At 43.6% G+C, this 144,179-nt stretch overlaps 1 protein-coding gene across 1 annotated transcript; it reads right to left on the bottom strand.

Annotated features, from left to right (window-relative positions):
• Positions 1-81,105: 81,105 nt before the first annotated feature.
• On the bottom strand, positions 81,106-136,851 carry WIF1 (Wnt inhibitory factor 1). Its single transcript, XM_074984050.1, has 10 exons — positions 136,643-136,851; positions 136,103-136,242; positions 114,568-114,676; positions 101,746-101,886; positions 91,995-92,090; positions 91,124-91,219; positions 90,126-90,221; positions 86,077-86,172; positions 85,400-85,495; positions 81,106-81,683 (listed from the first exon to the last, which is right to left on the bottom strand). The coding sequence occupies exons 1-10, from the start codon at positions 136,782-136,784 to the stop codon at positions 81,562-81,564; spliced, it is 1,134 nt and encodes a 377-aa protein (XP_074840151.1). The 5' UTR covers positions 136,785-136,851; the 3' UTR covers positions 81,106-81,561.
• Between the last annotated feature and the right edge of the window lie 7,328 nt (positions 136,852-144,179).

Genomic DNA, 144,179 nt, shown 5'->3' with positions numbered 1-144,179 from the left:
GCTTTCTGTGCATCACCAAAAATTATACAAATCTGGAACCCATGAGCTGGTCAGAATGTTTGTGACCAAATGAAATTTTAATGACATAGACTGTTTCAGGAAAGACAAAATATTGTGCAGAAACATTTTGGTTTCAGCTATGGTTTATGAAAAAAGCCTATTTGTTTGGGTGATGGGGGTGGGAGAGAGATAGGCAGGGAAACTTTAAAAAGGTTTTGTTTTACTTTCTATGTGGAATAAAAGCAATTTTCAAAACCATGAATTACCACAGCGTGGATTTGCCTGTCCTCAGGACACCGCTGTTCAGCCTAGAACTTCAAAAGGATTCTCTGGGGACGGGCAAATTTATCCCTACAAAGTAAGATTTTGTATCTCACGAGAGACTCGGTGGCCAAAATCTAAAAGTAAATTAGCAGCAGGGAAAATGTAGATTTAAAAGAGTGGAAAATGGCAAAACCCCTTGTCACGAGCCTCAGTGTATGTTAAGCAGTACCCTGTGTTAAAAAAGACTTAGTTAGAAGCACTACAGGTTAAACCTCCCTAAGCTGGCACCCTCAGGACCTGACTGTGAGAGAATTTGTGAGACCACAGGAGGTCAATGTTGTCTAGTAGCGTTACTAACACTTCCATTGCTTACTGGGCTGTTAGAAGACATTTAGGCTACATCTACACTAGCCAAAAACTTCGAAATGGCCATTTTGAAGTTTACTAATGAAGCACTGAAACACACATTCAGCGGCCCATTAGCATGCGGGCGGCCGCGGCACTTCGAAATTGGCACGGCTCGCCGCCACGCAGCTAGTCCAGACGGGGCTCCTTTTCGAAAGGACCCTGCCTACTTCGAAATCCCCTTATGTATTTCAGCGCTTCATTAGTAAACTTCGAAATGGCCATTTGCATGGGCATTTGGAAGTTTTTGGCTAGTGTAGACACGGCTTTAGAGTAAATTAGAGCTAAATAACAGCACAGAACACTGACAGCCAGGACTGGTGTCTGGAAACAAATGTTATGGGAACACAGGAAACTTGGCCACATCCATGAGAAGTGGTTGTCCTGCTAACTAAAATCAAGCCTGATTATGGATGTCGCCAGACACGAGAGTTCCAGATTAGAGATGTTCAACCTCCAGCTAGCAGGCTTCTCAGCAGGAAGTATGATAGAACTGTTATGGGCAAGCTACATGGTAGGCTGCTGGGCTTCTTTCCAGTCCAAAGTACTTCCAGGGATCTTTTTTTAGTCCCTCTTGTAGTTGTGGAAAATGTTACATTATTTTTCGAAAATTCTGCAATCTGCTGAAAGAAAAGCTTCACTGAGAAAATTCAGTGCTGGCCTGCGGGTGGTCTGCTTGTCTGTGCAACTGTCTGAGCCCACTAGTGGGATTTTACAGGCCCTAAATGTAATTTGTTACAAAGTAAGGCTCTGTGTGCTGTGTTGCACTGAGTGATGCTCTAAGGGGCAGTTCAATAAAATATAAATGATCAAAGTTAAGCAGGGCTGTTTCAAAATCTACTTGTTTCTGCAGGTTCCCATGATGCATCAGCATCCCTTTCAACAATCTACACTGACATGGAAACTTTTGCAAACATGTTCTACTTCGTGCTTATCAAACCTGGCAAAAGCCAGAATCTCTTACTCCTTGCTGTGATGCGTGATAAAATAAAATATAATGTTCAGCTGACTCTGTCACACACACCAAGATGAGCAGTGACTGGTCACCTGCTCCACCCCACACAAGCATAACTGAAAACTTGTATTATTTTAACAGCTGTAACTGTATTTCCCTGCCGTGTGTGCTACTGCCCTCTGTGAAGTCTGAGGACAAGAATGCACACTCTTTCATGTTACATGATTGAAACATTATGAGAAAGCTTAGCATGAAGGTAATTAATCTCCATATTCATAGGCATATATTCGATACACTTTAGTTATCAATCCTTTATTTTCCCTCTCTATATCTATAGCTATAGATAATTTGCACAGAAAATAATATTACTAAGTCTTTTTGGTTTTTCTCGATGAGTTTTTCATACAGCTTTTACTCTTGCCCTCAAAATCACACCCACCAGGGCAATGACCCCTGATACAAAGGTTTTGGATATTGTTTATGAAGAGTTAATGGCTATTTTAAAAATTGTCAATTAATTACATATAACTATGACATGTCATGATCAACACAGGAACACATTCCATTGGTGTGTTTGTAACTGTTTATAACTAGGGTCCTCCCAATTCCAGGTGCTGAAGGTTTTAAAAAGAGTAAATTTCATAATGTCAGCCATTTACAAGTGAAATTTCACAGTGTTGTAATTGTAGGCCTCTTGACCCAAAAAAACCCCAGAGTTGTGCGTGGAGCGGGTACAAGGTTTTTGAAGGGGAGTTTGTTGTACTGCTACTCTTGCTTCTGCACTACTGCAGGCAGTGGTACGGTCTTCAGAGCCGGGCAGCTGAAGAGCAGCAGCTGCCGGCCGAGAACCCAGCTCTGAAGGCAGTGCCACCACCAGCAGCAATGATGATGTAAGGATGGCATGGTATGGTATTGCCATCCTTCCATCTGCACTGCTGGGCACAGAGTGGGCCCTCAGTCAGCTGTTACCACTTTCTGGCTGCCCAGGTCTGAAGGCCGTAGTGCAGACATAAGTGTGGTATGGTACGGCAGCATGCCACTTCTGTAGTCGTAATGGCATGGTGCTGTCTTCAGAGCTGGGTACTTGAAGAACAACTGCAGCTCTCTGATCACCCTGATCTGATGGCAGTGCGTAAATAAGAATGGCGCTACTGGAACCAGTGTTCCCTGTAAGCTGAGTGCTCAGGTGGCTGGACAGGTGAGATTCAGGTGCTGCCCAGCTGATTAATGAACTGCTCACAGCACCCACAGGGGGCAGCCTGTGTGTCTATTGGTGGTGCACAGCCTCACATGCCTTGGTGCACACAACAAAACGTATCCCACCAATGGGTGGGAAAAAAGTGGAGGAAACACTGATTGCAACCCTTTAAAGTAACCTTGCAACAGCGGTCTCCCCACAATTCCCTCTTGGGTCAGGCCCATTTGAGAAAGACTAGGCTGCACTGCGAACCCTGTACAGTGCAGGGTAAAAGCACATAAAGAATTGTATGTCGTGGGTGGGGTGGGTGGAGGAGACCAGAGTCACAGTCTGTGACTCATTTTTCATGGCAGTGAATTTGGTAAGGCTCTGTCTACAACATGTACTACTCATGTGTGGAACATGCCTATAACAGCTGCTCATCATTAATTAACCATTTACAAGTTGAATGTTAGTATAGAGCATTATCCAGGAGGCAACTGGATGTATTCTTGTGAACCAGACCTGAATTCCCATTTGCACATGCAGTTTAGATGGTTTCTTTGCCCATCCAAAAGTGTCCACAGTTTATTTGGTTTAGTTGTTTTTCAGTCTCTTATGTCCTGTTTCTTGTGTTTAGCCAGCTGTCTCAGTGACACCAACTTCTCAGTCAGGCATTTGATCAATTCATCCGTTACAGTGCTACTTATTCCATACCAAACTCAAAGCAGATCCAGGAAAAGTTGGAGCTGGAGATCATTCATAATTCAGGGCAGCAAGGAAATAACCTGCCTCCCCATGGCGAATGAGGCAGAGGCTACATCTACATTATGAGATAAATTCAAATTTATTAATATCAATTTTGTAATGCCAGATTTTATAAATTTGAACTTGACTCTCCTCACCTCCCCACATGCTCTTCACAAAGTCAACTCGTTGCTTCCACACTGAATCGGCAAACATTGACTGTTGCAGTAGTGCATTGTGGGAACTTATCCCGTAGTTCCCTCATCTCCATAGCATTCTGGGTACGTTAGCTGGTATTTGACATCATTTTCACACATTACATTGCCCTCATTCCCCTCCCGTGGTAAGCAAATGTCCATTTTTTCAGTTGGAAAGAAGAAAAAGTAGGGCATCAACAAAGATGGCAAAGTTAATGGAAATCTCTTTCTTCCGTAGCTAAATTATAATTTATAAAAATCAGCAAGTGTGTCCCCTCTCAACTGGCCTTCCACTGACTGTCCCCCCGATCCCTGAAAATAACACAGGGACAATGAAAAGCAAGAAGAAACAGTTGCTAGCAAAGTGTTGGAAAATAGCGAGTTGCTGAGAGGAGGGTTTTCAGTTCATTATACAGCTTCTGTGCACAGTCTGTATTCTCAACTGGCCCTCCACCCACTCTTCCCTGCATGAAGGGGAGCAAAGTTAGAAGAAAGAAGATAGAACAGGCTAGGAAAAATGATTTTTGTCTTCCCTCTTTACTGCACAGAAATTGCCAAGACAGGGGTTGGCAGCAATGCCCTGAAAATCTTAGTCACCGTGGGAGACTTCCCCCAGTGGCAGCTACCATCCCATGTCCTTGTTGGGGTGGAGGGTGTGGGGGGGGGGCGGTTCAGTGGGAGGGGTTTCAGTGGGGGACCAGCTGAAGTAGTCCCCCTGTGTGGCAAAAAGGCCCCAAAAATCTTAGCTGCCGGGTGAGACTCCCCCTTCCCAGGGCAGCTGCAAGCTCCCAGAATTCTTTTCCACCCTTGGAGCCCTAACCATGTGCAAGCCAGGACATGGGGCTGCCTGGCCCCATGGTCAGCACTGAACAGCAGGCACATCCTTTTCTTGGGTCGGGGACTAGCCACATGGTGTGGCTGAGCGTGGGGAAAGACCCCAACTGTGTGGCGCCTGTGGGGGAAGAAAGGGGGGTTCATGCACAAATGTAAACTGCCGAAAGGAAGTTTTTTGGCCTCTTATGTGAGCATGACCCCCACAACAGTCTTGCTGCCACATGGTGCAGCGGGGCAGCCCCTGACACCAGGCAGCGCTTGAAAAAAATACCAAGTGTAGAGAGACAACCAGCTACTCCACACTGGGGCTGTTTGCACTGGGTAGATGATCTCCCAGCTCTGACAGCACAGAAAGAAAGCCGTTCCTCGGGGTCTGAGACAAACACGGTCCCACAGCCACAGGCTTCCTAGTCCTGATTTGAAATTCACCATCTTCCTGTTACCTCATTCCTGTGCAGCTGGAGAGCAGCAGCCAGGGCAGAGCACTGAGAGGAGCATTGTGGGTTACTTACAGGACACATCGGGAGGCTAATAAATTCAATTCTGAGACATGGTGCTTCCACACTGGCCTTTATTCAAACTTTTAAATTTGAACTTGATGCTGCACCCGACAGGTAACCATGATATTACGATATCGCTATTAGTGCTCCCTAAATTGAGCTAATGGTATTTACAGTGCAGATGACCACCTGGTAATATCGAGCTAACTGCCTTAAATTCAAATTTAATCTCATAGTATAGACGTAGCTGAAGTGTCAATGTACACACTAATGAAGTGCCAAAATACACACTAATAAAGCTCCACTGTTGCAAATTTTAGGAGTTTTGTGCAGCTGGTGCCTCCAGCTTCCATGCAGCAGCCAGTGCCCCTGTATTTCTCTGTGAAAATTCAATGGAGCAATGTGGAGAGTTCTGTATTTCCACATTCTGGCATATTTTAAAAATTATTTTGGCAGGCTATTATTGAAGACAATTGAATGAATTTGTAATCGGTTAATGTTGCTATAGGATTCAAGAGCAATATAAGCAAATAGACTTTTCACGGAAGTATCTGTAATCCTCAGGGCCTGATTAAAAAGCCCTGAAATCTGTGGTGATTAAAATTGCATGATTCCATGGGTACTTTTAAGATAATGGAAATTGCCACCATGTGTATTTAGAAGGGAGGGGAAAGCCCTTCTTTCATCTTCTCATTTTCTAGCACTTTGGAAGAACTGATTGTCAGTTTGCACCTGTTCCTCATCTTGATTCTTAACCAGCTTTTAAACTCCCCATAGTATTACCAGAGAACAAGTAATTCCTTGCTGCCACTGAGCTCCACTTACACAGTACACATGCCTACAGTTTCAAATCTGTGCCATACACATATGAAGATAGTTTTGGATGAAATATAAATTATGCCCAGGCAGAGACGGACCACACACGGGATCACAGAACGTCTTGTACACACCGAAGTTACATGAAAAACAAAAATTACACAATGCAAGGGTGGAGGCACAGCGGGATTTCTTGTCTTACAATGTCTTTGTTTTGTAGCTTTAAGTCACATGTAACACTTCTTTAATCCTCCTTATATCCTTCCTGCAGCACAGAGACACTTAGGCCATGTCTACACATAGAAGATCGACCCACTCAGAGTCAATCTTCCAGGGTTTGATTTTGTGTGCTTGTTAGGGATGCGAGAAATTGATCTATCAGGAGTCGGCAGTTGAACCCTGTATTCCTTGCTATCATAAGGAATAAGGGAGGTTGATGGGAAAAACTATACCATTGACCTTCCTCAGTGAGGACAGCTTGGTAAGTCGATTGCAGATAAGTCAATTCTAGCTGCACAATTGCCTCAGCTAGAATTGCTTATCTGCAATCAACTTATCTGCCTAATGTAAACCAAGACTTAGTGGCCAAGCAGAGAAAGTTAACTACCATCCTACTAGGGAGCCTAGGAAAAGTGTCAAAGTGGTAGGACTCCTCCGCCTCATCCACTCTTTTCAAAGAGAGTTCAGAAAAAATGGACTTCATTTGGTTTTGATGTTTGGTCACAGGTTATAATGGAATGCAAAGGTACAGGAAAAAGGAAAGTAGAGAAAAGCTTACTCCAAACAAAGCAAACTCAATCTTTTCCTTAGTCCAAAATAGCCCAAAGGAGCAGGTTATTCAGCTGCTTAACCAGTTGACGAGAAAAAAAAAAAAAACAAATTAGTTCATCTCTAGCCTTGGAACAGAGAATGAAGCCACTAACTTTTCTCAGGAACTAGGGCTCATAAGTACTACAATAATATGTAAGGAATGTGCCAGCAGGAGCTCAATACTGCTAAAGGATTTGGGGAATGTGTACTTTAGAGCTCATTTGCATGAAAAGGCAAAGGTGTGCATATGTAATGCCTTGTAAACAAAGCCTGTTGGGTAGCAGGTGAAGCAATGAGGTTTGGTCTATTGTAAACAACATGTTGTAGTAAAGTCACACTTTATGCTATCCTCCAATGTAAGAATTGTGCAGTGTCACCAATGCTTGAAGTTGTTGTGGGGGGTACAGGGCAGTCATCATTGCTGTGTATGATATAGATTACACAGGGCTTCCCCATATCTGAGCTTTATGAGGTTGAATGTGCGGGGAGGGTGGGGGGTAGGCTAGTGGTTGAACCAGCTGGGTAGGAGCCTTCTGACTATACAGCTGTAAAGCTAGCTTGATTAGTTCTTCTCCACTGTTCAAAGGTAGATCTAAAGCTGGGATCTATACAGTAGGTTCTCAGTGTTTGCCAGGGTTTGGTGTCGCAAGCCCTGGCAAATGTTGGATTTCACAAACAGGGGGAAGCTGCTGGTACTTCCTGCCTAGAGCTGGTGCTCTCCACCTGGGGAAGGGGCAGCTGTTGGCGCTCCTGCCTGAAGCCCCAGGGAAGGGGCAGCTGCCAGTGCTCCCCAGCCTGGAGCCTCGGGAAGTGGCAGCCACTGGCGCTCCCTGCCCCAGGGCCCTGGGCTCGCAGATAATTGAATTCGTGAACCTGGGGACTTTACTGTAGTTGTTTTGTAAGAACCCACCTTGGTGGATGCTGAGATGCTGTTGCTCGGCCTAGAGCTGAAGCCACTGAGAGCTGGAATCACTGGGTTTTGCCTACAACAAAACCCATAATTCAGTGGACAAGTGACTGGTGGAGCACAGTGGACAGGAGTCACCAGTGGGCAGCCAGCAGGGTGGCTGGCAGGAGCGTCCAGCACGTGGCTGGTGGGGCAGCTGGTGGGAGGAAGTAGGACAGTGGACCAGCACAAAGGTGGCCTTGCCTCAGGCTCAGTAAGGGAATGCATCATGATGTGTCAGAGCTTGCACATCTTGCACAGCTTGGACAGAGTTGGAAGTGAGGCATATGAAGGTGGGGAATGGAGAAAGTTTGAGTGTGTGAGTGGGACCCTTACAGTATTGGACTAGTGAGCCTGAGAGGAAAAGGGTACTGCTCAATCCATCTGAGCTGGGACAGTTACTTGAGGATTGGCTATGAACTTGGGGTGTGATATTTTCCCAAGCTTATGACATGTGACTTCTCTGCCTCTTTCATTAAAAGTTTCTTTCTACACTCAGTCTCTGCTTATGAGTGGGGAAGCATTGCGTCACTGAGGTGCCCAGGGGTGTGTGAATTTCCCAGGCTATTGGGTAGGGGCTCAAGCCAGTTCTGTGTGAGATGGATGAAAAGGAACCCCTAGATGTTGAACCTGGCCCTGGCTGCCACCGACCGCTTCCGGCAGAAGGGTTAGAAATACAAATAAATAAAAACGGCTATTGCCTTGTTAATCATCCTCGCCTGAAGCACTTGACCATGAGCTTTCTTTAAGTCACGTGGCACTAAAACTGGTGGAAGATGGTCAGAAAATAAGGCACATTTAGCTCAAAACAGGAGGAAAAACACAGAGTCAAGGTGACCTTTGTTTTAAAACAGTTAATACTATGGAATATGGCATTGACCGTCCAAACTCTTGCACTAATACTGCTGGATGTTGTAGCATGTTTTAGGCCATTCAGCATAATATTTTTGTAATTTCTTATCTAACAAATTAAAACCGAATTAATTTCTCCAGGCTAGGACCTTTGCAGCTATGTAAGGAGGATGCCAATGGCAAGAAATATTACTCACAGATAACACAAGTAAGGAAGCAGATGTGTGGTGCGGAGGAGAGGACGGAGCTCTTGAAGGACCAGTGATGCTGTTGGTCTTGGCATGTGTAAAAGAGAAAGCTCATATTCTTCCCTCTTTTTCCCTGAGTGGTGGTGAAAGCATTTCCATGACTTCAACACAAAGCAGTTGGTTTCCTTTCTTGTAGGTTCACAGGCTTCTGGTATTCAATAAATTATTTTTGACTTGAATCCAAGTATTTGTGCAGTTCACTGCAAATTCTTGATGTGATTTAACGTTTCACCAAGACGCCAAAGGCAAATTCATCATCCCAGTGATCCGGCTTCATTAACAGGCAGCCAGTGATTGTATGTAAACAAGAGAGAAGAAAGAATCTTGCAAGACATGGATGAAGTATGGGTATCAGAGCTGGGGGAAATTCAGATGGGTAGAGGATGCTTGGAGAACTGGTATGAAAGGAATATTTAGCATAAACATCAGGCAAACAACATCAAAAAGTTTCTAAAGTCTTCCTCCCACCCATCCCCACTCTTTTTGCCTGCTTTGTCCAATAGCTTTATCCTGTGATTGTCTCCACTGGCCCTGACTGAGTCTACATCTAGGCTGCATTTCTATCTCAAAATAATGTATCGCAATTGGTACAACACAAAGTGCATACATTCTTTCAAGATACTTTATTTTGAACTTGGTGCTGTCCAAACCGCATTGAAAGTCAAAATAAGGGCCTATTTTGAAGGTTCTGTTACCCCTCTCACAATGAGGGGTCAGAGAACCAGAATACTGTGCTCAAAATAACACCACGGAGTTGCTATTTCTGAATGGCAGTCTAGAACAGCCTAAAGCAGCACTGCTGTGATCGATGCAGCAGAGTCAATTTAGTGGGACTGGCGAAGACACATTAAGTTGATAGAAGAGTACTCACCCATTGACTTCAGTACTCCACCTTCTTGAGAAGCAGAAGTAGGCAGTAAACACCACATTAGGTTGAAGTAAGTGAAGTCACTCAGGGAGCTTTGAAGAAAGCTTTTATTTGAATAAAACCTTCTGGGTGTCAAATTCACTGCATCAGCAGAATCTAGGTGCTTTTTCTTTAGTCTTCTTTCCAGCTTTTTCTGTGAATGCGAAGGAACCTGGATTTATATTACCGGTTGAACCTCTCTAATCCAGAACTCTCTCCTCTGGCAACAGCCGTAATCTGGCATGATTTTAGTTAGTTGGATGACCATTTAACATGGGTATGGCCAAGTTTCCCATAGTCCCATAAAGTTTGTTTCAGCCACCAGTCCTGGTTCTCAGTGTTCTGTGCTCTTATTTAGCTGTAATTTACCCCTCAGGGTCTTCTAAGAGCCCAGTAAGCAGTGGAGGTGTTGGTAATGCTGCTAAACAATATTGACCTCCTGTGGTCCAGCAAATTCTCTCACCTGGCACTGGTCAGATCCCGAGGACGTCAGATTAGAAAGGTTCAGTCTGTAGTATTTATTATGTCACAGCAATATCCTGGTCACAAGGCAAGTGAATGAGGCCTTGGTCCTAGAAAGAACTTAGCTATTGGCTGCTTTTTTTCTGCAGTTAGAGTGAAATCCGCAAAGCTCTCTTCTGCACCACATCACCTCTGACAGGACTGCATGTGGGATGCAGGTGGAGGGGCCAGAGAGTGGGTCTGGCCTCTGTCACACAGAATGGCCCAGGACATGGCTTTTTGAAGCATACACCACTAGGGGCATTCCCTATCACTTTCTCGTTATGTGATATGCTTGAATACCAGGCCTCTCAGGAAAGAATATCAGCGTATTAACCAGTGAGCAAAGTAATAATCACATGTTTTCTATTAGATTAATCTTTCAGGACACCAAACGCTCCTTCTGCAACACATCAAAAGGGGTCCTGTTTCATGTGGGGGTGAACCTGATATGGAACAGTAGATCTAACAGTAGAGGTTTTTCAACAACCTGGAAATGAATTCCTGATGTGTGCCACATTGTTTAAGTGCCTCTGGTGCACACTGGAGTGACAAAAAGTTGACAGGTGCAGCAATTTTCTAATCTCTTAGAACTTCCTGTGGGAATGAGGATTTGTGAAATTAAACCCAATATTGGGAGGGGGTGGGAAGAAAGGGTTAGGATCTATCTCTATGTATTTAGGGTTGGAAATCTTTTTAACCTCATATTGGACTGGTTGATATTTTCAATCCTTGTCCAAGTAAGAAGAAATGCAATCATACTTATGCAATATCATTATATCAGGGTGTTGTATACTGCATGACACAATGGCACCAGAGACTGTGGCAGAAGTCCCTAATTTATTCAGTGTCCCTGAAACAGCCCTGATTTTGCAGCATCCAGATGCCTGAGACATTTTGCTTTCTGTCTTCTTGCCCTGCCAGGAACTTTCCTCTCATCCCCACCCCCCGCAAAGCTGCCACTAACTCTCCTGTGTCCAACACAAGGGGCTGTGCACGTTCTCTGCACTGTTCCAAACTAGGTAGGAGCCAATGTAATCATATTCTTCATTTACAAACTTAACATTTGTCAGGGTCCCTTCTACCCAATGATTCAATGGGACCACATTCTGTGGCACATGCCTTTGCTTTATTCGATTACCCCAGTAGCAGGGTGGTAAGAAGGCAGAGCTGGAGTGCATCTTGCAGCCAGAGATTGAGGGGAGCTCAGAGGCATAGCCTGGGCAGCTTGTCTGCCTGGGAAGCTATACAATAGCTGAGGCCCAAAGAGCCAGGGAAATAAGCTGTTGAGCTTGGTTACAAGCTCCTCCCTTGCTCGCTGCTCATGGAAGGCATCAGAGGAGGTTGAAGCCCTGAAGCTGGGATGTTTGGAGACCACAGTGCTAGGGAGGAGAAATTAATTGAAAATATGTACTGAATTGCCAAATTTCACATCAGTGACTATTTCAGCTATTGCCAGAAGGGGTGTTTGACTATTCTGGGGTGAGGGCAATGGGAATGGGGAATTCACAGTAAAAACATGAAAATCGGAGGTGTCATGGAAAATCCCAAAGGTGAGTCTACACTTGCATTCCTCTTTCAAAAGAGGTATGCAAATGAGGTAAATCGAAAATGCAAATGAGGTACAAATTTGTACCTAATTTGCATGTTCAATTCACCTCCTTTACATACCTATTTCCAAAGAGGAATGCAAGTGTAGAGACATCCCAAATGCCAAAGTGCCCAGGCTATAGAGGTGCATAGCTTATTTCTAGTGGGGTTTGAAATAGGCTATTTTGAACAGCCTAAATAGCACCAAATGTTGAAATACTGTGCTATTTCGAGGCATCCCTTACTCCCCCTACAATGAGCAGTACAGGGCTGCTGAAATAGCACACCCATTATTCCAAGAACTATTTTGAAATGGTGTGTGTGTGTGTGTGTGTGTGTGTGTGTGTGTGTGTGTGTGTGTGTGTGAGAGAGAGAGAGAGACACACACACACACACACACACACACACACACACACACACACACACACACAGGGTAGCTATTTTGGAATCCCTCCTGAATCCCTCCAGAATAGCTCTGCCATATAGATGTAGCCCAACAGATCTCATTAATACGGGTGGGGTATTTCTCAGAGATGGTGTTTTAGGGTCCCTAAAGACTGAGAAAGCTGTTGCTGGATTATTACACTTGGGTCACGTTTTCAAAGTGACCTCCATCCCTAGAAGGGCTAGAAATACTTCTTTAGTATTAGGGTTCCAGGCCCTAGCCCATGGCCCTGTGAGAGGCCAAAATGCATGCTGTTGAGTCAGCAGCGGAGGAAGGCAGGGGGAGTCCAACCAAAACACAGACTCAGAGTTCCAGTTCATGAACAGGGACACTTGCTAATTCCCCTGACCTGCTTGCTGTAGCCTGGGCATCTGTGCTGTCTCTAGGTTCCCTGGTACGCACTCTCTCCAGTGACTCCAGACTCTGCAGGGCCCTTGTGGAGACCCTGGAGTCTGCACGGATTGCGACATCGCTGGCTCCCAGGGCCTGGGGCTTCAGCTGAAGCCCGTAATGTCCATCCATTCTCTTCAGGCATCAGCCCCAGCTCCCTTTTGTCTCAGGGGTCAGCAACCAAAATAGCAAGAAGAGCCATTTCTTTCTAATTCGGTTAAAAACTCAGTAATTCAAGAGCCACAGTGCACACAAATGTAAGACGGTCCTTAATAAATAACGTCAAACCATACTTTGTGTAACGCCTCTTTTAAGACCAGTGCACACACAATGATTTGTAATGTGATTCATGTTTACTGCAGGATGTTCACAGACTTTTTACATATTCTATTGCCTCACACTTTACATTTGTGTTTTGACCACTGTCTTCCTAACTTTCATTCCCAAACCTTCTCTCTCTCGGAAGGACCCTAGGGCCAGTTATCCAACGTTTCAAGATCACATATCGTTTGCTATTTAGACATCAGTTGTTCATTTTTCACATTTAGCCCTTTATCATTTGTCAAAAATAACCAGGAGCATTTTTTTTTTTTAACTTTGCCATTATAGCATTGGGAGCTGCAAAGAAGGCCTTAAAGAGCCTCATGCAGGTTACAGACCCCTGCCATATCTGGACTGCCAACACCTGCCTTTTTGTGTGTGGCAGATCTCTTCCCTGACGGTGGCTACTTGCTTTGCTCGGTCTTACTGGCCTACTGTCAGGGTGAATCTATGGACTTTAGCCACCAGGCGTTGTTGACTTGGTGAATCTATTGATTCCGGCCATTGGGCTGCACTGCCTTCCTAATGGGGTGAATACATTGATGTTGACTATTACCCTCATTGCCCTGCTAACCTGGGCCATGCTAACCATAGCCATGACTCTGGCTGAGGTGGCATAGAGGTAGGTTATGTATGCCCCTCACATCCTAAGGGAAGCAGGGTACACTTGCCTGGCACTGAACGCTATCCCCCAAACGCTGTCACACCTCCTAACCTCTAAATTGTTCTTTCCTATATCTGACACAGCTTTTTACCAGTCTACGGTAATTGGGTTTACTTCTTTCTAACATCTATTTATTGAAGTTTTGCAACTACTGATGCTAAAATTATCATATTTGCATGTTTGTTTAATTGAAGGGATAGCATATCATTTAATAAAGGCAGTGCTAGTTTTCTGAGACTTTTGTATTCAGTCATGGTTTCTGGCATTTCTTTCAGTCTTCCACTATTTCATAATATCTGGGCATATCACAGTCCTATATCACATGCCAAGAAACTCATTTCTCCTGTGCAAAGCTTCAACATAGTTCTGTTGGCATAATCCTTGTCCTTTGTAATGTAAGTGCTGCTCAGAGTATTCTGCTCAGCATCTTAAAAATGGAATAGATTCAAATTTCCCTCTTATAGGTTTATATATCATTTCCATTGAGACCATTTCTCATGTCCATATTTCTTTTCTGTAGTATGTTTCTAGTTTTTATTTTAACTGCCGTTAAACTTAAGAAGAACTTTGCTGACAATAAAACTATAAGAAAAAGATATTTGAGCACCTAAGTGCAAAATTCTCACTCTTGTGTTTTATGGCCTACTCCATCTCTGATATTTTACTCTATCAAATGTGCATATTTCCTACTGATGACAAAGTGAGTTACATGTGTGTTAGGAAAGCAGAGTACTGGAGCCACCCTATGAATCCAAAAAGAAAATGTTGCTCTTTGTTTTTACTGTCTTTAAAATGGTATCTAGGATTACCTGGCTGTGAAAAATGAATTCCTTCTAATTAAATACTAATGTCCAGTATTGTCATGAGAATTTTATTCTGTACAGTCTATATGTTATTGAAACAGAAGAAATATGATTGTGTTGTGCAGGTTAGCAATAGTTTTGTCACATGTGACTCTCGTTATTACCAAATACAACATGTTCCAGAGTACTTGGCGTACATCCAACTTCCGCTGAAATCAGCTGGAATTGTGCATGTGCTAGGAATGCAGGATCAGGTCCATTAAAAAGTTCTCTTATTTGCAAAAGCGCAGTATATATTTCCCCATATTCTTCCACCCATATGCTTCTCTGGGTATAGTTTACATTAAGCATGGTGAGAAGATCATATTTTCTGTGTAGTCATCCTGTTGTTGGGATCATGCTTATCACCTTCTGAGATTATTACGTCTGGGTTATATCGAAAAATCATAGAGAAGATATTTGCCCGACGAAAGGCTTATTTGTCTTTTTAGTCTAGGGTTGGTAATTTTAATCCTTTGCTTTTTTACAGAGGAATAAAAAAACTTCCTTATTTTTCTGCATGGCTTTTCCTCTAACCCTTAAGAATTCTAAAAATGCTTTATATAATCATGTGGGAATTTACAAATGCAGCATCAGAAGGGGTCTCACTAGCAGACAGAGAGCAACTTCATGCCACGTACCCTTCCTTGCGTTCTGAACGTCCAATTATCTTAGTACTTTAAATTGTGTAGAAGGTTTGGAATAACTCTGGACCATTTATCCACTAAACTTAATTTTAAAACAAAGTAATTGTGTCTGCCTACTTCCATATTCAAAACTTTAACTAATGGATGAAGGACACCATTTTACTGTAGCAGGGGGCGTTTTGCTGCAGCAGGGTACGTTTCAGTATAAGAAAGAGAGCTAGTAATGCTTCTGATCTGATTTGAATTATACTGGGACTTGAGATCCTATTAAAGTCTGACACAAACGTGGGAGAGGTTTAATGAGTTGCATGGATGATTGTTATTTGAACCTTAGTGATGAAACCTTGCAACATAAAAACCTGCTTTTGCCATAGAAATAAAATTAGCTGCATTTCAGACCAAACATTTAGGAGCAAGAACCTTTTATTGAAACAGGAATTTTTTGTTCATGATTATAGACATGGCATTTTTTTAGCTCTTTGGATTGGTACATGCAGGGCATGGGGGAGAAAAACTGTATTCTAGATGTCACGTGATAGCCCGCCAGTCTCCAGGGTTCCCAAATGGCTGAAACTGTCCTAGGAGATTAGGCAGGACAACCGCAATGCCACTTGTGGTTGGACTCTAACTTGAGTATTGTGCTCAGCGGATTGCTGAAAGTGCATTTTCTAAACACCACACACAGTTATTGCTGAAAATACGTTTCGGTTCTCACCCAGAGAATCACAGCCTCTGTGTGGGTGGGAAACAGCCCGGGGCAGTGAGTTTCCCTCGGTAAAAATTCTGAACACTAAGTCACTCACATTTGAATCACAGGTTTTGGGGTTGGCTTGGTTACTTTGTGGGAAGTGATTCTGAACCCAGGGTCCGCCAGGCGCATCCATTTTTTTTCTGGGAGGAAATTAGGCAGAAGTGGAATAGAGCCAGCTCCATGGTACCCACCGATTTCCCCTGCCCTGCAGGAATCCCTGAGACCCAGTTCCCCTGGTTTAGATTATTATTAGAGCCTAACATCGGAGGGGACCATCAGATCATCTGCTCTCACCTCCTGTATAAAACAGACCCACAGACCCTCACCTTTAACCATATTGCCCCTCTACTGAGCCCAATACAGTACAGCAAACTCCGTTTTATCTGGTATTCATTCAGCTGGAACCCTCATGTAACCAGCACCAACATGATGCCCCTGTTCAGCACCCAAACTGCCTCCCTGCCACCTGCTGGAGGGGCTACCAGCACTGGGGCTGCTGGGGTTCCCCTAGCCTGGGCTGGTCTCCTGGGTGGGAGCTTCTGGCAGTGTTCTGTGCTCCTGATGGCTCCCAGCCCTGGGGTTCTCCTGGCTCCAGAGTCCTCCGGGCCCTGGGGCTGCCAGGATTCCCCTGGCCAGCTCCCAGCACCAGTGCCAGAGCTGTCAGCAGAGCTCTGCGCCCTGGCCGGCTCACAGCCGCAGGTCTGATGGTGGAGCTCTGGTGGCTGGGGCTGCCAGCAGGGTTCTGTACTCCAGCCTGCTCCCAGCCACATGGCGGGCAGGGTCCCCCACCTCTCCACTGGGCACCCCACAGCTGCTCCCCATTTACTGGAATATTTTAACATCTGGCAACCTCACCGTCGCGGAGCTGCCGGATATGCAGTAGTTTGTTGTAACTAGTGGTCGGCCAAAGCAAAGCTGTCAGAAAGACACCTTGTTTTGCTCTGAAGACATCAAGTGATAGAAGGCCCATTGCTTCCCTTAGTAGTTTGTTCCGATAGCTAATCACCCTCCCTGTTAAAAATGTGTGCCTTATTTCCCATTTGAATTTGCTGGGCTTCAGCCTCCAGCCACTGGGTCCTGTCCTCCCTTTCCTTGCTAGATGAAAGAACCCTTTGGTGCCTGGTATTGTCTCCCTGTGGAGGTGCTCATTCACTGTACTCAAAGGCACCTCTCTGTCTTCTTTCTGATAAGCTAAACAGACGGAGTTTTTGAAGTCTCCCACAGAAAAGCCTTTTTTCTCCAGCCCCCCTTTGATTTTTGCTGCTCTTTTCTTCACCTTCTCCAAGTTTCAGCACCCTTTTAAAAGCATGAACACCACAACAGTGCAAAATATTGGAACATCTGTCTCACCAATGTCATGCCATAGTCAAATCATGGCTTTACCCTCTACTCATTCCTCTCCTGGTCATTCATGTAGGGATTGCATTTGCCATATTTTCATGCCATCACAGCAGTATCAAAGGACTGCACTGGAATGAAGAATCAGATCCAAAGTCCTTGACCCAAGTGGCATCTGATCTAAAAATATAAAGATGAAAATATGAAAGCTGGGGGAAAGGGACCTGCCACACGAAACTTGGTTATGCCCTCTTCTTCAGATTTGTACTAGAAATAGAGTCTGTCCCATGAAAGCTCATCACCTGGTATATTATTTTCTACGTCTTTAAAGTGCTACATGACTTCTTTTTTATTTTAAGATGCAGACTGACATGGTAATAGTAACTAACTCTCTGTTACTATTCTCTTTGCTGTATATGCGAAAGCACTGACAAAGAATTAATTGTATTTAAACTGTGTAATGTGCAAATTGAGCATATGTCTAGAGGGTTAGTGGGGGAATCATCTACTCTATACTCTTGTTCTTGTATTTTTCCTAGCTTTGCACACCTGAGATGTCCTACCACAAATACAGGGATTTTGTAGTTACTCATCTATATGAAACCTCCGCACAATGCTCTGTTGACCTCAGCAGGCTTTGCACAGCCTCAGGACTCTGTCTGCACACAGACGATTGAAGGATCAGGGGATTTATTTTTTACGTTAGTGGTTCCTCTGCTGCCCCAAAAATTCTCCACTTTCTTTTTAACTCTAGATTTTATTATTTCTTGATTTTTATGGTAATGTTTGTATACTAAACAACTTGTGATAGTAGGAAATGGAGAATCTGCTAGACAATCTATTTGGTGCAGATCTGTGTTTCTAATTAGTTTTATCTCCTAAGTTCTCATTAGTTTTAATCTAATTTTTTTATCCATTAATTAAGAGGGAATGCCTTATGCAGGCCAATTTCTGATCTGCAGGATGAATTCCACTGGTTAATACAGAATTTCTGTTAAAATTTAACAATAATGTTATAAGGCAGATGCAATGAGACATCCTGTGGCACTTGATAGACTAACAGATTTTATGGAGCATAAGCTTTCGTGGACAGAAACCCACTTCATCAGATGCATGTCATAAGGGAGATGAGATTTTAAGGTTGCAAGACTTATAAGTACATTTCTCATTTTAAAAGATGTAAGCATATGTTTGCACAGTCTACTGGAAAGTCTGTCTAGATTTGCAGATGTACTTTAAAGGGTTTTTAGGGACTTGTGGGGCTGACACAGGCTTTCAGATTTTGCATCACTGAACTTGCTACTTCCTATGCAAAGATGGCTGATCTCACATAGGCTCTATTAGGGCTCTATTAACCATAGAAGCATGCGTTGAAGTCTGCTTTCGAGAAATGAACGTTTGCAGAGCTGTTAAAATGAAATAAAGGGATTTTTTTCCTTTTTAATGTTTTCACTAGTGCCAAAGTTAGGTTGCCATTCTAGGCACACCATCACGGGAAATATTTTCTAGTATCATGAGAAAACACAAGTTATTAATTTTATTTATTTTTATTTCAGCATATTGCCATAAAGAGAACTCCTATCTCCCTATCATGTAATTAAAAATGCTATAAAAGTTAGACAGACAGGAAGAAGAAAACAGTGGCCTTTCCTAGTTAATATTGAAAAAAATGCTCATACTCCCCTATCTCAAAAGTCTGCAAAATATCAATCTCCTTAATATTTTTTCATAGATTATTCCTCGACTGTTCATGGCTTCCATATATATATATATATATATTTGTTTCCAGGGGAGTATATCTCAGAAATGTTGGTAAATATCAACTGAACATAAGGATAAAACTAAAACAGTTGTCTGAACACATTAAGTATGTTTCTTATGCAAAAGGTCCTGTGGTTGTTGGCCTTTTCAGGTCCTTTCCTCTCAGCCTTGTTTTAATATCATTCACCAGTGAAGAAACCAGTGCTATTGGAGAACAGAATCTTATCAGGATGCCAATGTTGCTGTGAATATGCTGAACTCCTCAGATCCTCTACTTGCAGTTTTGACTTCTGCTGCTCAGAGTGTGTGTGTGTGTGTCTGTGTGTGTGTGTTCTTTACGTTTCCAATCATGGAGCTCAGAGTGTGTGTGTGTGTGTGTGTGTGTGTGTGTGTGTGTGTTCTTTACGTTTCCAATCATGGAGCTGCAAACATGATACCAAGACCTCAAATGGCAAACTAGTCAGCAGCCCCTTTACTTATTGTTTAACTGTGTCACTCTTTTTTAAATCAAAGGAAAAAACAAAGGAAAAGCCAAACTAATCATCAACAATTTCAGATTCTCTTACATTTGTTCTGCTTTGGTTAAGTAAGATGTACGCCAAGTTAAAGTGCATTAAAAAACAAGAGGAAATTAGAGAGTAATTTATTCGAGTTCCCTAGACAAAAGCTGCAACTTTTAGTGTTTGTATCTGCACTTCCTTGAAATCTTAGTATCTGACCTAGCCACTTAGAACAATGAATCTTCTCTTAAAGAAAGTGCCAAGTGTTCATCTGAAGTTCTTCCAACTTGAAAAGAAAGGGAAACAAATGCCACTTAAAATTCCAGTGTGTCTTCTATTTGTGATTGGCAGATCTGAGGAATTCCAGAAGATATAATGCGTCTTTTTGAACGTACCTTTTGATCTCATTTATATTTCCTTGTTGTTTCACCTGTTGAATGTTTGTGGGTGGAAGAGAAAGTAAGTGGGCTTATCAACTTTGCCATGGAGCACAAGTGGGCTACAGAAAATTTATGTTCAGGAGAAAAGTCAGATGACATAACTGGAATAGTTAAGATTTATGTACAAGTTAAGCACCGTGGAATTTTATTCTGTGATTTATTATGCAAAGACCTCAGTACACTTAGCAACAGACAGAACAAACAAACAAGCTGAGGCTCAGAGCCCAGGGGATTTTTGTTGCTGTGAAGATGTGCCCACAGCATCTATATGACTAAGTCACAGAGGAAGTCTGTGGTAGAACCGAACCTAAATCTCACCAGTCCCAATGGTGAGGGCTGAATGAGGATTACACAGAGGAGCCAGCTGTGAAGGACATTAGCTATAGTCAAACATCCATGTGTTGCAGAGCAGCTGGAGGAAAAAAGGGCGAATACGCAGGCTTAACATGAGGTCCATGTGGTGAAGAGATAGTGACTTTGGGCGAAGGATTTTTGTAGCACAAGGAGGGAGAGAGGCACAGATGGTTTGCTGAAATTGGAGGGACAGAAACCAAAGATGAGAGTGAAGAAAACTGTTTCTTGGCAACAGGGACTGACTCACCACATATTACAATAGTTGTAATTTCACAATCACATGGTTTTCCCTACCACAGGTCCCAGTGAATTATATCCATAGGGCCTATCCCTCATTCTCTGTAGAAGCTGGAAGATGTGTAGTGGGGAGAATACCAGTCGATAAAAAATAGAATTGTGGTTAAGGGAATGACAGCCAGGAAAACTGAATTCCGTCTTGCCCATGCCCCAAACTTCCTGTGTGGTGTTAAAGTTACTGAGACCCAGGTTTTCACAAATGGCTACTAATTGCATGTTCCTCAAATTCTTTCCTCCTAGCCTGACATTGACTTTTCAGATTTCCTGAATTCCCCCGATCTTGAGCCAAGCTTGGGCCAGCACTGTCTATGCCATGATGTCTAACCGGTTCTGAAGCAGTAGCCACTAAAGTGGCTCCTCTGTAGGGAACTAGCCACATTATTCTGAAAAGGTATTTATTGTTCAAGCCAGCTAGCCACACTCAACTGGCCAAAGAGACCCCTGTGGCTAACATGTTGGACAACACTCTGCAGCAGGGGTCAGCAACCTTTCCAAGGTGGAGTGCTGAAATTTGACATTTTGACCTCTACGTATGGTCTAAGTCCGGGCTATACTTTTAAAGTCACTAACAGTCCTACTTACAACAGCTTCATTAATAAATAAATAAGATGCAGCACTTTACCATTTAGGTGGTGGTTGGTACCGTTAGCTGGTCTTTTGTTAATCCGCAGGCGGCACAGCTTGGAGCAAGCTCCCAGCTGCATGGGGGAGGAGGGGAAGGCTGAGCTTCCGACTTGCGCGCAGATGAAAATTGGCTTGCGTGCCACTCTTGGCACTCGTACTGGTGGTTGCTGACTCCTGCTCTACAGAAGGACATTGAGAAGCCTGAAGTCTGCTCTAATTTACACCTTTAAGCTGGGTCTGCATGAACTCTCCCCTGACGTTTAGCGATGAGCTGGGGAAGAAGACTTCAGGAACTGACATTGCTTACACACACACACCCTCTTGGCCTAGATGTGCAGCTAATTAAGACTCAGTTGAGAGTCTCTTGCCGCAGATCAATAGAGCTGAAATTGCCGATCACCCAGTCTAAGCATGAAAGAATCTGCCCAGCATGCTCTAGCAGTGAGGCTCTGCCACTAACAGATGAAATCACCTAGAGCTGTGCTAGGTGTTGGGACTTCAAGACATCTCGGGGCACGGAGAGTAGGAAGTGGCTGGCAGAAGAGGTGGGAAGACATTTTCAGAAGGTTTGTTACCCACATCTGGAAACTGTTAACAAGGCTACAGTGAAAAAGGGGGACAAAAATTCCCCCGGAAAGCATGCCATCAACATTTGCCTGAGACTTCAGAAACAGTCTACTGGATAACATTTGAAACGTCTTGCTGTACCATATACTGTCTACTAAGGAAACTTGCGAACAGATATTGAAAAGTGCTGGGCACCCACATCTGCTATAGAGTTCAGTTGGAACTGCAGGTACTCAGCACCTCAGAATGGCATTGTCTGGATGTTTATAGAGAATTATTAGTATCAAGAATACTTGTCTTGCTGGAGATAAGCCACATTTTACCTTTCAGAAGAGCGTTGCCTGAAAAATCTTGCTGAACTGGGGCTGAATATCCCCTAGGGAGTTGAAATTAGCAGGAATATCCAGGGGAAAAGACAAATATTTTTAGAACTGCCTGTGTTTTCCTCATGTTTCCCCAAATTGGTTACTCTTCGGATGTGGTGAGGGGCTAATATGGAAGCTATTAATACAAGTGAAACATTATATATGGGGGGAATGTTTTGAAAACAAATTCAGATTTTTGCTTTGTTAGGAACAAATGGAAATCAAATCCTGATGAAAGGCTCTGCCTATGTATAAACTAAATACTGCTCGGAGAACCAAGGGGTTTATTTATTTATTTAGCACTGGGAAGCTAGTAGAAATACTCTAAAATTATTGTTGTATAGTTTTGTTCTTTATGGGCATGATGAATGGACTAGCCCATCCCTTTGTTATTTTGTCCACCACTTAAGCCTGTTTTAATTAATTAATTAAGCGCACCAGTTTTAAGTAATTAATTTCAGGTTCCACATCTTCTGGTTTTTTACCAAGTATGATTTTAACATAGTCCTTGAGGTATATCAGCGCAACCTTTTTTGTTTGAACTAATTTGGGATGTCTGCCTGGTTCTCTTACACCAGTTTCTAATATTAATTACTGAAAACAACTTGCCCTACTTTCTATCAACATTTGTTAGTACAGGTTATGATAACATCTGATGAACTTTCATAAACTTTTTGCAGTTCCACTTACAATTAGGGTAAATTTGTACCCAGTTATTATAACACCACCCTCTCTAGCATCCTACCCGATATGTCTGCATCCTATCTCCTCACCCAATCTGCCCATGATTTGCTACCTCTGCCTAGACTGTCTTCTCTCCCCCATATCCTAGTTCCCCTGACCACAACCTGAACCCCACCCATTTATCTCTTGTGCTTTGGTCTTCTCCTGCGTCCTTGCCCCCCTTATCACCCATTGCTCAGTCTCCAGTTCTCCTGTCTTGTCTCCCTCAATGTTTCACCCAAATACTGCACAGTGCCTCTATCCTAGCCTCATGTCAGGGAAACCACCTTAGTGCAGCTCTCCCTGTTTTAGCCAGGTTTGGCAGCACAGTCGTATGGACAAGACTTTTTCTGGTGCTCTTATTTCAAAAATTTTCTCCTACCTTGGGAGTCTTCTCATACCAGGCTCCCTTCCCCAAGGCCATCAGGTCTAGGGGCTCTGTGAAGGAAGGAGGGCCTGGCATCCCAGAGCTTAAAGAAAGCTTCTAGGCCCAGCTAGTCCCTCCCTGCTTTTACCTGCAACCAGTGCCAGGCTTGGAGGGAGGAGAAAAGGAAGGAGCCTGGCTCACATTGGGCTGACTAGCAAGGAGGCAGAAACCTGGTTCAGCAGTCTCAAGACACAAACCACAGCCTGTCTGCTCAGAAGGTACCAGAGCAAATAAGCCCCCATCCCACCCCTCTGGGAAAAGAGAGAGAACCTACTGAGAGCCCCTCTCCCAGCTAAGGACCACATCCCAAATTTAAGGACTGGCTAGGGAGTGATTCAGCATTCCCGGGCCAGAAGCATGAGGCCAGCACCTCCTGGTTTCTGCCTGTCTATGATCTAGCCATTAGGCTAGCCAGCCGCAGACTCTTCTCCCTGCTGGGACCTTCACCCACCTGACTGTTGGCCCTCCCAAAGTTTTGCAGGCCTGGTGCCTGTGTTAAGGAACAGTTATTGCATGTTGTGTGCACTGTGTCATAGGCTAGTGGGTGTCATACTGGTGTTCTGCCGAGGGTGGCAGAATGTTTTGAGAAACCTGTGTACCCCGGGCCTAGGAATCCCTCTGCGAGTGGCAGGGAAGCTGAGGAAAATCCATGGAAGCTCAGGGCGGTGCTAGTGCACAGGGGTGTGCTGTGTGGAGGGAAGAAGAAGTTCCGTTGTCCCCACCACGGAGCCCTGCTGAAGTTTGTCACTCTTCCACTCTACCCACCTGGACCAGCCCATCTTGCAGTGCCCAGACTGTGCCCTGCTCCAGAGAAGGCCAGAAGTCAGCAGCATCAACTGTGTGGCCCTCTCTCTCTGCTGTATGTAAACAGAACTTTACTGCTGCAGAATGGGGTGTAGGCGAGAAGAAGCAGCTTCTCCAGTCTGAGCCCTCACTGAGAAGCACCCTGCATCCTCATTAATCCCTCCTCTCGCTGCCTTGTCTTCCCTTAGCATGCACTACCACAAATATTGCAAATATGCTAGGCTCAGGTGCTGAAACCACTAAGGTTCAAACTGAGCTCCCGCGATTCCTGACTGGGCTTCTCAAGGATGTGCAGTCAAATATCAGGGCTGCTGGGGCCCGGTGCTTGGGGCACCAAGTCTAGTTTTTTTGTTCTGGAAAATAAAAGCATGCAAATTACCAGAGCAGGCAGATGCACTTTGTCAGATTTAGGTGTGGGGGGGCTACCTGTGTGTGTGGATAACGGGGGGAGGGCAAAGTGAGGACAGCCGCTTCAGTGTGTTTCTGAGTGAGGTCATACAAGCCAAGCATCAAATCAGGAGGAAGAACCTGACCCCTCTACCCCTCCCCCTTGTGCATGTCACCTCTGTCAAGGAGCTACTGAGGTACTTCAAAACTCTATTTTTTTTGGCAGCTAACTTAGCAATTAGCTCTCAGGAGCACTGTATCAAATTCCTGTATAAAATAAAGAAAATTAAATAAGTATTAGTCCCACTCAGCGCAAATACTGACATGTTCTGACATCTTGTGACCAGTCACTTAAGAAACAGGGGTAGCCTTAAAATTTGAATGTACATTCTTACTTTGTTACTAAGTCTGCAGAGAGGGAGAGAGACACTGTCAAGATTCTTGGGCTCTATCTCAGCTTTTGGACAGGAGTGGGGTCTTGGCAGGTTACAGCAGGGGGAAGATACACCTGGGTCCCCATGTGGGAACATCAGAATGGCCGTACAGGGTCAGACCCATGGTCCATGTAGCCCAGGGTCCTGTCTTCTGACCACGACTTTTGCCAGGTGCTTTAGAAGGAATGATCAGAAGAGGCAATCATGAAGTCATCCGTCACTTGTTGCCCATCCCAGCTGGCAAACAGAGGCTAGGGACACCATCTCTGCTCACCCTGGCAAGTAGCCATTGATGGACCTATCTGCCATGAATTTATTTTATTTGTAATGGAACCCTGTTATAATTTGGGCCTTTCCACCATCCCCTGGCAGTGAGTTCCACAGGTTTACCGCAAAGACATTATTTCTTGTGTTTGTTTTAAATCTGCTACTTATAAATTCCATTGGCTGACCTTCTTGTATTATGTGAGTGAAGAAGTAAATAACATTTCCTTATTCAGTTTTTCCACAACATGCATGATTTTATAGACCTCTGTCATATCGCCTCAAATTTGAGTAATTTCTTTTTCAAGCTGAAAAGTTCCAGTCTTTTTAATCTCTCCTCATTCAAGCTGGGAGGAGTTGCAACTGCTTTGGAGGACAGGGTCATAATTCAAAATGAGCTGGACAAATTGGAGAAATGGTCTGAGGCAAACAGGATGAAGTTTTGTAAAGACAAATGCAAAGTGCTCCACTTAGGAAGGAACAATCAGTTTCACACATACAGAATTGGAAGCAACTGTCTAGGAAGGAGTATGGCAGAAACGGATCTAGGGGTTATAGTGGACCACAAGCTAAGTATGAGTCAACAGTGTGATGATGTTGCAAACACAAAAAAGCAAACATGATTCTGGGATGCATTAACAGGTGTGTTGTGAGCAAGACACAATAAGTCATTCTTCTGTTTTACTCTGCACTGGTTAGGCCTCAGTTGGAGTATTGTGTCCAGTTCTGGGCACTCCATTGCAAGAAAGCTGTGAAGACATTGGAGAGGGTCCAGAAAAGAGCAACAAGAATGATAAAAGGTCTAGAGAATATGACCTATGAAGGAAGGCTGAAAGAATTGGGCTTGTTTAGTTTGGAAAACAGGAGATTGAGGAGGAACGTGATAGCGGTTTTCAGGTGTCTAAAAGGGTGTCATAAGGAGGAGAGAGAAAACTTGTTTTTCTTGGCCTCTGAGGATAGAACAAGAGGCAATGGACTTAAACTGCCGCAAGGGAGGTTTAGGTTGGACATTAGGAAAAAGTTACTAACTGTCAGGGTGGTCAAACACTGGAATGAATTGCCGAGGGAGGTTGTGGAATCTCCATCTCTGGAGATATTTAAGAACAGGTTAGATAAATGTCTATCAGAGATGGTCTAGACAGTACTTTGTCCTGCCATGAAGGCAGGGGGCTGGACTCGATGGACTGTCAAGGTCCCTTCCAGTTCTAGTATTCTATGATTCTATGATTTGAAAGCTGTTGCTTACCCCCATCGTTTCTGTTGCCCTTCTCTGGACCTTTTCCAGATCATTATATCTTTTATTTTTTTAGATGAGGTGAGCATGTTGGCATACAGTATTCAAGTTGGTGGCACGCTGTTAGTTTATATGGAGGCAATATGATATTTTTTGTATTATTATCTATTCCTTTTCTAATGAGTCTCAATAATCTATTAGCCTTTTAGATTGCCACTGAATGTTGAGCAGAGGTTTTCAGGGAAATTTCCACAATGATTCCAAGACCTCTTTTTTTGAGTGGTAACAGCTAATATAGATTCCATCATTTTGTATGTATAGTTGTAATTATATTTTTCCATGCACATTACTTTGCATTTATCATCCCTGAATTCCATCTACCTTTGTGTTACCCAGTCATCCAGTTTTGTGAAATCCCTTTGTAACACTTTGCAGTCACTTTTGACTTAATTTGTGTGATTTTGTATCCTCTGCAGATTTTGCTGCCTCCCTGTTTACTCCTTTATCCCTCTAATTTATGAGTAAATTGAACAGAATTGGACCCAAGACAGACCCCTGGAGCACGCGATTGTTTTACTTTCTCCATCCTTACCATGTATTCCTACCTTGTGTTCCTGATCTTTAAGTGGAATGCCTGGCAATTACGTGAATGACAAGCCTCTTGTTATCTTCGGCCTTGTCTACACAAGGGAATAAAATAAAATGTAAGGGTCTTAGGTCGAGTTAATAAACCAATAGCCTTCACCACAGCGCTCAAAAGGTCGATTTTAAGGGGCTCTTAAGGTTGACTTGTGTACACCCAATTTCACCAGGAGTGACACCGAAAATCAATGTTTTAATGTTGCCATGTAAGTGCAGATGGCATCATTATAAACATTGGTTTTATTAGCCTCTGAAACTATCCCCCCAATGCCACTTGAGGTGACTTTTCTGGTCATTGCTTTACATACACTGTTCTCCTGATGGGCAGGAAGTTAAGTGACAGGAAACAGTGGTCATCAGCACTGGAATTTTGAATTGATACCCTTTCTTTTGTGGCCCACATGGTGAGCAGGCCACCTGGTAGGCATGAGTTTGCAGGGTCGCAAAAGGGCCCCAGCATGGTGGCATCAGGAGATTCAGGATCTCGTTTCCGTGGGGAGGTAATCTGTGCTGAGTAAACTGTGAACCAGCAAAAGCAATGCACACATTCATGAGAAGATTTCTCAGGGCACGCTGGAGAAAAGTTACACTAGAGATGCCCAGCAATGCTGGGTGAAAATCCGCCCCCCCACCCCACTGCCTTGTGGCTGGCGGGCTATCCGGATCCTGCTTCCAAACGGAGGAATGCCCTTCCCAAGCCACCACATGGCTGGCAGCCTAGCCCCCTTCCCCCCCACCACGTGACTATCTCCTGTCCCACACACCAAGCAGCTGCCGAGTTGTGTGGACCAGGCTTGTGGACAGCACCATGTCCTGTCCTGTGTGGGGTTTCAGTGCTTGAGAGGGCTTACCCTGTGGTTCCCTCCCAGGGCTAGTGAGAAATACTGCAGTTACCATGCTAAGCCAAAAAGAGGAGATCCCCTACAGCATTTAGCAATGTACATTTCATGGGGCTGCCCTCCCAAGCTGCCCTGCTAGCTCCCCATCACCCCACCATGCGGCTGCTGGGCTGTGCGGACTGTGCTTGCAGACTGCAGCATGCTCTGTCCTGCAGGGGGTCTCAGTGCTTGAGGGGGCTCTTTTCCTGTGCAGGATTTAGCAGGGGAGGCTGAGAAACTTGTTTTGTGCACAGCACATTTTACAGGGCTGTCCCCCCGGCCTTACCCCTGCCCCTACCCAGGGCACCATGTGGCTATTACATTTTTAAGCGGTTCCTGCTGGAACTGCATTTCAGGGCATCTGCCTCTGCCCTCTGCCCTGTTCTGCACTGGATATCTTCTAAAGAGCATGGGCTTCTGTCCCTTTTATACAAGGAACCCCAACAGGTTCTTTGGTTAAAGACTGTTTCCTATGCTCTCCCTGAAGGGCTACACTTCCTCCCACAAGCGTGTGGCTCTGGGCACAATTTCCTATGCAGGAATGGAGCCTGTGGGCTCTTTCTCTTCCTTCCCTCTCCCACACAGGCAGTTCCAGGGTTTGTCTTACCAGAAGAGGCAAAGGAATCCCTGCTATATGCAGGCTAAATAATTTGTGAGTGGGGCCAACAGATGACAGGCTCAAGGGTTCATCTTTCTCAACTTTTGTATCTCCTAATACTTCCTTAACTTTTCCTTCCCTTTAGTCTGGGATTCATAATGAGTGTTGGTTCTTGAGCCATTACTGCTTCTGATGGAGTAATGGCACCATTTAGCACTCTAACCACTAGACCCACTGCCCTCTCAGATCCCATACTGAGTCTTGAAGTAATTACAGTGCTTGAGCCATTGCTACTTCTGACAGTCTCCTCACCTCATGTTGGAGACATCAATGTAATGGCACCATCCATCACTCTAACCTCTAGACACACCTCTGCCCTCTGGGATTCCATACTGAGTCTTTCCTTCTCTTCTGTTTAGTCTTGGATTCATAATCTTAGTGCCTGAACCACTACTTCTAATGGGGTTAATGGCACCTTCCAGCACTCTACCCCCTAGACACCAATGACCTCTACCATTCCACACCTCTGCCCTCTGGGAGTCCATACTGAGTCTTGAAGTAATTATGGTGCTTCAGCCACTACCACTAGACACCAATGACCTCCCAGCACTGGTGAGAGAACCCAGGAGTCCTGGCTACCAGCCCTCCCACCGTCTAGCCTACTAGACCCCACTTCCAGAGTGGGAAGAGAACACATCATTGTATCTTCTTTCTTTGTGAAGATAGTGTTCCATGTGGTCACTACAGATGATCCCATTGGGGTCTACACCAGCAGCAAGTGGTGCTTGGGTATTATGGGCTTCACCAAGGGAAGAGACTCTTGGTCCAGAAGTAGTCTTCTTAATTTATGTGAAGTAATGACAGTACGTGAGCCACTCCTATGCTCTGGGCAGATTGGCACATCAATAGCCAGCTCCGATGGTGCCAGTTGTCAAAGAGTCCTGATGCAGGGGCAGGCTTTGGAAAAACGGCCATTTGTTTTAAATGGCGGGGGTGGGGGGGAGCGAGAGCAATGCACTCTGGGATGATGGCATCACACTCCCACAACCACTTGCAATGACTTTTTTCCCACAAGACACTGGCACAGAAACCCGAAAGGCAACAGGGCTGCAGGAACCGTGAGATAGGTGCCCACAATGCACTGCTGCAACAGTCAAACTTAGGCAATGTAGTGGGGACACACTGCGTCGACTTTGTGAGCAGGTGGGGGACGCTCAACATCGACGTCATAAAATCTAGTGGTACAAAGTCAACTTTAATAAATTCGACTCTGTTCCCAAGTGTAGACATAGCCTTGATCATCCTGTCCCCCCTGTTTATAAACAGACCACCCCTGCTCAGCAGGCAAAGCCGGGAGCAGCACAAGCTCTGTTGCAGTTGAGAGCTGTCTCCTGTGCTGGGGCACCTGCTTTAAGCTGATATCAGGTATGAAATTCAGGTGTTCGACTTCAGGTGCGGGGCTACGACCTCTACAGCTCCCCTCCCACCCATGGCACCCCAGGGACACTTAACTGTGTGCCTCTTTGGGGCCCTGCTGCCTCCCACATGTCGCGCACAGACCTGCACCTGGCTGCAGGGTTGCCAGCTTCCCAGGATTGTCCAGGAATAAAAGATTAGCCTTTAAATAAAGCTCATGGCGTGTGATGAAACCTACAGGAATGGCTCCCGATAAACGTGGGTAACCCTACGTGGATGTGGTGGCTGGCAGTTACCGCCTGGTCCGCGTGTGGCTCTGCCTACCATTCCTGGGGCTTTGCTCTGCATCTGGCTTCTCTGGGGCTCACGATTAGCTCTGGCTGTTCCCCCAAACTGCCTCAGCTCTTCCCGACTCAGAGTCCCGCTTCCAAGCTAACCAGCCAGGGGAAGGGGAAATGCCGTGGAGGGGGCAGGGCTGGTGGGAAATGTACTGCCCAGTTATTTCCTGCCTGAGGTTCTTTCTGGCCTTGTCAGAAGGAGGTGGGTGTGCACTGGGGAGGGTTTGAATGAGCCTGGCAGTCTCCTGCTGAGCAGGTTCAGGGCAGTATGTTTCCTGATCTCTTCTCCCAGGGTATTTCTCCACCTAAACAAGCACTTGCTCTGTGCTCCCTCTGAGGGATAAGCCAGAGCAGACTTCACTTCCACCTTAGTCTGACTTAGTGCTGAGGTCGCACTCCTTCTGACTCACAGAGGCCATAGTCTGAGGGATCTGCTCGCAGGCATCCCTGTGGCTGAGGAATACACGGGTTGCTCCTCCACGGCTCTTTAACAAGTCACTGGAATCACTGCTACGTAACCTGAGGCACATCCTCTTTCCAGGGGGCCTGAATATGTGGGTTTGGAAATGGTCCCAGCCATTGCTGGGTCAGAGAACTGACAGACTGGCGTTGGAAACACAGGGCAGGTTTCCTCCCTGGCAGCACAGTGTGAGCACTGCTCCACCAACACAGCCTGAATGCGGATAAGGAGTATTTCCGATGATGGGTTTGCCAAAAATTCTGCTTTTTTTAAAGCCCTGCTTATTATGCCACAATTGCACAACTTGTCCCAAACCAAAGAACTTAGAAGTCGTCAGCCCATCTGCACCCAAAATAAAACCCTTTTGCTTGGCTTTTGATCCGGGTACAAGGGCAGTGGGATTTATCACAGGACTATGAACTGCATGTTGGGCCATGGCTTTAGGTGAGAGAACTTTAGGACATATGGCTATTTATTTGTCCAGTTATAAATACCTTTCACCAGTGCTGTTTTTGCAGGGGGAAAACAAAAAAGAGGTGCCGGTACTCAGCTGTCTTCCCCCCGCCAACTTCCACCCCCAGCCAATCCCATGGCTGGGGCTGCTGAGTTGCCAGTACTCAGTCCTGGCAAATACCAGCACAAAAAAAGCACTGCCTTTCACCCATCACAACGCTCCTGCCAGAACCTTTTCTGGCATATTTATGAGGCACAGTGGCAAAAGGGGGAAGTGGGGCACACCAACTTTTTTTAAATTATCATTTAATCCAAAGTGGCTCATCAGGTATGAAAGTGAATTTTCATCTTGACAGGCATGGGCCTGGAACAAGCGAAGGTCTGTTGAATATCATTTTTCCACAATAGACGGTAGTCCAAAAGTTACATGGAATTTGGTATGGTTTAAATAACAGGCTTTTGAAATGTGAACATGGAAATTAAGTTTTATTTATCTTTGCTGTGGGTGGTCGCTGCGTTCTGAGGTACATTGTTAGAAGTAAAACAGTCTGAAATTTGCTGTCCAGCCGCCATAAAATACAGACACGGGGAGTTTATGTAACCTTCTGCCAGGTGGTGTCAGCGGTAACAAGGCCTGCGTTTAATACCTTTTTACAGTTTGAGAAAAGGAACCACACAGCAGTCCAGGAAACTGAAACACCACCCCACGCACCTCTAAGGGGCAGTGATCCTCCACTGGCAAGCACTGAGTCTCTATAGCATAAAAGAAAATGTTTATTGAAAGGGAGAGGGAATTCAGCATTAATTTGTGAAAACACTGCAACAGTGATTCAAAACTATACAAACTGTAAGTTAACTCCTGCCTCACAGTGTCTTGGGCAGAGACCTAGATCTCAGTTTCCCACTTTGCAGTGTGAAAATCCTATGCATATAGACACTTTGAAGACACCACTCCTCTGTCTTTGTGCTGCAGGCAGATCATCTAAAGTCAGCAAAGTTCAGGCGTGTGTTCACATGGGTTCAGCTCTCACCCGGCAAAGGCATTGAAAAATGCTCCTAACACCTTTGCTACCACTTCTGCTTCTAGCTGTGATGCTGGATTGCAAGGGCACACCCCTTTTCTCCATGCTTAATGATCTGAGCATGTAATAATTCTACTAGAAAGCAGAGAAGCTCCCCCCTACAGCCTCTACATTGCCTTTTACTGCACTAATGTCCCCATGTAGTAGCTAAGGCTCAGTCCTTTAGATATGCTCATCAGTGATTTCTAGTCAGGATTCTAATCAGTAGACTCAAGGACATAACCATGAGTATACAACCCTCTGCTTAGCAAGTGAGGTGCAAATTAGGGTGACTTCCTTTAATTAGGGCATGCTAAGTACAGTTCTTCTGCTCTAAAAGGGTAATAACATTTCCTTGCCTGTGCATTCAAGAATAAAGTGAGTTTTAACTAACTCAAACCAGCAGCCCAGATTGGTCACTTTGACAAAGCAGGTTTGTCTGTGGCTCACTTACGCAAAGTAGGTGTGTCTATGCAAGTGAGGTCTGTTCCCGAAGTCTTTTCCCCTGTTCCTCAAAAGATGGCAAGGGAGAGCTCATCCAGACCTTTGCTTTCAGGGGTTCTTCCATTACTCAGCTTTAGAATAAACTTGTTTTAAAAAGGAAAGGAAAAATATATGGCTAAGAATAAACAGATGCCCGCTATTATATTTCAGGATGTTGTGCCATCAAGTTTCAATTTAAGTTCTTTTAGATATAAACTAAGTTGGGACCAAAGTTTTCCAGAGTACTATGAAGTCTTCATCTTGGTTTTTACAAGGAAGCACCCATATGGAATATTTTGCTGTTTTTAAAGCATAAAAAGGGTCTTGTTCATCAGAGGTAGGGCAACCATCTGTCCCATTTTGGCTGGGACAGTCCCATATTTCAGGTCCCAGGGAGGCATCCCAATTTATTTTAATAAAGGTGCTAATTGTCCCATATCTACGCCTCCTGCTGAGCTGCCCTTCCCCCAGGTCAGGACAGCCACAGCTGCTGGCTGGAGAGCACATGGAAAGCACGCCTTGCTCCAGTGCCCTGTGGCAACAGGCAGCTGCACTTGCTTTGCTTTGCAAGTGGAGCTGGGGAGCAACACCCCTGCTCCCGCGCCCCCAAGGGTGTCCCGTATTTGGCTTAGGGAAATAGGGTCACTCCAATCAGAGCCTGCTCTGGTTCTCCTGTTACAGTCAATCAGTATGCCTGTAGCTTTGTGCCACCCTTATCTGCCACCAAAAAACCTTTCTTCAGCTTTGCGTGGTGACAAATATGAGAGAGGTGGCCGAGTTAGTCTGTATCTTCAAAAACAACAAGAAGTCCTGGGGAACCTTATAGACTAACAGATATTTTGGAGCATAAACTTTCGATGCATCTGACGAAGTGGGTCTTTGCCCACGAAATCTTATGCTCCAAAATATTTGTGAGTCAGTAAGATGCCACAGGACTTCTTGTTGTTTCTTCAGCTTGATCACACTGATCTCACTACACACACTCTCAGGAGTAGCTAACACCTATGATACCTCTTTTAGTTTTTCAACATATTTTTTCTCTCTCTGGAATGAGCAGACATTGGGGATTGGCTTCCATGCCCAGGAAAACCCTCTCTAGCTCTTGAAAATCCGAGAGTGCTCACTCCCATCAACCCTCCCCCACCTCCCAAAATCAATCATGAACCGTCTTTACACATAAGCCAATCAAGTGGGTGAATGTTAAAGTTTTCAGAGCTGCTGGGCATATTACTCCCCACAAAAAGAACTGCTTCTGGATCTGTGATAGACTGAGAGGAAGTGTCAGAGAAAGACCGTTTACCCAGTCATGTCCTGAATACAGAAAAAAATATGATTACATTTGATTGCAATAAAAAAACTCATTGCAAAAGAAAAGAAAAAGAAACAAAGAAAAGAAAATGATTTTTAAAATACAGGGACTGACTTGATTCTGGAACAGATTTGCCTAAGTTCAGTGGGGTATGCATTTACCTAATTTGAAATAGAATTTAGACTATTAATAAAGTTTGAATACCCTCTAGTTAGCTCCTAATTCTCGTGTATTCTGAATCTTCACAATGTCACTCTATTGCACTTGCAGGCTTGTAGTCCCTAATCCTGATCCTGCAAAAATATAAGCATGAGATTAAACTGGGACACGTTTCATTAACTTCAAACTGAAGTCTGCAAGATCCACATATTTCCTCCTATCGAAACAAACACACTCTATCTCACAAACCAACAAGTCAGGGAACGGCTGCGATTTATTACATTTTTCACTGAAGAGTGAGGTTGGTTTCAGGATAGGTCATTTAAGCAGCACAGAAGCCAGGTACACGAATCACTTGCTGACAACATTAACATTTGTCTAATTGTGTAGGGTGGCCAGCTTTCTAACTCACAAAACTGAACACCTCTCCCCAGAGCCTGAGGCTCCATCTGCGTCTCCCTCCTTCTGTTGCTCGCTCTCCCCCCCATCCTCACCCCCTTTATCTGGGCTGAGGTGCAGGAAGGAGTGAAGGCTCTTGAGGGCTGGGAGTGTGGACTCTATGTGGTGCCAGAAAGGAGCAGTTCAGGGGGCGGGAGCAGGTACTGAAGTGGAGCAGGGGATTGAGGTGTGGGGGATATGAGGGCTCCAGCTGGGGATGAGGAGTCTGGACTACAGGAGGGGGCTCAGGTCTGCAGCAGTGGGTTGGGATGTAGGAGAAGGTAAGAGGTCCCAGTCGTACTTACTATGGCTCCCAGGTGCCTTTGAGGTGAGGGACACTCCATGTGCTGCCCATTGGCCATCGTTCCCAGCATGCCCTAAAAAATTAGGAAGAATGATGCTTTCGAAAGGGGAGCTTTCTTTCGAAGGAGCCCCATCTACACAGCTGTTTTGGCTTTCAAAAACAGCACTTTGGGGACTTTGAGTGGTTGCAATTATGCAAATGAGGCACTGAATATGCGAATGAGTGCCTCATTTGCATTGTTGATCAGCTGAATTTGCATGCCCCTTTCGAAAGGAGGGGTAATATAGATGTGGCCATTGTGTATATGCTGATGAGCACTTTTTGCTGGCTGGCTGGCTGATATGAGCAAGCTGTAAAGTGATGACTCAGAGTGAGACCAAAGGAAAAATGTACAAAACAGAGACTGGGCAAAAATCGGCAAATGCCATCATGGAAAGTATAGTTGGATTCCAGGAAGAATTTTCTCCTTTCTTTTATCTGTGCAACAGAACTTGACTGACTTTAGCTCCTGAGGCTTTTAACAGCTTCATTATGCCAGAAGAGCCTGCCATCTTGGAATATGGTCTTGTGTGGTCTGTTATCCAGAAACATACCCCTGAATGAAGTCCCATCAAATCTATTTTAGTTCTGCTCAATTATGACTCCTTAAATCAATCACGTCTGGATTGGTTAGGCTTTATGGAAGACAATTGTTAGTGAGCAGCTGGCAGTGCCTGTGTCAGACTGGTATTTACCATTGCATGAAAGATTTGGCTTTGATCATGGTCTTTTACTGAGAGAAAGAAAGAAAAAACATACCACACTCTGGGCTTTCTCCTTCTAATGGCAAACTCCAAGCAATCTGCTTTCCTAAGCTTCAGCTATGCTATAGCCATATGACATCTAATGATCCAACTTGCAGTTGTAAATAGGAAATAAAAATAACTTCCTCTCTCTTCTAGGGAAAAGTTGGCAAGACAGGGATTTATGGAAAAGGGGAGCTAAATACTTTCCCTTCCCCATCCATATGTTGCTCACATGTATACGTGCACCATGAAAGAAACACTTCCCATTACAGTGAGGAAGCTAAAGTAATGTGTTCGAAGTCACCATGAACTTCTATAAGGGGAGAACTGAAGCTCAGAGTCCTACCTTTCCCTTTCGGACACCATATCCTTGGGATTGCTAAACAAAAGGATTGCAAGAATCTCCATTCCCCAGAGGCTCCAAATCACTTAAAATAAGGAAAAAAATTACATTTTCTGAGCTGTCTGCTGCTCATTGATTGACCTTAGCGTCTAGCCTAACTGCATTACAACCTCAGGAACATTCTGTCCTGATCCACAAAAAAGTACAGGTTGCCACATTCTTATCATTGCCCTAGGCCAGGAGTCGTCAACCAAAATAGCAAGAAGAGCCATTTTTTTGAATTTGGTGAAAACTCAATAATTTAAGAGCTGCAATGCACGTGGACACAAGAGGGTCCTTAATAACATCAAACCATACTTTTTGTAACCCCTGTTTGAAGAACAGCACACACAGACAGTGATTTGTAATACGATCCATGTTTGCTGCAGGACACTCACAAACTTTTTACTTATTGTATTTCCTCACACCTTATGTGTGTGTTTGTACCACTGTCGTCTTGACTTTCACTCCTGAACCCACTTTAATTATGCCAGTTTTACTTCACGATTAATTTCAGTTTTGTCTCTTAAAATGAGTGTTGCCCTTCACAGCAGGAATGCTGCAAACTTCCTTTTCAAAATCAAGACTTTATTAGCAACACAATCAAAACACAGCTACAGTATGATATCCCACAATGCACTGCACATATTAAAGGGGGAGTTATCCAACATTTTGAGACCACATAGAGTTTGCTATTTAGATATGGTTGTTCATTGTTGGGTTTTAGCTGTTCAGTGTTTATCAAAAATAATCAGAAGGCCTTTTTTTTTTTTTACTTTGCAATTAGAGCGTCAGGAGCCACAAAGAAGTCCTTTAAGAGGCACAGACCCCTGCCCTAGGCGCTAGACATGTGCATGTTAAGAAATAGTCTGTGCCCCAAATAATTTATAATCTAAAGCCCTGGTCCTGAAGGCACAAACTCCTCACAAGTGTGAAGTTACATGTCTGTGGGTTTTTGCAGTGTCAGAGCCTAAATAGGTAAGTCAGAGAATGTGAGAAAAGAAGTAGTGTTACCTCATTTTATGGACGGAGAGCTACAGATTAAGCACCTTGCCCAGAGACCACAAGAAAGCTGTGGCAGAGCCAGGAATTGCACTGAGCCTTCTTAAGCCCAGCGCCTTAACCACAAAGTCCGGTCTTCCTCTCCAGAAGGGATTGTGGCAGCATTTAATTTCCTGAAGAACTTAATTCTTAATAGCACACTTTCTCTTTTATAGATCCTTCTCAATTCTCTGAGCAGATTAAAACATTCTGTTAGGCCAGCCTCTGGCAGGATTTTTGTGGTTCCTACTTTTCATGTTCATTTAAAATTGATGTTGTGGAGTAAAGCCTTCTTGGAGATTTTCTTGTTGGGCCGTAAGGAAACTCGCTCATTTTAATGTCTTAACTCATGATGATTTTTCCTTTGTTTTAAGGAACAATAAATCAGGAGTTTGTACCACTTTGCTATCAGGCATTTGAGCATACTAATGTGTTGGGGAGTTGGGGTTTCCCATTGATAAGGGAAGAGTCTAAATTCTATCCTGCAATCTTAATTTTGCGAACTGTAAGTAGCCTCACTGAAGCTAATCCGACTACTTACAGTGTGTAAACTTAAGCATATACATAAGTCTTATCTAGATTGGGACCTAAAGCTATAAAGGAGGCTGTAAACAGCATGGTTTTAAAAAATGTACAGTAGACCCCTGACTTATGTATAGGTTGCTCTCCTGTGTAACCATGCCTAAGTCATATTTCGTGTAAGTTGGGATCTCATGGGGCAAAGGCCCTGCCACCTTCAGGTCCCCTGGTCCTGGCTGAGCCTGATTCCCTGCTCCCATGAGTGGCGGGGAGCCCAGAGCCAGGCACAACAGTGCTGGTCAGTTTCTCCGCTCCCACAAGTGGGGGGGAGCCGGGAGCCAGGAAGCCCCCTGGTTCCTAGCTCCCTGCCACTCACGATTTCAACTTCCGCTTTTGCAAGAAACACGTAAGTCAAAATAGTGTAAGTCAGGGGACTACTGTACAACTTTTCTGTTCTTGCAAAACATACACAAAGCCATAAAAGGAAACCTTTGAGTTTACAAACAAAAGAATATGTGTTTCAGTATTCAGGCACACATTATGGTACATGCTGCACGCAGACACAAGTTATTGTGTGGATGGGGTCTCTTTCTGCAGTTTGATTTTATTGATCCAGCTCAAAAAAAGAAAAAAAGGTAAGTGTCAGCCGAAATAACTTCCCCCAGGCTCAGAAAGTTGTTTGTGTCCCAACTTGTCAAATGTGTTGGAACAAATTGGGCCCATGTGCCAACATAAGCAATAAGTAATTGTCTTCGAATTTTTATGCAGAATTCTAATAGATGAGTTGAGTGTGATTCAGCAGACACTCAAAACAATTATAGGCCACGTCTGGGCTATAGCTGCTAGTGTAGACACTTCTTACCCTGATGGAAGGGGCTTTTTCTTTTTATGGAGTTAATCCACCTCTTGAGAGGTAGTAGCTGGAAGAATTGTTCCATTAGCCTCGCCATGTCTACGCAGGGGTTAGGGTGACCTAACTACAGTTCCTGGGGCATCCAGTTTTTCATAGTCCTGAGCAATGTAGCTAGGCTGATCTAACTTTTAAGTGGAGATCAGGTCTCAGACTGCTCCTCTGGAGCCCACTGACACCACACTTTGCTTTTAAATCCTGTTCTTCCTGTAATTCACCATTTGTATCTCATTTTCATTGTTACTCTTGATATTCAACTTTTATGTGCCCAAAAACATTTCAGTGATTTTTTTTTTACACTGGTGTATGCTAAGATTGAATCTTCAGTCACTACCTACAGTTATTTGGGTGCTGTGCTTTGGGTCAGCATATTTCACTGTTGAAGTCAAATTATGGAAATGAAGCCAGAATAGAAAAGTTAAGAGATTAATCTAAAAACAAAGGTGGCTGTTTGGCAGCACCAGGCTGTTATAGGATAAATCTAACTGTCTCATGGGGTGCTTTGCACTTCCTCTTGTATGGTCAAGAGAAATGTCGTGAGACATGTTCATGCCATTTAGTAGACCGTTTGATCTCCCTCCTCCTGAGTAAAGGGATCAGTCAGGATTATTTTCTTTCACTGCATTATTAACTGCTGGCTTTCCTGTCTCCTCTGTGCTCTGGCGTATCTTGGGAAAGTATTTGTGATTTCTTTAAAAAACGGTCTGCCTTGTTTGATCGCTGTGAACAAGGTGGTAGTTTGCTCTGGCCAATGACCATCTTGCCAAATTCTAACTTTGCTTTTTTAGGTGGAGAAAAGATTTGCTGTCTCTGTTTATGTTTGATTTGTCTAGACTTTTCCACTAGATTGGGGAAGTTATTATTTAGGCTCAGTGCCTCCTACCTGTTAATCAAATATGTTGTACAGTAGTTCTGCTATAGGCAGAGGCGGATTCAGAGTTAGTGGGGCCCTGTGTGCAGCTTCATTTTTGCACCCGCCCTTGGGGTCCAGCCAAGAAAAAGAACATTTTCTCTTATCTTCGCCTCCATTTTTCATTCCTTTTTTTCTTCATCCTCCTCCTATATTATAAGTGATGGAGAGTAAATGAAAATAAAGTGAGGTACCTTGATTGGGGCAGGAGGCACAGGGTTTGGAAAGGAGTTTGGGTGCTAGGTATGAACTCTGGGCTGGAGTAGAGGTATGGAAGGGGATGAGGGTTGCAGGTTCTTGGAGGGAGTCTGAGTGCTAGGTACGGGCTCTGGGCTGGGCTATAAGGTTGGGATGCCGGGAGGTGAGGGGTGCAGGTTCTTGGAGGGAGTTTAGGTGCTAGGTACGGGCTCTGGGCTGGGGTAGGGCATTGGAGTACAGGAGGACACATGGGGGTTGAGCTCTGGGAGGAAGTTCGGGTACACAGTCTGGCACCAATCCCACAGTTCCCATTAGCAGAAGTTCCTGGCCAATGGCAGCTGTGGAGTGGGCATTCACGGCAGAGGCAACACGTGGAGATACTCATCCCCGGGGGCTGCAGAGATATGTCAGCTACTTCCAGGAGTGGCCTGGTGCTGAGGGATGGCAGCAGAGCTGGCAGGGAGCTGCCTTGGCCCTGTACACTGCTGCTGATCCACCTCTGTGTGTCCTTTGGGCAGTGGAGGACAGCAGGTCTCCATGTGCTTCCCAGGGTGGGAGCAGTGCACCTGAAGACTCCTCCTCCTCTCCAGGAGCTCATAAAGAAGTGCCGGCAGCTGGTTGCTTCCAGGGGCAGTGTTGGGCCACCAGCCTGCCAGCCTGAGCCCTGCTCTGCTGCTGCATTTTGGGGGCCCCTCTGTTACTGGGGGGCCCTGTGCCACCACACGGCGCATTTAGTAGTAAATCATGTCCTGGTTCCAGGTGATTTTGAAGATTGCCCTGCAGTTCTGTTACCAACTCATGCTTAGATCTTCTCTCATCTCTTTTTTAGCAACTTCTTTCAGCTTGGGCATGTGGTTAGATGTCTCATGCGATCCGCCTGCTTTAGTTACACTCAGGAGTTGTTTGTTTTTAAGCAGACAGCCAGGTCTGCTGTTGGCCTGTGTGTTTCACAGCATGATTAGGTGGGTTTCATGTGCCTGATCTGTTGAAATAGTGACAGTTTAAAGCTTCCTGAAAAACTGGTTAAATAGTCCCAGGTGAAAGCTGCTGGTGACCCTGCCTGCCCCAGGCTAATGAGTCATTTCTAAGCATATATGGAAATAAAGGCTGTTTGCTTCCTATGCATACCTTGGTCCATCCCTTTTTTCATTCCTTTGTCCATCTCCCTGTAGCTTTCTTTCCCTGCTTTATGCTGTTTCATTCTCTCTCTCTCTGTCCTTCTTTCTCTTCCCAAATCACTCATCTCTCTTCCCACTGTTTTCATTTGTCCCTTTTATAACCTAATCAGCCATCTCTCCTGTCCTTTCTTTCTTTCTTTCTACTCATCATCTACCTTAAAAATCTTTCTTCTTCTCTTCTCCCACGTCTATTCCCTTTTTCCTGCCTTGCTGAAGGGAAGCGTGTGATGAACCCAGCAGCAAATCCCCAAATGCCAGGTAGCCCTTTCAGGGTGGCAACATCAGCTAAAGATGTGGCTGGAGTAATCATTGCAATGGGCCATATATTCCTAGCTGGAATCGTTTGCAAGTAAATCTCAGTAATTTATAACCTGGCACTGAAATAAGCACTTTGTTTAGTCTAGAGCACTAAGCAAACTGGGCCCTACAGCCTCTACTTTCAAGCAGCAGTTGAGCCTACTTGTATAACTGCTGTTTGCATGCCAGAGGGATTGCGTAGAGGTGCTGTGTAGATCAAAGTTGCATTCATCGGGATTGGCAGTATTAGCTTTAAGTAGCAATGTAATTTTAGAAGACAATATCTCATTTGTGTGGTGGAGTGAAACTATAGCAGCACCACAGTCAAAGCTATGAAGCTGCATTATATTTCTCCCCTCAGTAGCAGCAGCTTCCCTCAGTGTTCATTTCCCTCACAAAAGAAAAAGTTTGTAGTTCTAAGTGAATACAACATACTGAATTATTTAGGTTAAGGTTGTGATTCACACCAGGAAAAGAGAAACCATTCAAAGGCTAATGCTCTGTGTTGTTTACTATGGAGGAGACAGAAGAGGCAACAGTGGCCAACTGTTTGAGTGAAAGGTGGAATATTCACTTTTATTTTGAATGTTCTTGCTGTTCTCTGACTCATTTGCTTCCAAACACAAACAAGCTCGAGTTCCCCCTCGACAGAAGTACCCTGACCCAACCTGCCTGTCTAATGAATCTGACTTCCAGCCTTCATCTTCAGACAAATTGAATGTGCCATCTACAGCAGTTGTCTCACATTCCTGTTCAACCATTCCAGGCTGGATCCCCTATTACCTGGCTTCCTCCCGCTCCATTTATTGCAGCTGTTTTCACTGAGGTTTCCAGCAACTTTTTCTGAGCATCCTACTGAAGTCAGTGAGAGCTGTAGCTGCTCAAAACTTTTGAAACTCAGGCCCTAGATGTCCAAGGCTTGCCTACATCACACAGAAATCCTGGCTTTGGACATATCTGTGAGCCATGGAATTAGATGACATGAGTTTGACAATAACCCTGCCATGAAGCCTCTAAGGGTTCCATGCCAGTCCTAAGTTTGGATAAAGGAGGAGGGTTGGTTGGATGAGTGTCAATGTGCTGATCATGAAACAATACGAATGAAATCTGATGCCAGTATGACTAGCAGATAAAAGATGCTGGCTCGGATGTCACCCGAATAAACAAGGTCTGTGGCACCAATCGAGCGATCAGGGTTGGGTTGATAAGTTGGCAACCGAAAGAAAATTCCAACTAACGCATATACTGTCAACTGGAGTGTGGAACGACTAGAAAATTAAAGCTGCTTCAAAAGGAGATGGAGAGATACCGATGTGATATACTTGGACTGGTGGAGATGCATTGGATGGCCTTGGAAGAGATGTGCAGTTGTGAAATCATATGGTCAGGGAATGAAACAAAGCATGGGTCAGACTCTTTCTTAGCAAAAGAGATAGAAGAGCATTCTTAAGATACAAATCGGCGAGTGCAAGAATGATGGTAGGAAGATTTGAAGCAAAACCGTTCGACAATTTGGTTGTTCACGTGTATGCACCCATGTCAGACAGGATGGAGGAAGAGATCTAGTTATTCTATAAAGACTTCACAAAGATGCTGGAGGAGATACCAAAGAGAGATATGTTGATCATTGGAGGATATGGGAATGACAAGGCTGGAACAGATAATGAAGGTTGGGAGAGAATCACGGGAAGGCTTGGATACGGTGAAAGAAATGAACGAGGAGAGGAACTACTAGAGTTTGCTGCAGAGCACAAGATGATGATCTGAAACACAAGTTTCCAACAAAAGGACTGTAGGAAGTGGACATGGTGATTGAATGACAGGAAGTCCAAGAACATGATAGATAATGATCTTGATAAAAAGAAGATGGGTAACATCAGTACAGCAGTGTCAAACTTTCCAAGGAGCTGATATAGATTTGGATCACAGTCTAGTGATCGCAAACATCAAGATGAAACTCAAGAGAAAGTATAAGACACAGTTTAAGAAGAGAGTAGCTGTGGCAAAGCTAGGCAAGGAAGAAATAAAGAATGCATATAGAGCAGTACTCAAAGAAAAGACTAGGATTGCGAGCAGAGAAAAAGACCTAGATAAGAGAGTCGACAAGATAGCCACAGCGATAGAAGAGACAATTGAGCAGACGGTTCGGAAGAAGAGAAGATCAATAAGAAGTGGATTATGCAGGAGTCACTGAAGTTGGTCCAAGAGAAGAGAGCACTGAAGATCAGAAGGGATGTTTCCAAGAGGGCAGAACAGCAATACAGAGTGAGATGCAATGAGGTAAGGAAAGCGGCCAGAAAGGATGAGGCAAAATGGATAGAAGAGCAGTGTGAAGACATAGAGAAGTATTATGGCGAGTGTAAGACCAGAGGTGTGTATAAGATGCTCAGGAGTATTCATAGGAAGTGGCAGCTCAAGCAGATGGCAATCAAAGACAAAAACGATGAAGTGCTCATGGACAAGAAGAAGGATGTGCAGCAATGGACGGGATATTGCATCAATCTGTACAAAGCACAGTTTGGCCCGAGTGTCTCAGAGGGACTGATCAAAAAATTGAAAGAGATATCTCTGCTGATCATTGAGAGCGAGACTGATATTTCGAAGGAGGAAATAGAAAGAACAATGAAATGACTAAAGAACAACAAGAGCCCTGGAAATGATAAGACCACAGGAGAGATGATCAAATATGGTGGAGAAAGTATGATTCAGGAAATACACCGACTATGTAGTATAGCATGGAAAGAAAGAAAGGAACCTAAGGAATGGACAAGATCCATACTAGTGACAATACACAAGAAAGGCAGTGCAAGAACTACAGAACGATTGCCCTAACAAGTCATGTAGGCAATATGCTGAGGATGATACTGATGGACAGACTGAGATCACATATAGAAGAACATCTAGCAGATGAACAAGCAAAATTCAGGAAAGAAATAAGTAACATACAGCAGATATTGGCACTGAGACCTGATAGAGGAGAAAGCTCAATGAAAGAACAAGAATATCTACAATTGCTTCATCCATTTTCAGAAGGCATTTGATAGGAAAGATGAGAAGGTGATTTGGGCAGTGCTGGAGTCGTATGCAGCGGATAGCAGACTGATATGGCTATTGAAGGATAGAGGTGACAATGTAGAGGTGGCAGTGAGAATACAAAGAGTTGGGAAGTTGGTTTAGCACAAGTAGAAGTACGGAACAAGGAGATCTGATATTGCCAAGTATCTTCATCATGCACCTAGAGAGAGCAATGAATGAGATCAAGGAAGAGTTAGAAGGGATATCTGTGCATGGTATAAGAATCAACAATTTGAGGTTGGCGGATGATATAGTTATCATTGAAGAGGTTGAGGAGAAGCTACCAAGAATGGTGCAGGTGCTAAATGAAGATGGGAAGTGATAAGGACTGATTAGGAACATTGATAATACAAACCAATGGTATTTGGAGATAAGGAAAGAAAGGAAGGAAGATCAGTGTACAGAATGTACAGAAGTTCATGTATCTGAGAAGCAATATAACATATGATCTAGGCAGTAGGAAGGATATAGCGACTAGAATAGCGAAAGCAAGGGCGATTTTGAAGGCAATGGGTAAGAGCTGGAAAAGCAAAGTGATTAGCTTAGGAATGAAGGGAAGGGTCTTGAAAACATGTGTATTCATCAGCATGTTGTATGGATGAGAGACATGGGTGACAATGAAAGATTCAAAGAGAAGGATATTGGCATTTGAGAGGAATTGCTATACAAAGATCCTGAGAATAGGATGGATGCAGAAGGTCACGAGCCAGGAATTACATAGGAAGATACAGCGGAAAGACAACCTACTGCAGAAGGTTATACAACAGAAGTTACAGCTGTTGGGCATGTCCACAGAATGAACGACGAACGAAAAATCAAGACCCTGGTATTCAGCATAATGGAGAGTTCAAATAGTAGAGGCAGACCCCACAGAGAATGGATAGATGATATAGTAGATTGGCGTGGAGCTAGTCTACAGAAACTAAGCCATTCCGCACAGGACAGGAAAAGATGGAAGGAAATAGAGAGGGAGGCATCGGACACCAATGGGCACTGAGCCCACGGTTATGGACGATAATGAGTCTGACAATGATCACTGTAAAACTTGACAGATCATGTTCAGCGTTGTGGTGGCTGGTTGTGTTTTAATGCTAACACTGAGCACCACAAAAAGGACAGTACCCGGAATAAGAAAGGAGATGATGAGGTGAACCAGTGCTATACATGAACACATCTTCCGATTGTGTCTATCAAAGAGAGTGAGTCAGCTTAAATGCAAAGCATTTTTAGACACGCACACTGAGAAAGTTTGAATGATTTCAGTTGGAGAGACAGTAATTATGTATCCCAAGGTCTGAGTCAACCCATGTTGTCATAAAAGAGACAAAATTGCGCTTTATAGTAATAAGCCCACAAGTCAAATGTTTACAGTGCAGATATATATTTTATACACTAAAATAGCAGGCACCACAAACCACATTTTGACATTTTGCATATCACAAGATCACCACTGCAGCTTTTTCCTTTTATATGAGTTTGTCGTCTTAAAGAGGCAGGTTCTCTTTATTTAAAAGGGACAAAGGAGTGCAGGACAAATGCATGGAGAAAAAGAGGCACAGCCTTGCAGGGTGGCAGCCTGCAAAAGAAATCACTTGGCAGCAATAACCTTGTGCTGGAGTAGGGTCTAGAATTTTCTTGACCTTCTCTAGTGTAGCTGTAAAGGAGCTGCACAACAGTCATTCTTCAAATGGAGTGGAGAAAAATGTGCAGCCTCATGCCTGGTTTCACTAGAGGTTTATTTTTAAACAGATTTAGTTGAATCGGCCTAAAACTTTGGCTGGATGCGCTTATATTTGGTTTAAGCTTTATATAGCTGTACATTTAACTTGCATTCAGATAGGGTGACCCCATTGCCCTGTGGCAAATATGGGACATGGGTGTCCAGGATAGGGGCGGGGCTGATGTCCCATATCATGGCTTCTTGGTGATGAGGGCTGCTGCCACACGGGGAGCCTCTGGGGATGGAGGCTTTGCAGCCTCCTGCTGAGGGGGAGCAGAGAAAGGGAATGCTGAAACCTTCTTTTGAGTGTGTGTGTGTGTGCGCCAAGAATAGGGGCTTTGCAGCCTCCAGGTGAGGCAGGGAAAAGCACTGGCGACAGGGCAGCTGCCCCACAGAGGAGCTTCTCTGCAGCTGTGCTGCCTCCCTGGCATCCTGTGCCTTGGGGAATGAGGCAGCTGCCACACGGTAGGACTTTCTGGCAGTAGGAGCTGCATCCTCTAGGAGTGGGTGCCAGGGAACAAGGCAACTGTCCCGTGGTGGAGCTCACTGGCCCATGGTGGCAGCAGGGACTGCCACTGTGGGGTGCTGGGGAAGGGGGCAGCTGCCCCATGGAGTTGCTCCCCTGCAGCAGTAGGTGCTGCCTCAAGGCACAAGGTGCCTGGGAATTGGGTGGCTGCCCTGCAGCAGGGCACCTCAGCAGCGAGATGCAGGGTGCCGGGGAACAGGAGCCACACAAAATACAGAACAATTTACCTATTTTCTTTAAAAAAAATGGGACACCTGTGAGACAGCTTAAATAAGGGACAGTTCTGGCAAAAAACAGGATGGATGGTCACCCTACATTGGGAGTGAAATTGGTTATTACGTTTGTAGATATAAAGTTTATATATACAGTCAGAAAGCTCTTGTCAACACAGCTTTCACATGTAAAATGTTGTTTGATTATACTGACCTTTTTCTCTACACACAAATAAATCCTCGTATTAATCTTTTCATACACAGTGATTGGTAATTTACTGCAACAATGTGTGTGTGATTCATCTGACCAAATTAAATGGTGCTGTCATTTGCTTATATTTGAGAACATAAATTTTCAGATTTGATAGATGACGTTGTTTTTCAGTGTCATACCACCTGGTGTGTCTCAGAGCGGGAGCGGTCTTACTATTCAGCTGAAGACATTCTCTTTTTGAGAGGGGTTTCTTTTGTGGTAGAACAGATTGGGGTGTTTGTGTAACTCAGTCCGTTCAAAACTGAATTTGGTCTTGAGTAAAATGCTCAACCTGATAGTTATGAGAGTAAAGAAACTTATAAAAGGGCAGAGCACAATGGGTGCTGGAAAAAGCATTTTCTCCCCTCACTAAGACCCACAGCCAGGCAGATGAAATCCTTTCACAGCATTCGTTACTCAGCTGTTTGATGTTGTTCCAGAAACTTCAAACACAAGAATCATCCAAACTGCTTAAAGTCAAAATGGCTAAGATTCCGCTTCCATGGCCAGAACAGTGACAGTGCAGCCGACTGATCATTTGTAGCATGGGGCGGGAACTGCTGGCTAGAACGAGACAAGGAATGTTTCCAAGTCCCCTGTGAGGCAACAGGACTTGAAACACCTTTTTGTAGATTTTGTGAATCTGCTTTGAAGGAACAAAAGGGACCTTCTGACCAACATATGGCACTGCTGTGCCAAATGGAAAATAATAAGATCAGGAACTCTGGAGAAAAGATACACAGGAATACTAGAAGGGACTCTCAGTTATGAAAGGAACCAACATAGTTACGTCAGAGTACTCAAGACTGTGCTAAGGCAGAATTCATTTTCACAGTCCAGCGAGTATTAGGCCTACTATTACAATTGTTCCTATGGCAGCAAGCACAGCTGAACACTAGCATTACAGGGGTTGTGTACCATGGTCCCCTGGCAGTGCACACATGGTTGCAGTACAGGTTGAACCCTCCTAGTCTGGCACCCTCAGAACCCGACTGGTGCCAAATGAGAGAATTTGCCAAAACACGGGACGTCAATGTTGTCTAGCAGCATTACCAAGACTTCCACTGCTTACTAGGCTCTTAGAAGGCATTTTGGGGTAAATTACAGCTAAATAACAGCACAGACACTGACAGCCAGGACTGGTGGCTGTAAACAAACATTATGGGACTGTGGGAAACTTGGCCACACCCATGATAACTGGATATCCGGCTAAGTAAAATCATGCCAGACTACAGATATTGCTGGAGAAGAGTGTCAGACCTGTATCAACAAGAGCAATAGAATCAGAGCCTCTGCCCTCCCTTCCCTGGGCAAGAAGGATTAGTAATGGCTGCACCCAAGCACTGTGCTCTGAGAGCAGTAACACATCGTACATTCTCATGAGCACTTGCCCATTCTGAGGAATGGAGATACCTGTTAGTAGGGTTGCCAGAAGTGCAGAGGTGTGATTGCCCTCAGCACAATGCCTTTCACTGAGACAACGCAAGGTTAACAGGCAGTTCTACACTTGGACCCTAGGGCCAATCCTATGCAGGGGGGAAATGCTTGCTCTTCACAGAGCCCCTACCCCATAATCCTTCTGAATTTAACTGCTCCTACAGCTGTCCCCTGAGGGCAACACCAGGTGGTCTCAGCATTCCAGTTCCAGCTCCCTGAATGCTTTCTGCCCAATCTCTGTCCTTGCCAGCTACCAGGCTGCTGCCTCCAGCCTGCCATGCTTGCTTTAAGGCAGTCTCAGCCCCTTTCCAGGGGCTGGTCCTCTCTCCCTACAGGGTAACCATTTCCTTTTCCTGTACATTAGTAATTCCTTAATTGCCCTTTTCTGCCCAGCAGCTGAACGGGGTAACTGCCCTTTGTTTGTTTCTATCCTGCTCAGCTGGTGTGGGGGGGAAAAGTGCCCAGTAAGAAGCCAATGGCCTCCATGCAATACACTTTCCAATCGTAATTCACAGGCTCTGTTTTTAACCACTAATTTTGCCCCAGCAGTTGAAACATTGTGTGCTGATTCTCGTCTCATTTGCATTTAGGGCATCTTTGTCAGTACCTTCCCGTGGCCCTCCAAAATCCTCTGCCTTCTCTTGGTGATGGCATGCAGAACTGCTTTTGGGATTGGCAGCCTTTTCAAGGGGGTTAGTGTCTGAGGTAGCTTTGGACCAGCTTGGGTGTGATCTCAGGGCACTAAGACTCATGTCAGTCCAGGCAGCCCAGGTATGAAGAATGATGGTCTTTCATGCAGATTTCTTACTGGGTTGATCTGTCCTGTATTTTCTGAATGGTTTATTTTATCCGCATTCATGCACTTACCACTGACCTATTTTGTGCATATCCCAGGTCTCCATCTGGGCCTCGTTGCTTTTTATTACCGTACGTGCGTCCTTCTAGCATGACTCTTCCAAAGGTCTAGGTAATGCAGGATGCGATCTGTTCAGTCAGATTCCTGACTCTCTAGGCTGAGACAGAGCTTTAGGGCTTAATTGTGGCTTAAAGCAATGTCAGCGCAGTACAGCCTGAGCTACAGCTGCTGCTAAAGACATAGTGCCTCATGCATGCATGCTACTTCCAGGGGAGGAAGTCACTGTGCATTCTTCATTTAATGGTTTGTTTGTATGCTGCTTGACTCTCACCTCCTCCACCTAAGGTCAGTTCCACATCCCAGCCCCCTGGTTAGGACAGCTGAATGGCTTGAGAGAATGTAATTGTACGTTTCCCTGTCCCTCTCCCTATGACTGAAACAGGTCTGATGGTGGTGGGGAGATGCTTTCTGCACTCTCTCTTTGCATCATCATTCAGGCCAGGTCTACACTAGATCGAAAAGTTGATTTAAGGCTATGTCTACACTAGGGAAAGTAAGTCAATTTCAGATACACAATTCTAGCTATGGCAATTGTGTAGTTAGAATCCACATACCTGCAAACTACTTACCTCACCACAGAAGGTCCATGGGAGAGTTTCTCCCATGAAACTCCCTTACTCTTCGTGCCTCCCAAAGAGTACAGGGGTCATTGCCAACCCCTGACAGGTCAGTTTTGCACACCCTTCTGGAGATAGCCTAAGATATGCACCTCTGCCTATGGTAATTGTGTAGCTGGAGCCGACATATCCTTGATCGTTTTTTCTGGCTATCCACACTGAGGGAGATCAATGAGACCTTTACGTCTTGCAGCAATGAGGAGTATCACGGCCAACTGCACAGCCATGATAATTTGATTTAGTTGATCTTCTAGTCAGGGGGTTTTTTCCAGCAGAATGCAGTGGCGCTGCATTCCACCACCTTTTTTCCTTGGGACCCCCATTTTTAAAAGGTGGCTGGGCAGCTCTGAGCTGCATGTGGCTCTTTAATCAGCCACTTGTGGCTTTTGCCGCTGCCTCTGCTCCTCCTCTGGCTTCCGGCGTGCGATGAAAGAGCAGGACTCAATTTAATTGGTTTAACAGCTGGCACCGGCTGTTAAACCAATTAAATTGAGCCCTGCTCTTTATGCGTGGCAGGTCAGGGAGCTGCCCCTGCCACACTGTATACGGGAGAGTCAGAGGGCTTCAGGGAGCCTTGCAGCCACATGGAAGGGAACATGGCGGCCAGCAAAGGAGCACCAGCATGTGGTGCTGTTTTTGAAATGTAAGTGAAGCCTGGGTTTTGGGGGGACAGCTGGGGGTGTTAAAGTCTGGCAATGGGTTCGGACCTTGGGATGGGTGGGAGTTAAGGCTGGCAGCGGGTTAGACAGCAGCGGGGGTGTGGGATTAAGGTTGTGGTGGGTTGGGGACATGGGGGGCTGTGGGGTGGTTAAGGCTGTGGTGGGCTGGGACCATGGGGGGTCAGCAGGTGGTTAAGGCTGTGGTGGGTTGGGGCTGCCGGGGGTGTTAAGCAGGGCTGTGTTTGGGGCTGTGGGGGGTTAATTCTGGTGGGGACAGAGTTCCAGCACCCTTTTTTCCATGAAAAAAAGCACTGTTTCTAGTAAGTCTAGAGATACCCTCAGTATGTTAGGGCTGGACACATAGACCCCTGTGTGGATACAAAATTTGTGCCCACATCTGCAACTGCATCTGCAAAAATAACCTGTGAGTAGCCTTGTCCTCATCTGCAGATGTGGATATTCCTGGAGCTAAAGCAGATAGCCAAAGATTTGCGAGGTTCTAGATACAAAACTGGTATCTGCATCTGCAAAAACGAACCACTGATGTCTGCATCCACATCTGTGGATGAGGAGTCGGGCTGTAAAATCCTGTTTAACTGGTTAAATGATTAAACCTATGATTTAATACGTTAACCAATTAAATGGAATTTTACATCTCTAATGTCACATTACATCCCTAATTTAATGGTAGGTTTAACCAGTTAACCAATAAAGGGGAGACATGTTGTGGGTTGGGGCTGGGCTGGAGTAACTCCATGCCTGTGATGGGTGGGGGGGCTGCTCCAGCCCCTACCTGTTAACATTAAAAGCCCTAACGTGGATACCTATGGATATAAAGCAAATATCCATGACAATGTTAGTTAACCTTTAGCTAAAGATCCCCACTCTTAGGTGACCAGCTTTTCCTGGTCCTTTAGGTGGTCACCACAAGCAGTGACCATGACACAAAAATCATGAAAAACTCAGCTCCAGGGATTGGTACTAGAACATCAAGCCTTTCTCTGAGCTCTTGGTTGCTAATTAAACTCAGAACTCATCCAATTTCTGGTGGGCAGAAACAACCCCTGCAACTGGCCCCACTGCTCACAATTGGAGTCCGAAGTTGTCAAAGACACCATGGACACTAACAGAACAACCTCCGCTGCACCTCATCCTTAGTGTCTCTAGCGCAGGACTAAGCTGGTGTGTAGAAGCCGATGAGGCAGCCTGCACTGCGACTTCTTGTGCTGAATGCTGTTGTGTGGAAAGAAGACTTCAACCTCCAGAGCTAGCAGCTGGCACCTTGCAAGAGAAAATAATTCTCTTTTAAAAGACAAAGCCCAAATATGAACCATATAGAACCACCACAGAGTTACACAATATCTAGTTTAAGACCTTGTACATGACATGTGGTCAAACCGGACCCATTCATGTTAAAATTGTTCAAATTCGTGTATTAATTCTGCTGCTGTTCTGCCAGAGTTTTGTGGTTCAACACTCACTTTTCCAGGCTCCAGTGAGATGATTTATGTATAATTTAATGCCTTTCCATTGCCATGTGGATGAAAGAGAGCTCTTGAACAATCTGCCAGAAACAAAGACAGTGCTTGTCTGGTGTAGTTCAGCAAGGACTGGGATACCCCTTTTGCCAAAATACACAGACACAATCATGTGACCCGCTCCGAACCATCCTTGGTACCCAGAAGAATGAAGGCAGACATCAGCAAACGTGCCCACTTAGCACAAATGCAGCCATTCATTCTCAGATAAGCTTGCTGGAAAGGTGTTCTGAATAAGAGCAATAAGGAGAACCAAGGCAATCTAGGGGCCTAATTATGCTTTATCTCAGTCACTCAGGGTAGAGCAGAAATCAATTAAATGGGGAATATCGGCACATAAATCCGAAAGAATTGGTTTAGGTGGAACCACTACTTTGACTTACACAAGCAACTACTGTAGACTCCTACTGTTATTGACTGCCCATTTGCTCCTGTATCTTAATTAAGGTAACAGTTTGGATTTATGAAATAACAGAATTTGGATTTAGATAATCCAGTGCATTTAAACATAAGCTGCACTGTTACATGTTCCCTTTTCAGTTTCTCTGTTCTCAGCTTGTGTAAGCTCAGAGTTTGGAGGGAAAACTCAGGATATTTAGTTATAGCTTGAGCAATCGACTTGTGCAATCTTTGTTTACTACTTTGAGTTCCATGATGAAAAAAAAAAAGCTGTGTATTCCTTGGTATGCAGTGTTTGGCTGCTTGACTGAACAGTTACCCTGTGCTCCTTTCTGGCATACAGCCCCTTTGCCCTCTGACAATTTATCGATTGCTGTCACTTCAGTTTGGATGCCAGAAGATGCTCTACAGCTCTCTTCTGCCTTATTTCTTAAGTGTTTCCTTATATTTACAATTTCTCTTTTATTAACACATACTTCCTTTACATTTCAGTCTTGCTTTACTTTTCTTACAGTTTTCTGACAAAGTTTTGTTACTGATTTCTTAGAGTACTTGTAGCTTCTTTAGTTATTTCAACTCTCATTTAACTGCTCTTCCTTTAACCTTTCTTTTCATCAAGTACCACTGTCTTCCTTCTTTCTCACTATTGTGGTCATTCCTATTGTTCCTACCACCTCTCTTTTTCCTGTTGCTTTTGTGCTGGCCTATTGCCCTTTCAGCTCTGTTCACAGTGCCTCTCTGGTGGTGCAGTTTGGCCACAGGGTCCCTACCCCCTGGCTCCCCACTTCCTGAGTCTTGTCTTGGGGCTGATTGCTACTGGTGTCTCCCTCCTGCTTCCCTCCTTCCAGATTCTACCAGCTATTTCCACAGCATCCTCGTTGACCCGCTCTCCGCAGCAGTTTGGGGGGAAGTTGCTGTCTGCTGACCCCTGCTGATTTGTTTTCTTCCCCTCCCGGCCAAAAAACATCCTGGGCTCAAACTCACCCCACTTCAAATGTGCCAGAGCCCAGGGAGTTCTCCAGATCCTTCCCTGAGCAGCTTTGGGACCCTTTTAACAAAAACCAGACACTCTCACCATCAGGAGGCTGCTTCTATGCAGCAACTTGGGCAGTTTCCAGTGCGTTTCAGACCCAAAAGCATCCAGTACAGGTGAGGCATTTCAGCTGTGGAGAATTAGTGAGTGACATTGAGCTGTTGGCTTCTAATTGCCCTCAGCTCACACTTCCGCTTCCAAATCCATTTATATTTTTCCCCAGTGCTGGTCTTTAAGCTGAAACAGATACAGCTGTTACTACAGATATTGCAAATCCTTCTGATTTTATCATGCCTCTTGCAGTATCAGGCGTTCTTTGTAACATTCCAATTCCTGGAGTCATGTTAGGTGAGCGTCTCAGCTAAAGAAGTAACTTTCCAGCACTCACTGTGGCAGAGAAATGGTTGACCATTGAAAGGCTCAAAGACCAGAAGTGGGGGGAAAGAAACAATAGGTAATTTTCAATATCTTATGATTTTTGAGTGCCGTGACACTCGGTGTTGAGCCCAGGTCCAGAAGAACACTAGGTAACATTCTTAGCTCACTGCTGCACCAAACTGTTGTTCCTGACCCCAACCTTGGTGCTGAAAGACTACACCCCCCGCAGCACCAGCCACAGCTAAGGCCCCTAATTGGTGGGGGCCACAGCACACTTACTGGATTCCAGGACTAACAAACCCCATAACAGGGAGAGGAAACAGTTTGTGCTACAGACCAGTGCCTGCTGGTTGCTGCTTTCAGACCGCCCTGCCTTGTTGCATGTTCCAACCTCCCCTCTCTGAGCAAGCCCCTTCAAATGGGTCATTTGTCTACTAACCCCGTGGGAATTCTGACCATTGCCCTGAACTGCCTCTGATACTGATAGACTTTCATGCTACTGGATCACCTGTGCACACTTGATTACTGCTCTGGACTGCCCCCTAGCCCCTCTCGGCCACCAGGCATTTTGATGGCACTGATGGTATTATGGAGAACAGCAAGAAGTTCTTTGTCACCTTATAGACTAACAGATATGTTGGAGCATAAGCTTTCGTGGGCAAAGACCCGCTTTGTCAGATGCATGACTCATGGGCAGTCTAGAGCAGTAATCAAGTGTGCACAGGTGATCCAGTAGCATGAAAGTCTACCAGTATCAGAGGCAGTGCAGGGCAATGGTCAGAATTCCCACAGGGTTAGTAGACAACGACCCAATGACAAATGACTCATGCGTCTGACGAAGCAGGTCTTTGCCCGCGAAAGCTTATGCTCCAAAATATCTGTTAGTCTATAAGGTGCCACAGGACTTCTTGTTGTTCTCGAAGATATAGACTAACATGGCTACCTCTCTGATACTGATGGTATTATGTGGCTTTTATTCCATCTCAGACTGGTTAACGAACGGACTTGTGTACAAACACACCAGACTAACATCTGCCACTAATGAATTGCATCTGCCTCTGCAGTGATCAAAGACAGTCATTTGACAATGCACAGAGCTACTAGACAATGCTACTCAAAAGGGAAGAATACTGAACCCATCCAAAGCCATACAGGGAATTTAGATAATTTAAATCTGATTACCTTGGTTGGAATTTGGACAAAGGTACTGGAGCTAGTCATACATTTTTTTAAAAGGCCAGAAGGGCCCATTATGATCATCTTGTTTGAAGCTGCGTCAAAACGAGCAAATTATTTGGAAAGATTTTTCAAAAGGGGGCTCTTTCAAAAGAGCCCATGGAGCATCTACACACAAAAAGACTTCTTGCGAAAGTAAATCTCAAGAATGCGGTGCTCCTTTCGAAATTCATTTCCCGTTTCAGGAAGATTGCCCCCTCTCAAAAGCTTCTTTTGAAAGAAAATGAGTTTGACGCTCCAAGGGGCCCTTCCTTCAAAAGAGCAGTCCTCGTGGCTCCTGATTTTTCGATCCTTGACCCATTCTTTTGAAAGAGCAGGGGCTGTGTGGACGCTTTCTTTCGAAACAGCAGATAGCTCTTTTGATCCGCTTTTTGTGTGCGGACGCACATTTTCAAAAGACATTCTTTCGGAAGAGATTTTCTGGACGGGCTTCTTTCGCAAGATGTCTGTAGTGTAGACGTAGCCAGACTGTAGAATCTCCCCAGTAACTTCGGCATTGATATCAGTGCTGTTTGAGCTATTGCATATCCTTTAGAAAGACATCCACTCTTGATAAGATAATAATGGTAGTGTATCGATCCGATGATGACTAATCTGTGCAGATCATCTGTTATTGGTCTCATGGTGTGCCCTCTGGTGACTGTATAAGCAAATTCTAGAGGTGCACATTTTGCTGCAGATGGTGCATGGGAAGTTCGCAATCTGTGGGTTGTGCATTGCTGATGCTCTGTGACGTTGTTCGCATGCCTCTTGTAGATGCCGGCAGCGGTCTTCCTCAAAGGCAATACAGGTATTTCTGACTGTTGCATGCCACTGTGTTCTGTCACTGGCGGCATCCTCAAGGTCCCTAGGTTTGATACCGCTGTACTGCAGATTGGCTTTGATGGTATCCTTGTAGCGTTTCTGTGGATGACCTATACGCCGGATGCCCTGGGAGAGTTCACCATACAGAAGCTGGCAAAGGATTCTGTTGGCATCCATGCGGCTGACATGACCGGTCCAACATAGTTGTGACTTCATAATCATCATTTCGATGCGTGTAATCTGGGCTTTCTCGAGGACCTGAAGACTGGGCACTTTGTCTTGCCAGCGGATCTTCATGATGTTACAGAGGTAGCACGTGTGGAATGCTTCGAGCTGCTTGATGTGACGCCTGTATAGTGTCCACATTTTGCACCCGTACAAAAGAGATGAGAGAACAACAGCTCTGTACACAAGCAGTTTTGTTGACATCCGGATGTTATGGTGGTTTAGAACTTTGACACGCAGACAGCCAAGTGCCTGGCTCACTTTGGATTTTTGCGCATTGATCTCATTATCCAGTGATCCGTCACTGGATATGACACTACCCAGGTATTTAAAGTTCTCCACTACTTTAAGGTGAGTGCCGTGAGAGCTGAGTGACAGGTGGGGACCAAAGTGGACAAACTACCCCCGAAGGGGGACGACAAGTCCCTTCAACAGAGGTACTACCCCTCCCTGTACACCCCATACACCCCTCCACTCTTGATATAAAAGCATAAATGACAGAGAATCAACCACAACCCTAGGTATATTGTTCTAATGGCTAATTACTCTCTACATGTGCCTTAATTCTAATTACAATTTGTCTCAATTCAGTTTCCAAGTGTTTTGAGCATTGGCCTGCTAAACCCAGGGTTGTGAGCTCAATCCTTGAGGAGGCCATTTAGGGATCGGGGGCAAATAGATTTAATTAAAAAAACAAAAAAGGAAAGGTGCTTGGTCCTACCAAGAGGGCAAGGTCCCTTCCAGCTCTATGAGAGGTGTACCTCCACATATTTTATTTTTATATATATTTTTTACCTTTTTTTAATGATGCATCTACTCTCAGAAATCTCTTTTCTGTGTAGATACTGGAAAAATACAATCGACTCTTTAGACTTAACTTGAATAAAGTTACTGGAGTGAGACAATTTCTCAATGTTGTTCAGGTTTTCCAAACTTCCCTTTGCTCTTTTCTGAATGCTTTCTGATTTTTTTTTTTAACCTCCAGCATTGGACACCAGAATTGGACGTCTTACTGGAAATAGCGCTACATGTCTTTAAAAACTACTTGTGGTTGGGATCTATCGTCCATAAGCCATCACAAAAATCTGTCTACATTATCACAGTGTCATCTTCAGCACCATCCTTGAGTGGAGTGTGGTCTGTGCTAATTGAAAAGGAAGAGTGTCTCCTATTGAATCATCACAACCACTTCTTCTTACAGTCACTAAGGTTATGTCTGCCCTCAGAAATGGGGGTGTGAGTTCCATCCTGAGGAGACATATCCATGCTAGCTCCCATTGAGCTACGTGCTCAAGATAAAAGGTAGCACCAGCAGCATGAGGGCAGGAAGGATTAGCTTTCCTGAGTGCACTCCCCTCAGAACCACTGCATGCATATGTCGGGTGAATAGGCTTTCTGGTGCCTGCACTTCCACAGCTGTGTTCTATTTTTAGTACACTAGTTCAATGAGAGCTAGCCCAGGGGTGTCTTCTCAAGCTGGGAATCACACTTCCCTCAAAGCAGCTACGTACCCCTAGTGCACCAGCATGGTTCTATCAACCTGGTGAGATCTGGCAGGATCACAGCTCAGTTCTAGGGTGTAATTCATGGAGAAATTTGAACGCAGCATGACGTTTGCATTAGATGCTCGGGCTCAGCGGAGATCCCCTTCCTGTCTTCAAAAAAATTTCTTGTAAACAACAGTGCTTGGGCTTCTTGGGACTTAAAACAGATGTGGGTGGAGCAGTGGAACGGCAGCTGTGTAGCTGCCATTAGCGCAACCTGCCATGCTCCACAGCATTTTTCCCTACCACGCACTTACATATTTATTTACTAATAACGTTATAGCTCTGAAATAGCATTTACCTATTATTATCCTGTATAGGAAGAAGCCCGAAGAAAAAGGTTTGGTAAGGGATGAGGAGGTGGCATAATTAGGGTGATTGAGGGAATACATCTTGTAGCTGGCTTACCAGGCTTTTAATAGTGGGTCCCTCTTCACCTGCCGCCTCCATTCATTTCAATGGGATATTTGTTGGCTTTTGTTTCAGAATCTATTCCTGGCTTGCCCCGAATCTTGCACTGAGCGAGTGAGGCAGAACAAACACATTTTCTGATTGCATCCAGGCCCTTTGCTTTTAATTACTTACATCTGCCTTCTCTAATTAAAGAACCCGAGAGGTCACAGGAGGAAGAAATAACATTCGTTATGAAAGCAAGCACACTTCAAAACAACTGCTGTGATGAAAGGGTATGGATGAAGTCTTAGAGAAGACAATGCATCCAACATTATCTTTTTTTCCCTGTTTATACACTCTTCCATTGACAGTGACTATGCAAGTACTATTATACACTTAGCTTCCCCCAATGTTAAATTCAGCTGTTGTAAATCCACTTGCAAAGTGAACATGTGTCTAAACATTTAATTAACCATGTGCTGTTTTCAGGTATTTTCTGTGCTTAATGGATAACCACCTTTGATTCAGCTGTTTGCCTTGTTCATTTGCTGCAAAGGAGATTGCTTCCTCTCAAGCAGAGCAGACCCATCTGAGTGATCAAACACTATTTCAGAAGAAACACAAACCAACAAATTGTTTTCTTACCGCCTCTAAAATTCTTAAGGAAACATTGTTTTCAGGATGGTCTTGCTCTTCCTGTTTGTGGGTGGTCTCTAAGTATTTAGACCAGTTGTGGGGCACCACCAGAGGGAAACATAGAGCTAAGCAGCATGAAACTCCAGCCTGGAAAGGTTTCTCAGAATAGACTATCGATAGGGAACATGCACTGAAGTAGTTTTCATTCTTGAGCACAAGGGATTTTTTAATGTTTTTTTTTAACTAACCGCAGCACAGGCACAAATGGCCTCTTTACCATTTACATTAAAGTTATAATTTTAATCTCAAAGAAAGGGAATTCAGGATTAAGGATGAAATGCAGGTTGGACCCTATGTCCTTGATACAGTAAGCTCTGGTTCTGTGAACACTTAGGGTATGTTTACACTATGAAATTAGGTCACATTTACTGAGGTTGACTTTTACCATGCAGTTTTATAAAGTCAAAGGTACTTGTCCCCACAAAGCACATCCCCACTACCAGGGAGATAATAACACCACTGCACTGTGGGTAGCCATTCCACAGCTCCTGCCGCCCATTTGAATGGTAAGTTAGGCTCCCATTGCCTGATGGGACCACAACATTTTCACAGGCAGTTCTGGGTACATGTTGCCAGCCTCCCCAGTGCACTTCCTTCCTCCCTCCCTCTTTCCCTTCTTTCCTCCTTTAAAGCCACAGCAAACAATCATTTTTCAGCCTTTTTTCCCCAGTTTTCCGTGCAGATGCCTTAGCGGGGCAGGCATGGACACCATTCAGCTGCACATTGCTGTGGCAAGTATTGCAGATAGCTCATGCCTTAGGCAGTGGTTTGTCCAGAGTCCAGCAGGAGCTGCTTGTGTGGGGAAGAATGGAAAGAGGTCATATACATGGCCCTGCAGGAACTCACTGAATGGCTCAATTGGCATATGGTGGCAGGGGTCAGGCATGTTGATACAGTAGTACCAGTTCTGGACTGGGGAAACAAGCACAGATTGGTAAGATCGCATAGACATGCAGCTGGTGGATGATACCTAGTGGCTGCAAAACTTTCATACATGTAAGGTCACTTTCATGGAAGTTTGCAAATCACTTTCCTCCACCCTGAAGTGCAGCAGTACCTAAAAGAGACCCATTCTGACAGCTGAGAAATGACTGACTATAGCCAGCAGCACCAAGAGGCGCCACAGGCCCAGGGGCAAGGTGGGAGGGGGTGCCCAGCTCTGAACCTGGAAGGGTGGAGCCAAAACCAGAAGGGGTGGGGCCAAGAGTTGTCAGCCCTCAGTGCCACCTGTATTGCAGCTCCGGACACCCCATCCACACCCTGACAGTTGCGGGCAGCCAGAGCAGCACTGCCGCAGTGTTTCAAAGGGACCTGGAGCTCCAGCCACTGCCAAAATAGCAATGGCGCTGCCCAGAGCTCCAGACCCCCTCAGAAAAGCCAGGCCCAGGGACAATTGTTCCTTTGCTCCCCCTGCCCATCACCCTGTGGAAGGTTGCAATGCCAGACAGCTACCAGTCAGTCGGGAATCAATTCAGAGTGGGTAAATCTACAGTGGGAGCTGCTGTGATCCAAACAGCCTGGGCAACTAATACCCTTCTACTAAGCTATTAAAGTGACTCTGGGTAATGTGCATAGTGAAGACCAGGCCTTAGTCACGTGACTGAACTCAGTGGACTCTTCCATGCATAAGTGTTTGCAAGACCAGGGCCTCAGTGATAATGACGGGCGGGGAGGAGACGAGTGTTTAAAGGAAAATCCTATAAGATGTTCATGGGGATCAAAACGAGGAGTCTATATAAAGATGTAATGTGTTTTTTTTCCTTCCCATGAGCCATTCTATAGCAGGAATTTAACTTAATCATGCGTATATAAGATTCCATTCATAAAGAATGTTACGTTTTTATTAAAAATGTTTAATCGATGGTTTAAAGCAGTGTTCCCCATGTGTGGTATGTGTATCACCAGTGCTATGTGAAAAGATTTCAAGAGGTACACAACAGAAAATTACTAAAAATCAGGAACACAGAGGGAGCTGTGTTAATCTGTATTCTAACAAAACAAACCAGCAGTCTTGTAGCACTTTAAAGACTAACAAAATGGTTTATTCAGTGATGAGCTTCTGTGGGGCAGACCCACTTCCTCAGATCTGGAGATACGCCATTTCCAGTACAGTGCTGAGGAAATAAGCGCTGGGATGACACTAGGAGAGGGGGTGAGCTAATAAGGCCAAAGTCCCAAAACGGGTACGCAAATGTTTTAAGTTTGGGAAACACTGGTTTAAAGAAATCCAGCAGGGCAGTAGATCGCCCTGTAATCAGGACTGTACATACGCTGAGGCAGAAGGGACAAAATTCGGCCACAAGCATTGCTGAATTCCAGGGCAATGTTAACTTACTGTATGACCATGATAAACCCTTCATTCTGAGCCTCAAATACACACACAGAGCTATGGCTCCTATATGAAAGTATTGGCTGATGTAGTTTGTCCATGATTCTTACCAGTGTTCAAGGGCATTGCCTTCCCTTGCCTATATTAACTGCCATCCATGAAGACAGGGTGGCCTTGTTCGTGCTCTGGCTGGCTGGGAAGGCTGGGGCCATATAGCTGCTTAGTCGGCAGGGGCCGTGTCACAGCTGCCTAGATGCTCTAGGGGAGGAATCTGGAGTTGTTGGGTGCTCAGAGGGCAGGAGAGGCTGCACAGCTGCCTGGCACTGGTGGAGGGGGAAGACACCAGCTGCTAGTGCATGTGATGGGTGAGGCTGGAGGGGCCTGGCAGGGGCCAGTGGCCACAATGTGGGGGCTGGGCTCTGGTGGGCATGGGAAGGCTGGGGCCTTGGGCAGAAGGGGAGGGGATGGGATTTTGGCGTCCCAAGCCAGCCTTGCACTCACTGCCCATGTCACAGAAGCACAGGGCTGGAAGGGACCTCAGGAGGTCATTTAGTCCAGCCCCCTGCTTCAAGCAGGATCAACCCCCACTAAGTCATCCCAGCCAGGACCTTGTCCAGCTGGGACTTAAAAACCTCAAGGGATGGAGAATCCACCACCTCTCCAGGCAACGCATTCCAATGCTTCACCACCCACCTGGTGAAGTAGTTTTTCCTAATATCTAACCCACACCTCTCCCTCTTCAACTTCAGACCATTACTCCTTGTTCTGCCATCTGACACCACTGAGAACAGTTTCTCACCCTCCTTTTTAGAGCTCCCCTTCAGGAAGTTGAAGGCTGCTATTAAATCACCTCTAAGTCTTCTCTTCTGTAAACTAAACAAGCTCAAATCCCTCAGTCTATCCTCATAGGTCTTGTGCTCCAGACACTTAATCATTTTTGTTGCCCTTTGCTGAACCTGCTCCAGCAAATCCACATCCTTTTTATACTGGGGGGGCCAAAACTGGACACAATATTTCAGATGTGGCCTCAACAGTGCCGAATAAAGAGGAATAACTACTTCTCTAGATCTGCTCAAAATGCTCCTCCTAATGCACCCTAGTATGCTGTTAGCCTTCTTGGCTACAAGGGCACACCGTTTACTCATATCCAGCCTTTCATCCACCATAACCCCTAGGTCCCTTTCCATTGTACTGCTGCTGAGCCAGTCGGTCCCCAGCCTGTAACAATGTTTGGGATTCTTCCGCCCCAGGTGCAGGACTCTACACTTCTCCTTATTGAACCGCATCAGATGTCAGTGATGATTAGTTTTGCTGGTGGCTGTTTCTATTGTGTTCACCAAATGGCCCAGCTCTTTAGGCCTCAGCCATTCTGAGGATGTGTGCGTGGTCCAGCCCAGAATCTCTTTCCCTTGCCTCATCACGTGTGCCAGGGAAGAGGAAAGCTCGTAGTCAGCTCAGGGGTTCATTCTCTCAGCTCCACAGGCCTGGACTGCTCCTCTGTTCTCTAGCCAGCTTGCCTGCCCAGCCTGCGCTCTGGTCCCCTGACTCCAGCTTTACCAACCCCCACAGCGTGTCTGGTTGTTTAGAAAGGGCAGGGTGCCTGCCCCATACTCTAATTAATTCACTTCTGTGGAGCAAGGTGCGCAGCAAAAGTTTGCATAATACTTTCTGCAGCAAAACAGCTGAATTCTGCCACAGCATCATGGAGTCCATGAGGGAGGATGAGTCAAATGGGGCAGGTCACGCCTCGCCAGGCCATTGCTTCAGTCTCTGAGCAGAAGCAGATGGATATCGCTCACTTCGCACGTTTTTGAGGTGAATTTTGCAACTGTAGGAGCTGCTATTTCTTAAAGAAAATCTGAGATGTTGGAGCACAGTTCTGAGGCTGGGGTGAATTTTGTGGCCAATTTCACAGCGGCAGAATAGATGTGGCCCCATTTATAACCATCTGCAGTGGACAGTACTCCTGTCTACAGCCTTTTTATAACATTTGTTCTTTTTCTGAGTGCTTGCTCATGCAGAGTCCATGGTAGGTGGGTGCATGCCCATGTGTGCGGTCATCAGGCTGTTGCCTTAGCTGTACCAGTAGGGCCGGAAGTGGCGTCTCCCAGAGGGCTGTGCTCATGGTGCAGTATATCAGGTACTCTGCATCTTCTCCATTTCTTCTGACTGCCCATGGTGGTCAATTGGAGCACCTCTGTCCCGTGGGGGTTTTCCTCATCTGTTTAGCTTTGTGCTTCTCTCTAAATAGTTTTAAGCATTGTTAGTTAGTAGTTAAGTACCCTGTAAGTGTTTAAGTGATCCCCCTGCTGTCCTCCTCTGCCCCAAACCCCTCCACTCCTTGCCCTTGCTCCTCCCCTTCCCTGCCCCCTTCACCCCCTGGTCCACCCCCCCCCCGCACACCTCTTTCTCCAGGTGCACCGTTGCACTTCCAGTGAGTGTGGGGGGTGGCCCCTTCCTGGCCCCAGGGTGGTGTGTCCCAAGAACTGCATGATCTGCTCTAGTTTACATAGGGTGGCCATATCTCCCCTGACCAAATATGGGACATGGGGAACGACCCCCATCCTGACCAAAATGTGATGGGTGGTCACCCTATCTGGGGTGCCAGGAACAGGGCTGCCACTCCAGCAGTGAAGCTTCTGGCTTCCCCAAGCTGTGGGTGGCAGCCTGCATTGCTGAACAGTCCCACTCCCGGCGGTCCCAGCTGGGGGAAGCCAGGTGGCTCCAGCTCCAAGTCCACTGCGGCCATGGTTCAACCCCCCGGTCTACCCCCACCCACGGCTCCAGTGGTCCTGCTCCAACCCCCCAGCCCTGGCTCCTGTTCCAACCTCTTTGGCCTGGCTCAACCCCCTGTGGCTTAGGCTCCAATCCCAGATCCCGCTCCAAACCCTGCAGCCCAGGCCCCCAACCAACCCCTGCCACCAAGGCCCAGGATCCAACCCCACTGAAGCCCTGGTTCACCACTACCTCCATGGCTCTGGCTTCAACTCCCATGGCTCCCACCCCCAATGCCCTGGCTCAGCTCCAGCCCCCACTGGGGGAAGCCGGGCAGCAGCTGAGCTGCTGTGTGGTCTGGCTCCCAGCTCCCCCAGCTGGGGAAAGCTGGTGAACAACTGTGAAATATGGGGCAATTTGTCCCTTTTGCAAAATAAACCAAGGCACCAAAATGGCGCCTGAAATACAGGGCTGTGCCACCCAGAACAGGACAGATGATCCCCCCTACGTTGCTCGCAGGCTGTGCTGCTACGTGGGAGGACAGGATCATCTCCACACTTACCGGAAGTGGTTCGGTGCTGGAGGTGAGTGTGGGAGAGGTGGGGCTGGGGCTTCAGGTGACCCCTCATGTCCATGACACTTTGCCGCTGCCTTTGAAAAATAGTTGATCTTCCCAGAAGTGTAGACACAGCCTAGCCCTTTGCAATCCGACAGCCACGGGACTTTGCAGTCTTGGAATGGAATTCAGAAATGGAGGCTCAGTCCGTCCAAAGCCATAAATATATTTCATATTAACTTTAACATCTGAAGCCATAACAATGAAATATTTTGCCCTTTGTTATCTGTGAATTCCCCTGGCTGAAGTCTAAACTTGGCAAATCGTCAGTTACAAAAGGGAATAAGACGTTAAGCTAAACAGAAATGGAGCAGCTGGAGAAGCCTGGCAGAACAATTCAGAACATAGCATACAAGGCATCCATGTGGCAGCCAACTTTGTCCTGTTGTCGCTGGTAATCAGTTGTATGAGAACCGTAGGAAATGCCAGTCTGGCACTTCATCAATGCCATGTGTTAAGTTGGCAGGTGAGAAAGTTCATTTTGGGAACAAGGCTTGGGCAAATTTCCTAGCTCCTGCAGATAATGAATAAAACTGAGAGTGTACCGAATGGGATAGTGCACTGGGTGTAAGCAGCATGGGGCTGCCTCTTCTAATGCCCCTTGCTGGTGGATTAATGGAACCACAGTGGCCATGGCTGCATGCGATGATTGTTTGGTTCACTGGACAGGCATTTAGCGATACAAATGGAATGTGAAAGCTACACAGGGTTCATCAACACGTGATGGGCCCAGTAATAGTGGACAAAATATTTAATGCCTGATGAACACTTTTTGGCCTTATTGGCGTTGCTAGTGGGAAGAGTTGGCACAAATTTAAATGAAATGGAAACTGCAGATAACAGAGAGCCAGAAATAAATTCAATGGTCTTTGTGCATAGAAAGGTAGCAGGAACAGAGATGCATTGTGATGCTGGCCCAGCAATGCCTTGGGTCTGGAGGAAAAAGTTCTCCCACCACAGTGCAGGTGGTAAGAAAACATCCAGTGTCATGGTGGAGGGGCCAGCTTTCTCCTGGCCATATTCCAGGGATAAATTTCAGGGCTGTTGGCCCTTCTAAGGTGGTTCAAGAGAGCAAACAGCAGCATGCCACGAAGCTTACATTTGGTAAATGTACAGACTCATAGACGTAGGAATTGGTCACCCTAGTCCAATCCCCTACACTCGAGGCAGGACTAAGTAATAATTAGAGCATCCCTGACAGACAGTAAATCTTTGGAAGGACCTTTGAAATTGGTCCTTCCACCCATTTTTCCATGGTTGTTGATGCCTTTTTCCACTCCTGGGTGGCCTACTGCTTTTTGCGTTGCTTGAGGCTGGCCTTGAAGACTACCTGGAAAATTCAGCTGGTGTCAGTGTTGTCACCACTCATCTTATGGTTCTTTGTGCGGGTAATACATTGCAGCTGGGCTCCAGGAGCTGCACTGGCTTTCAGTTTGAGTTCAATTAATCAATAAAGCCCTTCGTGGTTTGACTGTTAGGTATCTTAGTAACTGTTTCTCCTTATGCTTTTACCCATGTAATTGAGATCCTCTGGGAGGCTCATAGTTACCATCCCTGAGTGTTTCCTCCTGCAAGCTGGGGAAAGTGGAGAACTTTTGATTCCTCTAGCTCCTCCGTAGCTTTTTCATCAATAGGCCTCAAAGCACTTTACAAAGGGGAGCAGTATTAATCACAGAATCACCAACAACTAGATCGGGAAGGTAACAGAGAGGTAGCCATGTTAGTCTGTACTCCAACAAAACAAAACAGCAGAAATGGAGCAATTTAAAGGCTAACAAAATGATTTATTTGGTGATGAGCTTTCGTGGGAACTTTTTCTTGCAACAAACCCCACTGCCAACTTTGTCCATGTATTTGTTCTGGGAATACCATCACTGGACCTAACCATGTTAGTTATAAGATCACAGGCACATTCTTGTGCACTTCCAGCAACATTATATATGCCATTATGTGCCAACAATGCTCTGCCACTAAGTGCATTGGTCAGACTGGGCACAACCTTTGCCAAAGAATAAATAGTCACAGAGCAGACATCAAGAAACTCAATACACATACGCTGGCCAATGAACACTTCAATGGAGTGGGCCATTCTGTTAAAGACCTAAGAATTTGTGTCCTAGAGCACAGAAAATTTAAAAACAGATTACAGGGAGAAATTTGTGAATTGGAATTCATATTCAATTTTGACACATTAACATGTGGTGTGCACAGAGACATCAGTTACCTCATGCATTACAATGACTGCTTCCCTTCCTTTGATGCTTGTAATTATCTCAGGCAGGACACTTAACATCCCTCCTCCCCTTATCCCCCTCCTTCAGTCTTATTTGATTTGTCAGTTTTTATTGCAATTTTTTTTGGTCCTCTGTACTTATAAAAGTCTGTATTGGAAATGAGACTGAAATGTGATTGAATGTTAATAAAACAAAACAGGAGAAACGTAGCGCTCCAAAGACTTCATTGATCTGAGGAAGTGGGTCTGTCCCACAAAAGCTCATCACTGAATAAATCATTTTGTTAGTCTTCAAAGTGCCACATTTCTGCTGTTCTGTTTGGTTGGAGGACAGACTAACACATCTACCTGTCTGTTACTATTGAATGTCAACGACACTTAGGAGGTTGATCTGTGGGAGGACTAAAGGAAGGCTGGGGACAAAGGGCACATGGCCTGATAGGCCCTTCCATAGTTCCAGTTTACAGCTGATTAAAAAAATTTAGATTCCGAAATGCAAAAGCATTCTGAAGCATCCCCATTCAGAACTTTTGAAACTTCACCCTCTTTTGGACCTCAGCTCAGTAGAGGCTGATTTATTGTGCACTCTGGCATGTAGCTTGGCTATGGTGAGGCAGCTTTACAAGGTGCTTGCCTAGGCAATCTGATTGTGTTACTCCTGGGTTTGACCCAAGCCGGCAGTATAGAGCAATGCATACTATTGTCATAAGAACAAGTATGGCATTTGCCTGATGGGGAAAGGTCTGGGCAGGGCTAGTACAGGGGCCAGAAACTAGGGCAGCAGTGCATGGCACACTGGCATGACACTAAGCTGGGATTCAGAGGAGTGAGTGGAGTTCAAGCTCTTGGGGGGGAAAGGGGGGAGTGTCCCTCTGTGCCCCAAGGGTGTGCCCTACAGCCTGTGTGCCCTGGGAGCCTGCTGAGCAGTAACTGAAGGTGGGGGAAGACACTCCTGCTCATTCTTGATAGCATTCTGGATCCCTCCCGTCTCCTCCCCATGACACTGGATCCTTCCGGACCCTGCAGGGCACTCCATCGCTCTACCCCACCTCCCATCATTAACCACCCACCTGAAATCTGGGCCCACCCCCTCTTCATGGCCTAGCTAGCCACTGGGCAATACCATACCAAGTCACCCTTGCTTTTTTGCTCTTGGTGGCGGAGTGCTGGCTTCAGAGCTGAGCTTCTGGCCAGCAGCCGCTGCTGGCCAGCTGCCCAGCCCTGCAGGTAGCATCATTGTCGTCAGCAGCCCAGAAGTAAGAGTTCCACTACTGCAACCCCACTCCTACTACAAATTTGTGGGCCCACCACCACGCCTTTTTAGGTCAGGACCCCTACAATCATACCACCAGGAAATTTCAGATTTAAACAGCTGCAATAATGAAATGTACTATTCTTAAACTCCTATGGCCAGGAAATTGGCAAAATTGACAGTGCAGTTGGTAGAAGTATGTTACATAAAAGCGAGGAATGTGTTTTCAGAGACACAACTAGTTAAAGGTCTAAAAGTTATCATAGATGGAATACCCTGTAGGCACCCATTCCTTTGATGTGCACTGTAATGACCTTGGCCCGTGGCAGTGCACCCTCTAGGCAGCACGGGCCTACACAACCCATCCCTCCGTGTCTGGCTGACCGTGGGCCTTGTCCCCTTTAATGGACTGCTGGAGGGGAGCAAACAGCTTGGGAGTCTGGCCCTCAATCCAGGGCAGGGCAGCAGTCACACAAACAGTTTGGAAGCCTGGCCCTTGGTTCAGGGCAGGGCTGCCAGGAAGCAGGCAGTTTGGGAGCCCAGCCCTTAGTCCAGGGAGGGGCAGCAGCCAAACATTGGCTTGGAGACCCCAGCCCTCAGTTCAGGGTGGGGCAGCAGACATGTTGCTATCCCCTAAACAGGGTGGCTTCAGAGAGGTGAAGGGGTTGTCCCTCCAGGGAGGCAGGGTAGGGGGTCGCAGGCCCTCCCACTCCACTGTGACCCAGCCCGGGGCCCTACTAATTGCTCACACCCTGAGCTTGGCAGTGGGGATCCAGACTGCAACACATCACCATGGGCTCAGGGAGAGTGTTCTCCAGGCCATTTCCTACCTTGACCTCCATCGGCACGGGGTCCCAGTCGACTACGTCTGCTGGCCCAGGCTGGTATGTTTCATCTGGGTAGACTGCCCTCGGTAGCTCCAGCCAGTCAGACTTCTCTATGTCGTTTGGATAGTCCACCAGTGGCAGGACTGCAGGCTCCAGACAGTTGGAGGGCTCAGCACTGTGGGTGTCATGCAGGATTCCAGGGCCTTGTTCTTCTGGAGCCCCAGGGTAAACAGCCCTGGGCAGTCTCTCTGGTCCTGGCAGGGCCTCGGGGGAGAAGGCCCTCCACCAGCGCGAGGGCCCCGGTAGATCTGGGAAGTCGGGGTAGTAGCCCAACAGCTGGTGTATCTGCGGCTGCCCAGGCTGGTCTGGGCAGCTGGGGGGCGACTCTTGCCAGTGGGCTGGTCAGTGGTGGGTCTCCTGCTCCTGGCACCCAGGAGCCTGGTCAGAGCCCTCTGCCCTGCTTGGAGGCCCAGCCTTTAATGGGCCTCGAGCTCCGCCCCTGGCTCTTCTGGCTCTAGGCTCCGCCCTCTGAGGGGAGGGCCACAGGTGTTCTGGCTCTGGGCCCGCCCACCAGGGTCTCTGAGTGGCCTCCTCTGCCTCTGAGTCGGGGGAGGCCACAGCACCTCGCTACAGCACCAACCCAAGAAATCTGTGCTGGGACTTTCAGCCTGGATGCCCCAGGCGTGGATACACCACCAGTTGGAGAGGGGTTTTGGTGGACTTGTACCCAATTTAACTCTTGCAGGAACATAAGCTGGAAGAAACACTAAGCTGTAACGCTTAGCCTTGCAACAGCTTTGTCCTCTAGCGCAGTGGTTCTCAACCAGGGGTATGTGTCCTTGTGGCGGCATACAGAGGTCTTCCAGGGCTACTGAACTCGAGCCTTGTTTCTTAGCATGGGCTTGTGACCCCAGAGGATCACAAGATGGGTCTAGAGGGGTTGCTAGTGGAGGACCAGCATTAGGGCTGGCAAGCAAGGCAACTGCCAGAGGCCCCATATTCATAGGCACTGACTTATCCTTCCTCAGGGGTGATGAACACCCAGTCTTCCCTGAGGTCTCACCCCATTCCTCCTCCTCTCCTGAGGCCCTGCTCACTCTGCCTCTTCCCACTCCTATTCTTCCCCTTCCCAGCACTCACAGCTCTCTCCCCTTCCCCAGTGCCCCCCCAGTCACTGATAAGCTGTGGCTCTGGGGCGCTGAACACCCACTAAGTTGTTTTCTGTGGTGATCAAGCCCTGGGGCCCCCATGGCATTGCGCCACAGGGGCTTCTATGAAACTAACAGACATGCCTCAGCCCCAGGTGGCAAGGCTCAGGCTTGAGCTCTGGTGGCAAGACTTGGGTGTCAGACTTTTACAAGGTACAGTAATAGGGAAAGGCTGAGGCCCATTACTCTAGTGCAAGCCAGCCTTGCGCTGCAGTCCCTTTCAGTCTCTTTGAGCTGTGAAATTCATAGCAACAGAGACTGAGAGGCTTTCAGAACTGAAAGACCAATTGCAGCTGGCTGAAACTCAATGTCTTTGCTGAATCACTGTACGCTGATGTGAACTCGGGCAGCATTACAGAGCCTGGAGTGCAGTACGGGCTGAACCTCCATAATCGGAAACTCTCTCATCCGGCAACTTCTGTAATCCAGCATGATTTTAGTTAGCCGGATGACCACTTATCATGCGTGTGACCAAGTTTCCTGTGATCCCACAAAGTTTATTTACAGCCACCAGTCCTGGCTGTCAGTGTTCTGTGCTGTTATTTGGCTCTAATTTACCCATAAATGTCTCCTAAGAGCCCAGTAATCAGTGGAAGTGTTAATAATGTGCTAGAAAATATTGAGCTCCTTGTCATCCGGCAATTCTGTCTTCTGACACTGGTCAGGTCTCAAGGGTGCCGGATGAGCGAAGTTCAACCTGTACTTTGTAGCTTGCTGTTCTGTGCCTGCTCTCTTGTGATCATGGGCTGAACAGAATCCAAATTCCTCTTTGTGAAGCACAGAGTCAAATCTGACTCCAGCTCTGAATTTCATGACTCTGGTCTGTCTATAGGCGCTACATGTGGAGCTGTCCTATTACAATTCAGGTGCTTGTTTGTGCTCAGTCCTACCCAGACACATAAAACACTGTGTCTGCCCCATGGAACTAACACTTGAGTGCAGACGTAAACACAACATCTTAGGCAGTGCAGAGGACTGTGTGTACTTTGGGGTATATGCTAGAAACAACTGAAAAATCAACTCCCCAGAGAAGGATTTGTGTGACTTCGCCATGTTCCTGGCGTCTGAAGACATATCTGGAGGGGGATTAAAGCACATGCTTTTATATCTGTTATTTATATACCCAGTAAATGTTGATCCAAGCCAAAAATGTACAGAATGTGTGTGTGTTTTTTTTTCAAATTGGGATTGTGATGCTTTATTTAAAAAACTATAGCTTGGGCTTTCTGAACTTCGGAAAGTCACAAAGTAAGTAATAAATCTGCTCAGAACTGCACTCAAGTGCCTTTGGAAAACCCAGGGTATTCTTAAACAACCCATTTGTTCTACGCATAATTTAACTTTGCATAGGAAAATCATTCTAAAGTGCCACAGGCACTTCTGACAGAGAGCACACATTTGAACTCTGCACACACTCCGCAGCACCTTCTTGTATCAGATGATACAAGTAACAAGGACGGCCATGACATTGTGTACATTTTCAGTTAGCTTTCTATTTCTGCCTGACAGTTGTGTTGTGTGCATAAAGGTGTCTAGCACCTTGGCCTACTCCCCATCCCCAAGACAATAAGGAATGCGCTTAAGGATTAGTAGTGCTTGAACAAACCCTTACTGCTGAAAGCCACACGCAACTCTCTGGGCTGACAGATTAGCAGCCACTCTGAGGGCGAAGGCTGCAATAAAAAGATTACAAAGCCCTCTCACTCATTTTGTTTTAAAACTTGTTCTTTTAACTAGTTGCCTTTTCATAATGGCAATAAACTTTTTTTTAAAAATATCTTCCTGGGACAGTTCTGTTACTTAAGAGGTTGTTGTATTCTAACTGTGCTCTCAAGGTTTGGTGTTAGCTGAACACAGCATCCCACATACCCTTTTGTGTTGCTCACCTAGCCTAATATGAAATTATACTAGCACCATAACACCTTGGAGGGGGTTAATTCATACCTCAGATTAAAGCTCTTCTAGCTGCGGGAGCTGGGTTAAAAATTTTGCAAGAGTTGTGAAGAGTAAAATCTGAAACATGACAGTCAATCCAAGCAGAGCCTTGAAAATAAATGACACGTTGACTTGGGGGTGTGGAATTTAGCTTTGCTGTAGCTTCTTTAGGGATAAAGGAGTTAAACCAGCAATTGATGTGATCCTAGCTTTACAAATGGGGCCTGTGTGGGTAAGATTTTCCTTTATCCTGGACAACCACAAAGGACTACAATAGCTGGCACACTGAAAGGAATGGGAGAAGAGAACAACCTATGCAGGAGAGACAACACAGCAGCCAATGAGTAAATAAGAATAGTAGAAGTCACGTTTCAGCTTAAATCCAACAGCCCCAGGATCAGCTGGAACAGTTTGGGAGGTTTTATTGCCCTTTTCATAGGTCAGAACCCTTTATTTCTTGAAATGCAGCCGAAGCTGGAAAGAAAACAATGGGAAGACACACTCCCAAAATATGCACAAAATGTACTGGGTTCTGGAAGACTGCGTCCTAATAGCAGAAACAGCCTGTATAACGCCTGTGGGAGATTAAAGTGCATCCTCGCTCTTCACTCTGACTGGAAAGTTGCTTTGTGAGAGATAAATTATGGTAATAATTCACTTTTCTGTCATAAATATTGTGTTCTGAGAGTGAGAGAAGGCCCAGCTTGTCCTTGGTTTATCTCCATTGGCTTCAAAGAAGTCGCACTTGGATGAATTCAGACCAATAACTCTAATAAACCAGAGGGACAGAAAAAGATGAGATCATTAATAGAGGTTTGAAATTGCTAAACAAAATAACTACAGTAGAAACTCAGCGATATGAACACCTCAGAGTCAGAGACTGGCATAACTCTGAAAGGGTTGTAACTCTGAACATAACATTATGTTGTTTTTTTTTTTTTAAAGCTGGCAGCTGAGCATTGACAACACAGTTTTGAAACGTTACTGTGCAGAAGAAAAAGGCTGCTTTTAGCCATCTTAATTTCAACAAAACAAGCAGAGAAACAATTGCCTTTATCAATTTAAAAAAATCTCTTTGTTTTTAGCAGTTTGTGTGTTACACTGTACTGTTCTGTATCTGCTTTGTTTTTTTTCCCTCCCCTCTTTTTGGGATGTGTGTGTCTCTGCTGCTGCCTGATTTGTACTTCTGGAAATATAAATAAACCACATGGTCTTTGTCATGAGTGAAATTCAGTAGATGCTTCAGCAAATAGATGAATAATGGCTGCTATGGCTCACTGAATCATGCAAGAGCATGTGACTAGGTCATGTGATAATGGACTCCATCTTGTGTCTGTGTTTTTCCACAAACTCTGCTGAAGACTTTGCTTGGAAAAAGGACGTTCTTGCCACATAGAAGTTATAAAAGGGGCAAGTGATATCATCATTGGGTCTTGCTCCCTCTACAGCACAAGACCTGGAAACACCTTAAGAATAAAACCGAACTGGGGAAGAGATTCCCAGGTGGAAAAGAAGGAATTGTATCTCAGTCTTTGTACGGCAGGGATGGGAAAACTTTTTTGGGTGGGGGAACCAGTGACCCACAGAAACACCAGTTGCGGGGGGCCACGTACAAGTGAGATGCAAAAGAAAAAAACAACAAAACCCTCACTAATGTGGCCTTTGAGACACATCACTCCCCTCATGCTCCAGCACCAGAGGAAGGGACGTGAAGAGGTGCCTGAGGTTCAGGGCTTTTCCCAGGCCAGATTAACTCTTCAGGGGACCCAGAGCGGGACCAAAAATTGAGGGCTCAATGTACAGGCTGCTGGTAAGCAGGTGTGGGATCTGGGCGGGAGGAGGCTGCAGGAACAGGCTGAGGGTGAGAGTCTAGAGGGAGGGAGGATGCAGGAGCAGGGTGGGTGTGGGGATGCTGAATGGGAGATAGTGTACAGCAACAGGGTGTGTAGGGTGGGACAAAGGATACAGGAAAAGGCTGAGGGTGGGGGTCTGGGCAGGAGTGGGGTGCAGGGATAAGGTGTTGGTGAGGCGGTCTGTGTGGGAGAGGATGCAGAAGTGGGGGGTGCTTATTCCATGCATCACCATCACCACTGCCAGCCCATCCCCCAGTGGTGGAGTGGCAGCACAGAGAACAACTTACTGGAGAGGCTTTTCTTCCCTCTCTCCCAGGCACCACCACCCCCACTGCTCTCACTGGCTGGAATTCTGGCCGATAAGAGTGGGTGTGGGAATCCTCTCTCCAGGCAGAGCTGTGCTGCCATTACCCCAGCTGGGAGAGCAAGAGGAGGAGTGGCAGTGGAGCCACTTTCTGCCCCCACCCCAGAGCTCGTGGGCTGGAGCCAACCAGGCTTGCCTGTCTTCATTGCTCCCTCACCTGCACATCCCTCACCTGCCGCAGGCCAGATGCTGAGGAAGGGTGCCCAAGCCTCAGGCCAGATCCAGGTGAGCCGCAGGCCAGATGTGGGCCAGGGGTTCCCCTACCCCTGGTGTATGAAGTAGTAGACAGCTTGTACCATCAGGGTTAGACACTCCTTGATTCAAATCCTGTCTACTTTATAGGACTTAGATTGCAGTTTTGTTTGTTTTTTTCTGTAATCTGCTTTGAGCTGTACATTTATTAGTTATAATCACTTAAAGTCAATGTTTCCATAGCTAATAAATCTGTTCTACGTTTTCCACCTAAAACATTATGGTTTTTGAAGAACAAACGGACATCTGCTCAGGAATAGGGGCTAGTTCATTGTCTTCTCCACATTGAGGGAGGGGTGAACTGAATAATAAACTTACACTGGTCAGGCTTTTGGCCAGGGTAAGACCATATATAACTCAGGGGTCCTAGGCCTGGGAACATGGGAGGAACTGGATAAAACCTCTCTATGGCAATGGAGTGGCCTATGGAACACATGGGCTTATCTGAATTTGGAAAAAATAATGCACATAATGCTATCATTGGTGTAGAGCAGAACAACAAACAGCTGTCCTTCCATCTTAGGTAAAAGGAGAGTTCACATTCAGCATTTTTGCTGCATTGGTGAAATACACTGAAAGGAGATGAGCAAATATCCCCATCTCGCCCTTTCTGAAAAGTGTGAAAACTCTGGTGTCATCTTATTTCTCTCATGCAGTCCTCTAGGTTTCATTAAACAGGTATCTACGGAGGCCCAGCAGCCCAGGACCAGCTTCTGTTACTGCTTATCCCAGAAGTTTTTCACTGAAAAGTGTTAAGTTCTATGAATGCTGCTTAAAGGTTCCTTGTGTGCAGCTGTCAATTTGAAAGTGAAATGGTTGAGAGTGCTCAGTTCTCTGCAGTAACTGAACCCTCTCTAGCTGTGTCCCTCAGAGAGAAAATACTTATTCACGGTTAAGCACGCACCAGGCCAACATGGAGAAGACCTTCTGAGATTGAAGGACAACTGTGGTACTCCTGGGGTCAGCCAGAAGTTTTGTCCCAAGACAGAATGACGTGGAGGAGACTTATAGATGATCTATGCTCCACCTGGTATACCAGGGTTTAAGGCAAGTTAAGTCATGCACCAGGCTGGTTAAAAATTGAGATAATTGTACAGGAGTAAGGGCCTCATCTGGTGCCTTGCAGTTAATTTACATTCACTTTGCATCATGCCCTTGAAGGCAACAGTGCCAATGTTTTTACAGCACAGTGGTCATATCTGGCCAAATGGACATACATGTCTCTTAGCTCAATACATTGTTGGATGGAGAAGATCAGACTTGATAAACAGCAGAGCACAATGGGATGATAATACAGATGTCCTACATATGAAGCAATTTACTGGTGACATCTTTTAGTGACTAGCTCCCATTTTTCCATTTCCTAGACTCTACTGCAAGCCAAGATTTTGAAATGGAGACATAAAGGTATAAAGTGCCAAGGAATTAGTTGCTTGAAACCCACACCATTGTTTTAAGTGTACTAACTTATATTTTTGGCAGTGCTACCGAACTACAAACCTTTCCCAAATGTTACTAAGGCATCAGTCCTTTTTTGTGAATTTATGTCTTAATTATTCCAGTTCTTGCTGGGGTTTTAACTGATTTCTCTTACATATGCTTTCTATCCCCACCAGATAATAGAAGAGATTTTTAATAATGTGTTGTCCACTGACAAAATTGTTTCCACAACCCTATTATAATTCGTCTGTAGGGATGCCAGGTGATTTAGTGGAACTACTGGTGACAGACCAGCAGATAATTTGCTAAATTCGGCCAACAAAATGTCAGCTATCTTTAATGTTCTTTTGAGTTCCCAAAATCTCATAATTTTTATAAACGGAAATGCTTTTGGCTATGCACCATAGAAGTCCTTCTAAAAGTACATTGTAGCCTCAGATCTTAACTTTAAGCTATTGCCTTGGAAGATTCTTACTGGCTGTGTGAAATAGAATATGTCAGGCGCTGGCTTTGTAGTAATGTTGTTGTCAACCGTTGTGGTTACACAGCTGCCCGTAGGCCATTTCTTTTAGTTAAAAGCTATTTTGTGGGAATCTGTACACACGCTGGACAAAGTTGAGAACTTTTCTTGAGTAACAATTGCACTCATGCGCCATTTGCGGTGAGTGACTTTTCCACTAACACACAGCTCCTAAGGCACTAGTGAAATTCAAAGAGGAGCACTTAAAGCTTTGGGAGCAACAGCAAAAGTTTTCAGGCTGAAATAATAAATGTCCATCATTTTTATGGATGTAATTTGTAGTAACTCTTTAGTAACTGCATTAAAAATGCCCATGGCTGAAATACAAGGAGGTTTTTTGGGGTCAATATTACTTCAACACTATAAAAATTCTCCTTTTCAAAAGCTGCACATCTGGATATGAAGGCTATGTAAATGAACATTCGTATTTATGGTACAATGCCCATTTCACCTGGGAACGTGTCTGTCACTCCAACCCTCAGGGCAGTTTTCAAATCATCACTTTTATATCAAAAACATTCTTTCCATTCTCACAAATGTAGAATTCCTACCACCCTTCTGCTCACACATAGCTATGTACCCCTAGTATCCTCCACCACCCCCAGCTAAAGAGTGTGGTAGCCAACATTCACTTGTAGACCACTGAAAGCTTTAGGGCCCATTGTCTTGCAAACCATCGGAGCTGGAAATAGGTTCATTGTTATCAATAGTTTAACATTATTTTTTTGTTTTCTTACTGAAGTGGTGACTGTGTTCTGTACTGTACAAGAGACAGGCAAAGACACAGGGACAGATTTTTTGTGGTCAGGTGCCTACAGATGCCTATGTTTTTTTTTTCTTCAAAAATGCACAGGTGGCTCATGCCTGTTGGAATCAATAGGCATTTGTATTGTGGCAGCACCTGAGATGTTGCGTAGATAACTGCAAGACCTAATAAAATCTTAAAGTGGAATTTAAATTATTTCGTTAAACCTGCACAGAATAACTTTTTCAACTACAAACTACTTGAATGAAGAACTAAAACCTGTTTAATGTTCTAGGTACTTTTCACTTTCTTTTAATTGGTAATTTTACAGTGTCCATGGAAAATTCGTGAGTCAGGTATGTTACAAAATTCTCTGGGCTAAACCCTTATTTTCAGGCCTCAGCGACCTTGCAGCCGCAACATATACCCGTGGGTCAGGAGGGTCAGCTAGCCATCTGTTGCAGCTTGCTCCGAATACAGCAGCAGGTCTGCTCACTGGCTTACCCTTTTGTAGTGTCCGCTCTCCCTCTGCCATCCCACCAGTTAGCTAAGACGGGGAGAGTTTGCCTTGCAGCAACATTTATTGATACATTGCAAGATGAGAGATGAAGAGCCTAAACAGGAAGGGCTCCCATCTGTGTTGTTGTAGTTGAGGAGGGGTACAGTGCACCCATGCCCATGGGCTTTTAGAGGCTACTTGTTGGGAGCTCTGGCATCACATCAGCATGGCGGAGTAGTGTTCTTTAGTGGGCACTGGAGGACTGCATCTTTTCCTTTGCTAGCCACTATGCTCTCTTCCTTTTAGCATATGCCAATGGCCCTAATGGGTTGGACCAAATGTCCATCAAGTCCAGCAACCTGTGATCAGCGCGTAGTGCAGGGGTCAGCAACCTTTCCAAGGAGGGGTGCTGAAATTTGACCGTTTGACCTTAAATGCCAGTGATAGTTTTTAAAGTCACTAAGGCTAGGTCTAGACTGCAGACAGAGCACACGCCCAGACTGCAGAGCTCTTGGAAGAGACCTGCTGGTTAGGAGCATTCTGTCAACGTTTCTGCATACCTCATTCCATCACGAAGACTGGATGTCTCAACAGAGGGTTTTTTCCCCAATATTTGGCCCCGTGTGAATGGGCCAAATATCAGAAAAGCCTCTCCTGACAGAAATGTCAGCAACTGATAAATTGTGCACCGCAATTTGCATAGCTTTTGCCGACAGTTCTCTGCAATCTAGACAGTCCTACTTACAACAGCCATTAATAAATCAGTAAAGATGGAGAGCTTTGCCATTTAGGTGGTGGTTGGTAATATTAGCTGGTCTTTGGTTGATCCACAGGTGACATGGCTGTGAGCAAGCTCCTGGCTGTGTGAAGGAGGAGAGGTGGGGCTCAGCTCCCACCTTGTTTGCCGATGAAAAGCGGCTCATGTGCCACTCTTGGCACCCGTGCCAGAGGTTGCTGACCCCAGGTCTAGCTCTTCAGCGGGAGTGAACAGAATAGGGCAATTAGCGTGTGATCCAGCCCCTGTCATCCTGTCCCAGCTTCTATTCAGCAGCAGTTTTAGGGATGCTCCAGAGCATGGGGTTGTTTCCATGACCATCTTAGCTACAACCATTGATAGATCTGGTCTCCATGAACTTAGACAGGAAGACTTTTTTTCAACCTTGTTACGTTTTTGGCCTTGCAACAAGTGCCCCAGGTTGACTGTGTGTTGTGTGAAGCAGTACATCTTTATGTTAAGCCTGTTAAGTTGTCATTGGGTGACCCTTGGTTCTTGCGTTATGTGAAGGGCAAATCCTACTTCCTTGTTCACTTTCCTGCACTGCTCCCGCTTTTATACACTGCTCTCATATCGCCCTTTAGCCATCTCTTGTCTAACGTGAACGGCCCCAGTCTTTATACCCCTAATTAGTTTTGTTGCCCTTTCTACACTGGGACCTTTGTGCACATTTTCTCTGTTCCTTATCTCCAGCTGGCTACATTTGTGACAAGAAGTGTGAAACTGATTTTTGGTGCCCAATATATTAGCGGGCAGGAGGCATTAACTCATGAAGTCTGACAATAAATAGGCCTGATTTACAGTCCTTACTCAGTCAATGGGAGTTGCCCAGAGTCAGATGTGCAGGATCAGGGCCATTTGCTATAGTTTTTCTCTTATGAATAAATTCCTCCTGTCTTAATCTTAGCCTGTAGTATACCAATATCTTTCAGCTAATTAGGTGCATAGAACAAAGGCAGTACACAGAGGGACTTTGCCATACCTCATATAAGTCCGTACATTGACAGCCCAAATGTCATAATTTTGTAACTCGCTCACATTACAAACTCTCTGGTGAGTAAGGGGCACATAATGAAGCACCCATGTTTTGCTCATTTTCTGAGCACAACAGAATTCGTAGACATAGTCACTCAACAAGGAGTGTCATCTGGAACCAATCATTTTCTCACAGTTCCTGGGGTGGAAATTAAAGCTGCCCAAGTGTTCATATCCAAACCCTTTACGATACACGTTGAACCTCTCTAATCTGGAACTCTCTTGTCTGCAACATCCATGATTTGGCATGATTTTAGTTAGCCAGGTGACCATTTATCATGGATGTGTCCAAGTGTCCCATGATCCTGTAAATCTTATTTACAGCCATGAGTCCTGGCTCTCAGTGTTCTGTGCTGTTATTTAGCTGTAATTTATCCCTAAATGCCTTCTAAGAGCCCAGTAAGCAATGGAAGTGTTGGTAAAGTGCTAGAAAATATTGACCTCCCATCATCCAGAAAATTCACTTGTCCGGTCAAGTCCCAAGGATGCTGGACAAGAGAGATTCAGCCTGTACCAAGAAACAAACTGTATTTGTATTCAGGCCTGCTGACAGGAGGTACAGAGAAGAAGGGGGTGACTGTTTGAGGCCCTGAAGCGCCTGGATGCTGCTCCTGCTACTGCGGTAGCAGCTGGAGACTTGAGTCCCTTTGAACTGCTGCTGGAGCGCTGCTTTGCATGGCTCGGAGGACTGGGGAGGGAGTGTGCCACAGCCTGGACGGCGCTCAGGACTGACCACCTTTGGTCTTGCCCCTTCTGCCCAACGCTCCACTCCTTCCTGGGGCTCAGAGCTGGGCCTCCCCCACACCTAGCCCTGGGGCCCACGGTGGCTGTTGGCCCTGCTGCTCTTATTTCTATTCTGCTTAAGCATGGCACTCCTTTACACCAAGCTCCCTTTACACTTCCAAAGGGGTGCAAAGGGGCCTTAACTCAAATAAGATTCAGGTGCTATTGCTTTTATTAATGCACACATCTTTGGGATAGGATCTCAGCCTATGCATTTAAGAGCTCTGTGTAACACACATGCCTATGATGTAGATGGGAAGGGAAAGACTCAGCATCTGTTCCTTTGTTTTGAATTTAAAGCAAAAACACTGTCTCGTAACCATAAACAAGGAGAGATGCAAATGGTGATCTTAAATGCACTTCGGTGAGCAGTGTTTATACTTAAAAGTTCCTGGAAATCCATGGGGTGGACTACTAGCACAGACCAGCACTCAGCTTGCATAGTTTGAAGCACGGGGGGATAAGGTGAACATTCGCTTGAGAGAGCTTACGAAATCTGCCACTTGTTGCCCTCTCCTCCTTTCCACAGGAAAATCTGTGCTCTTTGGAGGTATTTTTATAAGCCGCAGGGTTAATTCCTATCTGTCAGGGATGATGTACCAATGTCTGGGGAAGGAGGAGTCAGAGAAAATAGGAGGGTTGGGGCTGATTTCCTTATTTTTTAAGAAGTGGGATCCAACTGCCCTAGAGCTCACATCCTTTTCAACATGTCACTAGTGAAATTATAGCAGACCACACACTGCAACCCTCAAAAAACTAAAGCAACATCTTTATTTTATACATAACAATCCGTATAAAAAGTTTATTACATAAGAGCTGTTTTGTTTACAATATATTATATTGCTTCAAGCCAATGCTATAAGTTCATACATTATAGTTCTACTTTTGTTTACAATATATTATATTGTTCAAATGACATAGCGTATATTTAATATGGAGCACTCTGCAAAATTCTTATAACCAACAATATCGTTGGATTGAGTTTTTTTTTTTTAAATTAGGAAACTCTTTTGTAATACTTCAAAGTATGATAGTAACAATGAAAAACAACCCTGACTTTTGCTTAGGCAAACTCTCTAATCGTCAGATCAATCCAGGGAAGCTTCTGCAAAATGCTTTACTTGGACATTGTTTTATTTTTGGAAAAACATTTGCAGCGACATAAGCAAAAAAGGAAAGTTTAAACATTGCTGAAATATAGTACAAAACACTGTCCAAAGCACTGAAACAAGAAGCCTATATAATCGTGCTAAAGAAGGGTTTATAAAACTTAAAAGGAATAGTAAATATCAGCTCAGTGGTTTATAATGAAGCTAATAAAATTCAGGCCAGTAATCTTAACTGTAATGAACAGCATTTTAACATTCAACACATGAAAGGTTAATGAAGGCTATGAACTTTGTGTAACATAAAACGTTTCAGATGTTTGAGTTCACCAAATATAATTGGATTCGGGTGTAACATGCCTCTCTTCAGACTTTTTAGGTGAAGGCGTGTGCTGTCTGTGCTTGGGGCCTGTTGGCCTCAGGGCACTCATAATGTTGGCTCCATACCCTGAAAAATTGAGAAAGCAACTACAAAAGCAGACTCCTGGTTCATTGTTAACATTTCAAATTGAAACATTTTTCCCATGGGAATGCAGGGAATTTTAATACACATCAGTCAGGTCTCCACATGAAAAAAAAATGGGAGGCATAAGACAAAACGTAATCATGAAAGGATGCCATATCACAGAAGCACTGCGCTACATGGATACTTATGGCTCTAATACTGGAGCCACACATGAACAACTCGTGTTTGATGGATGGAGAGTCAAAGACAGCCCTTAGAGATGAGCTTTAAAATGGTATCATTGGTTTGCTGGGCATGAAAGTCCTGCTGCAGAATGTCTGTTAATTATGTGCGCTTTGATTTGTTTTAAAGTGAAATGCAAAGAAAACAAGAAGAGCAGCAGTAAACACTCAGAAAAATAAATTAAAAGGACCTAAGATACTTTGTTACTGAAACTGAAAATGAGGTGAAAAGTATCAGTGTTGGAAATATTCATTTACAGTTTCATTTATAAGTCTATTTATAAAACCTCAAAAGGAACATGACTTAAAAACTGAATGACAGGTTTGTTTGTTTTCTTTTCTTTTCTCTTTAATGGACTGAGAAGCCATTCATTCCAACTGAGCACCTTACTCTTAAGTCAGTGGTACCAACATGTTCTTGCTATAACCTTCCCCCAACCCCCGCCATTATCAGTAATGGAATCTGTCCATGCCCCCACCCTCTGCTGGTTCCTCTGAGGAGCTTTGGGGGTAGAGAGGGAATGAGGGCTGGGTTGGGCCGGGCTACACAGGGGGCGGACTAGAAGATGTGGTTGGCAGCGGAGATGGGTTGTGGTCAAAAACGGCATGGGTGGTGTTCTCTCTCTCACCGCCCTGTATGGGACCTGACCTCAGCCCCATCACACACCATTCTGAGTGTTCTTCCACGTCTCCTGGGGGTGGGCCCCGCTGTTTGGGAATTGCTGCTTTAAACTGTGGGGATTATTTTAATCTTTGTTTTATAATCACTGATTTTCATAGCCAATGAAGTTGTCCCCAAAGTAGCAACATCGTTAAATTCCTTTGAAATTACCCAAGTCTGACTGAGAGATATTTAGCTCAGCAGTTAGAGCATAGGCCTTGTAACCCCAGGACTGAGAGTTCAATCCTTGAGGGGGACTTTCAAGAGTTTGGGACAGGTTAGATTAAAAAAAAAAAAGTAGCAGGGATGGTGATAGGTCCGGTTGTGAGTGCAGGGCACTGGACATGATTACCTTTCAAGGTCCCTTCCAGCTCTATGAGATATGTACATTTCCATGCTCAGGCTACTGAGAGCTCAGTGGTATGAGCATTGGCTTTGTAAAATCAGGACTGTGAGCTCAGTCCTTGAGGAGGATGTTTAAGGGCCTGGGGAGTAATAGATTAAAAAAAAATCTGTTAGGGATAGAGCTTGGCCTGGCCAACAGTGGACTGGACTTGATGATCTCTCAAGCTCCCTTCCAGCTCTATGAGATACGTACATCTCTGTATTATTTGCGGAGTACCATGAACTGTGACACAAAGGGGCTGATGCACAGCTTCAGTAAATTCTAGTTAGGGTCTAATGCAGAGGTGAATTTTATCCAGAAGGACCCATTCCGATTTAGTGCAGAAATAATTTTGCCTAACTAAGAACTGCAGGATGATTACCAATCTCTAAGCCAACATAACGATTAATAAGGGCTTCAAAGTCCCTGGATCAGACACTAGTGTGCAAATATAGAATCCTTGTACCAAAACATGCACATTGCACATTTTGTGCACCCCTGGGGGCAGTAAATTACGCATATGCACAATGAAACAATATTCAATTGCTAGCTGGTAGATTAAATTTACAGATATGTTATAAAAAGATGGCATTAAATTTGATATCGAGTTCTTCCAGATACTTGATTTTTAGCTGTAATTGTATCTGTTGCATGTGTTAAAGGATTTATTCTTTTGTCAGTAAACGGCATAGTTAGGCAAACAAATATGCAATCCAACTTCTTCTCAAATGATTCCCAAAGCCTTAATTTTAAACCATACCCAATTCCTGATACATTTTACCATTCTAATCTTTCTCTACCCAATGGATCACAGATATCAACATCCTTTAAAATTAATAGTTCAATTTATACTATCATGCAGATTTATGTCTCATGGGGCTTGTCTATACTTGCCCCCAACTTCGAAGGGGCATGTTAGTCAGGGTAATGGGAGATTACTAATGAAGTGCTGCGGTGGAGATGCAGCTCTTCATGAGGCTAATTTTCCCCTGCGGCAACCTCGAAGTGTCAAACTTCAAAGTGCCAGCATGCCATATAGCCGTGGGCATTTCAAAAGTGCCTCAGCTACTCTGAAGTGCCTTTAGTCCCCAAAATTTTGAGAAGTAAAGGCACTTCGAAGTGCTCGCGGCTCCGTGTATGCTGACACTTTAAAGTCGCCGCGGAGGAGAATTAGCCTAATGAAGTGCTGCGTATTCAACGCAGCACTTCACTATTAATCTCCCGTCGCCCTGATCAGCCTGCCCCCCTTCAAAGCTGGGGGCAAGTGTAGACCTAGCCATGGACTGATTAAGCATATGGCATTAAAAATAAACTGTTCTGAAATTTTCACTTTTAACTATATAATAAACTGGAGCACTTTATACCAGTAACCAATGTACTAATTTTTTTCACTGCCATATTTCATGTTAACTGCTGATAGCAAACTAATAATGTTTACAGAACTAATGTTTACAACAAACGTTTAGCTTACAAGTGGTTAAATTAAAAAAGCTCTCAATACTTTGATTTTTTTCTGTGTATAGTTTTCTGTAAGGCTGAATTAAAATTTGTCACCTTGATCTTAATTTGCTAGTTCAAGTCATTTTATAACTGTTTGCTATTGGGAACAGAGTGTGTATTAAGTAAGGAGCTCTCAAGGATAAATGTATTCCTGGTTTAGCCACACGGAAAGTACTAGTTGCCTACGCATTGTACTAGGTGTCAAATGGATCAGCAAGCAGAAAACAATTAAATTAAATCATTAAATTATCATTGAAATAAACATTCTGGAACCTTTAAGTTTGGTTTTAAATAAGGAAATCAACATCCTTACATACACTCCTAAATTTAACTTGCTTTAAAGTAATTGAAAATTCGAGTGAAGATTTTGCAAAAACTCTATTTTCCTGAACGTTTGAAAAAAAAAAATCCAAATCAACTCTACACCCATATGTACTACCTTTTTATTTATAGAAACATCTATCCAGTGTTCTGAAATCCTCATCTGAAGTCACACTGAAGACAATGGGAATCATGCTGTAAAGAGTATAGTGTGTGTATAGCAGATACAACAGGGCATGCTTTCCAAGAGTCTCTCTGACTTTAGAGGATCAGTCTAACCTCAGGGACAGAACAAAAAATGGGTCACCTAGAAATTTTCTTTGTGCCAAATTTTAGAATTTCCAGTAGGCAAAAGAGTGAGATTAATCACTGTTGAGTAGTTCTAATTGTTTTAGTCCTCTTTTGTAATTAACATACAGTTCAACAAAAAGTTGGTATTGCAAATGTTTGGGATAATTATTGTTATGCCTACATTAAAGAAAAAAAGGATTATCTAACGGAGTATTTGGTTTCTATTGATTGCACAGTAGCTTTGAGCCAGCCCTTTACAGATGGAAGATGGACTGTGAAAAGCTGCGGTATTGATTTTCAGAGCTTTGTTCCCACTTACTTTTGTTGCAATGTCTTCCATGCCATCCTTCTTTGCATTGACACTTGTTAGGTTCCACACAAGTTCCGTATGATCCACAATCAGGCTCACATACAGCTGTTATCAAGTGAGAACATGACTTCAACTTCCTGACATTTCACTCAGAGATAAAGTTACACAGTTGCTTTCCTTGCTATTCTTTAGGATGTTAGTTTTGGCACAGCGAGGCACCAACAGTAAATCTATAATTTTAAATTGACTGTGTGCAAAATGCTGAAAATAAATTGTCCCACTACTGAAATAAGGCCTTCTTTAACTCCCTTGTATTGGTGCATATCAGGAGCAACTCTAATGAAGTAAGAAAATGAGAGGAAGATCATATGCATAATATTTACATTCATAAACAGGTAGAAATACCAGCATATTGAAACATGACCACCCAGAAACACTCACTAATTTTACTGATAGGTTACAGCTCTAATGAAACTTGTACTAATGAAAGATTTGGTGGTGGTTGTTTTTTAGAAGTTTATTTCACAACCGCTCTCTTCACTTTAATAAATGAAGCAAAGTCCACAAATTAAATTAGCCTGCTCCCCAGGCAACACACAGTTAGTGTTGGAGTTGAGTAATGAGACACTGTACTGTTATCACAATGATCTTATAACAAGGATTGACTGAGTGGAATTAGTACTTACGCTTTGAACAAAGATCTCCTTGGTAACCTTTGGAGCACTTACATTTATTTTTACCAGTACATTTACCTCCATTTCTACAGGGCTGCTGACATTTGCCTAGAAATAGGAAACACAAAAACAATGGCCTTAGCGCTCCACATATGCAAAAATAATTACAGTGAGAAGGAGGAAGATATCTGTTTTGTGCTTGACATACTCACTGGATCATACTGTTAACGAGTCTTATGTGTATGCAGTCAATGCCGTAGGTGTGCAGTCTCTCATCGGTAGCTTGACTATTAGACTTGAACTGGGCATGACCTCTGTGTGTTCACACAGACTTTAGTTGCACTCATTGCATGGGGATTTTGAAGAGGGAATTCAGAGTGCCTTCTATGGGTACTGCTTACTTTTCTATATCCTTCTAGGCCAGCTGCAGCACACTGTCATTTTGTACCTAGCTGCAAGGTATACGGGCACAAGATCCAGCTAGCTCGCCATCCGAGCACAAATGGAAGAGATCAGGGAGTTCAGGAACTGAATGAATGTTTTAAGTACTTGTAGTAAATAAACAGGTTTTCTAGGCCTGTCACCTGGCAGTCCAATTCTGTAGAACAGCGGTTCCCAACCTTTCCACGAGTGTGGGCCCCCAATCACCCTCCCAAACCGATCGCAAACCCTCATCAAAGCCAATTCTAGCTGCTCTGCATGCTTCATTAAATGAAAAAGGAAACCACAACATAGATTTTTGGACAGCAGTTAGTAACATTATTGGAAAACATTTAAATTTAAAAATAATTCATTGTAACTTTGCAATTTATTTAAAACTCCTGTGGAAAGGGTAGGGGACAGGACTCAATGACCACTCCAGGTCCCTTCCAGTTCTGAGAGATATGGTCTGTATATGACCATTTTTATTTATCTTCTGTGTTTTCATGGACTCCCTACAATACCCTCACAGACCCACAGCGTTCTGCAGATCCCAGGTTGGGAACCACCGCTGTGAAATTTGCTGCAGGATCGATTCCACACTGCAATTTACTGCTCCACACACTATGTTTTAATTTAAAAAAAAACCATTTCTTTCATGGTTGTGTAGACATGCTTGGAAACGCAACCTGACTGTAACCAGTGCACTAACGTTTACCTGAGTCTGAAAACAACACAAAACTTGAGTTAAAACAGCTGTGAAGACAAGGCACCTTGGCTTTTAACTTGGGTTAGCAGCTTGAGTTAAAGCGCCTCAGGCAGACTAGCTTGCACTTGAGCTGTTAATCCAAGTTAAAAGCTGAGTTACCTTGTCTTCATTGCTACTTGAAAACCCTAGCTAGCAAGCACAGGTTAGCTAGCCCAAGTTAAGAACACACCCTTTTTTAAGTGTTGACATACCTGCAGTTTAACTGTGGGCTGACATATCTTCTTGGAGTGGAACAAAAGCTAAATGTTATGTGCTGTGTTATGCGCCTATCTGCTACAGGAACAGAAATGAAGATTGGGAAGTGGAAAAAGGAACAGCTAAGGTGGTGCAAGGAGGCAAAGGAATAAAAAGAAAAATTTGTACTCACCAGTCCCAAACTAAAATAGTAATTAGAGACAATTTATAACTACAAGAAGAAGAAACTGTAAGGATTTGGAGAACACTTGTTAGTATTGTGAATTAGGGTTAGTACATTTCCCAGGAGTTTTAGCGAGGGTCTTATATGTTAAAGGATCTCTCAGAATGTTCAAACAATATAAAGGGGTGTCGGGTGGGGAGAACCGCTGCAAATCTCTGAAGATGGCTTTCTGCCTAATGCGAAGGTTTTCTTCCCCTGTTTATTCTGTAACCTCCATAACTGAATGTAGCTGGCTCTGGATCTAAGGAAATGGAAGGAGCTTTGTTTCTCCTCTGATGTTGTAAGCTTTGTCTAGCATGTTTTTAGTCTCCCACTGTTGCATAATGTAGCCAGGCTGGCAGCAGCTGCCAGCATACCAACGACCATGGCCCTGATCCCAGAAAGACCTAGGCATATGCATAACTTTACTTGTTCCTAGTGAAGTCAATGAATTCTCAAGTTAGTTCTTAACATGTTCTGAACGCTTTTTCTTTGTACAGGAATTGATTTACTACCTGGATTTCTATCTAAGTCAATGGGACTATTCATGAGAGTAACCTGAGTCTCTGTAGGAGTAGGGACCATGTTATTTAAACTGGCCCTGGCTAAGGTTAAATGACACTATGGCCAAAAATGCAAGAGGCTGGTCTACACTAGAAGACAGAACTTGCTGCTGCTGCCACCAGTGCTCTAGATGAACTAGTGATAGTGCACCGGACAGTGATTAAGAGAAGTGCTAGTTTTGTGTCAACCTTACAGGAGCAAGCAGGGCATGCCTTTAAATGAAAAAAGGGAATTAAGACTGAGGACTGTCCTACTTGTGATCCAAGTTTCAATGGGATCAGAATTTGGCTGAGCATCTTGCCATATAACTGAATACTTGCTTTTAGAAAGACAGGGTATTTTTAAGATGTTGCCATAACAATGGCAGATCACATGAGATTTCCAGCCTACAAGCAGGAGGTTTCAAAATACAAAAGAGTTTAGGATCTTACACACATTAGTGTTGGTTTAAATGGAACAGCCTTATTTACATGTTCCACAATATGGCTCAGTATATGAATTTTAAAAGAAATACATAAGCCACTGACAAAAGGTACGAACTCCTTGCACTTCGAGTCAAAGCCTGATCATAGTAATGTGGTAAGTTCTATCAACATCAATCTTTCCTCAAATGAAGGAAGAAATGAGAGTGTGCTTGTGTCACCTTCAGACTTGATTTAAGCAGATGCAAAAGCAGTGGAAATCAGTAGAGTTGTACGTGCTAGTGCAGCTCTGATTTGGCCCAAAAAATTAGAGTGAGAGGAAGGATATTCATACAACTGCGTGGAAAGAACACTTCCTCATTTACTTAACAATAATAAACCTTTAATGCTCCCCACTGACTTTGATTTTAATGAGATAAAAAGCTGATAGAAAACAATCCGTGCAGCATATAACGATAGAAGAATATTTTGCAGATTACCTCACTTATCTGCATGTGAATATTGTGCCAAATTCAAGACTTCACACATTCTGATCTTTTTTTCTTTGTATAGTATTTGACATATTACCATCTTATGCTATTGGATGGTTTGCTGGATCTTACTTCATACTGTATATTGAAATGATAAGGTAAATTTCATGCCTGTGAGAGAGATATTAATTTCCTTGTTTGTCTATACTTCTTCCAAATACAAGAACAAACTCTGTCAGCCTAACTCATCTGCATAGTTCTAATGAAGTCACTGAGATTGCCTAGGTGAGAAAGGCAAGAAAAATTCAGCACTGATTGTTGTTAGAGGGATATAAGGCAAGAAGTATAGGCTGTGTGTATGTTTTCAAAACCAAAACACTGGCACTCCATCCCGGCATGGGACACAACTTAATTAATCTAATTTAACAGAGCTGTGAGAAAACTCTGCTTGTAGGCTGAGCTAATATTTGACAGCTGGCCTCCCAGTTTTGTCCCAGGCTAGCTGTTCTCCACCTGCACTGTTACAAGGAACAGTTAGATTGACTACAGATTGAAATATATTTTGAATTGCTTTGATGTTAAACCTCTAAAAATAGCAAGTCAACTGATGTTGGTGACATGATGTTTTTAAGCTACCATGTCAATGTAACATAGTACTTTCAGCTGAAGCTGTCAGTGGTTACAGTTCTATGCCCCTTTCCCTACAATACCAATTAATTCTTAGCTCTCCATAGTCTGCTTTTAGAATCTAGAGGCTCAGTTTTAATTTCACAAGCATAGTGCAAATTGCTGCAGTCATGGCACATGCATATGGTGTTGACTGAGTGCTCACACAGTGAGAGATGCTGCTAAACCCATGGATTTTTTTTTAAATAAACAGACACTGAGACGATCAAACAATGATGCCCACCCTTTGAGAGTCCCAACTGTCAATCAGCACAGAAACGTGCCACGATCTCCCAGCTACTGTTACCAGCATAACTTTGGTTTAAGCTCAGCAATGTAAAACTGAGACTCACTAATTTCACAATGGTCTCCCTCGAGTCCTGAAGGACAAATGCATTTTCCTAGATAGAAGCAGGTTCCTCCATTGAAACAGGTTGTTGTGCAGTTAGCTGAAGGACATAAAACAAAAAAATAAATTATATGTCTAATATACAATTATTTGTACTCTAATAATTTTTTTTAATGATTAGGCACTCACCTGAGATTTTGGAGACTACTGTTCACATCCTCTCTCATCATCATGCAGACACATACAGGCATATCTCATAGAACTGGAAGGGACCTCGAGAGGTCATCTAGTCCAGTCCCTGCCCTCACAGCAGAACCAATGATCTCACTGTTTTTTATTGATACACCGTCAAAGGTCATTACAGTGAAAACCCTGAGTTTTCCACTTGGAAGCCCTGGGAACTGACCAGGTGCTAATGCACCTGGCTCTCTGGGGGCTCGGAGGAGGAGGGAGTGGAGACAAAGTGGGTGGCGGGGGAAGCCCCTCAGCCCCAGGGAGCTGGGAGCCAAGTGCAGCAGTGCCAGGTCTGCAGTGCTACACCACACATCCAAGAACATATTGGGCTTGTCTACACTACCACCCTCCTTCGAAGGAAGGATGGTAATTAGGGTGTTGGGAGTTTACTAATGAAGTGCTGTGGTGCGTATGCAGCACTTCATTAAGCATATCCCACCCCCCCCCGCCCGCGCCCAGCACCTTCGATGTTTTGAACTTCGAAGTACCGGCTCGTGTCTAGCCATAGCTCACCCGCCAGTACTTTGAAGTTGCCCCGCGGGGGAATTTGCTTAATGAAGTGCTGCAAGTGCAGCGCAGCTCTTCATTTGTAAACTCCCAACACCCTAACTACCATCCTTCCTTTGAAGGAGGGTGGCAGTGTAGACACGGCCATTATGACCCACTACCACCACTGTGAGGAAAACAGCATGCAAGAAGGTGGGACAGGGAGCACAAAGGTGGTAGCTGGTGGATTTGAATTTGAGTGTTTTTAGTCTATATTGTTACCTTTATCACAGTTGACACCATAGAATCCAGGAGGGCAGATGCACAAACCAGGTGTGACACAGAGCCCCCCATTCATACAGCGGGATGGACACATTGCTAATTTGATGAGAGTAAAAGAGAAAAAAAAATGCTGGCATGAGGGAGGGATGAACAGACCTAAATTTGCTATAGGACTTTATACCACAAATGACAAAAAGAAATCATTAAGTAGTACAAATATTTGTTTTCAGACAACACCTTTCCTTCTATGCTGAGTTTAACAAGTCAGCTCTGCAATATAAAATAGATCAGGCAGAAAGATATTTCATAATTATGCTTACGGAAGACTGACTTCAATGTTAGTCTTACTTAATCTGTAAAAACAGAGCAAGAATTGTCTCTTCCGCAGTTTACTCCCAAACTGAGGAGTTAAAATAGCTGTTTGTCAGTCTGCTTGAGCCACAGCTGTGGTATTCAAATTAGATATTTATCTTCAAATAACAAATGCAAAACAACAAAAAACACAATGTTGGATTTTCCAACTAGTCTTCATTAGCAGAAGAATTCCATTTAATCTCTTGCCAGATGGATTGTTAGTGGTTAAGGGTCTCTTAACTGTTAGTCAATTTCATGTTTAATACACCCTTTAGAGAGCAGATATTTTTCTTTACAAGTTGGCATTTTCATTAATCAGTTGATGTTTTCATTAGCTCTGGGGTCATAATGATAACTTTCTTCTGTTTAGATTTAATATTTACAAATATTTAGTAACATGAAAGAGCCTCCAGGGAAAAGCCATTTACGCTCTTGGGAGAGACATTTCAGTGCACTGATTGCTCCTTTTGACTAAGACTATAGTAACAAAAACAACTGAAGGAATGTTTAAAGTTACCTTTCTCACAATGAGGCCCATAAAATCCATCTGGACATTCACAGACATGCCTTTCATTGCAAAAGCCTCCATTTCTGCACCCTCCTGGACATTCAGCTTCATGAAAAATACAAATGTTATCAATCAGACAACATGTACTTCAGTTACCACTCCACTTTCAAGCAAGTCAGTATGCTCTATTGACAGAAGAGCAAAAATAACTGGACAGAAAACTCTTGAGGGGAGTATCAAGTTTTTATCAACCAGAGCCATGACTTCTGACTGATATGGAAAATCAGCTAAAAATCACTCTCTTTGTTAATCTACAAACACAAGTTGCATCATCAACGAAGGGTCCTGTGGCACCTTATAAACTAACAGAAAAGTTTTGAGCATGAGCTTTCGTGAGCACAGACTCACTTCATCAGACGCTGGTCTTGGAAATCTGCAGGGCCAGGTATAAATAAGCCAGAGCAAAGGTGGGGATAACAACATTAGCTCAGTCAGCAAGGGTGAGGCTAACTACTTATTTATACCCTGCAGATTTCCAAGACCAGCATCTGATGAAGTGAGTCTGTGCTCACGAAAGCTCATGCTCTAAACTTTTCTGTTAGTCTATAAGGTGCCACAGGACCCTCCGTTGCTGTTACAGATCCAGACTAACACGGCTACCCCAGCAATAAGTTGCATCATGTGACTAAATGCACCCTTGAAAGCAGTGCGATACTGTTCCACCACTCTGTGCTAATCAATAAACCAGCAGTTCTCAAACTTCATTGCACTGCAACCACCTTCTGACAAAAAAACAAAGTTACCACATGACCTAGCAGGGAATACTGGGGTAAAAATCTTCCCAGTAAAGGTGTCTGACTCTGGGCCCCCAGAAGAGCCAGGGCATGAGGCAGACGGGGCACGGCTGGGGGTCAGCCTATAGAGCCAGCCCTTCAGTGCTGCATGGCACCTGCCGCCCAAGGTGCCAGCCACTGCTGTAGTAGAGGCAGTGGTGGCAGCTGTGTGCCTGATGGGATCTTTAAAATCATCAGGTCTCTAGGCAACTGCCACTCTTGCATCCTCTCTCCCACGAGCTGCCTCGGATGAAGGGGGTGGTGTGTGTGAAAAGGGAGCAGTGATGCTAAAGGGCTGCCGCAGCAGTGCTTTAACATCAGCTGTATAGGGGTGGGTACTGGCAGCCACTTCTTACTGGCATGCTGTACTGGCCCACATTCACTTCTGGAGAAGATTACAGAATGGGCCCACCAGAGCCCTCCACAAAACCCAAGGGCTGTAAGTTGAGACCCATCACCCAGGACTGAAGCCCCAGTGCTTCTGCTTCAGCCCTGGGCAGTGGGACTTAGGCTTCAGCCCTGGGTCTCAGCAAATCCAAGTCAGCCCTGGTGATCCACAGTTTGAAATCTGCTGCAATAGACCATGAATAATGTAGCTTGTCTGCAAAACCTGCTCTGCCTGGAAATGACAAGGTAGTCAGCTGAGGTCCTGAAGCACTGGTGTCATGTTCCTTGTTAGATATACTGCTTACCTAGCATGCTTGGCTTCAGTTTTTTGGCTTGATTTAAGGTGGGGCCTGAGGTACAGTACATTACACTATTCTACTGTTGGATTTGTATCCAAGTGAAAGACTCAATCTCCATGGTGAGCAAAAAGGGGGAGGGAGGGAAGCATTCCTGCCCAAGAATCCCAGATCATCATTCAACCATTAGTCATGTCCCAAATCTATACCCAACAGCGGCTAAGGCAATTGACAACAGTGGCTGGAGTGTGTGAGAAAGATAAGTATGTTTGGGCATCATCACGATTCCAGAAACATTATAGCCTAAGCCTGTTCATGATCAAGTGCCCCATATCCACACTGAACAAGAGCTGGGACAAACTGGAACGCTGTGGAACGCCCTCCCCGAAAGCATGCCCTTACCTCAGCACAAAAAGAGCACCTGGTCCAAAATACCCACTGAGATCCCTCAGACAAAAAGAAAACTCCTGAATGACAGCTATGTAATGCTGCTGAAGCAAGCCAATAGGACCTCATAATCAGTGGTACCAAAGCAGCAGATAGCGCTAACAGTATCAGCATGGTCAGCTGAAATTTATCCATCACCTGGGGGAATTATCTTTCAAACTCTTTGCCAAACCTTGCTCTGTAACCAAAATGGCAAAGTTCAAAGAGCTCTGAAGTACATGGATAATCTGAGAATTGCTTCGCTATAATTCCTCAATGCTTTTAAATCAAAATTAGAAGATGAGATTCTTCATGGTAACTGGCAAAATTGCTAGCATCAGGTGAATTGTTTGTGTGTGATCATAAAATAACTCCCTTAATTGATAACATTGTCATCAATGGCCCCAATTCGTCTCTATTTGTGTCTTTACCATCGAGCTGATGTTGGAAAGATGTACCAAGAATAACTGATGTAATCCAATTTTTGAATGGAAATTGAGTTGAGTCCAAAGTTTACGTATTTTCCTTTTGCTACAAACTGTAGAATATTTGTAAATTTAGACGTGCCACTTGCATGAGACACTTCTGTAGCCCACAGTTATCACAAACTGCAATCTGCGCTAATTCCCCCACTCACAATTTTTGTCAGCTGATTCGTATAATTAGCTGGAAGTACATATTAATCCTTAAATGAATTTCCTTATGGAAATCGTAAGAGATGGCTAAACAGAGCTACAGGCAAGCTGTCATGATTTTTAACCTTTTTCTGTGCAGAGTTACATCTCTACAACCCCGTTGAAGTCAATACGGCATTGGGGTGAATTTGAGACTAGAGACAATGGAACAAATTCTGTTTTAAAAGGCTGTACGTTGTGCAGAAGTGAAGCTTTAGACCATCAGACAAGAGTGAGTGAGCTGGATGGAGAACAAGAAAAGGTAAAATCTGAGAGCCACTATATATAAGCTGTACAAATAGGAAGCAAAATGTAATGCTTTAAAAGTAAAGCTATCTGAAATAGTAACAGATATTACTGTAACCTAACAAAACAAATCAGCAGTCATGTAGCCCTCTAAAGATGAACAAAATAATTTATTAAGTGATGAGCTTTTCCGGGGCAGACCCACTTCTTCAGATCTGGAGATAGTGCTGTACACATTTCCAGTACTGCACCATCTCCAGATCTGAAGAAGTAGGTCTGCCCCACGAAAGCTCAACAACTAATAAATCATTTTGTTAGTCTTTACAGTGCTACATGACTGCTGGTTTGTTCTATCTGAAATGGTAGCAATAAGCATAGAGACATTTTCTTTTATTTTGCTCCAATGCTGTACTTTAGAATCCTTTCTGGAAATGTTCTTCCATTTGTGCCCAAGTGCAGAGCTGCTATTCATTACAGAAAATGCATGCTTAAATAAATGCCATTTCAAACAGAAAAATGGAAAAATATTATTTTTTGTGTGGCTACTTCTTAGCCACTACAAAGCCTCCTCTTTCCCACAAAATTGCTCCCTGGCTTTGCCTTCTTCCTCTAGCAGGGGCCATTTCTAGCTGGCTAGGAATCACTGGAAACCAAGACGGAGGGCCAGGCATCATAGAATATGAGCTTCATGGCTGTCTGACAAGTTTCATTGTTTCCTCTCTTCTTTCTGTGGAGGACTTTAAAAACAAAACCAAATTTTCTAAACCCAACTACCAGAGAAATGTGCCAGATCTTTCTATGGAAAACACAAAATGCTGCTGTGTCTACATCCCTAAATTAAGCACAAAAATTAGAGGCTTGCCCTCAGATAACTGAATATGAGCTGAAAGACATTGGCATGACAGAAATCCTCTCTTAGGTGCCCCAAGCATTTGGAGACTTGTTTTTGCAACGTGCCCTTGTCTCTCAGTGAGTGAAGGGCCAAAATGACCATTCAACCTCAGCCATCTGGGCCAACCTAAATCTACAACTGCATCTTGGCAAATTGGTGATGATAACCGGTAAATGATAGCACATAAAATATGACTTAGATGAAAACTGGATGGGCTAGAGAGAGTTCCAAACTCTCGGACAGAAGTATTTCCCAAAAATACATAGAGGTTAGGGCCTTACAGCCTCCATCACACCGAATTAAAAGTTCTAAAATGTTTTTAAACACTGCTGTATTTGCATCTAACACACCAAGATTTACATTTTTAAATCCAATTAAGTTTCCTGTTTTGCTTTCTGTCTATTTCTTGGTCATCCGCACCCCTGTTTTCTCTCAGCTAATTGGCAGAAGTGAGGCTTTAAAAGAGAAGCTGTTAAGCAAAGAATAAGCAGCTTTTGCTCCTGCTGCATGTTTTTTGAAGCCTTGCCACTGCCAATTAGTTAGGAGAAAAGGGGGTGGGAAGGAGAAGGGAGAAAGGAAAGAAGACTTAAGGGAATTAATAACAATCTCACTCACTGTATACAAACTGTTGTGTGTTAATTTGATACAACTTTAGACGATGGCAGACTGCACAATCTTGGAAGCTAATTTTGTGGAGTCATTTGGTCAGGAACGAATTAAAGCATGAAGCAGGTGCTGGATTCCTTCTTAGCAAAACAGCTAGAAGAGCATTATTAGGATACAAACCATTGAGTGCAAGAATAACGGTAGCAAGATTTGAAGCAAAACCATTCAACATCTCAGGCATTCAGGTTTATGCACCCACGTCGGACAGTAACAGAGGAAGAAATTGGGCTATTCCATAAAGACTTGACAAAGACAGAGGAGGAGATACCAAAGAAAGATGTGTTGCTCATCGGAGGAGATTGGAATGCAAAGGTTGAACAGATAATGAAGGTTGGGAGAGAGTCATGGGAAGGTTTGGCTATGGAGAAAGAAACGAACGAGATGAGAAATTGCTAGAGTTTGCTACAGAGCATGAGATGGTGATCTGCAACACAAGATTCCAACAGGAGGACTGTAGGAAGTGGACATGGTGATCGAATGACAGGAAGTCCAAGAACATGATAGATATGATATTGATAAGAAGATGGATAACATCCATACAGCAGTGCCAAACTTTCCAAGGAGTGGATATAGACTCAGACCACAGTCTAGTGATTGCAAACATCAAGATAAAACTCAAAAAAAACCGTAAGACAGTTTAAGAAAAGAAGAGATGTGGCGAGGCTATGTGAAGAAGAAACAGGGAATGCATACAGAGCAGCGCTCGAAAAGAAGATTAAGAATATCGCCACAGAGAAAGACCTAGATAAGAAAGTTGCAGGGATAGCCATCTCTATAGAAGAGGCAATTGAGTAGCCTGTTCCAGAAGAAAAGATCAATAAGAAGTGGATTACCCAGGAGACACTGAAGCTGGTTCAAGAGAAGAGAGCACCGAAGATCAAAAGAGATGTTTCTGAGATGGCAGAACAGCAATATAGGATGAAATGCAATGAGGTAAGGAAAGCAGCCAGAAAGGACAAGGAAAAAGGAGCAATGTGACAATATAGAGAGGTATTACGGCGAATGTGAGACCAGGGAGGTGTATAAAACAATTAGGAATATTAATAGGAAATGGCAACCAAAACAGATGGCGATCAAAGATGAGAACGAAGAAGTGCTCATGAACGGGGAGAAGATTGTGCAGTGATGGACAAGATATTGCACCGATCTATATGAAGCACAGTTGAACCCAAGTGTCTCAGAGACTGACTGAAGAAGATATCTCCTCCGAGCATCGAGAGTGAGACCCATATTTTGAAGGAGGAAGTAGAAAAAGCAGTGAAACAACTAAACAACAACAAAAGCCCTGGAAATGATCAGATCACAGGAGACATGATCAAATACGGGGGAGAAAGAGTGACTCAGGAAATACACCAACTACGCAATATAGCACGAAAAGAAGGGAAGGCGCCTAAGCAATGGACAAGATCTGTGCTAGTGACAATACCCAAGAAAGGAAGTACATTGGAGTGCAAGAACTACAGAATGATTGCCCTAATGAGTTATCTAGGTAAGAACATAAGAACATAAGAACATAAGAATGGCCATACTGGGTCAGACCAAAGGTCCATCAAGCCCAGCATCCCATCTGCCGACGGTGGCCAATGCCAGGTGCCCCAGAGAAGGAGAACAGAAGACAAGTGATTTATCTCCTGCCATCCATCTCCTGCCCTTGTTATGAAGGCTAGGGCACCATACTTTATCCCTGGCTAATAGCCATTTATGGACCTGACCTGCAAAAATTTATCAAGCTCTTTTTTAAACCCTAATAGAGTCCTGGCCTTCACAGCCTCCTCGGGCAAGGAGTTCCACAGGTTGACTGTGCGCTGTGTGAAGAAAAATTTCCTTTTATTAGTTTTGAACCTACTACCCATCAATTTCATTTGGTGTCCCCTAGTTCTTGTATTATGGGAAAAGGTAAATAATTTTTCTATATTCACCTTCTCCACACCATTCATGATTTTATATACCTCTATCATATCGCCCCTCAATCGCCTCTTTTCCAAACTGAAAAGTCCCAGTCTCTCTAGCCTCTCCCCATATGGGACCCTTTCCAAGCCCCTAATCATCTTAGTCGCCCTTTTCTGAACCTTTTCTAATGCCAATATATCTTTTTTGAGGTGAGGAGACCACATCTGCACGCAGTACTCGAGATGTGGGCGTACCATAGTTTTATATAGGGGAAGTATGATATCTTTTGTCTTATTATCGATCCCTTTTTTAATAATTCCTAACATCCTATTTGCCTTACTAACTGCCGCTGCACACTGCGTGGATGTCTTCAGAGAACTATCCACTATAACTCCAAGATCCCTTTCCTGATCTGTCGTAGCTAAATTTGACCCCATCATGTAGTACGTGTAATTTGGGTTATTTTTCCCAATGTGCATTACCTTACACTTACCCACATTAAATTTCATTTGCCATTTTGCTGCCCAATCACTCAGTTTGCTGAGATCTTTTTGTAGTTCTTCACAATCCCTTTTGCTTTTGACTGTCCTGAACAACTTGGTGTCATCTGCAAACTTTGCCACCTCACTGCTTACCTCATTTTCTAGATCATTGATGAACAAGTTGAACAGGATCGGTCCCAGGACTGAGCCCTGGGGAACACCACTAGTTACCCCCCTCCTTTGTGAAAATTTACCATTTATTCCAACCCTTTGTTTTCTGTCTTTTAACCAATTCCCGATCCATGAAAGGACCTTTCCTCCTATCCCATGACCACCTAATTTACATAAAAGCCTTTGGTGTGGGACCGTGTGTGGGTGCTGATGATGATACTGACTGAGAGACTAAGATCACAGATAGAAGAACATGTAGCAGATGAGCAAGTGGGGGTCAGAAAAGATAGACGTACCATACAGCAGATATTGGTACTAAGATCGATAGTGGAGAAAGCTCGAAGAAAGAACAAGAACATATACACTTGCTTCGTTGATTTTCAAAAGGCATTTGACAGTATAGATCAGAAAGTGACCTGAGCGGTGTTGGAGTCATACGGAGTGGACAGCAGACTGATATGGTTCTTGAGGGATATCAGTGACAGTGCGGAGGCAGCAGTGGGAATGTGCGGAGAGTTGGGAAGTCGGTTTAGAGTGAGTAGAGGTATGAGACAAACAGATCCAATATCGTCACGTATCTTCATCGCACATCTGGAGAGAGCCATGGACACAATCAAGGAAGAGGTAGAAGGGATATCTGTGCACGGGAAAAGAATTAACAACTTGAAGTTCGCTGATGATATAGTTATTGAGGATGATGAGGAGAAGCTAGCGAAAAAGGTACAGGTGCTAAACGAAGAAGGGAAGCAGTACGGACTGATTATGAACATTGATAAAACAAAACCAATGGTATTTGGAGTTAAGGCAAAAGGAACGAAGATTAGTGTTGATGGTATTGAACTAGAAAATGTAGAAACGTTCACATATCTGGGGAGCAACATAATGTATGATCTAGACTGTAAGAAGGAAATAGCGACTAGAATCACGAAAGCAAGAGCAAGTGTGAAGGCGATGGACAAGATCTGTAAAAGCAAAGCAATCAGCTTAAGAATGAAGCTGAGCGTCTTCAAAATGTGTTTATTCAGCAACATGTTGTACGGATATGAGACATAGGTGATAGACAGATTCAAAAGGAAGAATACTGGAGTTTGAAAGGAGTTGTTATAGAAAGATTCTGAGAACAGGATGGATGCAGAAGGTCACCAGTGAGGAATTATATATACAGATACAGCCGAAAGAGAATCTGCGGCAGAAGGTTATATAACGGAAGCTACAACTATTGGGGCATATTTGCAGAATGAATGACGAACAAAAAAACCAAGACCTTGGTATTCGGCATAATGGACAGTTCGAATAGGAGAGGCAGACCCACAGAGAATGGGTAGATGATATAGTAGATTGGAGCTAGTCTACAGAAACTAAGCCACTCCGCACTGGACCGAGAAAGATGGAAGGAAATAGTGAGAGAGGCATCAGACACTAACAGGCGCTGAGCACATGGTTATTGATGATGATGATTTTAAAACCCATGAGCTGATGGGAATAAGGAGACTTCGAAGTAGGCGGGGTCCTTTCAAAAAGGAGCCCCATCGGGACGAGCAAGGCACATCAATTTCGGAGTGCTGCGGCCGCCCGCATGCTAATGAAGCGCTGAATATGCATTTCAGTGCTTAATAAGTAAACTTCGAAATGGCCATCTGCATGGCCATTTCGAAGTTTGGGGCTAGTGTAGACGTAGCCCAAGGGTGATAACACACCTTTAAGTGCACCGTTGTCAGCATAACTTTCTATTACATTTTTGTTGATACACCCCTGCTATGCGTATACTGAATGACAGTCCTTTTTTGCTCTCGTACTTGCTGGTACCGAGTACTGCACCTCGGCAGCCCCAGCTGTGGGACTGGCTCGGGGAGGGGAGAGCCAGGGAGCTGGCTGAGTACCGGCTCCTCATTTTTCTACAAAAAAAGGCATTGCTGGCTGATAACCATAAATCTTGAATTCATAAAGGGATTAAGTTTGCTACCCTAATTCACAAAGCAGTATTTTATTATGCAAATGATCCTAGTGAAATAAAATGGATGACCTACATGATAAGGTACTACTCACTTTGAGTAAGGGTGGAAGAATTTGCACCTCAATGATGTTGATTCAAATATCTCTGTGTACTTTACAAATATTAATTGAGCCTCATGGCTCCATGGCGACGTAGGTGAGTTGTGTTATAGTCATTTTATTGACAGAATTACTGACAAACAGAGAGGTGACGAGAGCATTTTCAAACTACAGCTCTCTCAATTTTTGGATGCCCAATTCAGGATTTCCAGAGGTTCCGAGCAATTGCAGCTCTCGCTGACTTCAGAGTGGAAGGTTCTCAGCACTTCTGAATATGAGGCCCAAGCTCAAGTTCGAGGCCCAAAAACTGGGGGACGCCAAATCACCAGTCACTTTTGAAAGCATTAGCTTGTATCAGTGATCTGTAGAGAGCAGGTTGTTCACATGATGCCAGTTATCCTTGTTTACACCTGCTGAATTATAGTAATGTGAAACTTAAAGCTCTACTATTTGTTTCTCATGGGAGCTGCTTTTAGTCACACAGAGTTGTGGTGTGATTATGAATGGGAAGAGATTTGTCATCAAGATGATTCTTCTAGTGAGATGTAGTTCAAACTTAGACACAAGTTGAAGAACTTTTGGTCTAAACTGCCAACAAATCTGTGGTAGAGTAAGAACAACTGAATGGTGGTGACCCTTGCTTCTATCTGTATAATCCCAACATTGCTGTTATGTCTGTGTGCACTGGTAATGAGACTTGAGCAATTCAGCCAACACAAACCAATATTAGGTCACCGTGACTTACCTTGCTGACATGTTTTAAAGAAGATAGCATTTTGCGGGGTTTGGAGAATTATACTGCCTTCTGAATTCATTATGATCACAGTAACTTCAAAGGCTGCCACTCCATCTTGTTTTCCAAGGCACGGGAATCCAACCTGAACAACTAAAAAGAAAAAATATATATATAAACATCTAAACCTTAAAATACTGCAAACCACTGAAAGTCCTCAAACCATGATTTGAGGACTTCAGTAACTCAGCCAGAGGTTAGAGGTCTATTACACAGGCAGGTGGGTAAGATTCTGTGACCTGAAAAGTGCAGAAAGGCAGACTCGATGATCATGATGGACCCCTGTGGCCTAATGTCTATGAGTCCAAAACATTATGTCTCTTTGATAGCTGGTGTTTGTGAAAACTGGACAGAAATAGCAGGTACAAAGTATGTTGTTAACACTCAGACAAAACCACTTCTACTTGTCCCCCAAAGTAGTTAGTCTTGTAAAAACAGACAGGTGCTATTGAAGCTGTTACCTCTTAACTGATCTATGTGCCCAACTCATTTTTCAGAAGTGACGTAGACACGGCTCCTCAGAAGGTGCCTAATTTCCATTGTGTTAAACGGGAGTTAAATACTGTACCTAAATACCTAAAGCTTTGTCCATTCTGAAGCTGCGAGCAAGTGTCCCAGCTGTTAGCCGGTGGCCGGGTAATGTGCGGTGAGGTACCAACTATGCCCTTGTTATCATCCAAGTTTAAAACTACAAGAGCAGAGAGCTCATCGCTGCAAGCAGCCAAGACAGGCTGATGGATTCCCCTGGATCCTAAGCAACCCAGTTTTTTTACTGTTAGAGCAGGCAGCTCCTAGCACTCTCACCCACGGCCAGGCTGTAGTTACGAAACGGTTAAAGTTCTTTTGTTGTGCCGGCTGTGTTGCAGTGACAAAAGGGTTAACAAAATGGTTAGGCTTGGATCTTAACTAGTTACAAGTTTATTAAGCTACAGTTATAAGCGAGCCGTTACAAAAGGCTATTGTTTACTTCTTATATGCTAGCAAAGTACAGGTGTTAACAAGTTACGTTACAATCCAGTACAAAGATATCTGTTACCATCTAACACAATGATATCTTGACACTAGTTACAGAGCTCTAATTCTTTAGCTGTGCACAAAAAAGGTCAGAGACCTAGCATGGGTGTATCTTACCCTCTCTGCGTCTCTCGATACCAGCGTAGCCAAGCCGGATTGGTCACTCAATTCCGCGGAAAGACGAATACGAGGTTGGGCGTCCCCAGTAGTGGACCTCGGGAGGCAATCACCTGACCTGACCAGCAGGTAGTTGGTGGAATGCACTCAAAGTTAGAGTTCTGCTGGACCCATCTTTATACCCCTTTTGGGTTATGTATTCTCTTTCTTATCTATGGTGCCAGATCATACTGGTCTGTCTTTGTGACGCCAGTTTGTTACAAGGGCATTTCTTACTTAGTTTGCACTTGTAAGACAAGAGATAAGCAATTTAGGAGTACAGGACATTCTTTTTGTGCGGGCGGGGCACTTCCCCTTCTGGGGTGATTGTGTGTGTGTGTGCGCATCATATCGATCAATACCAGCTGGGGTGATTTCTTGAGGGTCCCCCCCCCTTGTTGACAGTCTGGCCTGTTAGCCTTCCATCTGTACTTTCTGCTTCTCAGGGTCACGATAAGCTAGCATATCTGGGCCTCAATGAGGGCATCAAAGACTGTGCTGTCAGCAGCCATTTCCGTGCCCTGTGTGCTCCTCAGTGGCGGGGGGGGGGGCAGTGAGCAAGCTGGCTTGTAAGGGGGAGACTTTGTCTGGCTACACCAGCCCAGGGAGACCGACTCACATTTTCAGGGATTGAACTAGTGCACTGAAAACAGTAGTGTGAACACTGCAACTCTAAGTTCTGGAGAACCTGAATGGCTGCTCAAGCTGCTATATCCACACTACTATTTTTAGTACACTAGCTCTAGTCCCACTGGTGCAAGTTTTTCTCCCTGAGCTGAGAAGCTTGCTCTCCACTGCAGTGTAGACATATTCTAAGAGCCTAAACGCTACTGAGACTTAAGCTCCTAAATTATGTTTTTTTTTTCAAATGTGATTTCTTCCCCTTTGAAAATTTCACTCTAGATCGAGTCTGTTGTTATGGACACTGCCATTGATCTTTATATAAATAATATTTAAATAAATTTTTAAAATAAAAGCTTGTTATGTGAACCGATGGCAAGATAGTACAGTTAGTAAATAGGATAACAGGAGAAAATATGTTAAAAGAAGAGAGAGACACCACTTTGACAGAACTTACCGAGTGTCCTATATGTGACAGACAGCTGGAGATTTGCACATGCTTCTTGGAGAATTAATATTTTTCAACTACAAAGAGTCTTAGTAAGTAATTAAAGGCAGTAAATCTGAAGTATTTTAATGAGAAAAAAGGCCTGGTTCCCCAGAGCCTTGGAATGCAATTCAGTGATTGTCACAACTGATCTTAAATAATCTTCAGATGAAACAATTATCTCCTCTCTTCATGACCGGCTCCTCCTTGCTCCTTTATAAATCGGATCCAGCTCTCATTGATTATTCACTCATTTCCCCTAAGTTTGGACAGAGACTGCAGAGCAAAATACTGAGCTGAGAGCTTTTATAATGGCCTTTTTAAAAACACGTTAAAAAATAGATATCCCTGCAGGAAGTGTAAATGTTGTTCTGTGGATTAAAAACAGTTAAATTTTGGTGAATAATTTAAATTTTAGTGAACAGTTGTTTCTTTCAGTGAAAAGTATAGTAAATATTGCAGAGCTCAAAAGCAAAGTATTAGGAAAAATATAATTTAATATTTTGTCTTTAGCAATAGGGCCAAAGATGGGATGTGCTATTAATGACAAATTTCCAGTTGAGTTTATGGGACCAAGATCTGATCTTAAATTTCTTCAGACTGTGGATTTAAATAAACAGATTAACAGAATTTAAAGCCAGAAGAGATCATTGGACTATCTAGTCTGACCTCCTGTTTATCATATCACATTAAGTTTTACCCAGTTACTGCCTATTAACTTACTTGATTAAAGCATATTTTTTTTGGCTCAAGCATATCTTCCAGAAAGTCCTCGGTTTTACATAAAGGTGTCAAGAGATGGAGAATACAACACTTCTGCTGGTTGTTCCTACAATTAACCACCCTCACTCTTAAAAATGTATCCCTAGTTCCTACTTGGAGTGTGTCTGGCTTCAGCTTGCAGCCATCAGTTCTTGTTATGACTTTCTCTACTAGTTTAAAGAGCCCTTTAGTATCTGGTATTTTCTCTCTGTGAAAATACTTATGCACTGTAGTCAAGGCACCTCTCCACCTTCTTGCTGATAAACTCTAACGCTAGGCCTATACTACCGTGGAAGATCAATCCACTCGGTTGATCTTCTGGGGGCTTTATTTTATACATGTATGAAACAGAGCTTTCCAGGGTCAAAGTCAACCCGGAACTCCACGCAAGCGGCAAGGATTAAGGAAGGTCAACTGGAGAAACGCTCCTATTGACCTTCTTCCATACAGACAGACTGATGTTGCCCACTGATAAGTCAATTTTAGCTACGCAATTGGTGCAGGTGAATTTGTGTATCGGCAGTTGACTTCTATGTGTACTATAGACATAGCCTAAGTTTCTCATTGTGAGGCATCTTCCCCAACCCTTGAATCATTATATTTTTAGTGGGAGTCTGTATGTCCTGTTGCAATTTTCTAGGAGTTTAATGTGTTGCAGACATGAGATTTTGGGCTGGGACTTTCCAAGCAGGCTAAGAGAGTTAGACCCTCAACTCTTCTGAATTTCAGTAAGATTTGTGCAGTTAACTCCCTTACAGTTCCTTGGAAATCTTGGCCTCGATTGATTTCAATAGGAATCATCTTGCTAAATTCCCTACCCTGTTTGTCTGAAGAACCAGCTAATCTTCACTTAGAGGTTTTTAAATCCCAGCTTCACAAGGTCCTGGCTGGGGTAACTTAGATGGGGTTGATCCTGCTTGAAGCAGGGGGCTGGACTAGATGACCTCCTGAGGTCCGTTCCAGCCCTATGATTCACCTATCCTACCTCCCTCTCACCTGCCTCTACTTCTCTCTGCTCTCCCTCCCCCTCCCCCACCACCACTTGTGCCTAATAAGATTGAGGGTCACCAGAGAGAAGCCAGCCTATCGTAAGTGCCCTTTCTCCTCCTCCCGCCAACATAGTCAACTACAATCCTTTTGGACTAAAGTACTGCAAAGTTTCTACTTAAAAATATTATTAAAATCTCTCTCTTACTTCTAAATAATTTCATTTTGTTGCCACACACATTTATAGCAAACGAATTCAGTGATGCGGAATGTGCCTACTTCAGATTACAGTGTAGAATTAATTCACATGGCACACAACAGAGATGTAAATTAAGTGCAAACAACTGAACGTTATTTGATGGGATGCATTTATGTAATGCCATGCTTGGTTAATATAGATCTGCTTGCAGATTTCATTTAAAACAACCCCTTTGTACTAGCAGCTCACCGTTTACTGTATATGCTGCCAAACCGATCGTTGTTAACACAAATTTTGACTTATTTAAGGCTGACTTTCTATTGCATACACTAAGTGCAATTATGTGTAAACACATGCTCACCATCAAGAAACAGTTTACAGGTCTAAATTAGTCTTGGAAATCACTTTCCCAAACAACAAATATGTTAAAACCACTTTCACATTAGCCAGACATCCCATCATGATAGTTACTAATGCTCCTTATTGAACTATGAAACTGATCTCTGGTAACCTTACAACAGCATCAGCTCTTCTTGAAGACAGAGTTGATCATTTGATTCAGACTTTTTAAATGCAGGTTGAATGTCTCTAATCAGGAACTCCCTCATATAGCAACATCTATAATCCGGCATGATTTTAATTAGCCAGATGACCAATTATCATGGGCATGTCCAAGTTTCCCAAGAAGTTTGTTTACAGCTACTAGTCCTGGCTCTTGGTATTCTGTGCTGTTACTTTGTGTAATTTATCCCTAAATGTTTCTTAAGAGCCCACTAAGCAGTGGAAGTGTTGTTAAGTTGCTAGATAATATTGACCTCCTGTGGTCTAGCAAATTCTGTCATCTGCCACTGGTCTGGTCCCAAAGGTGTCAGACAAGAGAGCAGTCATGTAGCACTTTAAAGACTAACAAAATAATTTATTAGGTGATGAGCTTTCATGGGGCAGAGCTTCTTCTTCAAATCTGGAGAGATTGCTGTACTGGAAATAGTACTCGAAGTGAATTGGCATGACCATTATATAACAGACAGATACAAACAAGACAAGAGAGGTTCAACCTGTATCTAAAAGCCAGTGAAGCTACTCAGTCTTTGTGTCATTGATACAGACTTGCAGAACCTTCTGTACCTCTCACCACATTTTTATGTAAAACTGTTACACAAGGTAATTTTCTACAAAGAGCCCTGTTGTTTATACTTTTTTTGTGCTTTTGAGATGACAGAAGGCAAACTTGAGAATAATTAACAATCACGTGCTTCTGTGCAACACAGGAGCTCAGGATAAGACAGTACAAAAATACAGTTCATGGATACGTTCAAAAATTAAAAGTGTAATAATGTTTCACTAGGACATGGCAGCACTTATGCTTATTTTGCCATTTTTATATCAGCTTTTTTAATTCCATATGTGCTAAATTCGGTTGTAATCTCTGTGTTTTACAAGTGATTATACTGCAGTTGCCGTACAGTAATTAAGGTACAGTAGATTACAACACGTGGGTTCGTCAAAATATAGTTTTCAGTGTAGCTCTCTCAATACAGAGAATGTGCTGATATGAGTTATTTGTACAAAAATTCCAGGGCAAGTCCATATTACTGTCAACATGACATCATTTCAATGCTATTGTTTTCAAAATACTGTAAATTGAAGATTGCAACCTCAAACAGTCTAAAATGTATACTACAAAAAATAGCCAGAACCAGGCACAAGAATTTTACTGCCCTATGTAAACTTCAGTGTGTGCCTTACATCCTGCCACAAACCCACAAGCCATTCTTTCTCACTCAGTCCGACTCCATTTCTTATTATACTCATGCCATGATGGGGGCCTTTCCATTTTCCCATTTCTTTCCTTTTTGTTTCTGAGATCTGTCTCCCTCTAAACTCAATCCCCTTCTCCTTTCCTCTGCTCATTTTTGCATTCTGCTGATGGAATATGGTGAAGCTCTGCTCCTTTAAACATCATCAACCACCATGGGCTCAGCGCCCATTGGTGTCTGATGCCTCCCTCTCTATTTCTTTCCATATTTCCCTGTCCAGTGTGGAGTGGCTTAGTTTCTGTAGACTAGCTCCACACCAATCTACTATACCATCTACCCATTCTCTGTGGGGTCTGCCTCTCCTGTTAGAGTCATCCATTATGCCAAATACTGTGGTCTTGACTTTTCACTCATCGTTCATTCTGCAAATATGCCCAAACAGCTGTAGCGTCCACTGTACAACCTTCTGGAGTAGGTTCTCTTTTGGCTGTAGCTACCCATATAATTCCGTGGTGACCTGCATTCATCCTATTCTGAGGATGTTTCGGTAATAACTCCTTTTGAACGTCAAGATCCTTCTCTTTGAATCTTTCATTATCACCCATATTTCACATCTGTACAATATGCTGCTTAATACACGTTTTCAAGAAGCTCAGCTTGTTCCTAAGCTAAGCACTTTGCTTTTCCAGATCTTATCCATCACCCTCAAACTCACTCTTGTTTTGGCTATTCTAATTGCTATTTCCTTCTTACAATATTCTAGAACATACATTATGTTGCTCCCCAGATATGTGAACTTCTCTACATTCTCTAGTTAAATCCCATCTACACTGATCTTCCCTCCTAATTCCTTAGCTCCAAATACCAAATGTCTTTGTTTTATCGATATTCATAATCAGTCCGTACCACTTCCCTTCCTCAGTTAGCACCTGCAGCATTCATGCTAGCTTCCCTTCATCATCTTCTACGACAACTATATCGTCTGTGAACCTCAAGTTAATTCTCATCCCGCGCACCAATATCTCTTCTACCTCATCCTTGAACTTGTCCATTGCTCTCTCTAGGTGCGTGATGAAAATACTCAGAGATATCGGATCTCCTTGTCTCGTACCTCTACTCACTCTAAATCAACTTCCCAACTCTCCACACATTCCCACTGCTGCCTCCACACTGTCATCGATATCCCTCTAGAACCATATCAGTCTGCTCTCCACTCCATATGACTCCAACACCGCCCAAGTCACTTTCTGAGCTATACTGTCAAATGCCTTCTGAAAAAATTGACGAAGCAGTTGTAGATGTTCTTGTTCTTTCATCAAGCTTTTTCTGCTATCAATCTTAGTGCCAGTATCTACTGCATGGTACTTTTCTTTTCTAAAACCTGCTTGCTCTTTCGCTAAATGTTCTTCTATCTGCAACCTGTCTCTCCGTCAGTATCATCAGCACCTTGCCTAGATGGCTCATTAGGGCAATCATTCTGTAGTTCTTCCACTCAATGCACTTCCTTTCTTGTGGATTGTCACTAGCATGGATCTTTTCCATTCCTTACGTGCCTTCCCTTCTTTCCATGCTGTATTACATAGTTGATGTATTTCCCGAATCATACTTTCTCCATCATATTTGAGCATCTCTCCCATGATTTTATCATTTCCAGGGCTCTTGCTGTTCTTTAGTCGTTTCACTGCTCTTTCTACTTCCTCCTTCAAAATATGGGTCTCACTCTTGATGCTCGGAGTAGATATCTTTCAGATCTTCAATCAGTCCCTCTGAAACACTGGGGTCCAACTGTGCTTTGTACAGATTGGTGCAATATTTTGTCCAACGCTGCACAACCTTCCCTTTGTTCATGAGCACCTCATAATTCTCGCCTTTGATTGCCATCTGCTTCGGTTGCCACTTCCTATTAGTACTCCTGATCATCTTTTTACACTCGCTGTAATACCTCTCTATATCTTCACACTGCTCCTCTAACTATTTTGCCTTACCCATTCTGGCTGCTTGTCTTACCTCGTTGCATTTCACTCAATGTTGCTGTTATGCCTTTTCGGAAACATCCGTTCTGATCTTCAGTACTCTCTTCTCTTGGACCAACTTCAGCATCTCTTGCGTAATCCACTTCTTATTGATCTTCTCTTCTTCTGGAACAGTCTGCTCAATTGCCTCTCAGTTATCGTGGCTATCCCTCCTACTCCCTTATGTAGGTCTTCCTCTGTGCCTGCATTCCTGATCTTCTCTTCGAACAGTGCTCTATATGCATTCTCTGTTTCTTCCTTGCCTAGCCTTGCCATGTCTCTTCATTTCTCAAACTCTGTTTTGTACTTTCTCTTGAGTTTCACCTTAATGTTTGCAATCACCAGACTGTGGTACGAGCCCATATCTGCTCCTTAGAAAGTTTGGTACTACTGTACTGATGTTGCCCATCTTCTTCTTATCAAGAGCATATCTATCATGTTCTTGGACTTTCCATTGTCCAATCGCCATGTCCACTTCCTACAGTCCTTTTGTTGGAAACTCATGATGCAGATCATCTCCTCATGCTCTGCAGCAAACTCTAGTAGTTTCTCACCTCGTCCATTTCTTTCTCCATATCCAAACTTTTCCATGACTCTCTCCCAACCTTCTTTATCCATTCCAACCTTTGGATTCCAATCTCTTTCGACGATCTCCTCCAGCATCTCTGTCAAGTCTTTATAGAATAGCTCAATCTCTTCCTCCATGCTATCCGACGTGGGTGCATACACCTGAACAACAGAGATGTTGAATGGTTCTACTTCGAAGCTCGCTACCATCATTCTTGCACTCACCCGTTTGTAGTCTAACAATAATCCTTTAGCTCTTTTGCTAAGAAGGAATCTGACTCCTGCTTCATGCTTCATTTCATTCTCCGAATGAATGAATTCCCATCCGCACATCTCTCCCGATGCTGTCCAACGCATCTCCGCCTGTCCAAGTATATCGCATTGGTACCTCTCCATCTCCTTTTCAAACCAGCTAATGTTCCAGTTACGTTTGGACATTCCACATTCCGACTGACAGTATATGAGTTAGTTGTAATTTTCTTTCAGTAGCCAACTTATCACCCCAACCCCAATTGTGCGATTGATATTACAGACATTGTTTATTCAGGTGATGTCTGAGCTGGCATCTTTTATCAATTAGTCGTACCGGTATCAGATTTCATTAGTATTGTTTTACAATCAGCGCATCAACACTCATGTGATCAAACTTCCTCCTTTATCTAGGCTTGGGACTGGCATGGAACACTTAGAGACTTCATGGAGCAGTTTTGTTTAAACAGGCAGCTACTTAATTCCAGATCTTTAAAGGTATTCAGTGCCTATCACCTGTCAGTGGGAGTTAGAGCTTAAATACATTTGAGGATCTAAGCCAACGGTTGGCAACCCTGGCACATGTGCCAAGAGTGGCACGTGAGCTGATTTTCAGCAGCATGTGGCAGGAGCTCAGCCCTGCCTCTACTCCCCCCATTAAGAGAGTTCTGGGGCTGGGGCCAGACACATCTGCAGGTTCATGGCCAAAGCCAGAACCTCTGCTGGCCCCTCTGCACCACTGGAGGGGACTGGAGCCCCTGCCACAGTGCAGGGCTGGGGCTGGAGATGAAGCCCCCGACAACCCCTCTGCAGCCTGGGGCTGGGGTCAGAGCCCCCGATACAGCACAGAGATGGGGCTCCAGCCCCCAACATGGAGCCCACTGGGGCTGGAGCCCCCACCAGAACCCTCACCACAGCACGGGTCTGGGCCCAGAGCCCCCAGTAAAGCCCCTGCCATAGCATGGAGCTGGGAATGGAGCTCCTGTCTGCCAGAGAGTTGCTGCAGCCCCGAGTGTGGAGCTGCAGCCCCATGGTATCCCAGGGAGCCTGGGGTCCCGGGGGAGTGAGGGGCTGGAGCCACCTGGGGCAGAAGGCCTGGACCTCCCTGCTCTGGCAAATTGTCTTGTTTGGGACCTGTCTTGTTTGGTTCCCATCCCGTATCAGGGAGGTGCAACCTGCTCCATTTGTCTGACTCCTGCTACATGGCTCAGGAAAACAGATGCAGTGCCCTCTGAGCATGAACAGCTAGCACCCTGCAGAGTGCCACAAAACATGCTGCCTTGTAAAAAAAAGAAACGGTGCACAAGAATTTTGGAATATCATTTTTGTTCCAGGTACTACTGCACAGACGCAATTAATCTGATTTACCAATAAGCTGGTGAATATTTTCAATCTAAAGGAATTTATAAAAAATGCTCTTTTCCAATCTTGACATTGAACTGAATTGTTTATTTTTTACTAGAAGACTTACCTGGTTTTGGTTGGGTCCTTAACTCAAATAATTTTTGTTTTTCTTCATTTAAATTCTTAGTCTGGTGTGGGGTTGAGGATGAGGAGTTCAGTATGCTGGCTGCCCTAGGAAGGAAGGACAACCCCAGCCTTCTCTCACTGCTGCCATTTGGGGCCCAATAAAAAGTCTCTCCCCCTGACTGCTGTGGCAGGCACAGCTGGGGGGAGGGTTGCATGTCCCCCACTCGGTGGGGACAGACAGACAGACAAAACCAAAAACTCTCTGGCTTCATCTATACCACCAAGTTCTTTTGAAAGATTTTGTGAAAAAAAGGGGCTCTGTCGAAAGGTCCTGTGGAGTTTCTACACACAAAACATGCTCTTTTGAAAGAAAATCGAAAGAAGGATGGCTATTCTTTCTGAAGCCCTCTTTTGCTCCTGGATCAGGAAGAGTGCTTCCTTCTGAAAGAATCTTTTGAAAAAAAGTGTGTGTAGACACTCTGGAGGCCCCTTTTTTGAAAGAGCAGTCCTCATGGCACCAGATTTTTTGATTCCTGGCCTGTTCTTTTGAAAGAGTGGGGGCTGTGTGGACACGCTATCAAAAGAGCACATTGATCTTTTGATCTGTGTTTTTGTTTGTGGATGTGCTTTTTTTGAGAGAATTTAATTTAATAATTGGAGGTATACATCTCCTAGAGCTGGAAGGGACCTCAGGAGGTCATCTAGTCTAGTCCCCCTGCCCTCTTGGCAGGACCAAGCACCACCCTGACATTGATTTGCCCCAATTCCTAAATGGCCTCCTCAAGGATTGAGCTCACAATGCTGGGCTTAGCAGGCCAATGCTTAAACCACTGAGCTATCCCCTCCCCTCAACATTAAAGCCAAATTATTTACCCATAATTCATTATTTTCCACTCTCTCATTGGCTATTTAACAATCACAATCTTATTTCGTATTTGCATATGTAACTGCCCACAGACGGACTCAAACCTAGGACCACTGGAGCATCCTGCAGATGCACGTACAATTTGAGCTAAAGGCCATCTGGCAAAAAACACCGACAAGGGCACCGGCTATGCTATCAGACAGAGACAGAAGAAGAGATATTCCGGAAGATCATCCTTTGAAAGATTGCTGTAATGCAGAGGGAGCCTCTGAAATATATAGTAGATAGCTGTCTCTCTCTTTTCTCATGCCCCCTGCTGCCTCAGTGGGGTTATAGCTGTTGTGGTCCCTATTTCTGGCGCCTTGCTGCCTCCCTGTGGTCATTATACAATATAACTATCCCTACTAGCAGAGCCCCCTACTTCCCATTTTACAAGAAACAATCACTTTCTACGCACATCCTTTTGTCCTGGCACAACAAAATCCTGACCTTACTTTTAGTTATAATAAGAAGAAACTGCATACCAAATTTGGTGATCCTAGCTCTTACTGTTTAGGCGGAGTCCTTGAACAAACAAACGGACTGACAGACTCTCTCAAATATATAGTAGACTAAGTTAATACTGAACAGACAATTCCATGGAAAAGTTTTTCCTTTATTGTCTTTCACTTTCCAAATAGGTAAGTTAAAAACTTTTATCATTTAAAATATTTTTTTCAAAAATTCCACTATTTGACTAAGTTGAAAAAAGAGAAGTCCCCTTTTTTCTTGTCCACTTCCCCATTTCCCTGACTTTCTCTTGTTTTTGCTACTGTGCAAATTTTAAAGGGTCATCTTAGTCATTTATCAGAGAGGCAACAGAGTTAGTCTGTATCTTCAAAAAGAACAGGAAGTCCTGTGGCACTTTATAGGCTAACAGATATTTTGGAGCATAAGCTTTCGTGGGCAAAGACCCGCTTCACGAGATGCATGAGAGGAAGCGGGTCTTTGCCCACGAAAGCTTATGCTCCAAAATATCTGTTAGTTTACAAGATGCCACAGGACTTAGTCTTTCAGTGAATTTAAACAAAATCAAAATTAAAAATCATTCTTGAAAATCATTTCTGCTCAATTTTGATAATACTGAAATTTTTGAAAAACAAAGTCAGACTAGGAATATTATTTGCCTACTTTACAATGACTATATGAAACAAAAGCAGTAAAATTAGTCCCCATATGTACACATAATATCCACATACTGTAACCATAGACTATTATTTAACTACTAATACTATTACCCATATGTTAGCAACTAAAAAAAAAATAATGCCTTTGTAAAATTTTGAACCACAGTAATGTTTCATATAAATGAATTTGATGCATCAAACTCTGGACCAGCTCCTTCTGGCCCTCTTCCATGTATGAGAGTAACAGGATTTGGCTCAAAGAAGAAAAATATCTGAAAAAGCACTGTTCATTAGATTTTTAGTAAAAGAGTAAGGTAAAATGATTTCACATTATTTACATGGAACAAGTGTTCAGGATTATAACAAATATTTCTTTGACGCTAAAAATTACCCTCTTAACTACTTGCTTTAGAATGTATTTTTCCCCATAAATGTTATATTTATAACATAAACAATACAAACCTGATGCTTTGTGGGGAACTGTTCCAAGCAAGGGGATATTTATGGTTGGATCAGCCATTATGCCTTTGTCCAGTGAACGTAAGGAAAGGAACTCATAAAAGTATTCAGCCTACAACAAAATGCATAGAAAGTAAATGCTTATTAATTGCAATCACTGGAGCAACTACTCAGCAGATAATCCAAAGTGGAAAAAGAGCACACTTTCAATTTTTACACCACTTATTACATTTGTTCATTTTTTAAAAACATATCTTCATTTAAACATAATTTTCAGATGAACATTTGTGCTGTTGAATACTGGCATGCCACCGACCTTTAAGTATAAGGCAGCTACTTCCAAGGAAAACTTCAGGCTTCCTTGAGCTGCACTTTGAAAGAAAATGAATAAATATCATGGAGAGCCCTAGTCTACACTATGAAAGATCTGCTAATATAGTTGTAATGGAATAGCTGTATCAGCAGATCCCCCAACCTAAACGCAGCTGACAGTTTTTTCTCCCTGTGTAATAATACCTCTTCCCTAACCAACATTAGCATTCGCTATGCCAACAAAAGCAGTCTTGCGTTGGCATGGCTGCCTCCACACTGATGCTTTTGCTGGTATAGTTGTATTTGTTGAGGGTATGGTTTTTTCAGACACATTTCACAACTATGTTGACAAAACTGTCTAGTGTAGAACTGGCCATGATAACCCCATTTGACATAACCAGCAGCTTTCATATCAACGGATCACAAAGTGCTGCACAGACCATGGGTTAATTCTTGATTTCCTTTCTCAAGTAAAACTCTCAGGCTGTCTCTCCACTAGAGAGTTAAGTCGATAGAAGGGGCCTTCTGTCGACATAACTCAGGGAGCGTCTACACACTTAAAGCATTCTGTGGACAGAGTCTCCACAGAACTCTGCATTTGCCTCAACAGCGTTATCCCCCAAAAATCTGAGGCATAGCAATCCGTCGAAGTACAGTGTAGACACTTCTGTCAACAGAGAAGACTTCTGGTTGCCGAACAGCCCTCTTTGAAGAGCCATTCTGTTTTCTGGCACCAGAGGGCAGTACAGTCTGGCAGTTCTCTGTCAACAGAGCAAGTTGTGTGTAGATGCGATCTGTCGACAGATGCTTCTAGTGTAGAAATAGCCTCACAGAAGTAAGCAGGCCTTAGCCCCGATATAACCACTTTGTTCCACTATGGCAGCACAAAGAGGCCACAACGCTGCCTCAACTGGACATCTGGGGATTCCCCCCACACTCTATTCTACTAAGCTGCGTCTCCATATGCCAATTCTTCTGGAAGCAGCACGCTAATGAGCTAACCAGAAGATGCTAATGAGGGGCAGATGCAAATTTTCTGCACCTCATTAGCATATTGGCACGTGGTTCGGAGTCTGTAACAAGCTCTTCCGGACTCCAAAGTACACATGGAGACGCGTGTCCCCCAGGGATCTTCCAGAAGGAAACCCTCCTTCCGGAAGCCCCTGCTTCCCCAAAATGTTAGCATTAGCATCTTCTGGTTAGCTAATTAGTGTGCCACTTCCGGAAGAAGCGGAATGTGGAGACACAGACCTAGTCTCCACAGTATAGCGGATGTGTTGTGGGTGTACCCAGAGGAAATTGGCAAGGACAGAGCACTGCTCTGCTCTACTAATGATCCAACCAGTGGACCAATTTCAGTGATGAATCATGGTCACATGCCACCTGAGGCACACTGCACATTAGTGGTGTAAGATCTGCCTGGGGTCACTGTGATAAGTATCAAATTTGAGAATAAATTCCAATTCAGCTGTCTCCCTTCGTAATCTGGTATTAAAGTCTCTTGGTTTTAGAAGGCACACCATTAAGTCTTAGACGCAATGTCCTGCTAAACTGAAATGCTCACTTACAGGTTTATGCATATTCAGATCCCTAATGTCTGATTTCTTACCATCTCAGACACAACAACGATGTCAATTACCTTACACATTACAAGGATTATTTCCCCATCTTTGATATTCACAGAGACCCCAGGTAGCCCACTTAACAGACACTTCCCCTCCACTTCCTTCTATCCTATTTAAATGATGTCAGTTTTTGTTTAATTTTTTTTCTTTTAAATTCTCTGCATCTCCGTTATCAGTTACTAGGATTCTCCAGATCTGAAGAAGCGGCTCTGTCCCACAAAAGCTCTTCATCTAATAAATTATATTGTTAGTCTTTAAGGTGCTACAGGAATGCCTTTTTGTTTTGTGAAAATACAGATTAACACGGCTACCTCTCTGAGCAAACCATGAGTCACACACTGCCCTTGATCTGCAATGAGATTCACTCTGAGGTCAATAGGAGTGGATGTGTGGTTAAAGGACAGGAGGTTTTGGGTCTGTTTAAATTTTTACCTCCCAAGTTTTTGTTTGTTTTGTTTTGTATTCTTACATAAAGCACAGTTCTTTAGATAAACACATGTGATTTTGGATCTCCAAAGGGAGTCTTGTGGCATAGGTAAACAAAACTCACCCATTTCTCTTATTCTTTGCACTTAGGCAACTTCATTGATTTACCTCGTGTACACAGAGGAATAAGGCTCAGAGCTGTAGGCAAAATGCTGGCTCCTCAGATGGCATTGTCTGAAGCAGGCAGAACTTGAGTCTGTTTAGGAAATGTATATTCCATATTCCACACATTATAAGATCAACTTCTACCCTTGAGCTTCCTCAGCTGTGTAGCTATGTTGCTACCATATATTAGGCTTATTTTTTGGCTAAATGAAAAATCTAAATCCTTCATACGGGATCTGATTCTTCATTTGTTTACAGCATGTCTAGATTGAGAATAACTTCACTGAAGTCAACAGAGTTCCATATGTGTAAAGAAGGCATAAGTGAGAGTAGAACCAGGCATACCATAAGTAATGTGTAGAGATCAGGAATGACTGAAGGGATTACACTGATTTATAAGTGACATTTTTCAAAAATTCTGAGAAATATTACTCCTCAAAAAGTGCTTCATGACATCAAAAGATACCATTTACTTCCACACAACGTGTGTGGGGTGGAGAGAGAATTGCATCATTTAAAGACATGTGACACATCTCTCAGTAAAATGAGAACCGTTTCAAATATCCCCTTTTTACTGTTGTTGATGGATCTCCATTCATATGCCTCGATTACAACATGCAAGAGAGACATTTCCTGGACACTACAGTACTAATCAAGGATGGCCTGATCAGTACCACACTGTACCGAAAACCTACTGATCGCTATACTTATCTACACCTTTCTAGTTTCCATCCTGCAGACGTGACTAGATCCATTGGTTACAGTCAAGCTCTTAGGTACAATCGCATTTGCTCTGATCCAACTGACAGAGACCAAAAACTACAAGAACTTTACCAAATATTCATAAACCTGAATTACCCACCAGGAGAAGTAAAAAAACAAATCGACAGGGCCAGACGCATACCCAGAGACCAGCTACTCCAAGATCGGCCCAAAAAAGCCAAGAACAGAACACCACTGGTCATCACCTACAGCCCCCAACTCAGACCACTACAACGAATTATTAAAGACCTACAACCTATTCTTAATCAGGATGCTACACTCCAGAAGGCCCTGGGTGACATGCCTGTTCTCTCCTACAGACAACCTCCCAGCCTCATGAGGATCCTTACTAACAGCCACAGTCTATACCCCAGGAACACCAGTCCTGGAACCTTTCCCTGCAACAAAGCCCGCTGCCAGCTTTGTCCACATATCTTCTCTGGAAATACCATCAGTGGACCTAACCAGGTTACTCTCAGAATCACGGGCACTTTCTCATGCTCCTTTACTAACATCATATATGCTATCATGTGCCAACAATGCCCAGATGCTTTGTATATTGGACAGACTTCTAACTCCCTTAGACAAAGGGTCAATGGGCACAAAACAGACATCAAAACACTCCAGATCCACAAACCAGTTAGTCAACATTTTAATGGAATGGGGCATTCTGTCAATGACCTAAAGGTATGTGTGTTACTGAAGAAGAATTATCGCACCATTCTGGAAAGGGAAACAGCCGAGCTGGCTTTTATATTCAAATTCAGCACATTAACACATGGTTTAAATTGTGATGGGAACTTTCTGAGTCACTATAGGGGCTCATCTGCATACTTGGCTCAATCTAATTCTTGACCTTCCCCCCACCCCTCCACTCTCTCATTTGCTCACCTTCATTATCTTTTTCTGATTTGTCCTCCTTGCTTAATGTTTTTGGTTCTCTGTGCCTTAAATATTGAGTCTGTTCTGGTCTGGCTATGGTCTGAAGAAGTGGGTCTGTCCCACGAAAGCTCACCTAATAAACTATTTTGCTAGTCTTTAAAGTGCTACTTGACTGCTTTTTGTTTTTCCCTTTTTACTGTTGTGTGACACCTATGCTATGAATTGTATGTGCAGGATACTGAACTGAAAGATATTCATTGCATGTTGGTTGTGCTGTGTACAGTAATCTGTTGCAAAGTGCTGCAGTACAGGTAGAACAGTTACACTGTACGGGACTATACTCATTTGGGAACTGTAAAAGTTATAGCAGGAGCTGTGCAGTGAGGAAAAGCACCAGTCAGTCTGTGGCCAGCCAGAATATTAGAAGTGGACTGCTCTTTTGTGCATTTGATCTGAGGAATGTGGGAGCTTGTAAGCCCAATGTGCCTAAAGCTTCATTTAAAATAGTGCATGCAGTAGAGTGGCTCCCTCATGTGGATTCCCTAAAATGTACTAGAGAATGGACCATTTGAGTACACTTTAGGAGCTCTTTACTTGACAACAGTGTAAAGTTGTGCAGGACACTCCTGAAGAGCATCCAAAGTGTGCAGGAAATGGCATCCCTCTTGTTGACTTCCTAACGTAAGTGGGAAACGAGCACTCTGTTGTTGTCCAAACCCAAGTACAGAGATGATCTGTGGTGCTGCCTATTTGTTGTCACGCCTGTTGTTTTGGAGCCGCCAAAAATCCTCACATATATTGCTCTTCCAATATACACAGCCTTATGCTCCTCAGTCCATGCATTGCCTACTGTGTATTAACCTTATTCAACGATCAGAGTCTGAAATATGACTGGAAGTTGTACATCCCAGGTGCCTGGGTTTTCTGCTTGTTCTATCACGCGCCTAGCACACTTTGGACACTATACAAGCCATTAGTTAATTCTCTCTATTCTAGCACTGCCCAGAGGCCCCAGTTAAGGAGTAAGACACCATTGTGTTCGCCTGTGCACACATCATAATGAAAAGAAGGTCTTGCCCAACAAAGCCTACTACCTAAATTACCTGAATAGGATGACAGATAAATCTCTTAATACCATATATAGTGCAGTTACTCGAGTATGATACCTTTTCTCCTCAGGGTAAGGTGGGACACATCTTTGCATGTTTCACTCTGCTACTGCAAGTTGGTGGGCTCTCTCTTAGCTGAAAGTCTGCAATCACCTAAACTAAACCAGAGATTTATAAGGCTTACACAGAGGATGGAACTTCCACTGGTAAAAAACCCCACATTTTTGTGTTGAAAATACTCCTGCCACGACCTGTTGCCACATTTGAAAATACGGAGTTAATCATACAACAGGGATAACTAGCACATCTACAAAACCACCAGACTCTTTATGGGCATGTGGATCTGTATAGGTTAAGATAGTTTCTTTTAGTTTTACTAGGTAACTTCTAGAGCAGATGTGAAGAGATAAGTATGTTTCATTTTGTTATTTGGCTTTCAGATGCAAAGATCAAATTCTGCCCTTTGGGAAACAGGCACAACTCCCATTGTAACTGAGCCAAATCTGGCCCCAAAATGCTCTCTTAAAAAAGAAAGATGAATCAAATAACAGTTTGTTACTATTCATGTAAAATACCTTCTCTGTAGTTCATTATTTCACTTTATTACCAAACTGTTCAAAAAACAGCTCAGAAGGTGCATTTATGACATTCTCATCATTTTCCATTAAATTAATTTAACTAGTTTTAATAAATTCACAGAATTTAGTTACATTTTATTGGAGAAATTATTTCACTGTCATAAAAGAGCTGTCTGCATTTCTTTTCAAAGTTTAACACTTTAAATGATTTAAAAATTGGAGTTTTAGAAATTAATCAAAGTGTAATTTATCTGCATCTGCATACCATAATATGATTGCCTGAGCTGACATCACATCAGTGAATTACAGTATAATGTGTACATGATTGCAATTGATTAGCTGACCATTTTTACTTGCTCTAATAATTAAAGGAGATATTCACATATAATCTACATAACCGTGACTTACAAGGTACAGATTCTAAAGGTTCTGCTGGCATACTAGCCATGGGTGTAAAGCTTGAGTAGTTTATGATGTCATGAAGTCCTCTAATTTATATCCACAAGAGAGTGGTACAGTGTAAATGTCTTGATTCTGTCACAACCCTGATCAGAAAGGGAGGAGTCTGGGAACAAAAGAGTACATGAAGGAAGGATCAGAGACTGCAATCCCAGAAATTTAATCATGGTTATCTAATCTTAACAGATGTGCTCTAGACAAATCTACAGGAAGGCCAATGCAAACAAACACACAACACAAACAGCACTGCACAAGCCAGACCTGAGGTGCTAACCAATAACCCTTGAGGAAAATTCATTTCCAGGTCCAAATTCGTCTATCTGGTGCTTGTGAGCATAGAGCAGCCCATATGTAACCCCCCTGCAGGCATAAATAAATGTTTTCCTTTCTCAGAGAAATCTCAGACTGTGGTATTGGGCAACTGTTCATCCTTCTTGAGAGCCTCATGTGGGATCTTGCACAACTTTTCACTCTGGATTATCCAAGGTGAGGCCATATGGGGACTTCAGGAGATGGTTACATCCGAGTGCTAACCATACTCAGATCAATCTTTTTTTCCACCAAACTTAATCTTTGCAGATTCCTACACTTCCCTGTGCCTGGCTGAGCAAGAGACTTGAATGACTATGAACTAGTTAAGAATTGAGCTTTCAAAATATGGGACCAAATTTACTGAACCTTTTAAAGGAACTGGCTCAGGTGGTATCTGTGCCAGTTATTAACAGCATCCAGCATGCTTGAATTCTGCCTAGAGATGGTCTGCAGTTTAAGATTCCTATTGGATATGTCACTACTACTAGATTTGCAAGTAGCAATAGGGGTCCATGGTTCATTGCCTCTGCTACAACTGACCAAAAGTTTGAGACACCTCTCTAGTTATCCAGGCTTTCATCACCTCTATACAAGCTACTGTTCTGTCATGCACTCCAGTTAGAACTACTTTTGAAGGTCTCTCAATTGTCAACTGGTACAGAATGCACTTTCCCACTCCCAGAGTGGGTCATTATAAGTACACAATACGAGTGCTCAGTTCTCTGAACTGGTGCACTGCTCTCTGTAAAATCTCTGAGCAGTATCCAAACCAATTGCAAGACAGACTGCTTCTCACCTCAGAGCCAACTATAGTATTTGAGGATGGTTGGAATTCTCTAGTTTATGGTTTCTGTGATTGAGCACTTAGGCCTGGTGGCAGGTCTTCTCATTAAAGTTTCCATCAAGGGAATGTGTTGTCTTTGGCCAGAACTTGAATTTGTTAGGCATCTGAGTTTAAATGTCAGGCTTATTTATTATCTTTAGCATTTCAGTGGGTTTTTAAAATGTTATTTAGTTGTTTATATCAGCTAATGGGTAATCTGAAAGATAAAGCAATCAGGAAAGTGGTATTTTTAGTGTTAGAATTTATTATAGGTAGCATGTATAATTTTTATCTTTTTAAAAATGTTTTATCTAATTAGAGAGTGTTTCAATTACGGCAGTAAGTTCTAGAGAAATCAATAAGTAATTTGTGTTCTTTCCTCCCTCTATCTCAGGTATCCTTGCAAATTGGATTCTAATACTTCCAGAGACAAAAGTCTAAATGGTGAGGATCATAGGAGTTTAAAAACAAGCAAACAAAACAAAGCAAACTCTCACATTTAACCTATGCTTGGGTTGTGGGGAGGGGAGAGATAAGAATTATCTACATCTTCTTGTTGCTCACTTGAAGCAGGTCCTTATCCAAGTCTTTGTGATTCCATTTCTGGTGTCTATGCATTGCAGTAAGATTCACTACAGCAGCCTCTTCTTCAAGCTAGACAGACTGCAGAAATTTAAGTCCCATCACTATCTTTTCAGGAACCTAGTAGCTCTTCTCTGAAACATCTCCAGACAAGATACACTATGGAATAAAAGATATACACAACATTGGGAACAGCAGTCTTAGACCTAGTTTAAACTATGTCCCCCCCTCCCCCCGTTGATTTAAGTTATGCAACTTCAGCTATGTGAACAGCATAGCTGAAGTCAATGTACCTACCATGGTGTTTTCCATGTGATAAGGTTGGCAGGGGCTGCTCTCCCATTGACTCGGGCTACTCTTCTCTTCCTGATGGAGCACCAAAGTTGACGGGGAAGTGCTTGGAAGTCCACTTATCACATCTAAGCAAATGCGATAAATCGACGCTAGTGGATCAGTCGCTGCAGCATCATTTCATCATGTAGTGAAGACACGCCGTTAGGCTTCAATTGCAGCCAGGGAGATTTAGAATATATTGGGGTGGACAACCCATGGCCCACCAGACCAGATCCAGCCCCCAGCTTCCCTTGATCAGGCCCATGGCAAGGGTCAGGGTTTCCCTACCTCACTACAGAAGGGCAAACCAGAGCTAGCACTCCAGCCCTGCTGCAAGTTTCTTTACCTTGGTGCACCCCTGTGAGGCTGGGGTGCTAGCTCTGACTTGCTCCACTGCCGGGGGAAGAGAAGCCCTGAGCCTCACCATGGACCTGAATCAAGGTAAGCTGGGGGCTATATCCAGACCAGCGGGGCTGGAGTGTGAGGGACCCCAGCGTCCCTAGTGTGTCTGTGTGTCTTTTTTTTGTTTCTCAGGGGCCATTCCAATGAGGCTTGTTTTTGTTTTGTTTTTCTGGGGCTAGGCCAGTAAGGGGATTTATTGCTTTTTAGTTTTTCCTTCTCACTGGTATGTGGCCCCATGAATGATTTTTCTTTGGGTCAGTGGCCTCCCCTGTTAGACATTAGGAAAAACCTCCTAATTGTAAGTAACAGAGAGGAAGCCGTGCTAGTCTATACACTATCAAAACAAAAAGCAGTCAAGTAGCACTTTAAAGACTAGCAAAATAGTTTATTAGGTTAATAGTTGATGGATCTCCATTCCAAATGGCTAAATGTAGTGCCTTGCATGTTGAATAGTAACAGAGGGGAAGCTGTGCTAGTCTATACACTATCAAAACAAAAAGCAGTCAAGTAGCACCTTAAAGACTAGCAAAATAGTTTATTAGGTTTATAGTTTATAAACTATTTTGCTAGTCTTTAAAGTGCTACTTGACTGCTTTTTGTTCTCCTAATTGTAAGGTTAGCATAACTTTGCTTGTTTCGTTTATGATACTCCTTCAAATAAATGCACCCTTAGATTTGCCTCTTTACTGAAAATGAACGAGGCATTCATATCTTCGTACTATTGCTAACCTGAATCCTTATGTTTCCATTAATGGCATACATAATGTGGGTTGCAAACCCGGCTGGAAAACCACAGAGGGTAGTTTTCAATCTCACTGGATGGGCATATCAAGTGGAGCCAAACAGGATTCTGTTTTGCACCTCTTTCTATTCAGTATCTTTATCAATGATCTGGAGAATACACTTGAAAAATCTGTGGACAATACCAAGCTGGGAGGGGTTGCGAGCACTTCGGAAGACAGGATTAGAATTCAAAATCACCCTAACAATCTGGAGAGATGGTGTGAATTAAACAGTATGGAACTCAATAAGAACAAATGCAAAGTACTGTGCTTAGCAAGGAAAACTCAACTGCATGAATGCAAAATGAGGAACAACTGTCTAAGACGACACGCTAGATGTGGGGACTACAGTAGATCAAAAACTAAATATGACCAAACAATGTAATACTGTTGCAAAAAAAAAAAAAAAAAGCAAACATTGTTCTGGGATGTATTAGTAGGGATGTTATAAGCAAAACATAAGTTGTAATTTTTCTCAGAAATAAAAAGTCTCAACTGAAGTACAATGACCAGTTTTGGGTAGCACTGGAAAGTTGTGGAGAAATTGGAAAGGGTCCAGAGTAGAGTAACAAAAATGATCAAATGTCTAGAAAACATGAGAGAAGACTGAAAAAAATGGATTTGTTTAGTCTGGAGAAGAAAAGACTGGTGGGGGCCAGGGATTACGATTCCAGTCTTCAAGTATGTAAAAGGTTATTACAAAGTAAAGGGTGATAAATTCTTCTTAACTACTATGGACAGGGCAAGAAGTAATAGGCTTAAATTGCAACAAGTGAGATTTAGATTAGACATTAGGAAAAACGTCCAAAATGTAATGATAGTTAAGCCCTGGAACAAACTACTGAGGCCAGGTCTACACTAAACAGGAAGGTTGAATTAAGATACATGACTCCAGCTAAGTTAATTATATAGCTGGAGTTGACATACCTTAAATTGAGCTTTTGTGAACACAAACGCTCCTATCAACTTCCCTTATGCCTCACTAAAGTGAACCCCAGAATATTGACCACAGCAGCACCGACCTTCCCTGGAGCGAAGACATGCCCTTAGGGAGGTTGTAGAATCTCTGCCATTGGAGGTTTTTAAGGATAGATTAATCAAACACCTGTCAGGGATGTCCAGTTATCTACTTATATATTCAGCACTGCCTCAGTGCAGCAGATTAGGCTAGTCCTAGATAAACTATTGAGATCCCTTCCAGTACTATGTTTTTGTGACTGCAGTTCAATGTACAGACTGGCTGGCAGATGAATTTTCTGCGTTCTCTAAAACACAGTCCAAGTGCCCTATGACATGTCAAAAAGTCACCCTTTTCCTTGGGGTATGATTCGTTAACAAACAAAACTGTAAGATAACAGAAGTCCAGTTCAAGTCTTGCCCTCAGGCTGGGCTGTTCCCAGTACCTCAGCATTATGGTTCTCTGTGTCACCTGTCTGGCTCTAAAGCCTGATTTCTCTTAGTATATTCTTTACACATTTCTTTCACTATCTGTGTATCTCTCTATGTATAATAGTGTTACTTCCATCTTAAAGGGTCTAAAAGCACTTTACAAATGAAATATAAATTGTATACTTATCACAAGGTGACACTTACCCTTTCAGAAGTTGACCCCAGTTAGATTTAAGAGAGGGCACCTGGGTCCTATGTACGAGAGACTGCCAGATGATAGACCAGGAGACTGAGAGAAGCCAGAGAGAGAAAGCAGCAGGTGAGAGCTGGCAAGGGTGGCTTGGGAGAGAGCTACAGGAGACCCAACAGAAACACCTGTGTCCTGAGAGAGAACTGTTGGAGAGAAGTGACCAAAGCTGGGAGGCTCCTGATTGTGTGGAGGCTTTTGGGGTGAAGACCTCAGAGAAGGATGTTCTAGCTAGAGGTTCCTTGAATAGGGGGAGACTGAGAGGACAAAGACCTCACTAATGGAACACAGTGAGGAGTTATTTTGCAGGAGATGTGGCTTGAGAGGCAGTGATAAGACTCATGAGACTGGTCATTTTGAGATAGGGGTTCCTGGAGAGTGGCATCCTGGATCAGGGCAAAAGGAACTAGAGACAATATACTGCTATTGACTCTCACATGGGAGACTTGGAGATGATGCCCTAGAAAAGGGAATGGAAAAACTCATGTGTCCCTGAATATTTACTGTGAAAACTAGGGAATTGGCTTTACTACAAGGAATTACTGCACTGGTATATATGAATGAATTATACCCAAAGACAGGTTTTGGATTGGCCATTGTATGTCTTCTCCTTTCAAGAGTAGACAAAAAGGGTTGGCTGAGCTCACCTGTCATGCAGCAGTCTTCTGCAGGAGGGCCCCTAAGTAGTGTTGCTTTATTTAGGGTATTTATTTCAGTTTTTTAAAGAAGCCAAGAAAATTCTAATCCATTTGCTCCCTGCAAGTGTACACTAGACATATTTATAAATCTCCCGGTTATTTATCCATCTAGGATTAACCCTTCCTACACAAACCTTTATCCCTTACTTAGGCTACGCCAGCTTACTACTAGAAAATGTGGGGAAACAGACAGATCTTTCTATATGCTCTGAAGGTTAACAGATTCAGACTCTGCCTGAACAAGTGCAGGACCCAGCTGAGTGTCAGAGGCTCCTCAGAGAGCACGTCTGCCAGTAGCACCTTCCTCGGTAAATCAGGGGACCGTTAGTTCAAGCACTTTGGTTGACAAAATACAGCGTAAGGACAGAAGGATGTCAAAGCAAATGGATGTATAGAGTCAGGCTTCTATTGCTTTCTGCAGCTAGTCCCTCTCTCCATCACTCCCATCTACTCACCATCCTGGGTCCTCAGCCTTCATATTTATGCACCCTTAATTGCAAAATGAAAACACTGAAAGTAAGAAAGTTGTAAGTTACGGTTACAACTGCATCCAATACTGAAACCAGGTTTCAGTTATTAGCCCACCACTATCTTGATGGTGCTTGTGCACAGCAATACCAACCAGGCAGCAGCCACTCTAACATACTCACTTTCAGTACAAAAGTACTATTACTTTGGTGCATATAGCAAGGAAGTGAAATTCAGCCACACTGCAACGGCTGAACCTCTCTCATCCAGCATCCTTGGGACTTGACCAACGCCAGATGAGAGAATTTGCAGGTTTATGGGAGGTCAGTATTATATAGCACATTACCAACACTTTCACTGTTTACTGGGCTCTTAGAAGACATTTAAGGGTAAATTGCAGCTAAGTAACAGCACAGAACACTCAGAGCCAGAACTGGTGGCTGTAATCAAATGTTTTGGGACCATGGGAAACTTGGCCACACCCATGATAAGTGGTCATCTGGCTAACTAAAATCATGCCAGATTATGGATGTTGCCAGACAAGAGATTTCCAGATTAGAGAGATTCAACCCGTACCACATTATTAAATAATGTAATCACCAATCCAGCTCCCATGGTAAATTATCTCAGAATGACAAACTTGGTATCACCACAAACTAAATGATGAAAAAATAAAAGCTGCTGATCACAAGCTCAGAATAATTTACCAAAATCATAATAAACTTCTATTTACTCTATGACTTTCAGAACAGTCTGATCAACTCCGTAATATGCAACACCAACCAAACCACCCCCTGGTGATATGTATGTACACACACTGTTTCATATGTCTATTTATAATGTTTTACAACAAAACAGGTTTAGAGGTCTGAGGGTCTGTGTGTGTAAATGCTGTATTTCAAAGTGGCTAAGTGCTATTTCAAATGCATTTTTTATGTAGCAGTGCTACTTTGAAATAAGCTATTCTAGAATAACTTCTTTCAAAATAAGGCTGCTGTGTAGACATACCCTTAGACTTTCCAGAAACAGCAAATCTCCAAATCATGGGCTTGATTCTCTTCTCAGTCTCACTGGTTTAACACCACTGTAACTCAGTGATGGGTAACCCCAAATAGTGGGTCAGCCGCATGCATAGCCCTCTTTCACCTCAAGGGGCTGCCACAGCCTCTGACCTCCCAGTAAGCCCCATCCCCCATACACCTCATGTACTGGGGCACTGGAGTCCCCCACTTTTCTGATCCTCTCCCTCCCATCACTTTTGGAGCCATGAAATGCCTGCTTCATGCTCCATCCCCACTTGTCCCCCTCCCTCCTAGAGCTGGAATGCTGCAAACAGCTGATTAGTGGCATTCCTGCTCCGGGAGGCGGGCAGAAGCAGGGACAGAGTGCACATCAGGTGATTTGTCGTTCTGAAAGTGCTGGGAGGGAGGAGGAGAAGCAAAGATGTGTGGGACTCTGGTGCCCCCGTGTGTGAGAGGCACATGGGGGAAGGGGGAGCCAGAAGGTCTGCGGGCCGCAGGTAGAGCCCTAGTGGGATGCAGGTTACCCACCATGGCTGTAACTGCATTTGTTTCAATAGATTTATTTCTAATTGTCATAAGCATAGACAAGATCAGAATCAGGCCCCATGTCTTTTTCAACCTGCTTTCACTTCAGAGCAGGGCCACACAAAAGCTGGGCCCTGCTTCCGTAGGGCCCTTCTTTCAAGCTTTGCTTCACCTTCTGAGCTGGAGCTGAAAGTCAACTTCTTTTGCCTCAGATCTGTTTTCAGATGACCCACCAACCATTTTCCCCCATCTTCAGCTGGACACCCATTCCAGAACTTCAATTCCTCAAAGAATTGCCACACAGGAATGCACTGTCGGGAGTAACCAGTAACTCCTCAATCATTCACAGAATAGCCCAGTGGTTTACAGACCAGCTCTAGCCTACACACGTCACAAAAACCACCATCGTACATGCATTCATTGAAACAAAGCCAACGACTGACAGGACACAGAGCCTAAATTGTCAGAGAGACTCCCTGTAGGACACGGCTGAAGCAGGCCGGCAGGGGAACGCGAGGAAGCTCTGCTACTATATTGCGTACACCGTACTCTAGTGTTTGGCAGCCAAACACAAGATTCATGCTCCAGGGCTTTCAACCTAAAAGGATAAACCAAGTTATTTAACATTAAAAAAGAATATGAGGAAGACTATGGATTCCCTGAAGAGAATCAGGAAATACAAGCTTGATCCTGTAAGAAGCGGGTGCCCTGAATTCCCATGGATGCCACCGGCATACATCCTGTGGACGGTATAGAGATTGTAAGCTGTGTGCTTGGGTGGCCACCCAGGAGAAATTCAAATGCCTCCCAGAGGATTAGCAGGGCACTCATAATCACCGGCAGAATGTGGGGCACATCAGCATGTGCCTTGGTGCGCATGAAATTTATTCCTCACATGAACGGAAAACATTAGATGGAACACTGGTAGAGAGCATTCAGCATTTCACATTGCCAAAGTTGGCCGTATAAAAGGATCACCAAAAAGTAATAATTTTATGCAAATTAACTAGAGAAATAGAATAGGGTATCCTTATCCTTCACTAACCAAAATGATTCTTCATCTCCAACAGAGAATGTCTATATGAAATATGTATCCTCACCCTAATTGATATAATTGACATTACAGGCAGGAAATGTAAGAACCTTTATGTGATCTTTCAAATCCACTTCAAGTGCCTCTTTTGAGTATTTTGTGCAACTATTATCTACAGCTTCCATATGGCAAAAACATTTCAAACTACTGTATAAAGAAAACTCAGGTGGCTTTGAAAACACATTACTCTTAACTAAGGTAGGCGTAACATTAAATAGAACTGACCAACCACTGTAAATAGATAATATTTTATCATTTCCAAAATACAGGGCAAGTAACAGATCTATGCATAAACTAGGTGAGAATGAGGCCCCACATATGTGTTTTAAATGCATATAAAGTACTTTGGTGGGTATACTGTCAATCGATCCAAAATTTTGATATTACAAAAATAAGATCTGCAGAATGCATGGGGCCAAAACAAATGTTTGAACGCACTAACTGTTTTACTGGAAAGAGTACACATCATGCACAGTTTGCAACCCTACCTTTACAACATTTATAATTTAAAAGGGAAACCAATGTGAAATTGATATAATTCATTTTCCAAGTTGAGAACAAGTAGTGAAAAATAAACTGAGATCTAAAATTCAAAAGGCATAGTTTGTAACAGAGAGAGATCAATCTATTTTTCCAATATATTGTGTTAAAATTTGGTTTCCCTTTACTTGCAGTGTTTATCAAAAGCTAGTCCTGTTTTATGACTTCTTTTTCATTGAAAGCACTCCTCCCTTTTGTTTTTAGGAATGTTTTCAAATAAAAGAATATGTGCTGAAAATTCCATTGCAGAGTTTACTTTCCATAACTTTACACCCTGTGTAAAAAGTGTAATTGTGTAGTTTACATATATGCCATGTAAATTACTATGGAAGCCAGATGTAGCTTACAAGGTGCCTTGTAAGTCATTTCTACTGAGCAATAAAGCCTTTTTTTGGCAAAACTTTGAGTAACTTACTGCTGGTCTCTATCAGCAGATAGAACAGATGGCTGGCACATGCCTGCTTTACTAAATGAAGTGGGATCTCTAAACCATTACTCTTTGATCCCTAGTGGCGTGTCTACAACACCAAGATGCAAAATACCACAGCAGAATAGAATCTAAATATTAAAGGTTTGGAGCTGTGCTTTTGATACAAGAACACCCTTTTTAAAAATCATGCCCACAGTATGTAAACATATTCATATTTCCCATGGAACTTGTGGCATGGAGGTCAGAAAACAAGGTATTTCCTCTGTTTGCTGACAGGAAACCAGAGTGAAGGTACTACTGTAAATCCCAAGAGTCCAAAGTTATGCAACTGCATATATCATAACGTCCAAACAGCCATAATTCCACAGGAAAAAAACTGTGACCTACACACATTTGGCAATATTAGAAATAATAAAAATTGCTGCTGTAATTGCCGTGTATGGATGAGGTGTTTATGTATTTCAGCAGTTCCTCTGAAGTATTATTGGAACTGAAATATACCATCTTTCGTTCTTCTTTTGTTTTATTGATGATGTTATACTGTATTATTTAAATGTGTTTCTTTCATGATGTCCATAATGATCTATTACCAAGTAGTCCATTCACCTTCCTTGGGGAGGAAGCTGAAATTTTTAACACAGAAGTTTTCTTAGTCCTTCATTCCGGGCCGGATTCTGATCTCAGTCACATAAGTATGAATATAAAAGTACTCCAGTTAAGTGGGTTGAGTCATTTTGGATTGACCCCCCTGCCCCATGCAGATGAGATGAAAGTTAGCCTTTGTGAGATGTATTTTTTTACCTCCTTTTCTTTCCTAACCTTCCTTTTGTGAAACAGAAAGTATGCTGGAAAAAGAGCGATACATGCTCCCTAGCTTGCCATACAGACTGGACATGGGGGCTGCATCAGTGACAATTACTAGTAACCCTTTGAGCAAAAAATCTCAACTTGGTTTTGATCTTGACTCTTCTTCTGCCCATTGAATCAATCAGGCAGTTATTTTGTCTTTAAGCTCTAGTCCTCACCATCTATTCACCAAGAAAGCCTAACCATACTTACATGTATCCTTCATTTTTCTACCAAAAACAGTCCCACTGAAATCAGGGGGACTACTCTCATTAGTAAAGTTAAGCATGGGCACGAATGTTTGAAAGTTTGGGGCCTATATGCCCCTCATACATTGCTAAATTCTGCTGAAATTATATCACCAACTGCATGCTCTAGGACTTTTCTCCAGGGTGCAAGGTAAAACTTGTAGTAGCAAAAGTTAGCACACTAGGGTCTAATTTTCACCAAATTAGGAAGGCTCTGCACACACATCCCTGAGGAATGCGGAGAGAATAGACGCACAATTTTCTCATACCTTCTTTTGCAAAAACCTACAGGATACAAAATTGAAGCAACACCAGTGACTTCTAGTGGTTACATAAATGTATGCATTGTACAATATTATCCAGTGGGAACTTGGTAGGGTTTTTTCCAGCTCGGAAGATCTGTACAACATTCTGGAGTCCGGTTTTTGTAAAAATAAAACTACAGCTGTGATGAAATTTATACAGCACGGTAATACTAGGCAGAAATTTTAATAAATAACGTCTCCAGTGTTCAATGGACTGAGCACCTCTACTGAAATGCTCCCACTGCTCCTCTTAACTTCGCTGGATATCAATTAAGCATCGGGCTCTTAATTTAGTTCTCCCTCCCACAAAATTTGCCATATATTTTGAACTTCCTGATTCCCAGTGAGTTGCTGAAGAATGAAAAGAAACATGTTTCATTTACTAACCAACATGACTTTAACAGTTCCTACAAAAAGATATTTTTCCCAGATAGAACAAAAATGTCCAACTACAAAGATTACAATATTAGCAATAGAGATTTTCCATTTAGTGTCTTTGGAGATCACTTCTAAACCGATTTACACTAAATACAAGAATAATTCAGTACTTAAAATATAAATTGCTCATTTCAATATACATCTAAGGTCTGACTGGGAGCTGACCTACCCATCCATACCGGATTATGAGGATGTTCCAGAATTTGGGACAGATTCTCCACTGCCCTCCACCTTGTGTCATAATTACACCAGCACAAAGAAGACATGAAACACTTCCATTCTCATGTGTTAGTGTTTTACATCCACATGGCATAGATATAAATTGGAAATGCAAGTTACAGGGTAGCAGAGAATTGGCTCAAACTATTGGAGCTCCTCAGACACAGGAGCTGTACAATAGCATATGCCTAGTTTCTACTGGGGGAAGACTACCACGTATCAAAAACCAGGAATATGCTTCATATGACCCAGGAGTTCTGGAACTCCTGCACAGTTCTCAGGCACAACCATCTGGATACAAAGATCACAAAAAATCCAAAGACACACATCTGGTTGCATTGCTAGCAAGTGGAGGCTCACGATGTGCTAATTAAGAGCTGTTGGATAGGAGGCAGTCTACTATTTATAGTTATTATATTTTCCAATAGAGTAAGTAAACTGGTATTTTACTTACAAAATGTTAACAAAAAGCTAAGGAAATGATAAGACAAAAGCTGAGGCTGAACAAAGGCCTCATACGTAGTACTTGCTTGGAGCATGTGAGGTATATTTTTAAAAGAACTTATATTTAGAATAAAAACATTCAAAAACATGAATTTTCTGTGAAAACTTTTTTCAAATGTTGGAAATATTGGAAAAATGTAGTTCTGTTACCACAAACAATCTTAATTTTGTCCTTTTACAACTGCCAATAAGGGCACCATCCAATTAAGTTAGTGCATATACAGGTTACTTTAAAATTACCATTCTTATTTATCATATCATAGTAGCTATGAATCCTAGTTATGTACCAGGATCCCAGTATGCTAGATGCAGTACAGTGCTAATTAATTTTCTTGCATTCACAATGCACTGTTAAGATCTAAGGCAAGACCCTTATTCTAGCTCCAAGCCCTTTACACCAGATAAAAGGGCAAGAACAGTGTACAGAGACTGCCAAAAAGCCCTGTTTCCTGCAAGGGGGAAAATGTTTTTGGCATAGAAACTGTGGAACAACCAGGGGAGCCTACAGCCTCCGCAGGCACCCCGCACTTTGCCTGGGAAGAGGACTCTTTCTCTGCACTACCTGAAGGGGAGGGGTCTCAGGAGGAAGGGGCAGGGGCAGGAGCAGCCTGCCCCCTCCCCCCTCCCCCAGCCCTCAAAGCTGCCTCACTGGCACTCCAGTAACAATTTAAAGGACCTGTGGCTCCAGTCACCGCCACGGCTGCAGTAACAGCTGCTAGGAGCTCCAAGCCTCTTTAAATCAATGGGCCCCACGGCAACTGCCCCCTCTGTCCATCCTCCTGTTGGTTGGTGGGTCTTTGGAAGACAAATATGAAGCTGGCCCCTGAGAAGCTACTGGAGAAGGAAGAGCATGGTGGGGGCTGACCACAGCATATACTATGCTGGAGATTTCAGGAAGTGCTGCAGCCCAGAGGGCAATCCACACAGACTTCCATAATTTAAACAGGCTCCCCATGCAATTATACCTGGGGTTAAAGTCAGCACAGTCACCCCATCAGGGCTGTGAGTTAGAACTTGTCATCTAATCTGCACTGATATTCATGTTTCAATACCCACTGCTATTGGAACAAACTGCCCAGATATATGTACTCTGTACAGGATGGAGTTGGGTAGGGACAGTTTTAAGTTGCACTAAACAGGATTGTATGTTTTCCACCAAATGAATAGCCTGTGTGAAGTTCATCATTTATTTGACTCATGGCTGAAGGCCAACACTGCTTTGGAAATAGGAGGAGTGACTCACAGTTAAGGTTGCTTATAGTATTTGAGCTCTGTATGTTTTTTTTCCAATAGTTTTTACTTTATCTTACCTTGAAAATTCCCAGGATAGAGTTTGTGTTTTTAAAACATCAACATTTTGCTCTTTAGATAATTGCTCTGTCTTATGCTTAATTAAATCCTTCACCTCATCTTAATTTTTTTACCTGAAGTATTAAACTCCTTCTGTAGTTCTGATCTGATTTTTATATGGGAGATATTCAAATAGCATTTCTGTATAGGTGTACAGCTACTGAAACTATTTTTTAAAATATATAAGCACGTCAACAATTTTAACTAATCAGTTTTCTGTAAATAAAATTAAATAAACTAAAGAGAGAGAGAGGAATGATTTGTTGAATGGCTTTGTCACAGTTCAAATGGGATTTGACCCTGCAAGGTGCTGAATACTCTAACCTCAACCCAGCAGAGCTATTAAACACATGCTTAATTTTAAGCATGTGAGCAGTGCCATGCATTTCAAATATTACAGTCACACCACCGCAATAAATTGTTTGCAGGGTTGCTAAAAAGGGGACTTAGAAAAGAAAAAAGGAGATTGGAAAAGGGAACTGGCTTCTCTCTGATGTTTCAATCCCACTATCCAATAAGATTTTTTTCTTATAGACAGCAGTACTATCATGCCTGTCCTGGGACATGTTAACTATGGCTAGTTACTTAAATAGCATGTTTTGTGGGGTCATGTTTGTTTTCTGCAGATACAAATAGAACTCCTGTGACTTCAGTCTCCTCTAAAAGTCAGTTTGCCTCTCTGTGCCTCAGTCCCCATCTGTAAATAGAGATGTAACACTTCCCTACCTGAGACTTGGGTGTAGTGATGGTGAATATATTACAGAGTACAAAGCATTCAGATAGTATGGTCCTGGGACCACATAAGTAACCATAGATAGAAGGATATGTTAGTAGCTGTAAGAGATTTCCTGAGTCATAAATAATCAGTTTGCAAAAGAATTTTTAAATAATGGAAAACTCGCAGTTGTAAAGTTGACCAAACGAAAACTGATCTTCACTGAGTACTTTGAAAACTACATGATTTTACCAACCACTCTTATATAAAATGAACAGATTGCTTTAAAAAAAGTATATAGAATTTATTTGTGCTAAGCTGAATACATCTATGATTACTTAGATCAATGTGATGCAATGTTATGAAAACAACATTTTTTCAGTCTGTCAAATTATGCATGAAAGTGGATCACACATTCTTATTTTTTCACCAAAAATTAAAGAACTGTGGGCTCAAGAGATTGCAGTGTTTCATAGTTTTGCCGTTATACTTTGTAGAAATAGATCTACCATGCAACACAGCTGCTATTTTAACACAACTGCACATACTGAAACAGTGTACGTGTATTTAACAAACATTTCATAGTAGAGCTCCATATGCTAAAAAGTATGCTTTTTAAAAAAGTAAAGTAACAAAACTGTATTGACATTATGGATTGCTGGTCTGTAAAATTTCATTTAAGGCTAGCTAATGTTTCCTCATGAGCTTGTGTTGTCTAATCATACTCATATTGTTGGCTGACTTTTTTAAAAGCACTATGAATTTTCCCTGACAGATAAATACTTCCAATAACAGGTGATTCTAAATCAACGGCTCATTCTTTTCTGTCTTTTTGGCCCCTATCAGAAAGGATTTCCTGAAATATTCAGAAGCTAAACATTTGCATCTGCTGAGCATATTTAAAAAGGGGACTTTTTTTTTTATTCTCCCAAGCTCAATCAATACCTACCCTTCCTGTTGCTTGCCAGGTAAAATTCATAGAATGGATATTGACTGGAATAGCTGGCATCCTCTGCTGAGCTTTTCTGAAATCATGAGTGAATGGGGCCATTTTCCCCTCTGAAACAATCAGAATATCCTCTTCAAAGCCTGTAAAACACACACACAGCCTAGAAAGAGAGGGAAATGAAGCAGGCGGACCACACAAAACATTTACTGGAGAGAATGTTTATTCTCACTAGTACCTACTTCCTGGGAGACTGACCACTGAGACAGGCTTTTCCAATGATGTTGGAAACACCTAAAGTTTGTCCGGGCATTGGGTGGTTCGCTGATACAACCCGGAGCTGAAGTGCCTGAGGAAAGTTTTTCTGCAGGGCTACAGCTGGCCGCCGGAGCCCCACTCGGGCAGGTTAAACACGCCGCGTGGAGACATGCCTCACGGTTGCGTGGGGCTGGGAGACACGCTGCTGCAGCACCCCCTAGGAGGCACTGAGCGGACCAACGAGCCGGTGCTAATGCGGAGGGTGGGGGCAGCGCCCCCACTTACCTATCAGGACTCTGGCTTGATGAGCGTCAATCCACATGTAGAGCGTGTCCTCCTGCCGCTGCGCGGCCCGCGCCTGCACAGCCCAGAGGCTCAAGATGCTGCAGAGCCCGAGCGCGGAGCAGAGAGCTCTGGGACCGGCCATGCTGCTATCGCTGCTGCGACTCCGAAAGGCGCCGGGTGCTCGCTAACGCACACCCCCACCTACCCACCCACGCTGCCCCGCGCGCACGTCTCCGGCGGGGGAGGGGGCGTGCCTGGGAAAGGCCCCCGCAGCCCGCGCGGCCGCTGAGCCCCGCTGGGAGGCGCCTGGGGCTGGGTTGACAGGCAGGCGGGCAGCGCGGCTCCGCTCGAGGGGGCCGGAGGAGCCCGCCCAGTCCCCTCCTTGCCTGCCCGCCCGCACGTCCCGAAGCCCGGCGGGGAGAGGAGGCGAGACGGGGAAGGAGCTGAGAGGGGCGGCGGGGAAGGGATGCGGGAGGAACTGGGGAGGGAGAGAGGGAGGGTGTCGGGAGGCTTTGGGGGGAAGGGGCTGGGGGGTGAGGTAACATGGAAGGGGTGGGGAAGGGGCTAAGGGAGAGGTGAGGTAACATGGGAGGGGGAAGGAGGGGTGAGGTAACATGGGAGGGTGGGGGAGGGGCTAATGGGGTGAGATGTGTGAGTATGGAAAGGAGGAGAGGCAGAGGGGGGTGGAGTGTGAGGGGACATGGTGGAGTGAATATGGGGGCAGTGGCGCAGGTGGGGTGAGTGCAGCGGTAATGAAGCGGGTGGGATGTGTAGGGGACATGAGGGTGAGTATTGGGTTGTAATGGAGCACATGGGATGTGTGGGGCAAGTATGGAGGAAATGGAGCAGGTGGAAGGTGTCAAGGACACGGTGGGATGAGTACTGGGGTAAGGGAAGAGTGTGGGATGTGCAAGGGACACGGGACAGAGACGGATACAAGGGGTATGAGAGGGACACAGGGCAGAGTGAGTACAGGGGAGAATGGAGTGGGTGCATAGGTGCTGGAACTGCTGCTCCCTCTGGCAGGAAATGGTTCTCATCCTATCCAGGTTTTAAGAGTTTGATTCAGTAGCTCTCAGCGCCCCCCCACTATACAAATTGTTCCAGTACCCATGAGCAGGCAGGTTAGACAAAGACAATGATCTCTGCACACAGAGATATGGGGTGGAGGGAACTGCCTTTTCTTAGCATGTGGCAGCAAGCTGTGTGTGTTCTCAGGCAGGGGTGCACGAAGTGAGAGTTATGAAATGTCATTAAGCAGGGGCACGTCCCTCAAGCTCATCTCTCTAATTAACAATGTTGAAATATGTTACTGTTTTATGTCTGTGTGTTCACATTTATATACAGATAAAGTTTTCACATTCTACATACTTTTTTTTATACATGCTGAAAGTTTTTTTTTTTCCCCCCATTTGAACGTAACTGCAATGTCTGTTGGTTTGCGATACATTAGACAGGTGGAAGGCGGGGCTTGCTAATTGCAGGGGTGAAAAGCGGGGCCTGACATAAAAAGTTTGCTCAACCCTAGTCTAGGACAGTGCTATCTAAACTTATGTCTTTCACTTGTGCCCTTGCACAAGGCTCCCAGGACTTGCAGTAAATGAGTGGGGGCTGGGCAAGGTGGCTGAGGTTGGTGATAGTTACTGTACCCATGAAAACTGCATTCTGGCTTGTGGCTCAGGCTTACCCAAATTTTACTTACAAACAGTGCCTGTAGTTGCATCTGATGCAGGAACAAAGTGGTGGGAAAGCTTCAGTAACAGCATAACCCCTTTTTTAGCAGAATACAGTATCTTGTGCCTGCCCAGTCCCCTCTCCTTCAAGGGAGCTGTGCTTAAAGGTTAAGGACAAGGAATGATGCAGTTCATAGATATTTTAAATAAGTCCTCTGATACCTGCAACCCTTCAGTTTACCAGCTGACACCTACTGTGTATGCATTTGCTTGGGGCTTTACTTAACCTGCACACTGCAAGCCAATTTAAGTGACAAGACTACTACTACTTCTTACAGTGCTTAGCCCCTTTAAAATATGGGGTTTTGCACAGGCACTTACACCATCACATTATGGGTATCTTAGGTCATAAGGAATTTGGGACTGGGATTTATTCTCAAGCACCTGTTATGTACATTTAGGATATATTTTATCAAATAATTGTTTGCATTGCAATATAACAAGTCCCTTGTTAAGCTAAGTATAAATTTCAATAGGCAAATCTGAAAAATCATGTTTCCTTATAATGATGAAATTTCTAAATGCACATCCACAGTACACTGTTTATGTTTAGAGTTAGAGAAATGTGAACCAGATAGCATGTGTGTGTAATTGGGCTATGCCAATGGCATGTGGGCCTTCAGCAGAGCTGTGTGCTTCAGAACCCTTTCCCTGAACTTAGGCAAAAGCGTCAGCTTGCCTTAGCAGTCTTCCACTGCCACACAAGCTATTGATTTGTGCTGTAAGTAAAAGCATTACAGGCAGGGTGACCATATCTCCCAGGGTCACACATGGGATGGGGTGGAGCGCTCCTTCCCCATGAAGTGGCCAGGACGGAGCAGCTGGAGTGCTTTCCCACTTCCCTCAGCCTCAGGGAAGCAGCAGGCAAGGGGCAGCCACAGCACTCTACCTCCCCCAGCTAACCTGCCAGCTTCCTCTGTTGGACAGTATGTAGTGATGCACAGTACTAGCTCTCCAGCAGGCAGCTGTGCCTGTGCAGCAGATATGGGGCAATCAGTCCCTTTTTAAAAATAATTCCTATTGCCTTTTTGGCATCCCAAATATGAGACCGTCCTGCTGAAAATGGGAGAGATGATCACCCTAATTAGAGAGTTTTCTTTGCATTGGTGTACAGATGCATTGGTGAATCTGAGACAAATACCACTAAAAAACAGTCTCTATCTTGCATTCTGATACATTATATATAGTGAGATGGATTTTTTTTTGAAAAACTGTCACTTGCAATTTACATAGAAACCATAGCTTAACTAGAAGATATAAAGGTCAATCATTTCTATTCAAAATGTTTTTTAAAAAGAAATCAAATTTTCACAGAATACTTTTCTGTCCCTTTTTGTTTTGTTTTTATGAAAAGCTGAAAGCCAAACATTTTGGTTTTCCTCAATTAAATCTGACTTTTGGGGGAAAGGGAGTGGTTAGTGTGTTGTCAAAAATCTGACCTGTTTCCATATATAGTTTTCTTCGAAATATGTTCAAAACATTCTTGGAAAAATACTATTTTCGAGACAGGTTTATAATTAAACATACTTTCAAAACTCAGTTCATAATAACATGGAAAGCAATGACAAATGTGCCTCCAGACATGTTGTATGTCAGATTGTGCAAATACTCTGAGCAGGGGGAAAAAAAAGTATTAATTTGTCTTTATGTTTGGAACATGTAAATTGATATCTGGAATTTCAGTATTTTTAAAAAAAGTCATGCGTGCGGATGGAAATCAACTTGTAATTTATAGGAAACTTTCCCTGCAGGAAGATTATCCCCTTAAGCGTCTACTGCAGTGTTTATTCATTTATGAAGCATATGATCCTGAAACAGAAAGCGCATTGCTCCAATCCTGTATCGCAGTTCCAGTGCTTTTTATTCCCTTATTTATGTCATTTTGAATTAATGTCTTTTAAATTTGTCAGATTTATATACATTCAGTATAGTACCTATTAATCTTGTAATCACCCACACAAGTATAGTAACAGAGAGGTAGCTGTGTTAGCCAAACCAGCAGTCCTGTAGCACTTTAAAGACTAACAAAATAATTTATTAGGTGATGAGCTTTCATGGGGCAGACCCACTGGTTTGTTTTGTTAGAATATAGACTAATACAGCTACCTCTCTGTTACTATTCAACACAAGTATATTTAGTTTTTAAATTAGAAACTAATAGATGTATTCTTACTCTGAATATTCCATATTTGCTTGAATGCTTTCATAATGATGTTGAATAAACTGAGTGCAACATTACAGTCAGTCATAATTTTAATGTTAGCTGCTTTAAAGGCTACTATATTGTTTTAAAGTATTTTCACAAATTATGGCCATTGATTTTCAGAGATTTTGTAAAATAACCAAAGCTTCCATAGTATTCTCTCTCTTTGTAGGAATAAAAGCACTCAGAGAAAGGAGGCCCTCTGCAGGCTGATTTGATTAATAGCAAATAACTAAAGGAATGAAGATTCTTCCAAAAGTTTACAGCAACGAAGGGTCCTGTGGTACCTTATAGACTAACAGAAAAGTTTTGAGCATGAGCTTTCGTGAGCACAGACTCACTTCATCAGATGCTGCATCTGATGAAGTGAGCCTGTGCTCATGAAAGCTCATGCTCAAAACTTTTCTGTTAGTTTATAAGGTGCCACAGGACCCTTCGTTGCTGTTATAGATCCAGGCTAACACAGCTACCCCTCCCATACTTTCCAAAAGTTTAGCGGACAGTGCATCAAATTATGATAAAACAAATCACTTTTTATTTGGCGTTTCTGGAGATTATATTCTCTTCAGTGGAAGAAAATTTTCATGCTTTTCCCCTTATGCCAGTGGGCTGCTACCACCATTATTCTGAGCCAGGCTTCTCTTTTTTGTGTATGACCCCAGCTAGATATCAGCCCCACAAGCAACTGTTCCATTTTTTCCTGTTTATTTTCTTTTTACACACTATGTTACCACCTTACTGTCTTGGCCTGAAAAGCTGAAAATCCGTCTTTCTTAAGACCAGTGCCAATAAAATTCTTTGAAGAAGGTGTTCGTGCAAAAAATACCTTTCACTTTTCTGTAAACACCAAATCAGACAGCAAAAGAAATAACCCTTTCCTGGCTGTGTTTTTTTTTGGAAATCTTTTCAACAATCTACGTCAGTGGCTCTTAACCTTTCCAGACTATTGTACTCCTTTCAGGAGTCTGAGTTGTCTTCCATACCCTCAAGTTTCACCTTACTTAAAATCTACTTTATTTTAAAAAATAAAAAAATAAAAAAAGACAAAAGTCTTACAGCACACCATTATTGCAATTTTGCTTACTTTCTCATTTTACACATATAAATTAAAAAGTCAATAGGAATATAAATATTGCACTTGCATTTCTGTGTCTAGAGCAGTAGAAACTAATCATTATCTGTGTGAAATTTTAGTTTGTACTATTTTCACTAGTGCTTTTTAGTTGATATATATCCCCTGGAAAACCTCTGCATACCCCTGGTTGAGTGTCACTGATCTATAGATTTGAGATGACAAAGGTGTGGCTAATTGTGGTAATTGAGATAAAAAGCATGGTTATAAATGGTGGGTTTGCCAGTATAAATTTTGCCACATATCCCTGTTGATACATGGAACATGACACAGTCAAAAAAGTCAGTGAATAGATGCCAGTTCAGTGTTATGGCATAGTTCTAAGTACAATCCTAGTTAGGGTTCTCTAGCAAGAATCTAATTATTCCTGGTTAAACATTTGTTGAAGTAAGACTCCTGGTACTTTCTAGACCACTCCATCAATTAAATAGGACTTAATTCCGACAGATAACTCTACAAATATGTTTAAACAAGGGTGAAGCAATAACTGTTATTGTAGGAGTCATGTGACTTTATGAAATGAGCATTTGTAACTTAAGAGGTAGTACAGCTTTTGCAAAAGCCTACATCTATGATGATCTCCATTAACAAATTTGTTGATATAGGCAGATTGAAGATACACTTAGGCTATGTCTACACTAGCCAAAAGCTTTGAAATGGCCATGCAAATGGCCATCTCAAAGTTTACTAATGAAGCGCTGAAATACATATTCAGCGCTTCATTAGCATGCGGGCAGCCGCAGCACTTCGAAATTGACGTAGCTCGCTGCCACGTGGCTCGTCCAGACGGGGCTCCTTTTTGAAAGGTCCCCGGCTACTTTGAAGTCCTCTTATTCCTATGAGCAGATGGGAATAAGGGGACTTCGAAGTAGCCGGGGTCTTTTCGAAAAGGAGCCCCGTCTGGATGAGCCGTGTGGCGGCAAGGCACGTCAATTTCAAAGTGCCGCGGCTGCCCGCATGCTAATGAAGCGCTGAATATGTATTTCAGCGCTTCATTAGTAAACTTTGAGATGGCCATTTGCATGGCCATTTCGAAGTTTTTGGCTAGTGTAGACGTAGCCTTAGATGCTGTACTCTCTCCATAGTGATATAATGGCTACGTCTACACTAGGGGAAAACTTCAAAATGGCCATCATCATCATCAGTAACCGTGGGCTCAGCACCCATTGATGTCTGATGCCTCTCTCACTATTTCCTTCCATCTTTCCCTGTCCAGTGGAGAGTGGCTTAGTTTCTGTGGACTAGCTCTGCACCAATATACTACATCATCTATCCATCCTCTGTGGGGTCTGCCTCTCCTACTCGAACTGTCCATTATGCCGAATACCAGGGTCTTGATTGTTCATTCATCGTTCATTCTGCAAATATGCCCAAATAGTTGTAGCTTCCGTTTTATAACCTTCTGCAGCAGGTTCTCTTTCGGCTGTATCTTTCTATATAATTCCTCATTGGTGACCTTCTGCATCTATCCTATTCTCAGAATCTTTCTATAACAACTCCTTTGAAATGCCAATATTCTTCTTTTCAAATCTTTCGTTATCACCCATGTCTAACATCCATAACACATGCTGCTGAATACACACATTTTCAAGATGCTCAGCTTCATTCCTAAGCTAATTGCTTTGCTTTTCCAGATCTTATCCATCACCTTCAAACTCACTCTTGCTTTCAACGATTCTAGTCACTATTTCTTTCTTACAGTCTAGATCATATGTTATGTTGCTCCCCAGATATGTGAACTTCTTGACATTTTCTAGTTCAATACCATCAATACTAATCTTCCTACTTCTTATCTCCAAGTACCATTGCTTTTGTTTTACTGATGTTCATAATAAGTCTGTACCGCTTCCCTTCTTCGTTTAGCACCTGCACCGTTTTCACTAGCTTCTCATCTTCCTCAATGATAACTATATCATCTGTGAACCTCAAGTTGTTAATTCTTTTCCCATGCACAGATGTCCCTTCTACCTCTTCCTTGATCTTGTCCATGGCTCTCTCCAGATGTGCGATGAAGATACTTGGCAATATTGGATCTCCTTGTCTTGTACCTCTACTTGTTTTAAACCAACTTCCCAACTCCCCGCATGTTCTCACCTCTGCATTGTCATTGATATCCTTCAACAACCATATCAGTCTGCTATCCACTCTGTATGACTGCAACACCACCCAACTCACTTTCTGATCTATACTGTCAAATGCCTTCTGAAAATCAATGAAGCAAGTGTATATGTTCTTGTTCTTTCATCGAGCTTTTTCTGCTATCAGTCTTAATGCCAATATCTGCTGCATGGTACTTCTATCTTTTCTGAACCCTGCTTGCTCATCTGCTGTATGTTCTTCTATCTGCGATCTTAGTCTCTCAATCAGTATCATCATCAGCACCTTGCCTAGATGACTCGTTGGGGCAATTGTTCTGTAGTCCTTGCAATCCAATGTACTTCCTTTCTTTGGTATTGTCACTAGCACAGA

This window comes from Carettochelys insculpta, chromosome 1, assembly GCF_033958435.1.
Source record: "Carettochelys insculpta isolate YL-2023 chromosome 1, ASM3395843v1, whole genome shotgun sequence".
Lineage (NCBI taxonomy): Eukaryota > Metazoa > Chordata > Testudines > Carettochelyidae > Carettochelys > Carettochelys insculpta.
The sequence above is the reverse complement of the archived record's forward strand: the minus strand, read 5'-3'. Positions and strand labels throughout refer to the sequence as shown.

What these genes read in the sequence shown, in the direction of transcription:
- WIF1 (XM_074984050.1), bottom strand. Translation starts at nt 136,784, where the DNA reads ATGGCCGGTCCCAGAGCTCTCTGCTCCGCGCTCGGGCTCTGCAGCATC. An exon ending in TCAAGCCAGAGTCCTGATAG is followed by an intron (nt 136,243 to 136,642) that starts GTAAGTGGGGGC and finishes TGTGTTTTACAG; the next exon opens with GCTTTGAAGAGGATATTCTG. An exon ending in CTTTAAAACATGTCAGCAAG is followed by an intron (nt 92,091 to 101,745) that starts GTAAGTCACGGT and finishes TTTTTCATGAAG; the next exon opens with CTGAATGTCCAGGAGGGTGC.